The 104163-nt window shown below is 32.8% G+C and overlaps 4 protein-coding genes across 8 annotated transcripts; 3 read left to right on the forward strand and 1 right to left on the reverse strand.

The window, feature by feature from the left end:
- The first annotated feature begins 17281 nt into the window (after positions 1 to 17281).
- Positions 17282 to 78664, forward strand: LOC115878231 (protein Gawky-like). The gene is given in 20 exon segments (XM_030894655.1): positions 17282 to 17630; positions 33272 to 33942; positions 36906 to 37033; positions 41427 to 41441; positions 47652 to 47890; positions 49067 to 49385; positions 51990 to 52196; positions 55605 to 55811; positions 56990 to 57345; positions 57504 to 57781; positions 57918 to 58122; positions 58181 to 58372; positions 58583 to 58723; positions 58773 to 58915; positions 59036 to 59189; positions 59316 to 59518; positions 64460 to 64763; positions 65040 to 65159; positions 65338 to 65488; positions 66108 to 78664. Coding segments are annotated over 19 exon segments (4143 nt in total). The 5' UTR covers positions 17282 to 17630; positions 33272 to 33310; the 3' UTR covers positions 66257 to 78664.
- A 4435-nt stretch (positions 78665 to 83099) lies between these two features.
- LOC115878232 (phosphoribosyl pyrophosphate synthase-associated protein 2) lies at positions 83100 to 97811 on the reverse strand. Of its 5 annotated transcripts, none has more exons than XM_030894659.1 (7): positions 97702 to 97811; positions 90477 to 90697; positions 90138 to 90426; positions 86934 to 87068; positions 86707 to 86847; positions 85215 to 85361; positions 83100 to 84314 (listed from the first exon to the last, which is right to left on the reverse strand). In XM_030894659.1, exons 2-7 carry the CDS (start codon positions 90671 to 90673, stop codon positions 84156 to 84158), a joined length of 1068 nt encoding a protein of 355 aa, XP_030750519.1. In that variant the 5' UTR covers positions 90674 to 90697; positions 97702 to 97811; the 3' UTR covers positions 83100 to 84155. The 5 variants fall into 5 exon arrangements, with proteins under 5 accessions (XP_030750519.1, XP_030750516.1, XP_030750518.1 ...); XM_030894656.1 differs by lacking the exon at positions 97702 to 97811 and adding an exon at positions 91169 to 91294; XM_030894658.1 differs by lacking the exon at positions 97702 to 97811 and adding an exon at positions 91146 to 91262.
- Positions 91699 to 92505, forward strand: LOC115878234 (protein BUD31 homolog). Its single transcript, XM_030894661.1, has 3 exons — positions 91699 to 91874; positions 91941 to 92230; positions 92308 to 92505. The coding sequence occupies exons 1-3, from the start codon at positions 91781 to 91783 to the stop codon at positions 92356 to 92358; spliced, it is 435 nt and encodes a 144-aa protein (XP_030750521.1). The 5' UTR covers positions 91699 to 91780; the 3' UTR covers positions 92359 to 92505.
- Positions 97812 to 98204: 393 nt separating the features above from the next.
- LOC115878235 (protein BUD31 homolog) lies at positions 98205 to 98990 on the forward strand. Its single transcript, XM_030894662.1, is given in 4 exon segments — positions 98205 to 98393; positions 98460 to 98486; positions 98489 to 98748; positions 98831 to 98990. Coding segments are annotated over 4 exon segments (432 nt in total). The 5' UTR covers positions 98205 to 98299; the 3' UTR covers positions 98882 to 98990.
- Positions 98991 to 104163: the final 5173 nt, after the last annotated feature.

The following is a 104163-nucleotide window of genomic DNA, read 5'->3' on the forward strand; positions in this document are numbered from 1 at the left end:
TACAAGTAGAAGTCATATTGACATCAAAATCAAATTTCTCATAGGAAAAAACTCCCAGACACCAATTTTCATCCAAATATTGATGTTAATTCAGAAATTATTTGGAAAATATCGAAATAAAAATGAAACTTTTACACCCTGTATCTTCGAAACTAGAATTAAAAAAATAATAGAAACTTTTTTTAATGAAATAAAAGAATTTGGTGTGGATGTCGTCTCTCTTTTTCGAAATCTTCTCTGAGTGGTAAAAGAGAGTATAGCTAATTCTTCTAGAATTTATTTTGGTACTTAGGATGTTCTTTGTAGTAAATATGATCCATTCTGGAGTGTATAGGCAACACTGTATGTTTTACTATTGAGTGAAGTGCGCTCGTCTGGATTCTGGATAAGCGTCGTCGGGAATTTAAATGGATGGAGTCACATATATTTTGTGGAACAGGGAAATTGTTTCTGGTCTTTTCGAATTTTTCACTCTAAATTGAATTTGCTTTAAGGTAGAGTTATTTGACGTTCGGTTAAGTAGATATATGGGTACTAGTTGGGTATAGGTGATCTTAAGGATTGGGATTTGCGAGTATGTGTTTTTCTTTTGTTCACAATAATTTAACCAAAAAGCTTTTGGTAGTAAAAAAGTTTCAAACGTTATTTTTACCAAATTAAATGTTTCAGATGTCGTTCAAATTTATTACTTTTTAAAGGAGGTATATCTGTATATTTGAAGTTGGGCTAACTTAAATTCACATTCACTGGTCTAACTGTAACCGTTTTATTTGCCGTGAAAATAACCTGTGGCAAAACATATTCGTCGTCGGGCTGACTGACTGAAATTTAAATTTCCCTCTAGGGATTCAGGTGGTAGCTCTGTTGTAAAAAATGTTAAGTTACCACATTTATTTATTTCCTGACATTGTCATTCGTTTTGACACTTTTAATACAGTTTTTGGTTTAAATGAATTGTATTATGATATTTTAAGCTTAAAATTGTTTAACAGCAGACCTTGCAGTCGAATAATAGCCGTAAAAAACTCATCGCAACTTTAATAGAATATTTTGAACGGGAAAGCGGTAGTAATGGCCCTTTATGTCCCTTAAGTACTTTTAAGAAGGTGAGTTTGTTGATGTAAATAATAACTGATTATATAAATTTATAATTAATTTATTTTTGTTTTCTAAAATATTTTGATTAAAAGAAAATATGTAAAAGTGGGCAACGCTGTGCCGGTCAAGCTTAATCACGTGACCAAAAAGTTTATTTGATATGAACTATAGTAGAGAACTACTGTGAATTGTTACTTCTATTTTACTGTAAAAATATCACAGGTTGGGATTTTTGCCCATCTGTCTGTAGCATTAATATTAAATATTTCTAGATAATTGTTAAACAGAAATTGGAATAGGACGAACTCACCACATCTTTAATACAACTAATGCTTATATTTTTATTTAGTTAAAGGTATTTTTGGCAACGCTTTAATGAATATGTAGTTTTCATTCGCACGATTTAAAAATAAAATAACATTTTGGTTACTTCTGACACTGGTTTTATATTTATTTCTGGTCATTTTGTTTTATTTTCAGCACAATTTATCATGGTAATAATTTCTATAGTCTAGCCAGCAAGATAATATATGACAGTGACAGCTGATGTCTGTCATTTTAATTTAAAATGAGGTTGCATTCATAGATAAAGGAAATAAATTTAGATTGGAATGCTCGTCAATTTTTGGTCGCGAAATTGTTTTGGGTCGCGACCGTTGTACGCGATCTGGCGCTGCTATAGCGGTTGCTAAGAACAACCGCAAACAAAAACAGAAATAATTTTCACTTGTCCATCTCTTGTCAAAGTCAGAATCTTAATTTTAAAATCTTTCAAAATCTAAACCGCTCTCATTGAAAACAATCCGAAAAGTGTTTAAAGCGTCCATTTTCAAAGTAATTATTACTATCTTGTGAGTTTAATTTAAGTTTTATTTACTCAAACCCGTGATAATTGTGAAAAAGTGGCATTAAAAACTTAAAAAGCTGTGCTGTGAACTGTGAACTTCAAAAACCATCGTGGATCGTGGCATAACGTCGGATTCCAATGTTTCATAGGTATTTCACATACATGTCCTTAAATAAAATAAAGTTTCTTGTATGCAACACACTGTATTTTATTTATAAAATTAAAAGAAAATAATAATAAATTTGAATAAATAGTGTTTGGCGATATAATTCCGGAAAAAGCCGAACCGCTCCGAAATTTTCAAAAGCTTTGGGTCGCGACGAAATTTTTAAAAAAGATTTTGAAGATACTAGTAGAATTCTTGCACTGATTTAGTAGAAAGATTAGCGAAGCGTTGGCAACACTGGTCTTATCTCTTTTATTGTTGTAAATCTCGAAAGACAAACTATACTATCGCGTGTAAACAAATATGAATAAGAGACTTTACACTTGCTTTACACGTTCTAGTCACCTTTTATAGTTTTGTTACACTGTCATATCTACATATATTTCTTGAATTATATTCATAAATAACCTTTTATCTCTATGTTCCTTGTTGAACGTGATCCTCGCTACATTGTAGTGGCGAGATAAAAATATAAATAAGTTTAATTTGTGATTTTGCCAGGTTGGTTGTTCCGAACTTGTTCTTTAGCTGTTCATCCTTGAACCGGTTATATCTCGAAATGTTTACACATTGATAACGCCATACAGAAGTAATTAGATGTCATTATAATGCCTGAATTAATTTATTTTAAAATTTAATTCATATCTTTATAAATTCTGAAATACTTAGCCGTTATTTATTTTAAGTTTTCAATGACTATAAAGAATTAATATTTTAGGATATATTGTAATCCTTTTTTCTACGAAAAGTATAAAATATACCAATAATGCAATAAATATTCTGTCAAACGTTGATAATGATCGGGGAATTACTATACAGGGTGGTCCGAATTGTATTCCGGAAACTTCTGCAGCATATTTACAGTTAAAAATAAGTAAAAAAGTTTCTATAAATGTATGTTCTAAAATGCTTAGTTTCGGAGATACAGGGTGTAGATGTTTCATTTTTATTTCGAATTTTTTCAAATAATTTATGAAGTAACGTCAATATTTAGATGAAAATTGGTGTCTGGGAGTTTTTTGATATGAGAGATTTGGATTTTGATGTCAATATGACTTTTACTTGTAGAGGGCGCCACCTATATATTTTTTAACTGGTTTGAAGAGTAATAATTTTTCGTCCGTGCCTGTATAAAACTACTGAGTAAAAAATATACATTTACGACGTTTTTTACGTAAAAAGCTCTCTTGGTAAAAATCTCTACGAGTAATGGTTCTCGAGATATTTGGAATCGAAATTATCAATACCTGTCATCATTGACATAAATTAAACATGTTGACTAAATAGTTATTAGACTGAAATCATAAATTTGAAATGTTTTTGTGTCAAAAGTTCAACAGAATCTGTTTTATCATTTTTTTTTCGCAGAAAAATTTACGATTAATTTAAAAAAATAAAAATTTCCCAAATTTATTATTTCAGTCAAATAACTATCTACTCAACTTGTTTATTTTTTGTCAATAATGACATGTATTGACTATTTCCGTTCTAAATATTTTGAGAACGGTTGCTCATAGCGATTTTTACCAAGATACATTTTTTACGTAAAAAGTCATGGAAATGTATATTTTTTCACTCAGTAGTTTTATACAGGTACGGACGAGAAAACTTATTACTCTTCAAAACAGTTAAAACACATGCAGCCCATACAAATAGGAGCCATACTGACATCAAAATCAAGCTTCTCATGTCAAAAAACTCCCAGACACTAATTTTCATCCAAATATTGCAGTTACTTCAGAAATTATTTAGAAAAAATCGAAATAAAAATGAAATATCTACACCCTGTATCTCCGAAACTAAGCATTATAGAATATTATTATTATTCTACTATGAACTATGAACTTTTTCGTCTGCCTCTACTGTGGTGAATTGATGTAGATATTCAGAACATTGTAATCAATTACATCAAAGTGGAAATAGTAGATGAATGAAAAATTTGCAGATGAACAAATATTTCCTAAACATACTCTTAAAGTTTTAGGGTTTTGATCAGAAATAATTTAGAGCTATAATATATTTTATGGTCTTTTTTAATAACTTATCTACAATCTTTCATTGCCAGGTGCAAAATTGGAATGATGGGGAATCACACTGATATTTGTAAAAGGCTTATTTAGACTTGCTACTAAAGCGGGTATGGCTATTTATTTTTTGATATGAACGTCCTTGGTGTTACTAGTTCTTCAATTTGATTCAAAAACAATATTTTTTATAAACTATATTTAGAATGTTTTGGATAATTTTTCTATGTATAATAATTCTGCTGTTTAAATTTATTTATGAATTAATTTTGGAAGTCAATTCTTTCAATATTTTCTCAAAACTGAACGAAAGAAAAATGTTTCGCACAATTCGGTAAGCTTCTTTAAAACTTCTTATAATCAATTTGGTAGTTGGAAAAATAATAAAATCGTCGCCCACGTGGAATATGGCTGACAGTGTACCTACTTGGTCGAGTAGGATAATTTTAGAATCTGATGTCTATCTCAGTCATTCACTGTCGCAACTTAAAACAGGGGATTTAAGCAACACTTATGCCTTGTTCGTTTTCATTTACATACATTCATAGAGACAGATAAATATTACCTACGGAATCCTTTAAAAAATGGTCCAATATTAAAATTTGTTATGTAAAATTTAAATGTGGCTTATATTTTTGCTTTGGATATTATCTTTACCTCTTTAGACACGGATATTTTGTAACTTAAAGCATCCGATTCTTGAAATCGAAGTAATATATCACTGAAATGTTAAAGGAAAAAACATAATATCTCGATAATATGGCAAGATAGGTAGTGGACTAAATTCACAAGAAAGAAAGCCCAGAAAAAATCCAGTGGTTCTCAAAATTTAAATAAAAATCTTTTTTTTTGGAAATTTTCAAAGTAAAATAACTCGGTTATTTTGGACTTATTTGAAAAACGGTAAAGAGAAAGTATGTTTCTTTTATCGAGATCTATCACCCCTAAAAATATTTGTATTTATTAAAGACTCACCCTGTATTGTGTAGTGTTTCCAAAGTCGGTTGGAATGGTTTAAAGCTCTTAATTTCGGCTCTGCCTTTGAAGGCATCGTTTGAACAAACTTAGAGACGAGACCTAAACCAATCCAAGTGACTTTAGAGATACTATACATATTTTTTGACCCAATCCAACGTGATCTTTTTACCACGAGATGCCTCTATGAATGCTTAGTGATATTCCCAGACAGACCCAGTGATTATTTTGAAACTCTGTAAGGTTAAAAGTGACTGTCTGTTATGTGTCAATGTTCTTATGCTTTTACCCGTTATCTTACTATGTGATATTTGTCTAACTGTCATTACTATGGTGGTCTCAGCTGCCTGTTTCACTTGTATGATCTGTGGTCTTACACAACTTGCGGTCTATCTTAACAATAATAGGCATGTGGGAATTTTTGATTCTTGCAGTCTCATGCAGAACCAGTAGTTATTTTAAACTTTTTACAGATTCAATGCAAGATTCTGATGCCTTTGCTCGTCAACCTTCTTGTAGTATATTCCTCTGGTTACTATGGCAATGCCACCAGTTCCAACTGCAGGATACTGGCATCATACTCGATGGTCTATTTATCATGAATACAATCAAGCTTCGTTTCTGCTTTTTGATTCATCAGTGGGGATATTGATTAACCTTCGGTTATAGTCTCATCTTCGCCATTGGTGTAAATGTTGTAAAAGCTTTTCATTTGACAGTTTTAATGGTCATCTTTGAGGAATTATCCAAAGCGATAAGTATGCATTAAGGCAGAAATACAGATAAAAAAGGAAGAAATTATAGTGGAATAAAAACTATATAGGGGCCAGTCGCCAAGTATTAAAAAATAGCTTATGGCGGGAACAAATCCAAAAAAAAATAGAGAAAACTATTAGAACACTTAAAAATGAAAAATCACCCGGTCCATGAAATATTCCCGCAGAACTGCTTAAATGTGGAACAACGAAGCTCTACTGCTCTAGAATGATTACTAACCTCTTTAATAAAATAAGTGTCTTAATGGACATCCTGTCTTCGATTATAAATGAATACCATCTCGAAAGATGTATCTACCATTACAGAAAACGTAATAATATAGTCTGTCCAACGACAAGATGCTTGACAGTGATAGATGTGTCTGTCATTTTAATTTCAAAGTAGTTTATTTTATTATACAAAGAAATAAGTTGGTACAACTGGAACGCATAGCAGGAAATTAATATATTTGACTGATAAGTGATTACGTCAAAATATTGTGAAAAAAACTGTATAAAACTGAAAAAATGTAATCGAGTTATTTTATTTAAAAAGAAACGCTATGTGTTAATATAAAACAAACAAGAACAAAACACCACATACCAAAAAAATATAAAAAAGAACTATTTCTTACTTTCAAGCTTCAAGAAACTTCCCGCATTTATTATTATTATTTATCAATATAACCAAATATAACTTATTATGTACAAATACAAATTTGTAAAATTCCACAGGAATAAATAAAACAACATAAATAAAACCAACTTTTTTTAAATAATAACACTTACCAAGTTTTCTACTTTAAGGTTGATTAGTTAACTTTAAACATATTTTTTTTAAACCAGTATCTTTTGACATGATTTTTCTGACTTTCTTTTAAGACGTTCTGTTAAGACTTTCTGCCTGGGCAGCGAGTATTAATTGTGCTCTGGATCTACAGTTAATTTTCCCTCGGTTTTTCCTCCACTTGATTTCAAAAGACACAAAACACACGTAATAACACGAATCAAATTACGTCATCTTCGAAAACGCAGATATTTGACATAAGTTGACACAAAATTATAACCTATAATTTGGCAAGACTTTGACAAGCCTCAAAAATCTAAAGGCGAGTTCATACGCATCGGCGTCCGTTTGTCGTTCATCGTTCCATCAAACCAATAAAATTGAATATGACCTGTCATTTTTGAAATAAACCAATGAAACTGGTTAAAAACAACAAGAGACGTCGCGTGACGGATTTATATTTAAACCCATCCATAGTTAACTTAAAAAATAGGTATTAGAAACTTTTTTTTAGTAAAATAAATAGATTGGTATGGGACTTCATTTGCTTTTCTTCTGCCATCGTCTGTCGAAATCTTACCTGAGAAAAAAAAAACAGAGTATATATTATACGCAATGTGCATCTAATTGCATATTGAGATGACGGCACGCGTCTTGGTCTGAGGGCCTCTTAATCTAGATGGTATTGCCACAACAGCAATATCTATTTTACCCTGAAATTGGTACAATAAAATTGTTAGCAATAGAGCTAGGTAACGTCAACTTTGAAAATCCTGTATGTATTCAGCACTGTACCTACCTTTCCCTCCTTATATAATAAAAACTTTCTAACGTGCTTTGTCCGTTGTCCGACTCCAATAATCCAAAGCCATTCGTTCCGTCTCTAAATATTTGTGAATAAAAGATCATCCCAGTGGCACCGATCGATCTCTAGACTCCATTTTATTGTTGTTATTATCAATTGTAATAATTTATTGTATTCTGTGTTTTCGACGGGAATTGGAAGGGAGGGGGCAAGATTAGAAAGGCCACCGGCTAGCCGAGCCGCCACAAATCGAGATCATGGGTTTGTTTACATTTTTGCATACATAATTTATTTACTTGTTGTTCTTTGAAATAGCTAAGAGAGTAACAACGAAATAAAAGTCTCGGTATTTAGCTCTGGGCTGTGCGCGGTTTCTATGCCACTAGACGGTCGACGTTGCCGATGCCAAGTAATTTTATTTGACAGAAATCGAGGGAATTCGTCCAACAGTATTTTTGTTGTGTAAAATGCTTAAAACGAGAATATTTTATATTCATCCATTTTTTAGCCGAACATACCGACAAGTATGGTAGGCTATTAAGATCGGCAATAAAGAGTTTCTTTAATTTCACTCAAAATGAGTTATTTGGGTCATAAATGACCTAAATACAAAATATTTTCATGGCGTCTGTCTGTCCGTCTGTAACACGATAACTCCAAAACCGCTAAACCGATGTTAACCAAATTTGGCACAAAAATACTGTGGCACCCGAGAATCTGGCCATTAGTTTTTGGTGAGGGTGGGGGGTTGGTAAGGGGGTATGGTAGGGGGTTAAAAATTTTAAAAAATCGTAACTTCAAAATTAAGTAGCTAGCGAAACGCGGTTTTCAATTTAAGATTAGGAATAATATTTGCAACAAAATTTGTAATAACATCAAAATCAGTCAAAGTCGCAGTTTTTGAGATAAAAAAAATATCAAGTATGGGCGGCTATACGTGCCTCCCGGCGCCATTTTTTTATTATACAGAGTGGTCCGAACTGTATTCCGGCAACTTCGGCAGCATATTCTGCAGAGAAAAATAAGTAAAAAAGTTCACATAAATATGTATGTCCTAAAATTCTTGGTTTCGAAGATACAGTGTGTAGAAGTTTCATTGTTATTTTGAGTTTTTTCAGATAATTTCTGAAGTAAGGTCAATATTTAGATGAAAATTGGTGTTTGAGAGTTTTTTAGCACGAGAAACTTGATTTTGATGCCAATATGACTCCTACTTATAGAGGGCGCCACCTACATATTTTTTAATTGGTTTGAACAGTAATAATTTTTCGTCCGTACCTGTATATAACTACCGAGTAATAAAATATACATTTACGACGTTTTCTACGTAAGAAAGGTCTCTTGGTAAAAATCGCTACGAGTAATGGTTCTCGAGATATTTGGAATCGAAATTATCAATACCTGTCGTCGTTGACATAAATTAAACATGTTAACTAAATGGCTATTAGACTGAAATCATGAATTTGAAATGTTTTTGTGCCAAAAGTTCAATAGAAACTGTTTTATTATCATTTTTTCAAAGAAAAATTTATGATTAAGAAAAAATAAAAAGTTCCCAAATGTACCATTTCAGTCAAATAACTATCTGGGTACTCAACGTGTTTATTTTTTGTCAATGACATGTATGGACTATTTCCATTCTGAATATCTTGAAAACGGTTGCTCGTAGCAATTTTTACCAAGAGACATTTTTTACGTAAAAAGTCACGGAAATGTATATTTTTTCACTCAGTTGTTTTATACAGGTACGGTTGAAAAGTTATTACTCTTCAAACCACTTAAAAAATATGTATGTGATGGCGGTTTGACATAATTTTTGCAAGAATTTCCCTCCGATAGCCAGTAGTGAAATACCTCGGTAGTTTCCGCAGTCTGATGCACTTCCTTTGTTCTTAAATATAGTCGCTATATTCGCGTTGCAGAAGTCCTGAGGTACCTCTCCGCTTTCCCATATGACATCAAAGAGAGCCTTAAGATGACCAATAAGTTCTTTACTTGCACACTTATAGATTTCCGCCAGAATCGCGTCACAGCCAGCTGATTTGTTGTTTTTAAGCTGTTTTATGGAGTCCTTTATTTCCCGTTCTGTTTTTGGAATGTCTAATACATCGAGGCTTTTATACTGAGGTATTATGTTGAGTGCTTCCATATTGAGGTTGTTTTTTTGGTTAAGGATATGGCTGTAATGCTCTTTCCAGCGGTTTCTGATTTGCTCTTCCTCTTTTAGAAGTTCGACATTTTGTGCCATGATTGGGTATCTTGCCCTCTTAGTTGGACCGTATACTTCTTTTACAGCCTCGGGAAGAATTTACGATAGTCGTGATGCGCGGCATACTCCTGAATCTGACTAGCTTTTTGCGACCACCAGTTATCCTTTAGTTGGCGCAGGTTTCTTCGGAGCGTGTTGTTGGCTGCCTTAAAGGTGTCTGCTAGTCGTGGATTGTGTGGATTTGCAGTGACGGCTTGATGTGCTCTATACTTTTGTTCCAACAAAGCTTGTATATGCGGTTGATTTTCGTTAAACCAGTCTGGTTGTTTCTTTTTGTTGGATTTTCCCAGCACTGCTTCGCTGGTTTTGTGAATCGCATCTCTTAGTTGTGTCCAGCCATGTTCAGCATCCACGGTTGAGATTGAAGTTATCGGTGGAAGTGATTCTTTAATAGCTTCCCGGAGGGCGCCGCGCCGGCGCACAGTGGAGCGTCCAATGCTATATTTCGGTCAGAAGTGATTTTTAAAAAGTTACGGCATTTTTTATTTACTTTATATTTTTCAAAAGTAGAGTCATCGGCTAATGAAAAGTTACTAATACTTTCACAAAAAAATAATTACGAAGTTGCTAATATGACCCCTAACCACAATACGTGTTATCTTATCATTTATGTTGGTAAAATAATTTTAAGAAGTTATATAATTTTGAAGGTTTACCTAATCACAAAAAAATAATTTGTTATACTACTTTCAAAAAGTGTTCTCTTCGCTGTTAATAATTTATATCTAAACATTTTTAGAAACTCTTTAAAATGTTTTTTTTCAAATCGATTAAGCCTATATTTTATGCATATTTATAATTAAATCAAAAGCAGAAAAAAAAGGATCTAAATGGTACTACGTTTTGTCGTATTGCAAATTAACTTCCTTCATATGTGCAGTTTTCCGCAAAAACAAAGTTGGCTGCTGTCATCTGCTTATTCAATTGTTTTAATATTTGAGACATTACGTGGGCGCGCACCGTCTTCGATAATATTGCATAGCCTATTTAGGTACTAGTTATTATTTATCTCGTTTGCAATAACTTGAAAATTTTACATCGGTATTTTGCTTTGTGAATTTTGGCGTTGTTTTGAGTTATAGTGTTAACCAGTATTTTGATTATTAAGTTTTGGCGTTGTTTTCAGTTTGAGTGTTAAGCGTTTCTATCATTCGTTAAAATTTTGACTACTTTATTTTAAAACATGGTTCGTGTTAGTAGAAGGTGTCTTACCGTCAGTTACTTGGAGTGTGCGGGAAACGAAGAACTTTTTTTTTCACGTTTAAAAGCAAAACATAATTTTACCAATGATGGATTTAAAGCAATAAAAAGAAACTTGCAAAAAAGCTTTCTACCTCAACTTCGACAAAAATGGAAAACAGCATGCAGAGTCAAAGCAGTGTTTTTAAAAAAAATGTATCTTGGCTTGATAAAGATATTGTTATTGACAGCAAGTACCTCTCTGATATTCCTAAACAAGGAAGACCATCTAAAAGTTTCGAAAACAGCTCGGACAGAAGCAAACGAAGAAAATTGGCCAACATTAAACAAAACACGGATATGAGTCTTAAAGAAATTGAATGTATTTTCTTAAAAAAATTGGCTGCAGCGGGCAAAAAGGATGAAGCGGAGGCCATTAAAGAAATTTTATCCAAAGGAATTAATAGTTATAAAAAACAAAATTTGTGTGATGTGTTTTCTAAACAGGAAGCTTTAGCGTTAATGGTAGATTTAAAACTGTCAAGATATCAATATAATTGTCTAAGAACGAAGTGCAAAGAAAAAAATGCTCCAAATTTTCCAAGCTACTATCAGATTTCTAATGCTAAAGCGGATTGTTATCCATTAAATATGGTTATTACCGAAAGGGGGGCTTCATTAGCTTTACAAGATCTTTTAAATCACACCACAGAAAGAATTTTTATGATAGAGGAAGTTAAAAAGTGTGCAATGGAAAGTTATTCGAGAAGTTTTACGTTATTTTCCAAATGGGGATGTGATGGCTCTTCAGGAAATAGCAACTACAGACAAAATTTTACTGATTTAACAATTTCCGACGATAGTGTCTTTGTTGTATCTTTAGTTCCTCTTCAAATAGTATCCACAGAAAATAACGTTGTTGTATGGAAAAATCCCCATCCTTCCTCTCCAAATTATTGCAGGCCTATTTTCTTTGAATTTTTAAAAGAATCACCAGAAAATACTAAACTAATTACCCGGAAGTACAAAAATGAAATTGAAAATTTAAATAATACCGTAATTTTATGTACTGATAAAGAGCTTCATATTTGTCATAATTTGTCTTTCACTATGATAGACGGTAAAGTCGCCCAGGTCCTTACAGAAACATCTTCTGCAGCATGTTGTACAATTTGTAAAGTTAAACCGTCGGATATGAACAACCTTAGTAAAGTTATGAAAAGAGCAGTGGACGAAAGTGCTTACCAATATGGCCTATCCAATTTGCACGCTCAAATTCGCTTTATGGAGTGTATTTTACACATTGCCTATAGATTACCATTTAGAAGATGGAGTGCTCGTACCAAAGAAGAGAAGGATCTTCTGAAAAATACCAAAAAGAGAATCCAAAATGAACTAAAAGAAAAGCTTGGTATTATAGTTGATGTACCGCGGCAAGGAGTAGGCAGTTCAAACGATGGCAATACTGCTAGAAGATTTTTTCGAGATATTGACGTTGTTTCGGACATAACTGGAGTTAGTAAGGACCTTATTCAAAAAATGTCTGTTATTTTGCAAGTTTTGGTGAGCGAACATCCTATTGACGAAGAGAAATTTAAAAAATTTTGCTACGAAACTGCTGAACTTTATGTTTATCAATACAGTTGGTATTATATGCCTTCATCTTTACACAAAGTTTTGATTCATGGTGCTGCCATAATTCAATCAGCGACTTTACCAATCGGCCAGCTTAGTGAAGAAGCCGCGGAAGCAAAAAATAAATACTTCAAGATATTTCGAAAGGACAGTAGTAGGAAATGCTCAAGAACTGCAACGAATGAAGATGTTCTGCACTCTCTTCTTATTTCGTCTGATCCGTATTTGGCAACTTTACGTCACAAATTTAAACAAAGTAAACATATGGAGTTGGACCAAGAAGCCAAAGAACTTTTGATTTTATAGGAATCCTGTAGAGTATTGTAAGCCCTATATATTTTTAATTTTTTTTTGCATTGTTGCCTTTCGGTTTTAATTATTGATAAAAAAACATTTTATGCGCTTTTAAAAATCCCCTAGCAAATAATTATGATATATCTGAATTTTTGCAAACTGCTAATTTTATATTGCTAATAATTTTAACACACTAGGTATATAAAAATAAAAATAACCTACATAAATCACAGAGTACGGGCAATGAAGAAATTATTACATAATTTGGAACAATAATGTCAAAAATCAGTTTAACTTTTTAGGGTTTTTAAAAATAATTTTGTTTTTTCAATTTTTAGATTACGCAGTGAAGTAGAAATCGCTTTAAATCAATGTGACCTTTGACAGAAGCCATCAACAAAACCCAACAAAAACAAAAGCCCTAATTTGCAATAATTAATTCTCCATATATGTCTTGTATTCACATGTTAGGTTCGATATTGCAAAATTCACAGTTCTGACTTTCAAATATAATACGCAATATCAGTTCATGTTATCCATAAAAATTCAAAATTGTTTAAAAATTTCTATTTTTCATTTATTATACCAATAAATATTTTAATTTTAACCAATAGAATTAATTAAATAGTTTTCCGCTTTTTGGCCGCAAGTCCCTATCCCTCGCGCCACCGTGCGGCGGTATCGTTGTTCTCTAGACCCCGTACGTTCAATCTGGTCATGTAGCTTTGCTTTTTACAGTGTGGATGTTTGGGTTTTAACTGGATTTTTATTTTTGAGATTAAAAGTCGGTGGTCAGTGCCGCATTCGGCATCTACTCTGGCTTTTGTGAGACTGACATCTTTTAGGTGCGTCCTTCGAACGATTACGTGGTCCAATTGGTGCCAATGGCCTGATCTCGGATGTTTTCAGGTACCTTTAAATTTGCCCTTCAGCATGAACCACATATTGGTGATGCAAAGATTATACTCTGTGCATGTTGTTAATACGCGTTCACCATTGCTATTTACATTTCCAATTCCATGTTTTCCCAATACATCAGGCCATATTTCCTGTTGTTTGCTGACACGGGCATTAAAGTCACCTAGCAAAATGATTCGTTCGTGCTTTGGAATTTGTTGGAGTATATTTTGCAGAGCTTGGTAAAATTTATCCTTATCCTCAATTTTAGCGTCTAGGGTAGGAGCGTAGGCACTTATGATGTTGACGTAAGTTTTGTCTGATATGGGGCACCTGTACCTTAGGGTCATAAGACGTTCGGAGACACCAATAGGTACCTCTGTTAATTTGGTGGCGATTTCGTTTTTGATTGCAATGCCTACGCCATGAATTCTCCTGTGTGTTACCGGGTGACTCTTCTGATGATAATAGACAAATAGTTTAATAGACAATTTTTAATTTTATTTTGTTAAATTTTTAAGCGGAAAAAATCGACAAACCTTTATTGGTTTTAGATCTTGTTTGTTTTTGTTTTGAAAATACATATTACATTATTCTGTTTCATAATATTTTTTGGATAATTATGAAATAGAACAATTCTAAAAACTATTACTCAGTGCCTACTAGATAACGTTTTTCTACATTTAAATAAACAATGTAATCTAAATTGTATGTACTTTTGTAAAACGTCTAATCAAATTTAACATTATAAAAATGTAAGTTGTACGTACAAGTATGTGTTTGAAATTGCAGTGTATGTAGCTAACTTACTAGTAATTTGATACCTCTATGATAACAATATTGTGTAAAGTAGTTGTTATAAAGTATACGAGGATCGTACAGTTGGTTTTCGTTATTTTTTTTCGAGAGTTTTCATACAAAACATTTTTCAAAAGTTATTTTTAATTTTTTTACATAGATATCTCCGGAATTACAGATTTGACGTCTTTGTCAGCAAAATAGTTGTTTATGGAGATATCACTTCCTCGTTTGACAAAATACTTTGTCTTATTAACTGCAACTTTCAGTCCGGGGAGTGAAAATAAATCGCTGGAGACTAGGAACTAAATCTGAATTTTTTTAACACATCCAACTGAAAGTTTCTTCAATTTTGGCTTTTGGTAAATATAAAGGTGTGAGATGGTGCATGGAGAAATGATGACGGTTTTTGAGAAAGAAAAATTTCTCGTCAGAAAATATGTTTCTATTGTTTCTAAGTTGTATGCTATTGAATGCACTGAAGAGAGAGTTTCCCCATGTATATTGTGTTGAGTTTCCAGTGGGAGACCATTCACAAGGGCCTTCTTGGTTTGAAGAGAAGATAGGAAGATTGGAAGAAAACTTCTAAATACAATAAGTTATCTTAAGTATTTTCAAGGCTGTTTCATAGGTTGTCGAGGCTTTGTAGATAAATCACTAAAAATTAAATTATTTTGTATTTCTATCCTGTTTCTACTCACTGAGGCTTTACTTTATTTTTGTATAAAAATAATAACTATTTTTTTATATTTAAACAACCTTTTAAGCTACGATTGAAGTTTTATGATCAAGGGGGCTGAGATTTTGATAGTTAAAAATTGAGAACATTTTGAGAGCCACTCTTAATTGTTGTTTCTTTTTCTAAATTAAATTGACTACCTGTGTTGCCACATTGACATGAATTATTTTAAAGATAATCTATGAATTTTGTTGTAAATTAATGATTTGTATATTAGATTTTTATCATAAACCCAATTTTGGGTTTATTTAGCAAAAGTAGGTGTTTTTTGGCAATTTTTTTAACAGTTCCAACTATAATTTTCTTCAATTTTGGGTTTTGGTAAATGCAAAGGTGTGAAATGGAGAAATGATGACGATCTTTGAGAAAGAAAAATTTCTCGTCAGAAAATATGTTTTTATTGTTTCTGAGTTGTATGCTATTTAATACGCTGAAGAGTTTCCCCATATTGTGTTGAGTGGATTTCCAGTGGGAGACCATTCATAAGGGCCTTTTTGGGTCGAAGAGAAGATAGGAAGATTGGAAGAAAACATGAATTGATTAAGGCAGATCGATAGATACAAAAGATAAGGGATCACTCAAGACAATTGCAAATTATGAAAAAATTGTATCTCGGGCTTGAGTGAGGATATAAATCCCCGGGAAAAAATATGTTCAATATTAATTTAGTCCACTTCTTTTTTCTTTACACGGGCTTCCAGTGCTAATACATTTTAAGGAAGCCTATTATTTCATCGACTTTCGGAACATTGGTTTGTCTCCTAATATTCTTCCATCATCATAGAGCATTTCATGGTCCTCTGAGTAGCTTTTAAGTGATCTCTACAAATGTAAAACTACGGTAGACATATCTTTGCATATCGAATAAGTTATTCTGGATCTTTCTAAAAACAATTTGCACAGATGTTATTTTATGAATGTCGTCATATACATGGTGAGGTCGGGCGATCCTCGTAGTTGTCCATATATCTTCTGTTTTCTTCTGTTTCTGGAAGATTGGAAGAAAACATGAATTGATCAAGGCAGCTTGATAGAAATAAAAGATAACGAGTCTCACCTAAGACACCCGTACTCACAAGATGCTAGTCCTTGAGGGCAGCTATATTCAATAAGAGTTTAATCAATTTGCCTTACTTAGGCCCCAGTGTTATTATACATGATGTCTAACATCAAAGAGGAGTGAAGATCATTAAGGAATTCTTCATTGTGAATTTTCATTGTCCTAGGTGTTCCTCACAAAAAAAAACATTTCCGTAATGTCTTCTATGGTACATAGAAAATAGATAGATAGATTTTATGAGGTGGTAGATCTATTGTCTATCGGTTGTTATCTTTCTCCAGTCGTAGGTATCCTTTTCAAAAATTTTAATATCTTGGAGACTGAACGTGACTGAACCCTCCATATTACTCTTTGTGAAGGTTTATTCAAAGAACCCTGCCTCATACAAAGAACTGCACATTTGTCAAGCTGTTGCAGTGGTACGAAATGCGTTCTGTCGTTTCTTCTTATCTAAAATCTGCCCGTCAACTTATCGCATCAGCCTTAGATGCTTCTTGAGCTTGGAATGTTCTGTTAGTAAACCCACTACAGTATTTTCGGTCTCCATGTCTTTGCTTCTTAGGTCTGCTGTAAATTTTGGCCAATGTTCTACTTTTTCCACTGCCTCTGCCATTTTAGAGATTTGTTGACCATGTACTGTTTTGTGATCATTCTCGTAACTACTTCTGGAGCACCGCAAAAGTGTTTTGGACCTATGAACGACATCATTCGTCACTTAGGTTTGTCTCCTTAATATCCTCCCTCCATCATAGAACCTTCCATGGTCCGCAGAGCAGCTCTTAAGTGACCGCTACAAGTGTAAACAAAGGAAAACTACCGCCGACACTACTTAGCATATTGAATAAATTATTCTCCTGGAAATTATCGGGGCTCGTTCCGGCAACGTCGCCCCTCGAACACCATTAAAACTTGTTTCCGCCGCACGCTTTCCAATCCCGTAAACGGCCGACGCGGTCCGACACCGAACACTTGGAACTGCGGCGTGTCGTCGAAGTGACGAGAGAAGCGCTGCCAACATTGCCACGTAATTGCGGATCGATAAACAAATCTCTGCGGTGGCCGCAAATCCAAGTATTTTAACGCCAAATCGTTTAATAAAATTGTGATATTTAGTATTCTCATTAGTTCAGTGTGATAAAATACACCGACTCCGTGTGGATTAGTTTAAACTGCGACCGCGGCAGGTAAATAAAGTGCGCATTAGATAATGACTTGTGTGTTGTTCGCGAGCCAAGTTTCGACGGCCCCCTCCCGCCCTGGAACAAGTTCTACTCGTTGATTCCGTAGCGTCCATATTTGTGTGTAAGTCTTTCAGTTTGATTTCTATTTATTTCACGTTTATCCATCAGTTTTTATCAGAAAATTCCACGTACTAACCTCGAATTTTACGATTTCTTTGTCTCTAGAACTCGCCATCTTCTACTTTCTTCACTAAATAGAGCTTTCCCCCAGTATTTTCGACTCTGTGTCTCTTTCTTAACATCTAGTTACCTACGGTTTGCTACTGTTTCGATTTTTGTTTGCCAATGTGACTTGATTTCTATTTTTAAGCGTTCTGATGCAGTTCGTGTAGGCGTCTCTCGGCCGTATAGAAACACGGACTTTTTTTGACCCGTTTATTTTTATATCGAAGAGGTCTTGTTACCAATTCCATATGTAAAGATTTTCGTAATTTAATACATTACGACTATGCAGACGAAATTGTATTATTTTGTCAAATATCGACGTTTTATTGTTGCTCAACGCCGAGACCTTCAGATTTATAGAAAGGTGTTTCAAAAATGTAAACATATAGGTAGATGTGGTTCTTTTTCTAGCTAAAATATATATCTGATCATTTTTTACTGTTGTTTGTATTTAACTATTAATTTTTATTTAAAACTTCTAAATACAGTAAGTTATCTTAAGTATTTTCAAGGCTGTTTCATAGTTGTCGAGACTTTGTAGATAAATCATTAAAAATTAAACTATTTTATATTTCTATCCTGTTTCTACTCACTGAGGGTTTACTTTATTTTTGTATAAAAATGATAGCTATTTTTTTATATTTAATAAACAATATAACCCACGATTGAAGTTTTATGATCAAGGGGGCTGAGATTTTGATAGTTAAAAATTGAGAACATTTTGAGAGCCACTCATTAATTCTTGTTTCTTTTTCTAGATTAAATTGACTACCTGTGTTGCCAAATTTACCTGAATTATTTTGAAAATATTCTGTGAATTTTTGTTGTACATTAATGATTTGTATATTCGATTTTCATCATAAACCCAATTTTGGGTTTATTTAGCAAAAGTAGTAGTTTTTTTACTTTTTTGGCAATTTTTTTCAATTATGTTATTGCATTTAGCGAGGTACAATTTCGCACTAACTGGCAACGTTGCGTGCCCTTGTATGCCACCAAAGAAATTTTCTGATGAACCTGTGGCTTTAAAAATCTCTAAAATATACAGGAAAATATGTAGAAAAAGTGATTAATAATTTAATTTATTTTAGCATCAGTATCAAAGAAAGTATTGCGAACTACAATATAATCGAAAAAAAAACGGCGTCAGCGATAGCTATGAATCGATCTATCATCGATCGTACAGTATTTCAATCATTGTTAATCGTTCCGTATAAATAGTTATTATTTCAATTTATTTAACACACATTTTGTTAATATTCTTATAAAAAAAAATGAGAAATATATTGTAGAATTTAAATTCAAAAATAAATCATAAAATTAACGCAACATAATATTTTAAAAACGATTAAATGCTTTTATTACAAATATATAAACTCGTAATGGACAAATTAAGAGTAAGCATATTGGCAAATATTGTTTGTATTGTAATAAAAGTTAATGATTGTGTGTGTCAGTGTGCTGCTAGGTTAATGCTCTAAAGCCGGTCGTAATAATTGTTAATAATTTATAACGAAAACATTCGTGTTTATAATAATATATTTCGTTGTTTTAGTAGTACGTAGTATTTGTTGACTGCCATCGATCTATTAAATAATGCAAGCGTTGTTACATGACGCTAGGTATTTGAATGCATAATCGGAATTATTTTGCATTAAACTTTTTTGATGAGTACATATTCTATAGATTTGTTTTCTTTTTAATATTATAAATAATTTAGAGTAAACAATGATTGTGCCAGGATGAGTCTTAAATAAATATATTCTTAATTCTTATATCCCTTTACCGTTTTTCAAATCAGTCCAAAATAACCGAGTTATTTTTCTTTGAAAATTAGAAAAATATATATTTTTTTTTAAATTTTGAGAACCACTGGATTTTTTTGTCTTTTTCTTTCTCTAAATTTAATCTACTACCTAACTTGCCATAAGTACCCACAAAAATACCAATTCCAATAAGTAATTTTCAAGAACAAAATTTGCGGACGAATTTAGACAACCGAGCATACTTATTTTGACAGATAACACGGCCAAGTTATGACAAGGTTAGGCAGTGTTGCCTCTATACATGTAAGGCGCAATTTCGGTAATATTAGTTTAGTTTGCTGGGTTATGTAGATTCATTTTCCTATTTAACCAAAACTCTACATTTACTATATACATTTATCACAAACAGATAAAGAAAACCAAACAAAGCGAATATTCAACAAATTCCTTGATTGATATGAACATTTTGTTTCGCCTCCTATAATTGACAGATGACTTTCATTTTGAATTTAGAAAGAGTTACTAAACATTCAAATAATTTAGCTACAAATCGCTTATAAAATCATCAAAATCGGTCTCTTAGAACACAATATACTAGCCCTGGTCATTTTATTTCCGTTGTCTGTCCTGCATACGACAGAGATGAATATACACAAGCAGGGGACAGACAGAGAGAGAAAATAAAAAGCGGCATACAGTATTGCCGGTTCGTACGAGAAATAAAATAATAAAGCCATAAAACTAAGCTATTCAATAATGTTCATTTCTGTTAGACAGTTGTTTAAGAATCTGTAGTAAAATTAGTAACTAATTGTGCAAAATAAAGTTTTAACTTTGAATGCAAAATCCGGCAATACAGCATAGAAAAAATGTATCAACCTAACTTTTATCTCTTTTTAATACATTTGATTTGTCATTTAAGCTGTCTACATCACTGTCTTGCACGTTAAAATCCAGACTACGTAGTTTCGATGACCAGAAAGGTATAAAACTTAATACGTCAAATATTTAAAGTGCCCGTTTTTCGTGCCGGTGAGTTTATTTTACGATTGAAAATACCTGCGTGTTTACCGCATGTTTATTTTTGACATTGCGTCATTTGTTTCGAGACAGAGACATCATAAAAGAATAGATTAACCATTAACCATATACATTGGTTTGTTTTGATCCAACATGTACAAGTAAAATGTAAACAAAGCGTATACCGGGTGTTGCATCGTCGAGCGGGACATAGGAAATCCCATGTAAATTTTAATGGGGTCAATTATTGACTTCCCTAATTATTTTAGAGAATAATTCTATTTAGGTTTATTGAAGAGCACTAAAACCCACATTCAAAAGAATAACTTTAGATATTTTTGATTGGCCCGTTTACGAGTTATCGCCGATTTCGTTTTAAATATTTCTCCTTTCTTATGGCCCTGTATTTACTTATGAGCACCAGTCAAGGTAAAAGATAACTGTCAAATGAAGTTGTCATTTCAGAAATTTATCTATTTAGTGCTTTATTATTATTATTAAAAACTCATAACTACATCGAAAATATTAGCCATGAATTACACTACCGAAGAAAAAGTATTGATGATTAAATGTTATTATCAAGGAAATAGTTATCAAAAGGTATCGGACATGTTTGCTGCTCGGTATCCGAATAGACCGATACCTGGAAAATCTACAATCGCAAGGAATATCCAGAGATTTGAGACCAAAAAGGTACCCTAATAAATAGCTGCAGATGTGAAGCAAGGCAGAAACAAAGAGAAGATGCAAGAAATGATACCGACTTGGAAGTTTTACTGTGCGTGGAAGAGAACGATGGAGAGATCAGCACAAGGAAACTTGAGGATGAAATAGGAATAGATCACACTACAGCGTTTCGAATTTTGAAACGACATAAATACTATTCCTTCAAATATGAAAAGCACCAAGAGCTACGAGATGGGGACGAAATACGGCGGCAGGCGTTTTGTTTTGATATGATGGAAAGAGCACGAATAGGGAATTTTTAAAAAACATATGTTTCACTGACGAATGCACGTTTACCTTAAATAATGAACCCAATGTTCAAAATTACCGATATTGGAACAAAGAAAACCAACACAGGTTAGTCGAAACAAGGACGCAATATCCACAGAAAGTAAATGTTTGGGCAGGGATATTCGGACACAATATTATCGGTCCATTATTTCTTACGCGAAATTTAAATGCAGAATATTATTTGGAACTACTCGAAAATCATATTTTACCTGCTTTACATGATGCCGCTAGGGAAAATCAGGAAGTTTGGTACCAAATGGATGGCTGCCCGGCACATAGTACCCTGGCTGTTCGGGAATATTTAGACAATAGTTTTAACGGAAACGTTATTGGCTTAAATCATTCAGTAAATTGGCCAGCAAGGTCTCCTGATATTTCGCCAAATGATTCTTTCTCTAGGGCCATTTAAAAAACAGGATATACAAGGATAAAAAATACCCAAATCTAGACGAGTTTAAAAAATGCTATTTCTGCCGAATACAATAGAATTTCAGTTTACCAACTAGCGAATGTAAGAAGAGAATTTTATGATCGCCTGGGTTATTGTCTAGCAGTCGATGGAGGAATATTTGAACATCTTCTTAAATCCTAATGTTCTAACAATTTAATAGTACCTAAATTAATAATAAGTTATTGAATATTGTAATAATACTATAATTAACCTTGTAATTGATTACTTTATTTTACTTTAATTCACATTAATTTGTATTTATAAATACATCTTTAATATTTCCGATGTGGGAATGAGTTTTCAATAATAATAAAGCACTAAATAGGTAACTTTCTGAAATGACAACTTCATTTGACAGTTATCTTTTACCTTGACTGGTGCTCATAAGTAAATAGAGGGCCATAAGAAAGGGGAAATATTTAAAAAGAAATCGGCGATAATTCGTAAACGAGCTAATCAAAAATATCTATTTTTGATTAGCCAATAATAGATAGGAAGCCAATAATTGACCCAATTAAAATTTACATGGGATTTCCTATGTCCCGTCCGACGATGCAACACCCGGTATATATTTTATAGTAGGTAGGCTATTAAGATCGGCAAAAAAAGTTTTTTTAATTTCACTCAAAATGAGTTATTTGGATCATAAATGACCTAAATACAAAATATTTTCATGGTGTCTGTCTGTCTGTCCGTCTGTAACACGATAACTCAAAAACCGCTAAACCGATTTTAACCAAATTTGGCACAAAAATACTGTGGCACCCGAGAATCTGGCCATTAGTTTTTGGTGGGGGTGGGGGGTTGGTAAGGGGGTATGGGAGGGGGTTAAAATTTTAAAAAATCGTAACTCCAAAATTACAGTAGCTAGCGAAACGCGGTTTTCAATTTAAGATTAGGAATAATATTTGCAACAAAATTTGTAATAACATCAAAATCATTCAGTCGCAGTTTTTGAGATAAAAATATCAAGTGTGCCTCCCGGCGCCAATTTTTTTAAATATACTTTTTCGTCTACACACAAGACTGACAGGTAAAACGTTATGTTATGTGTAGACGGTGCTTTTAAACTTTCTTCGATGTTTGTCTATCATTTTCATGCAACCATATTAACTGTTTTGATTGTATAGCTGACTGAATCTAAAACAAAAACACCAAATTTTAATAAGAGATTAAAATTATCGTAACATTGATCATTTTATTAAATAAATATTAATTTCGCTTAGTTATTTACTTAGTTTATCGTGTTTTTTTCCCCGATAAGAACTAGAACATTGTCAATAGCCTGTACGCTTTCAACATTTATATTATAATACTTTGATAATACATTTTATAACGGCGGGCGTTATCGGTGCAAACGGCGATAAGATAAATTACATTCGGTGGTTTCATACACAAACCTTGTCGTTAAGGAAACTTTTTAATAATTATTGTATTGGTCTATTCTATTTATAAACACATACATACATACATACACATAGATACAATGTTATTTGTCAGATTATTTGAAACACGGCAGCTCTCAAAATGTTGCCAACAGGGTTGGTTAAAGACGGGTAGAAAATTAATTAAATTTCTACGTGTATGTAGAAAAGTGCGTAGAAAATGTATAAAATCTGAGAACAGGTAAAAAAATGGTATAAAACAGGTATAACATCTGAGAATTTTATTCTATATTTAACAACATCAATACATTTAAACTATATCTAATAACAATAAAAATTAATATCAAACCAAGACATGAGATTTTGCTATAGGTGTTCGACATGTCGACCGTCTTCTGTTATGGACAGACAGGACCGTTTTTGGACATTTTTTGCGGAATTCATTAACTTAATGGGGGTGAAAAATACCCTTGCATAACCATTTCTTCTTCTTATCACGCCCTCTCCTTCCGAAGGTTGGTGATCCAAATGGCAATTGAGGCTCTGGAAACTGCAGCCCGGAAGATTTCCGCAGACGAGCGTTTAAACCATCTCCTTAAATATTTTAGCCATGAGTTCTGGCGTCTTCCTACTGATTTTTTTCCTTGCATTTTGCCCTCTATTATGAGACGCAATATTTCGTATCTATCACCTCTCATCACATGACCCATGTATTGCATTTTTCTTTCCTTGATAGTGTTCAGTATCTCTTTTTGTTTCTGCATGCGCTGGAGTACTTCATCGTTAGTGATCCTTTGTACCCATGAGATTCGCAGAATCCGTCTGTACACATACATTTCGAAGGATTCTATTCTCTTTTCGATCTGTGAATCTAGTGTCCAGCTCTTACATCCATAGAGTAACACAGAGAAGACGTAGCATCTGGCCATTCGAGTTCTGAGTTCCGCACTGAGGTCTCGTCTTGTAAAAAATGATATCATACTCACGAAGATTTTTCTCGCTTGCTCAATTCTTGAAAATATTTCTCTTTTTGGGTCGCACTGACCATCGATGTTAGCTCCTAAATACTTTATTGAGGTCACTTGTTCGATTGTTTGTCTCTTGACACGCAGGTGTGCATTCACTGGAGTCTTAGAAAAGACCAAGTAGTAGTTTGGTCTTGGAGACATTGAGATGCAGTCCAAGCATCTCACTATAGTGGACTACGGAATCTATGATGCTTTGCAGTTCTTGTATATCATTGGCTATTATAACCGTATCATCGCCACTAAGTACTTTTAATTCTTGTTTAGATTACACGAGCAATTAAAAATATTAAAGGTAGGAACCTTTAGTCTTCCGCAAAGATAAAAATCCATAGGCTTTAAGTCCGGCTGCCTCGACGGCCAACGGCTGGGATCTTGTTTAGCTATTCAATTATTCTCGAAATTAGCTGGAAAAAATTGCTGATAAGTACAGCGTTCTGAGGTGGTGCCTTGTCTTGCTGGAAAAATATGTTTTCGACTGCCTTTAGGGGCAGATCATCAATAAGGGGTGGACCCATTTGGAAAGCCTACTAATTAAAAATGGCGAACATATAAAAATTCTGTATTTCGAAGGGGACTGTAACAAAATATCAAGTGTGCTATATTTTCGGAAAGGTAATTTTAAGTTCTTTTCACTTAATTATAAATATACAGAGTGTCTCTCCCAAACAAAAAATCAATTTTTCTGTTGATAATTCTTAAATTATTAATTAAAAAAAATATATTTAAACCATTACATTCTACGTAAAAAGATGCTTTGAAAATGTTTTTACTAAAATACAAAATTTTCCATAGCAAAACCGTTACGATTTGTTAAAAATGCACACTTTTGAAAACACCCCGTAACTCATAAACGACAACAGATATCGATGTGCGGTTTTCACCATCATCTTTTTGATAAAAATTGAGATCCAGACACCAATATTAATTTTCGTCTTCTCTCCTGTAGAAAAGGGTGTTTCCATTTAAAAGCGTGGAATTTGACTTACCCTGTACATGAGAATATGTATAATATGTAAAGGTAGCTAATAGAAAAATAGAAAAAAACTAAAATTAACCGAAAAGTAACATATTTTAAGGAATTTGAATTAATACCAGATGTTTCTAAAAATTTGAAAATAGTTAACTTAGTGTGAGGCAAGTAATGATTTCTGTGTTCTTCAAGATTGCGGCTACTGATAAAAATAAAGTACAAGAGCAAAAATTAATTGACGCCAAAACATAAATGTTCGTCTTCAACATGGAGATGTACAGTGATGTAATAGAGCTATTTAAGTAACCTCAGACCAGGGTTCGGAAGTAGTTAATTATGACGTAATTTACCTGATTAACTACGTGTATTTTTTCTTCAAAAATTACGTCTTTTCCCGTTCATTAACTACATGAAAACTACGTTAATAAACTATGTATTGATATTATGAATAATTTTCATTTGTATGAGGTGTAATAGAGATAATATGATGTAAATATTATATTTAAAGCCATATTTCTTCTGTTTTCTTAAATACATTATGTGTTTTTAAGGCTTCAGCTTATTATAACCTCACCTCAAACCTTTGATATTTGAAAGTTACATACATAGGTTGCATAAACTACACCCTCTACATAAACTACATTAACTACATGTAATGTAGTTTATGTAGTTTTTAAAAGTAACATGTAGTTTTCCGAACCATGCCTCAGACTGATAAAACATGAACTCATGTATATTAGGTAAATATTTTTCAGTATGACCTGTAGACAATATTAATAAAATAATAATAATACACTTGTCTTGTAATACTTCATAGCCAAAAAGTGTTAAAATATAATGTAATAATATCATGGTCGCATCTCAAGTTTGGTCTTCCTCTAGGTCTCTTGATTCCTCGTGAGTACCTACCATGCTGTAATTTTTGTGGTCCATCTGTTATCTGCCCTTCTTGCCAGCTATCCTGCTCATTGCCACTTGAGGGATTTGATTCTGTGGATGACATCTATTACCTGCGTCTCTTGTCGTATCCATTCTATTCTTTTACGGTCTCTCTTGGGTTATTCCCAGCATATTTCGTTCCATTGAGCGTTGTGCGATCTTCAGTTTCCCTATAATGTCCGTTTTAAGTGTCCATGTTTCGCATGCATAGGTCATGACTGGTCGTACACATTGGTCGAATGTTCTCTTCAAATATGTTTATCTGCCCAAAAATTATATTTTGGAAATAAACTTGTTTCACAGGCCACTGTAACGCTCTTTTTTTTATTAATAAATAATGTAAATCTTATTAAAATTGAACAGTATGAAAGCTATTAGGCAGTTTTAGTTCTCTGTGAATCTGCAAAAAGTTGTTTGGCAAAATAAAAAAGAGCTAACATTAAATTAACAAGCGGCACGTGGTGTCATTGACATCGAGACAAACATAAAATCACACCTCTTATTATAAATTTTCATTTATTTGTCAATAATTTATGTTTTCCCAATATAAAAGCTTAGTTCTTTGCTTTAGAAAAAATAGTAAGTTGATAGAAAAGATATTAATGAGGTGTTAATATGTTTTTCAAAGCTTTAATTTGTTATTTATACATCAACCGCAAACAAAAATAGAATTAATTCAATAAATACATTAAGGTGATATAAAATATGCCGATAAATTTAATCTGTAGCTTTTGAGGTATATAAATTTTCATTCATTAATAAGGATACAAATATTTTTCTTAGTTCCATTAAGTCGATTTATTTTAAGTTGCTGTTGCTGTTTATGCAAATAAGAGGATTGAATACATTATTGGAATTTGAAATAAATTGTTTTTTTATTTACATACTTCGATAAGCACACTTTTAATAATTGATATTTTTTGTTAAATACACTTTAAAATATTTCAATTTAGAAATTTGGTGGTATTTTGTTTTTATAATACTGTTTCTAAATTCTGTCTCCTTGACCATCCGATTTGGTAATTTTAGAAGTGTGGTCTGAATTTTAACGTGTAAGACAGAGAATAATATAAACGACCAGTTGACAGACAGAGAGACAAAATCAACAGCGGCATACAGTGTTGCCGGTTTTTACGTTTGTAGGAAAATTTGTGTAGAAAAAAATGAGACTATTTTAAAAACTTTATGTATACTACTGAAATGAAGATATCGTGGGCGTACAGCGAAAATCCACTAAGTCACATTTTTGGTTGAATTGGATTAAACACACCACTATGTCCAGTTTTTCACGGTCTTTAACATGAAAAACCCATTAAGTCCAATTTCGGCATCCTTATATTATAAGGATGCCGAAATTGGGTTTTTGGTTTGGTTTGATATTATATCTAACCTAAATATAATATATTACATCTGTAGTAAAATGAGTAACTAATTGTGAAAAATAAGGTTCCAACCTTAGATGCAACATTCCATAAACACCTACTGGTGCGGTTTGAACTTTTCACGCAAAATCCGGCAATACCGCATAGAAGAAATGTATCAATCCAACTTTTATCTCTTTTTAATACATTTGATCTTCCATTAAGCTGCCTACATCACTGTCTTACCCAATAAAATCCAGACCACGCTTCTAAAATGACCAAATCGGTATACTATTTCAATATTACTTGCAATACAGATGGATACCCTATTTTTGACAGTTGTGTTCCAATAATGTCACTGATAATTTAAGTTCTGACCACAATATCCTTCTGGATTTACTACCTCTAAACAAAACCAATTGTAGAATAAATGATAAAGCTCAAAAAAGGCCATCAAATGCGCAGAATTTCAAATAAAACTCAAATGTGTCAATTGAAACATATCGATTTCCTTTAATGCGTGAATATCATTATACTTTTTAATCTTTTTATTTAAAGGTCGAAATCATCTCTAGCTTGCTGGACAGGCTTTAATCATTCCTCCACTAAATTAGAAGTATTTTTTGTGCTCCTTTGTATAAAATTATATTGAATGTAAAAAAGCAAAAGAAAAGAAAGGTGTTTTATTTTTCAATTTTATTCTATCAATATTTATATCGTGATTTGAAATTAAAATTATCAGTTATGAATATTAATAAGTAATATTCATAAATTTTGCGGTATATAACATTATTCTTGATAAAGTTGCCATTGACGCAAGCGAATGCCAATTGAAAGACTTATAAAGCGATAAAACGATAATTTGTAGTTGTTTTTGATTAATTTAGTCTTTAGAGCTATATTTTTGAAGAATATTTGATAAATTATTCTTTTAGCTTAGTTCTAAAACTACTCGTATAATCGCAAGCATTTATGTTATACAGGGTGTTTCAAAAAACATGTACCATCTCTCGTTCCTCACGTAAAAATATGGTATATTTTTCATATCAACATAGGTCCGATTCTGCTTTGTTTTGTAGCTACAGGGTGTTAGAGTCTTAATAATCTTTCGAGTTATTATAATATTCTTCCAAGTACTTTTAGTGATTCGAATGAAATTTTTGGGGTAAAAGTTACTATAAGTGTTACATATTCTAATGCTAAAAAGGCGTCAATAAACTTATCAGGGACGTGCATATGGGTTATCACTGGAATATTTAAAAAAAAACATGTGCGCCACTGACTTTTTCTTTTGATGTCACAATTTCGTAGGCCGTTTAATGCCAATTAAATGATATCTCTTGATATTTTGTCCAATTCGGCCTCCTTGATGAGATAAACGCAAATTTATTAATCACAATCAATAAAAATAAAATTAATAAATTATATATTTTACCTAATTTATTATGAAATATTAGTTATTATTACTATTAATTGAACGTACAGCAGTTTCAAATAAAAAATAGTGGCATTTAAGATAATTACAAAAAAAAATAATTTTAAAAAGTTTTAACATCCTGTAACTCTAAAACTATGCATTTCCATACCCATGTTTATAGAAACTTTTTTTCATATTTTTTGATGAGGAATCAATGAGTACATGTTTAAAACTTTCATGATATTAAAAATTTTTAAAGGTTGCTATTGACTTGGATCAAGGCAAATTAATAAAATTGCGTTTATCTCATCAAGGAGGCCGAAATCGACAAAATATCAAGAGATAACTTTTAATTGGCATTAAATTGTTTACACTATTTTGCTAACAAGAGAAAAAAAAGTCAGTGGCGTGCATGCTTTTTTAGAAAAATATTCCAGTGATAACCCATATGCACGTCCCTGTTCCAATAAATCGAAAAAAAAATCAAAAACATTTCAATAGAATCAGTAAAAGTATTTGGAAGAAAATTATAATAAATCGGAAGATTATTAAGACTTAACACCCTGTAGCTACGTAACAAAACAGAATCGGACCTATGTTGATATAATAAATAAAAATAATAATATATGATAATAATAATAAACTTTTTTCATTCGGCATTTCGTATTAAGGTTGTTTAATAAGTTGTTAGAATCGCACAGTAAACACAAACATTTGGCAATACAGATTTATTACAAGGTCATTGAATTGATGCAACACAATTGCAAGAAGATTTGCTATGTGTTACCTGTAAAAGGTATTTAGTATATTGTATAAAAAAAGAATGTCATTGTAATCATATTAAGATATGACAACAAAAATTTTCCTATCCATTGGAAAGTCTCATGTACCATATATTTCATAAAATTTAAGAGGCACGTCTACTATCTAGATACGCTTTTAAGAGAATGAGAATAGAGCTATAAGCGTTATTGATGAACTATTAAATGAACTAATAAGATATTGTTACAGTTATGTAGCTCATAAAATTTGGTCTTAATAGTGTCATAAAGTTATAAATACGTTATTGTTATTGCCCCCATTCGATTTAGAGCTTTCGTTTTGTTAGAACTTAGAAGGAATAATGGATATACAATATTTAAAGGGCAATTTAATATTACTTTCAGACTTATAAGTGTTATGAAACACACAAATTTTAAATTATGAAAAACCAGTATTAATATACGCATATACAAAATATAAAGCCACAATATTATGCATTTATGTATCTTAAGCTCCGTCTACACATAACCTTGTTCAGTCTAAACGTACCATCAGGTCTACCAACTTGGCGAGTGTCCCAAAAGTTCTAAAATTCAAAAGGTATTCCTATGGAAATATCATTTTGATTGCATTTTTTGATAGATGGTTATTATTAATTTTGATTAACGTCATATTTTTTTGCTGTTGTTAAAGTAAATGTGTTCGTTAAAGTAAAGTGTGTAATTTTGTGCTTCTTTAACGTTTTAGAACAGCAAAATATATGACGTTAATTAAAATTCTACCAATAATAACCTATCAAATCATGAAAATGAAATTGTATTCTTTTTCGTGGAAAAAGTTATCAAACTTTTAACTTTTTCACTACACTTCAAAATTTGCGTGAAATGGCATTTTGGCATTTGATTATCTTCCGTCAAGAGAAATTGTGGTTATAAATCAAAAGATGACTGTTTTATAAGCAGGGTGTATTCCGTTGCTTACCTTGGTTATGGTTTTATGTTCCGATTCTATCGGTTTCCCTTTGAATAAGAAGACTAAGGAAGGAGCATAATGCTATCCATGTATTCATGCATGGTGGGCGGAAAAAGGACTCTAGGGTGGGGATCCTTGACAGTTCTGTTTGACGATTCATTTGACACATTTGAATTTGATTTGAAATTTTGTGGATTTGTCAGTCTTTACGGAGCTTATTTTATGTTATTTATTATTTATTCTACTACTGATAGTTGTATAAAGATAGTACATCTAGATGGAAATTGTGGCAGAACTTAAATTAACAGTGACATTATCGCGATTTATCGAAAAAGACTCTAAAATAGTTGGTTGTGTAGTGTTCGGTAGATCTCGGCAAAAATCGAGTGAAATATTGGAACAACTTTTTGCTAGTAAGTGACTATACATATAATATACATATTTTGCAAAAAAATTAATTTGGATAGTTTAGTTTGTTTAGAAACTTTTTTATCTCTTGTATTTTTTTTATAAAACTCACCGATTTGAAATTAAAAAATAAAATGTAAAGCATTACATGTCAGGACTAAAAATATTTTTAGATTAAGAATCTAGTGATAATAATGATAATAATAATAATCTAGATAATAACGTATTGCAGTAGGGTAATGTCAAATAAAACAATATTAGAAACATCCTAAAAAGTGACAGCGGCGGACTAGATTTTTTCCTAAAAAAATTACAGCTACCCACTAGATTCTTTATCTAAAAATGTTTTTGTCCTGACATGTAATGCTTTACATTTTATTTTTTAATTTCAAATCAGTTGAGTTTTATCAAAAAAACACAAGAGATAAAAAAGTTTCTAAATAAACTAAACTATCAAAATTAATTTTTTTTGCATGTGTTTGATAAGATTTTTCTTTAAATTTCATTAACAAGAATGATAGGGGTAGTTTCCAACTTCTTCCACTCATTTTAAAAAAGTGAAAAAATTACCAGAAAGTGTGTTTTCATAACAGTAATGCTTCCGTAAAATTTCATTAGTCTATCTCTTTTCGTTTTCAAGATAAAAAATAAAAACATTATTTTTCCTCCATCTTTGTACCGCGATATCTCCCTAATGGTTGACTTTTGACCCAACGTTTATAAAGCAAACTACCCTTTATTTTGAACAAGGAATCACCACCTGAAGTTTTTCGCATTTGTTTTGAAACACCCTGTATATTTTTTCTTGCATTTTTGCTTTTATTTACCACTTATCGAAGATTAGATGTCAAAGAATTTAGATACGTCAATTTGACTTACCTGCTTCAGTAGCGTATCGGATGTTTATGGTTATAAATAATTATTATAACTTATCTATTTTTATTATAATTTTATATTTTTATCAACAATTTTAATAACTACCTATTTATTCACAACGTAAAATAAAAAAAAATATTGAGTCTACCCCACGTCTACCCTACATCATAGTTTTACATTTTGTAAATAAAATTAGAACGGCACTGATAAACCGAAATTTAAGTCGGCCATATTTGAGGCCCATCGCGGTGTACCTAAAATTTTTGATATGCTCCTTCCTTAGTCTTCTTATTCAAAACGGTTTCCTGAAAGTTTTCTTATTACGGAACACGGTTCCTGAACAATTCGGTTATAACTGTAACCAAACTAACCAGCGCGAGAAGGCTGGTTTTTCTGGTTTTGTTTGTCAATGTCATTTATGTGACAGAAATCAAGCAAATATTGGAAGTTCGAGTGAAATTCTCATTTAATTTCTAAAATTTGTAATAATATTTTGAATTTACATCCAAAACCACTGGAGGTAGGCAGTAAAGGTAAATAAATTTCATTTACTAAATAGAATGACTTTTTAGGACCATTTAAACTTATCATGCAGCCATTGGTTCTTAAAGTCAGGAACATTTAAAGAAAACATGAAAAACAAGACAAGTAAAAGATTTGTTTATTTATTATTGATCTGTTTTAATATTAGACCTGCAAATCTTCACTTGAGCTGTCTAACGAGTTTAACAGTTTGTTAATAAAGTACTTTTCAATATTAAATTCCATTGAAAAGAAGAAGCGAACGTAAAAGCAGAGAATGGGTACATTAAAAATGCATAAAAGATAAATTTTATATCTAACATTTGACGTTTTCAGTATTTTACCAAAGCGTTCCGTATCAAACCGATGTTTTTCAGGGACCGCTCTTTACCGTAGTTTACCGGTCTGGTTCGCCTGGTTTTGCAACGGAATACAGCCTAAATATCAGATTAAATATATCAACAATTACATTGAGATAATGAGATTTAAAAAGCAGCCTTTTTAAGTGTTAGAAGAATAGAGAAATTTGGTTATATAGTTTGTTACAAATATTTTTTCCGGAACCTATAAAACTGGACCTTATTAGTTTTAAAGATTTATTTGATGTGAAATAATTTTACCTATGATGTATTTTGTATTACAGATCTCTGGCTGGCCAGACTGATATGGAGCACTAGCGACGATGCGCGTCCCCACCCCCTCCGAGCCGAAGCGTAACACATTTCCTACCTACCAAGTGCCTCAAGAGTCAGCCATGAGGGGCCGCGCACCCCGCCCAGTACAACCGCAGCAGCAGCAAGAAGAAGAAGCAGTAGTAGTCGCTGGGGTGAGGCGGGGGGGTCGAGCCGACCCCCCGCCACCAGCCCCGGACGCCCTAGCCGCCGCCCTCGGCAGCCACGGCGTCGCCCCGTCTGTGATAATCGGCTCTAGTTGCGGCCCCCTCCTCGGCCCCAACTCTAACGCTAAGCTTCAATCTGTGACCGAAAATTATTGTCTTCTGAACTCTATCACCGTACCAAAAATACAACGTAATGACCGTGGGCGCGATGGTGGCGCCACGGTCGCCAACAATAATAATAATAATATTGATACTAATGTAGATAGCGATAAGTTATTAGGCGATAGTAGTAAGTTTGGTGCTTTGCCCCTCAACGGACGAGACATTCCCAACCAAAAGTCTGAAGACCTCCAAGTACTCGACGACAAAGACGACGACGACCTCAATGCACTCATCACGCCGAATGGAACTGCGAAAATCTGCGATAACAACGACAAGGACGGAGGCTCTGCTAGAAACCAAGCCCCGTGTTATAAGTACGTTATTTGCTTTCTTATTGGGTATTACTGATCAAACATAAAATAACTATTTTCATTAATAAATATACAGGGTTGTTCACCACATACGACACGGAGTATTGTAGCTAAACGATGAGATTTTTACAAATTGTAAGTTTTGGGTTCGATGAAGGACAATTTAAAAATAATTTTACAAGATACAAAGTGTCCCAAATAAGTAAAAAATATCAAAGTTGTATTTTTTTTAAATGGAACACCCTGTATATTATTACATTTTTAGTTTCTACGATTAAAATAAAGGTAAATTTGAAGTGAATTTAAGGTTTATTATACTTAAACCTTACCGTTTTTGAAATATTTTCAATTTTGTGAAATTGCAGTAAAAATTTTAAGGCTTCATTTCTCCAAGGGAAATGGAACCCCTGTATTATTGTACCAAACCTTCCTCTCATTCTTTGCGTTAAAGCATTTCCAACCCTTTGCAAAGTTCCCGATGTCGCTGATGTTGGCTTCTGCTGCTTCCTCTAGTCCCTCCAAAAAAAACCTTGCCCTAAAGTTTTAAAGCGTCGGTATTCCAGTGTCGGACAGTGGCACAGCAGGTGCTCTATAGTTTCTTCTTCCTCTGCAGTAGTCGTCGTTGGAAATCTTCCATCTCACGAGGTTTACCTCCGTGGGACAGTTTCCAGTGATGACACAGTTATGCGTACTAAGTTCTTTTTGTGCTTTAGTAGTTGTGTCTTTTTGCTCTCTATCACTGGCCACAGTCTTCGAGCTGTAGCGCAGTCCTCACGGTGTAGCCACGTCTCTTACTGTATGGCCTTGATGGTAGCTTCCTTCAGTGTGTTGATCGTCACAAGTGGTGTGCCAGCTGCCACGGCATCTCCTCCGGCCCCCTCTTTGGCGAGTCGATCTGCTTCTTGGTTGCCGACCATATTGCTGTGGCCTGGCACTCAGGACAGTGTGGCCCCGCCTTGACGCTGCCAGGACAGTGCTTCTCGGCAGTCCATCACAGGTTTCAATCTCACTGATTGCATGGTGATGCTTCTTAAAGCGCCCAAGCTGTCAGAGTATATCACGATATCTCCTATTGGTCTATCAGCGATTTCCCTCGTATACAACTGGCCGTTTCTTCTTCCGATTGACTGAAATGGCTTCGTCTGTCAATGCCTTCAGCTGCCTATTAAGCTTGCAATGTCCCGTTCACAACCTACTACAGTTTTTCTGTTATTGGGTTGGCCTGACGTAAAATTTAGACTAGTGTTCTAATACCAGGTGTATCGCCTGCCTCTGTCCTGGCTAGTTTTCCCACAAGTGTATTAATTTGTTAACTACTGATTATGTTTTATTACAGAAAGATTTAGACATTGTTTTGACTCTCTAAAACATTTAAGAGTTTTTTGTTGGAAATTAATCTTTAATTTACCTCAGCAATTAGTCATTTTACTACAGTTTAATAGTCTCTCGAAGTATTCCACATTTTATTGGAGCGATTACTTAATTTAGTTTCATTCCCATGTCGATCATTTTTAATCACGTCTACACAACTAATAAACCTACAACCTTTCTTCTTTCTTTCGTGTCTCTGTTTGTTAACTGGTTGGTATGTTAGCCAATTCATATATTCGTTTTAATCGTTGAAATATAAACTAGATGTTTATGCTCAAAAGACTTACATTTTCTTTGCATTGTTGGTTGCATATTTTGTGACAGTTCACAAATAGGGTATAAACTTTTTGATAACTACTATTAACCTTTTTTACGTTTAATAAAATGTTGCACAAAACGTTCTTCAAGAACAAACCTTCTAAACGAAAGCTTCGCTTTTTGCGTGTGGGAATTCAATAAATCGTGACTACTAAAGTAAGCCATTCATCCTATCTGTTTATCTATCGCTCTTCGGATCGACGTTCTCGAGTGTAGAGAAGCGTTTTATGGTTTATTAATAACTTGAGGCCAAACATTAGATTTGTACTTGATAATTTCAATATAGAAAACAAAAACAGTACTTTAATACAATATGTTCGAGAAAAAAACGGTGTCAGCGATGGCTATGAAATGAAGATCGTTGTCATTAATTAAATGGTGAATTTCTTTTTCTTTTCGATTATACGGTACAATAGATAAGAAAGGTTCTCAAGAGACTAAAACGAAGGTTTCTAACTTCAACTTAAGCGGCCCATACATTATCAAACAAATTGCGCAACAAAGCGATGCGCAACGTTGCGTTGCACAACTGATTCAGCGGTCCATACACTATCAAACAAGTTGCTCAACAAAGCGATGCGCAACGTTCCGTTGCACAACTGTATTACATGCTCTTACTAAAATTTTGATCAATCTTTTTATTAAAAGTTGTGCGTTGTTTGAGAAACAATCAGGTCCTCAAAGGCCATTGCGTCAATTATTATCGTATATACCCTAGATGATGTCAATGATACCAAAACACGAAAAAGAAAACAAAGAATTTGGATGAAAGAACTAAAATATTGCACAACGAAGCGCAACACACACATACACTACTCAACGCGCTGCGCAAACGTCTGTTGCACAAAAGAATTCAAACATTCTTGAAAGTTATAAACAATTGCGCAGCGCATCAAACGTTACCATACATTGGCAACTCGTTGCGCAACGGCCTGTGTTGCGCAATTTGTTTGATAATGTATGGGCCGCTTTAGAATATATCATAAGCGTATAATAAAAAAACGGCGTCAAAGACAGCTGGGGAATGACAATCGATGATAATTTTGGTGAAGTCAATCTAGACGTCATTTACTAAAAATTGACATAAAATTGACTTTCTACCAAATAAAGATTGTGGCACTATCGATATTCGTTTGTACCTTGATCACATGACAGTGTCTCATTCTTCCATTGGTTGTGCTCTAGGTATATTAGTTATATGCGTGTGGTTAAAAGGCCTATTTGTATACGTAGTTTTAAAATTACTTTATTTAAGATTATTGTATTCTTTTTTTCAGAATGCAAAAGTTGCGCACACCTGTGTATTTCGTTCCCTTGAGATTAAGAGGTGGCGGTGAGAGCGCTCTCAGCACCGGAACCTCAGGCTGGGGAACGCCACCATCTCAACAAGCCAGTAATAATAATAGTAAGTACCAGCTATTCAACTTGAATCGTTACCTTTATTGTGAGTTAATTTCGAAAGAACAGTTTAAACTTATCACCAACTCCCTGTGTTGAAAAAAATATGTCAGACTTTTCAAATATCAAAAAAAAAGTTATGTACTATAACCTTTCAATGAAAATATTAAGGAAGGAGCATACATACATCATAAACATCTGTTTTTGACTGTTCTGTTTGACTTCAATTAACACAAGCATTGTTTTATTTTTATTTTATTTTCATACCTTATTTATTTATTATTTGTTCTACAATTTATTTGGCTTAGAGATAAATTAACAGTAATATTGTGAATTTGATGTTTCCTTACATTTTTATTAGAAGTATGTATATTTCTTCTTTAATCTTTTTAATTCAAAGGCTATAATAAATTGTGTATAATTTCCATAAAATATTAATTTCTCATCATTCACAGTCTGTTTGATTTTACTTTTTTCACACTATACAGGGTGTCCCAGAAATGAGTGCAAATTTTTTTTGAGGGGTGGTAGATCTGGTCAAAATAAACATATTTTCTCTTTACCATTTTTAAAATAAATTGGAAATAACCGAGTTATTTAACTTTGAAAATTTAAAAAAACAATCGCAACATTTTGGGAACCACCGGCAGATATTGCCAACTACATCCAATTACCCGGATCAAGCCCGGATTTCAGTTAATTCGACGCACTGTGTTGCCATATGGACAAGAAAGTATATGTTTACAAGTAAGTCATAAAATCACAACACCTGAGGAGTTTGCAGAGATGCATTACATTTTTAAGATTGTGATATTATTACCTAAAATAAATTAAAAGTTAAATATTTAAAAGTTAAATTAAAAAATTTACCCAACATTAAAATAGATACTTATGACAGATCGATGTAACTGCGACAGTTCTCTTTTTCGATACACACTTAACTAAAATACACTTCATTGTGCTGCTTTACTTGTACGTGCTATTATAAAAACTGCTAAAATAACAGTCCCCATTTTTAACTTAACAAATTATTTTCATATAGGCTTCATCACAATTTGAACCACTGCTTTATAAAACACCTTGAAAAGCACACATTACACATTACTTTGAATATCTTTCTGAATGAATAAATGTTGAGAATTATTGTCTCTTACCGCCACTTTACCACCAAACCAAACTACTTTCAATCTAAGAAAATACATGTTTCACTCAACAATTTTAAATACGTATTTTGCTTTTTCGCTATTTTCGATGTATTTCGAGAATTCCGTCAACAGCCCAACCATCGGCCAAGACAGCCACGCATCACTGGTTGGTAACTGCTCACTGCTTCTTTGTCGCGCCGGCGTGTCGAGCTTGCGTCATGCGAGGTTGGCGTAGTTTCAACAATTTCAAATTCAAGACACTCAAAGCAATCAAATTCTTATTAAATTTTAAAAATAAAACAGAAAAACATGAAAGGAAACAAACAAAACACAAATGAATTGATTATTGATAAGGTCACAAAAAAGAAATTTCTAAAAATTTTATCGTAATTCAGAATTCAATATATCGAAAACAGCCCGATGAATAATCAATTCATTTTCGTTTTGTTTGTTTCCTTTCATGTTTCTCTGTTTTATTTTTAAAATTTAATACAAATTTGATTGCTTCGAATGTCTTGAATTTGAAATTGCTGTAACTACGGCAACGTTGCTTAACATCGTCGTCTGACGCAAGCCTGCCACGACGGCGCGGCTCAAAGGACCAGTTCACACGTGGCACGCTTGGCCGACGCGCGACGGTTGGGCTGTCAAAATACATCGAAAAAATAGCGAAAAAACAAAATACGTATTTAAAATTGTTGAGTGAAACATGTCTTAGATTGAAAGTAGTTCGTAAAAATAACGATAAGAGACGGTATTCAAAGTAATGTGCGCTTTTCAAGGTGTTTTGTCTAAAACAGAGAAATAAATGAAAAAACATGAAAGAAAACAAATATTGAATTCTAAATTACGATAAACATTTTAGGAATTTCTTTTTTGTGACCTGGTTGGGAATAATATGATGAATCATCTTCGTAAACGTCATAAACGTAATGTTTTAGTTAATTTTCGGTGGTTTTTGTTAAGTTTTCATTGAAAGGGTAAGTACTAAAAATAATTAATGTGTTTTTTCTATAATAATTAATTATTTTATTATTTTATTTGTATATAATTAATTAATAATCAGCACTGATAAAAATTTGACATTCCTAATTTTTGAGTAGAAATTTTTCTATGAATTTATAAATGTAGAACTATGTAGAATGTGGATAACATAGGAGGTTGCAACACTGCAAGGTTTAGATACACCGTAGAGAAATCTCAGGTGAATAAACAAGTGGCACTAAAAAGTTTTTTCAAATTTCCCGGAAAATGCCAAGAAAAATTTTAAATTTTTAACATTTTTTTTTCGCAAAAAAAACCTCATAGGCGTGTTTCTGGGGTTGAACTATACTACCAGTTAAAATATTTGCACTTATTTCTGGGACACCCTGTATAATCCATTTAGTAGAACATCGTTTACTGTGATTTGTTGTATCCTAAACTCTTATTCACAAATATCATTTGCACTGTTGGTGGCCCTTAGTATGTTTGTTTTGTTAAAAAAAAGTGTTTAAGTTATTGCACTTAACAGATTGCCTCTGACTTGTTTGTACCACAAGAAAACACATATTCTCTTGATACATTTTATGGTATTGTCTCAAACAGACTTAAATTTTAGTCATGTGTAATTGACCTTAGATTATTAAAAAAAAATTCCAAATCATTAACATTACAATTTATTTGTATGTGTAGATTCGAGCGGCTGGGGTACACCCAACACGGCAAATCAGAACAACGTTGGAACCCAACAATGGAACAACCATGCTAATCGGCCACCAGTCTCATCGCAAAGTGATGGTAATTTTTTTACATCATATTTATTTTTTTAGTTATTTAGGCCATATTATTCTTTCTCTAATGTGGTAGTTTTGTCTCTAAAAAACACAGCCAAAATAAGTAAAAGACAAACATGGATAAAATTTTTAAAATCGGAACGCGCTCAATTTCTGATTTCGGAACGTACTTGGAATTTTCAATGGTGACGTAACGTTGAACGATCTTTGTACAGACTATATATCTTCTAGAAACAAAACTAGGGAGCAATTTCAGAAACAGCAATATTTTTAGGGCTAGAGTATTGTCTCCGTATAGCTCCTTAGTAGTGCCAAAGATTATCATGCTGACATTCAAAAATTAATTGACAGAAAATACTGACCGATTTTGAATTAAAACGACAGACAATAACTGTCACTGTCAAATTTCTCTCGTTGGACATACTTGTTCCGTCATTGGACAATGTGTGCACCTTGAACGTCAAAGCTGTTTCAAAATAGATTGCCTTATCGATGACAGATAACTTGACAGAAAGTCACATGGAACTCAACATTCATCATCATCATCATTTTCAGCTTATTCAACCATTTATAATTATGATTTAGTCTCCCTCACATATTTAGATACTCTCTTTGTAGTTAGGTTCATTGGTTATCTATTATTGGCTATGCGGGCCCAAGATATCTCTGCTAATTTTCTAATATGATTCTCAGGTTTGGTCTTCTTCTAGGTCGCTTAACGTAAACGTAAATAAAACCTCAACTGATGAAACAGTCTAGGGAAATACTTATATACAGGGTCGTCCGAATTGTATTCCGGAAAGTTCCACAGCATATTCTGCAGATAAAAATAAGTAAAAAAGTTCGTATAAATGAATGTCCTATAATGCTTAGTTTCGGAGATACAGGGTGTAGAAGTTTCATTTTTATTTCGATTTTTTCCAAATAATTTCTGAAATGACGTCAATATTTGGATGAAAATTGGTATCTGGGGTTTTTTTGGCATGAAAAATTTGATTTTGATGTCAATATGACTCCTACTTGTAGAGGGCGCCACCTACGTATTTTTAACTGGTTTGAAGAGTAATAACTTTCCGTCCGTACCTGTATAAAACTACTGAGTGAAAAAAATTACATTTCCGTGATTTTTTACGTAAAAAATGTCTCTTGGTCAAAATCCCTACGAACAACCGTTCTCAAGCTTTGAATAAGAAGACTAAGGAAGGAGCATATCAAAAATCTTAGGTACACCGCGATGGGCCTCAAATATGGCCGACTTAAATTCCGCTTAATCAGTACCGTTCTAATTTTATTTAAAAAAATGTAAAACTATGATGTAGGGTAGACGTGGGGTAGACTCAATAATTTGTTATTTTATTTTACGTTGTGAATAAATGTTGGTAGTTATTAAAATTGTTACAAAAATATATAATTCTAATAAAAATAGATAAGTTATAATAAGTATTTATTAACACAAACATCCGATACGCTACTGAAGCAGATAAGTCAAATTAACGTATCAAAATTCTTTGACATCTGATCTTTGACAAGTAGTAAATAAAAGCTAAAATGCAAGAACATATATAATTTAGTTAATTTAAGTGAATTTCATAAATGATCGGTTTACTACACGTATGTATATTATATAGTCACTTACTAGCGAAAAGTCATTCCATTATTTCACTCAATTTTTGCCGAGATCTACCGCACGCTACACAACCAACTATTTTAGAGTCTTTTTCGATAAATCGCGATAATGTCACTGTTAATTTAAGTTCTGCCACAATTTCCATCTAGATGTACTATCTTTATACAACTATCAGTAGTAGAATAAATAATAAATAACATAAAATAAGCTCCGTAAAGACTGACAAATCCACAAAATTTCAAATCAAATTCAAATGTGTCAAATGAATCGTCAAACAGAACTGTCAAGGATCCCCACCCTAGAGAGATTTTTCCGCCCACCATGCATGAATACATGGATAGCATTATGCTCCTTCCTTAGTCTTCTTTTTCAAAGTTCTCAAGATATTTGGAATGGAAATAGTCAATACATGTCATTGACAAAAAAATAAACACGCTGAGTAGATAGTTATTTGACTGAAATAATAAATTTGGTAAATTTTTATTTTTTTAAATTAATTATAATTTTTTCTACGACAAATGCTGATAAAACAGTTTCTGTTGAACTTTTGGCACAAAACATGTCAAATTTATGATTTCAGTTTAATAACTGTTAGTCAACATGTTTAATTTATGTCAATGTAGATAGGTCTTGATAATTTCGATTCCAAATATCTCGAGAACCGTTCCATGTAGCGATTTTTACCAAGAGATCTTTTCTACGTAAAAATGTCATAAATTTATATTTTTTCACTCACTAATTTTATACAGGTACGGACGAAAAGTTATTACTCTTCAAACCTGTTAAAAAAATATGTAGGTGGCGCCCTCTACAAGTAGGAGTCATATTGACATCAAAATCAAATTTTTCATGTCAAAAAAACCCCAGATACCAATTTTCATGCAAATATTAACCTTACTTCAGAAATTATTTGGAAAAATTCGAAATAAAAATGAAACTTCTACACCCTGTATCTCAGAAGCTAAGCATTTTAGGATCTACATTTATTCGAACTTTTTTACTCATTTTTATCTGCAGAATATGCTGCCGAAGTTTCCGGAATACAATTCGGACCACCCGGTATATTAGCATTCTTATCTTCTTAGTTAACTTTGTAAGCCTTTTTCTTGATTGCTATATTACCGGTATCTATATTGATATTAATACTGAAGGATTCTTAAATCATTGGCTAGATTAATTAATTTTTAAAATTTAAATATTTATTAGATTATGGAGGAAGTATCTGATTTTGCAGGAACTTCATGCTGCATGAACTCATATGTTATGCTTAAATAGAAAAAATTCAAACACAGTATGCGCGCACAATAAAATGAAACAAATCTTGAAAAAAACTAGTTTTATTGAATAATAAAAACAAACTACTGTTGTTATTATATTTACGTGAGGTATTTATTTATTGTTGTTGTGGTTTAACCGTTATTCACACACATACTCACACACGAAAATATATATTGTGGTTTGCAGTAATCTGAAATCAACATCGTTTTAGCGGTATCAGAAAATTGAGTTTTAGAATGGTTTAGATAATGATTGCACGTGTTTAGTGTGTTAACACGATTTAATGTGGGGTATCTTTGTTCTAAATATTTCAATGTAACAAGACTATTTCCAGGAACTCGTGGGAATTTAGTACATTTACTTTTATTATAAATTGTCTATATTTAAAGATGTATGTATGTACCACATGTTTGCAAAACCTTCTTATTTTTTGTGACCTTGTCATTTTTCTCTTTTTTATATTATACTTGCCGACCCAGTGAAGTGAGAGTATATTAGTATTTATTAGGAGTAAAAAAAATTGGCACTGGGAGGCACGTATAGCTGCCCATACTAAAATATGTTAATATCTCAAAACTGCGCTTTTGACTGAATTTGATGTTATTACAAATTTTGTTGCAAATATTATTCCTAATCTTAATTTGAAAAGCGCGTTTCGCTAGCTACTGTAATTTTGGAGTTACGATTTTTTTAAATTTTTAACCCCCTCTTATACCCCCTTACCAACGCCCCACCCTCACCAAAAACTAATGGCCAGATTCTCGGGTGCCACAGTATTTTTGTGCCAAATTTGGTTAAAAACGGTTCAGCGGTTTTTGAGTTATCGTGTTACAGACGGACGGACAGACAGGCACCACGAAAATATTTTGTATTTAGGTCATTTATGACCCAAATAACTCATTTTGAGTGAAATTAAAAAAACTTTTTTTTTGCCGATCCTAATAGCCTACCATACCTATTGGTATGGTCGGCTAAAAATTGGCGCCGGGAGGCACGTATAGCCGCCCATACTAAAATATGTTTATAAAAAGTTAGTAGGCAGTTCTTTTAGTTTCAAAGTAAAAGAATTTTTCCAATTTTGGTCCGCGGTTATTTCTCCTATCCGCCACCTGGGGTCGCGTCCGATGGGAGTTTGGAGTTCTCCACACGGATTTTCTCAAAAACGGACTACGGAAACACGGAATATCTCAAAAAATGCGACTTTGATTTTGATGTTATTACAAATTTTTTTGCAAATATTATTCCTAATCTTAAATTGAAAACCGCGTTTCGCTAGCTACTGTAATTTTGGAGTTACGATTTTTTAAAATTTTTACCCCTTTCCCATACCCCTTACCAACCCCCACCCCCACCAAAAACTAATGGCCAGATTCTCGGGTGCCATAATATTTTTGTGCCAAATTTGGTTAAAATCGGTTTAGCGGTTTTTGAGTTATCGTGTTACAGACAGACACCATGAAAATATTTTGTATTTAGGTCATTTATGACCCAAATAACTCATTTTAAGTGAAATTAAAAAAAACTTTTTTAATTAATACTAAATATTAATAATAACTTTTTAAAAACGGCTAATAACTTTTTGTGCATCGCCACGAAAAGTATCATTTTTACTCCTAATAAAACAATGTACGGTATGCATTATAACGGTTGTCTTTTATGAAACCCTAAATCAGTTTTAAATGTTAAATCGAGTAATACTTGGATATATGATTTCTTTCCTACAATATCGCATCGTCAAAACCAATATTCTATCTGCGAAATGGCTCTAAACCTCGACGATAACGACCCATTTATAAAAGCGGTCTTGGCTGTCGCTGAAAAATGAACTTGTGCACCGAGCTGGTGGGACACAACTGGCTCGCTGCCAAAAACAACATTAAATCGAAATAGCGAAGCCAAGAAGGTTAGCCACAGATTCTGGAATTCAATTACAAGGGTATCGGTTACGACCTGATGCCATAGAACCGATTCTGTTTTAATTAGAGCAACAGTAAACAGGCTGATTGAATACATTAGCCAGGGATTTTTTATGGTATTTATTCGCGATGTCTGTATGACACGTTTTAATTGAATAACAAATTGTTTTGGTACAGTCGAAACCCCACTGTGTCAGTTATTTTTCTTTTACTGGAAATAGAAGAATACAAACATATATTTGGAACAACTAATACACAGTTCAGGATTTCTACTACCAGTAATCAACCGGAAAATTAAGTTAGCAAGGAGTACTTTTGAAAGAAACCCAATCATATTCAAATCTAAAATGCCACTTTATCTAAAGAAGAAAACATTCGACCAATGTGTGGTGTAAGTCATGACCTATGCATGCGAAACCTGGACACTTAAAGCGGACATCATAAGGAAACTGCAGGTCGCACAACGCTCAATGGAACAAAATATGCTGGTAATAACCAAGAGAGACCGTAAAAGAATAGAGTGGTTACTACAAAAGACCCAGGTCATTCACAGAATCAAATCCCTCAATTGACAATGGGCAGGACACATGGCAAGAAGAACGGACAACAGATGGACCATAAAAATTACAGCATGGTGCCAACCAGGAATTAAGAGACCTAGAAGAAGACCGCACCTGAGATGGACCATGATATTTGGAAATTAGCAGTGATAACTTGGGCCCACATAGACAACAATGGGCCCAACTACAAAGAGAGTATCTAAATATGTGAGGGATGCTACACCATAATTGGAAATGGTTGAATAAGCTGAGATTGATGATGATAATCTTGTTGCTCGCGGGTATCTGTCATATTTGACATTTAAAAAAGTAAATTGCCAAAAATGAGATTTGTGGCTAGTTTTGAAAAACTTGTTTCTTTTTTGATTTTACATAAGAATACCTATTTTCAGCTTCCAAGTTTAAAAATTTCGTCGTTTTTTGCCAATTGCAGCTGACTATCGTGGTAGATGCAAAATTATCTGATTGCAGTCCGTTTTTTCAGTCAAGTCATATATTTATTTAGTACTCATAGACCATTCTGATCATCGTAAAAGCGTAGTCTGGAATTTAACGTGTATGACAGTTATGTAAACAGCTTAATGGAAAATCAAATGTATTAAAAAGAGATAAAAGTTGGGTTGATACATTTCTTCTTTGCGGTATTGCCGGATTTTGCATCATTTCAAACCGCACAAGAAGGCGTTTATGAAAAATGTTGCATCTAGGACTGGAACTTTACTTTTCACAACTATTTACTCATTTTACTACAGCTGTAATAGATTATATTTAGCTTAGATATATTATTACAGTTGGGGTTGGACTCCGACAGTCTTAATCATCTGCTGATGACGCTAACATGGTTAGCGAAACGCGCGTCCAGTGTAAAAGTAAAAGTGTTTTGGTATAGTGTGGTAATATAGTGTTTTATTTTGCTATTTTGTTAGATATATTATTTTCGTTTCAATAGTATAAATGGAAGTTTTTAAAATAGTTTTTTTTTCTACACACATTTTTCTACATAGGTAAAAACCGGCAACACTGTGTGCCGCTTTTTATTTTGTTTCGTCTGTCTATCTTTATCATTATCGCATGCGTTAAAATACAGACCACGCAAATTAAGTGTCCAGGATGGTATATTTAAATATTTTGAAAAAGTTAAAGTTAATAGTTTTTATTAGAAGTTAAATTTTGCTTTAAAAAAATTGCTTGCGTAGTGTAAACTTTGTATAACCTTCTCAACTATCCAGATAATAAATCATTCCTAAACATTTTTTCTAATTTCTCAACTGAAGTAATCTGGCCCGCCATAAGTAAGTTGTTTAGACATAATAGTTCTATAATACTTTCTTTTTAATTTGATTAGCATTTTTGTCTAAACTTTTTTGTAACACAATAAGTAGACTATGAGAAATTAACGCCAAGACAAAATTTGACGTAAGTCAGTGAATTAAAAAATCCAATGTGACATGGACTTCGTCTTATATATTTACCTTTTTAGCCGTCCATACCAATAGGTATTAGGTATGGTAGGCTATTAAGATCGACAAAAAAAAGTTTTTTTAATTTCACTCAAAATGAGTTATTTGGGTCATAAATGACCTAAGTACAAAATATTTTCATGGTGTCTGTCTGTCTGTCTGTTCGTCTGTAACACGATAACTGAAAAACCGATTTTAACCAAATTTGGTACAAAAATACTGTGGCACCCGGGAATCTGGCCATTAGTTTTTTAGTGAGGGTGGTGGGTTGGTAAGGGGGTATGGGATGGGGTTAAAAATTATAAAAAATCGTAACTCCAAAATTACAGTAGCTAGCGAAATGCGGTTTTCAATTTGCAACAAAATTTGTAATATCATCAAAATCAGCCAAAGTCGCAGGTTTGAGATAAAAAAAATTAAAAAATTCCTTTACTTTGAAACTAAAAGAATTGCCTACTAACTTTTTATTAACATATTTTAGTATGGGCGGCTATACGTGCCTCCCGGTGCCAATTTTTTACTTTTAATATCGTTTATTTCGCCAAAATAGAGTAGTCTGTCTAACTCGAGGATATAAGACAGTGACAGTTGGTTGTCATCATTTTAATTCAAGGGTAAATTGTATTTTTTGTCATTTTTTAGGTGTCGTCTTCTGTCGAATTTAGATGAAATGCGAATTCCCTCGACTTTAGATGAAATGCGTGTGTTCTATTTGGCGACCGAGTGTTAAATTGTTTCGCTGCGCAGCGTTGTCAAACTGAATCGTAAACGGACACATAATTAGCGGTGTTTTGAATGACATACCAAATTTTCATTTAGTATAAACAAATATATTAAAAAAAGTTTTTATTTTCAGCTAACAAGAACAATGCCAACGGCCAACAACCCCCACGACGCAATCGAACAACTCGGTGTGGCCGCAGGCCGGGTCAAAACCGGCCGTGGCCGGCACTAATGGGCCGCCAACTTCCGGCGGCCCCGGCCTCAACAACAACACCCCGAACAATACCACGCCGAACAACGCCACCAACACCACCAAACAACAGCTCGAGCAACTGAACAATATGCGCGAGGCCATATTCAGCCAGGACGGATGGGGTGGCGTAAGTATTGTCTTGTTATTTTTTAACGTACCGTATGATGAAAACGAAAAACTGGATCCAGTTGGCTGGGAAATGGACATGGATGACATTCCCCATATAATTTTACATACAAATTGACAGCGATCTTCATTTCATAGCCATCTCGGACGCCGTTTCTTTTTCGATCATATTGTACTATATCCCAAGTAGCATTTTTGGACATGTTTTAGGTAATGTTTCTAAAATTGTCGTGTCTGTTTCTTGAGACAAAATGGAAATGGTATGCCACAAATAGGAAACATTTTCGAAACCTGTATATTTTATATGGCTTTATTACATGTGTTTCCAATATGGTGGCACTAGCTGTTTTCTGAAATGTTTCGATGCGGAATCAAAACTTTTAGAGGAAATGTTTCGAAATATTTTCTGGAATTTGTTTTCAAGATGTTCACGTTTTCAGCAGCCACTGTTTCTAAATGTGAAGAAACAAAATACCAAACTAAAATAGTCTATGTCTGTGTGTGGAGTTCAAAATGAAAACAACCATCAACAATGTCAACCTCCGCCATAGTTTTTTTGTCCTAAAATCTTTGTTTTTAGGTTTTCTCGCACAAGAAATTTCTGGCAAAAGCAAATTTATTGTTTAATGTAATAATGTACTTTAATATTTTTTATGCTCCTATACCGGGTGCGTCTCAAAAGTGGCTCACCCCTATAACATTTTTATTTTTTCAGTTAAAAAATCGAGATTTGGTATGTTAGTATATTACATAAATTAGAATTGATTGACGTATGATATGTCATTCTATTCAGAGTGTCATGCTCTACCGAATAAAGTAAAAATATATCTAGGGTGCCATTTAAAAATCAAAAGTAGTAGTCATTTCCGGTGATACAGGAAGTGACCAAAAACAATAATTAAATCGTCAATCAATCCTAATTTATGTCATATACTAACATACCAAATCTCGTTTTTTTCTCTGAAGAAATAGCATAGTTATAGGGGCGGGCACCCGGTACTTCCTTCCAAAAATTCTAAATACATATTTCAAAAATACCAAAATGGACACCAAATGGTGAATTTTTCACCGTTTTGTAGAATAAGGGCCTAGATCACCAGATATATCATCAAAAATAATAAGAAGAAAATTAGTAGAATGTACAAGTGTTGATATTTATATACAATCATTATTTCAGCAACACGTGAACCAAGACACGAACTGGGACATCCCCGCTAGTCCCGAACCCTCCATGAAGATGGAGGGCGCCGGTCCTCCCACCTGGAAGCCGGCCGTGAACAACGGCACTGATTTGTGGGAGGCCAACTTGCGCAACGGTGGCCAACCGCCACCGCCGCCTCAGCAAAAGACACCCTGGGGCCACACGCCCGCCTCCAACATTGGGGGCACGTGGGGAGAGGACGACGACGCCACTGACAGCTCAAACGTGTGGACGGGAGTGCCTAATAACCAGCAACAGTGGGGAGGCAACAATAGCAACAATGCTATGTGGGGAGGTAAGCGTAAGAGTAATGATTTAAGAATATGTATATGATAGTTTCGGTATAATCTTTCTAACGAGACTTTGAATAAAAAGATATAAAGGAGTTTAATACAAGCATTACGGACGGAATCGACATCGACATCAGATCATAGACAAATGAAACAAGTTTAGATTGGAAAGTGCCCATAAGGACAATGTAAATACTATTTGGCGCTATTCTTGCAACGGTCGCTACCCAAAGCTTTTGATAATTTCGGATCGGATGGGCTTTTTCCGGAATTATGTCGCCAAATATTATTTATTCAAATTTATTATTATTTTCTTTTAATTTTGTAAATAAAATACAGTGTGTTGCATACAAGAAACTTTATTTTATATAAGGACATGTATGTGAAATATAGTCTATAAAATGAATAACTTTGAATTTTGACCCTTATTTTTTACCAACATGGCAAATATAAAATCCCTCTATCAAAAAAGTTACTGATATTCTTTAAATTGAGTGCCTGAACGAATCAGATAGGTAACTCTTTTTACTTTCGTGAAATAGAAAAGGAAAATAATAAAACAAGTGACAGTTCTTCCCCTTCTTGCAAAAATCAACACGAAATGTCATAATTGACAAAAGTAAAATGTCATCAGCTTTTGACATTTCTAAATATTAGAGCAATGCCGTCTCTAATAGAACAGCCACGGAGCGAGATTCATGACGTCACACTAGTTAGATACTACGGATTAATAAATATGTTGTAGAATACATGGAAAACATAATTATTCCTTGTATTTTTGGTTTGTATTTTAAAAATGATATAGTTTACATGAAATATACATAATATACAGTTAATAAATACAATATAATATATACCTATTTATAGTAGGCAAATACTTTTACTTATATATAAGTAAAAGTATACTTTAGCAAATAAACTATGAACCATACAAATGCAGCAAATGTTTTACAATATACAAATAATGAATAGGTGGTACATAAGATAATGGATAAAATGTAAAATATATCTTAAATTTTGGGGGTTTGAAAATCGATCTAATTTAACAAAAAACATTCAATATTTACTAATAGTGATGTATGTATTATTATTTGCATTCACAAAATTTATTTATATATTATAATGTTTCCTGCAATTAATAAACTAATATAAACTTGTCACAAGATGACCACATATTTTTTAAATTATTATTCTTAACACAAAACTATCTACATTGACTATGTAGTACACGATTTCAACCATATTGTAAAACATTTGCTGCATTTGTATGGGTCATAATTTATATCTGCCAAAGTATTTATTACTATAAATAGGTATATATATTGTATTTATTAACTGTATATTATGTATATTTCATGTAAACTATATCATTTTTAAAATACAAACCAAAAATACGAGGAATAATTATGTTTTCCATGTATTCTACAACATATTTATTAATCCGTAATATCTAACTAGCGTGACGTCATAAATCTCGCTCCGAGGCTGTTCTATTAGAGACGGCATTGCGTCAGCATAGCCGCAAGTTGCTAACCTAATAAAATTAACACTAGAAAAGCCCGCGGGAACTGTCAAATTCAAAGTTATTCGTTTTACAGACTATACCTATGAAACATTGGAAACAGGCGTTATTCCACGATCCACGATGGTTTTTGCAGTTCACAGTTCACCACACTATTTTTTTAGTTTTTAATGCCACTTTTTCACAATTATCACTGGTTTGAGTAAGTAAAATTTAAACTAAACTCACAAGATAGCAATAATTACTGTGAGAATGGACACTTCAAACACTTTTCGGTATTTTTTCAATGAAGTCGGTTTACATTTTGAAAGATTTTATAATTTTTGAAGATTCCGACTTTGACAAGAGAAAATTATTTCTGTTATTGTTTGTGGTTGTTCTTAGCAACCGCTATAGCAGCGCCAGATCGCGTACAACGGTCGCGACCCAAAACAATTATATATTTTGATGGGTTTTCCAATCTAAATTTATTTCCTCTATATTTTCCAATCTAAATATTTATCTATGTATGACATCCCATTTTTGACAGTTATGTCGTTTGATGTTTTAAAGCCTAGATGTAGATGGAAAAAAACTAGAAACTTGATATATAGGTCTTTTCAGAACACTAGTTTTAAAATTTATTTAATTCATTTATTAAGACTTAAAACCCTATAAGGTCTGGCCAAGGAAGCAAGGAAGATTTTGACAGACGGCATCCACAAAGGGGTAGAAAATTCAGTTTACCTGTAAATTAAATTCTTCCTTCACTCTTGTCGTAAAAAAGTCCTTCTATCCTATCGTTGGACAGACTTTAAATTGATCTTACAGCGCTTTCAGATGGAGCGGACCGTCCGTCGTGTTTTTTCAAGATAGCCGTCGGACGGAGCATACGCGCCCATGTGAAATTGTTCATATAAACTCATGGTACTTGCTCGAAGTCGCGGACGCTCCGTCGCGGACGGTCCTCTCCATCTGAAAGTGCTGTTAATGATTATTCTAGCTTTAAAAAATGAAAAAATGTTAACGGCCTGTTAAAAGTGAGACAAAATAAAATAGTAACACTGTACAAATCAGGATTCCATAAAATATACTATTCTTGTTACAGCTGGTGGTAACGCTTCCGGATGGGGCGATCCACGTGCCGCAGCTGATCCTAGAGCTACAGCAGCTGCGGCGGCCGCGGTTACGATGGACACCCTGCGCCCTGATATGAGAGCAGTAGCTGCAGCTTCTGGTCTCGATCCGAGACAGCTGGACCCTCGCGAACAGATCCGCCAGATACCCGGAGGAGACATGCGAGGCGATCCCAGAGGTAATTTGTCTTTATTTTGCTATAATAATCAGATTAAATTGTTGTTAGTTTTTACATAACAATGAAATAATTCTGTTACGGATTCTGTGGGTGCACTAATTTAAACTCACGATGAAATACTTAACGGATTTATTTTCTCACTATTTACACACAATTTATATTCATTACAACAATTAACTATTTAAAAAAATCCTTTGCCAAATTGTCAACATTTGCTATTCCAAAACTAACCGTATAGTATGTCCAACGAGAAGATCCTTGACAGTGATAGATGTGTCTGCCATTTTAATTTCAAAGTAGTTTATTTTATTTTATAAAGAAATAAGTTGGTACAACTGGAACGCATAGCTGGAAATTAATATATGTTTTTAAAATTTGACTGACAAGTAACTTCAAAATATTGTGAATAAAACTGTATAAAACTGAAAAAATGTAATCGACTTATTTTATTTAATAAAAAACTGCATGTGTTAATACAAAACACACAAAAACAAGACACCACATACCAAAAAATATAAAAAAGAACTATTTCTTAATTTCAAGCTTTATGAAACTTCCCGCATTTATGATTATATTTGTCAATATAACTTATGTACAAATACAAATTTGTAATATTCCATTTATTTATTTGTAATATTAAAGGAATAAATAAAACAACATAAATAAAACAAACTATTTTATTAATAATAACACTTACCAAATTTTATACCTCACAGGTTGATTAATTAACTTTAATCTTAATTTTTTTAAACCAGTACCTTTTGCCATTATTTTTCTGCAGTACTAAAATCCATTATTTACCTATCGTGTGATGTCGATATTTTTCAGCTACGCCAGTTTTTAGTATGTGTTTAGTATGGTTCTTCTACCATATTCGAGATGCACTTATCTACGACGAGATGGTATACGAACTTTATTGATAGTAACTTTATTGGTGTATCTGTATAAGACTTTCTCCCTGGGCAGCAAGTATTAACCATAAACTGTGCTCTGGGTTCTACAGTTAATTTTCACTCGATTTTTCCTACACTTGACTTCAAAAGACACAAAACACTCGTAATAACACGAATCAAAATGCATCATCTTCCAAAACGCAGGGTATTTGACAAAAGTTGTCACAAGATTATAACCTATAATTTGGCAAGACTTTGACAAACGTCAAAAATCTAAAGGCGAGTTCATACGCATCGGCGTCCGTTTGTCGTTATCGTTCCGTCAAACCAATAAAATTGAAATACGATCTGTCATTTTTGAAATAAACCAATAAAACTGGTTAAAAACAACAAATGACGACGCATGACGAATTTATATTTAAACCCATCCATAGTTAACTTAAAAATTATTAGAAACTTTTTTTAGTAAAATAAATAGATTGGTATGGGACGTCATCTGCTTTTCTTCTGTCATCGTCTGTCGAAATCCTACCTGAGAAAAAAAAACAGTATATTTCGAAACTGAACTAAATAATTGCTGGGCGCGTTTGCGCTTATATACCTCCCAGTGGCCGCGTCTCGAACGTTCGAAAATTATCTGTAACGTTCTTTTTGGTTCTAGTAAATTCTTTACAAGATCCTATTTCCACTTGAGTCCAAGAGGCGCTTCAAACAATGTCCTGTATTAAAGATGAAACCTCAACCAGCAATACACGTTCGCGATTATTCGCTTCTCCGACAGATGTCGCCACACACAACTTGACAATACATTTTTGAAAACCTCTTTTATTTTTCTGTATAATCTTTGTGAATCCCTACACTTCTCCTAGATATAGTATAGGTGGAGTCTTTGACAGCAAAATAGTTGCGAATGTGAATATGAATGTTAGACAGCTTAATATGAGTGTGATAACCAAGTTCGACGAGAATTTTGTTACATGTTCAAATTTTTAGTATACTTTAGAAATAATTGAGTATTTGGGAACATAATACATTAATATTATTTCTATCCTTATTATTTAATAACCAGAATTATACCAGGTGCGTCTCAAAAGTGGCTTACCCTTATAACTTTTTGATTTTATCAGATAAAAAAACAAGATTTGGATTGTTAGTATATGACATAAATTAGGATTGATTAACATATTCAATTGTTGTTGGTCACTTCCTGTTTCAAAGGAAATGACTACAACTTTTGATTTTTAAATAGCACCCTCAGTATTTTTTTACTGTATTCAATAGAAAATGACATTCTGAATAGAATGATATATCATATGTCAACTTTTGACACTCTCGCTTAATAAAAACACTAATTCTTAATCAAGGAGTTTGGTTGCGATTTAAGATTTACTTAAAATACAGATTTAATCTTCTAATGGGTCTTGTCCTGGCCAGTTGAAAGATACCCAAATCGTATTTTTAATCATATCTCAATTTTTTCAAATGGAATGAGCACGAGGGTAGCTCATTAGCATACTTGGAAAAAGCATTTTTTTACCAATAATTTGATACCACACGCTTGGTATATTTCGAGTCAAATTTTCGTTCCGAACATCAAGTTATAAATTAAAGAGAAATACCGAAAGCGCCATTTAAAATTCAAAAGCTGTCGTCATTTCCGGTGAAACAGGAAGTGACCGAAAACAATAGAATACATCAATCAATCCTAATTTATGTCATATACTAACATACTAAATTTCGTTTTTTTTAACTGAAAAAATAACAAAGTTATAGGGGTGGGCCACTTTTCAGACGCACCCGGTATATTTATTAGCGAGAATTACGAAAATAATTATTTAATCTGTAGTAATGTTCAAAAACTTTAATTATTACAATTAACTTTTCAGAATTTAATAATTGGATCTCGATAAACGAACTATAATAAGCAAACTGCAAGAAAAAGAAAACAAATCATTAACGAGCACAATTTATATTCGCTTCTGTTGCGATATAATCATTATTTCAAATGTCTCCATTAATTCAGTTTAATTTTAGCTTTGTATTGAAAAATTCTTGTAACTTTGCCAAGTTATTAGTTTGATGAAATTGTTTTTCTATTATTGTTTGATGTATTATTGAAATAAATATCTCGGCTATTACATAATCGTGGTGTGGTACATTGACATTTTCATGATATGAATTAATAATCATTACAAAGTTTGAATAGATGTATCTGTCAAAAAAAAATAAAGTGTTCCCGAATAGTTGTATTTATGTCGTTTTTTTCTTTGTTGTTTGTGTTATTTTCTGCTTTTGGCGACGGGAAGAAATATACAATTTAAGCATTTTTGTTCGTTAGGCAAATTAGCTTTATTAGTAAAATATCACTGACAAATTGGTCTCCGTTGGATTAACGCAGTGGTGTTTACAAAAAATAACTATTTTGTTTTGTAGATATTCTTCTAGTGGCGGAAACCCAGAAGTTTTTTCAAGACATATTCTAACTATTATTCGATTCAATCGTGTTCTCTTTCAGGAATAACTGGACGCCTTAATGGTGCCGGAGCGGAATTCTGGGGTCAATCTGGCCACCACGGCGGACCCAGCGGCATGCACCACCAGAACAAGATGCCCATCGGCCCGGGCAACACCGGAGGATGGGAGGAACCGTCACCCCCGTCTCAAAGACGCAACCTTCCCAACTACGATGACGGGACGTCTCTGTGGGGTAATCCACAGCAAGGTAAATTGCAACAATTATCTTTAGGTTATACTCGTGTACCCAATATCTCTAAATTCCATTTTTTTCTTTGTCCTCGGCAATCGCTTTTGTACAACAAATATAGAGAAATCTAAAAAAGTTGGCGTGCACATCATCTCACAGATGTCGAAACAATCAAAACTATTACTAATGTTTAGGGCTTGAATCGCCTCACCAAAATTATTATCGATTGTCGTTCCCCAGCCGTCTTTGACGTCGTTTTTTTTCGATCGCATGGTATTTTTGTATTGTGTCTAAAATTGAAGTGAAAAATCTGTCACAAAATTAGAACTTTTATTTAAATCTTGTCAGTGGGCAATGTCGTCAAATATATTGACGCACCCAACTTTTATTGACTTTCCTATACCTTCTGTACAGGGTTGGAAAAATAATGATTTAAAAAAAAATAAAAAAAATCAGATTTTTTTTGTAAAAATGTACTTTTTGTGCCTCCCTGTACCGTCTGAATAGCTTTACGATGGTCCTTCGAAGGTACAGCATCGTCAAAAAAGTATAATTTTTACGCCTAATAAAACAATACACTATTGTTCGGAAATAGTCTTAAGTCGAGAAAGAAATTAGTATGTATTATCTAATGTCAAAGTGTAAGTAATTACTGCAGATCAAAATGTCGGTAGGAATTTGGAAACATACAACCTTTTCAAAAAAATATAAAACTACATATTTTATGACGATTATAGATTCTCGGGAATGAATATATTTATAGCCTCTATATTAGAAGAAGCTAGTTCTGCACTAGACTTTGCGAATGATATGTATTCGAACAGAAAATTTTTGTCACTTATACATAAATTTTAAAATAAATCCTTGCGTTTAGCGGTCTAATGGATTCACACGAAATTAGTTCAAAAATCGGTTCAACAATTAAATTATTGATGAATAGATATTTTTATATAGTTTTTATATGTTTACAATTATTTTCGATTTATTATCTGTTATTGAAATATTTTTTTATAGTTTTCTAGGACATATTTTTATAACTTTTACAGTTATTTTTTTATTTAAATCACATGATTAAAATTAAAAAACATCACTTGAATTAAATCACGATTTAAATCATGGTTAACCCTGCTTCTGTATGTCACTATTTCCACCCAAAAAAAATAACTTTACACCTAACTTTTTTCTTCTTTCCGTAGTAGCGCCTCGCGCAGGCCCCCACTGGAAAGATATGCCTTCGGGCGCGGGCGGCATGGGCGGCGGCAGAGGTGGTCCGCCAGGCATGGCGCCCGGCCGTAAACCCGACGGCGTTTGGGGAGGCGGCGGTGGCGGTGGAGGCGGTCGCAACGGCTGGGACGACGTAGGCGGTGGACCCGCGGGCGGCTGGGGCGACGAGCCTGCCGCCCCTTGGGCCAAACAGCAGAAGGGACCGGGAGGCCTGTGGGACCAGGCCGGAGACATCGAGTGGGGCCACAAGTCGCAGAAGATGCCTCTTACCAAGGAGCAGGTGTGGAATTCGAAACAGTTCAGGATGCTGGTGGATATGGGGCACAAGGTAGGTTGATAATCATTCAGTTTTTTTTGTTTCAATCGAAATTTATTTTTAAAAAATTAGTACACATTACAATTTTCAAATTATATTCAAAATTACATCAGTTATGACTAGTGATGAACGATATGAGTTACTATGATTTAATCACTTTGAATTTGCAGAAAGAAGAAGTGGAACAGGCCCTACGCGTCCGCGAAATGAACATGGAAGAGGCCCTGGATCTATTGAGCCCTCTCAGAGGCAGAGGCAACGACGGTTGGAGCGTGACCAACCGCCACGACGACCACTTCGACCATCCGCAATACCCCGGCGCTCAGCGGGGATTCCCTGGCCTGGGAGGACCGGCGGCTAATCCCTTGGGAGGCGGCTTTCCTTCGGGAGGCAACACCGCTCCTGGTCTACTGAACAGCATGGCCGGAGCCGGTGGACAACCCAACGGGTACGTTAATAGAAACTCAGAATCATAAATTTGTTGAATCCGACCGACTGCGCCAAAAATTTAATTCAAAATATAGAAATGTTTTAAGTTAAATATTTAGTATCAAGGGGTATAAAATGTTTAATTCTTCTTTCAGTTCGTTGATCAACAACATTTCGCCAGCCCTGGTACAAAAAATGCTGACGCAACAAGGCGGAGCCGGTGGTGTGGGAGGTGGAGGTTTCGGAGGCCCGTCCGCAGGCCGTCCTATGCAGCCTCAGAACCAGCCTTCTACTCAACAGCTTAGAATGCTCGTCAACCAAATTCAGATGGCCGTACAAGCTGGGTACTTGAATCATCAGGTAAATTCGGAACTTTTGTTTTGATATTTTTTTCTTACGATTGACAATTTTATTGCAGATCTTAAATCAACCGTTAGCACCTCAAACGTTGGTTCTTCTCAATCAACTCCTTCAACAAATTAAGAATTTACAGAACCTCACTCAACAGCAGATCGCAGCTACTACCTCAAAAGGAAACCTACCGAATAACACGCTTATGCAGTATTCCGTTCTCATCACGAAAACGAAACAACAAATCATAAATATTCAGGTTAGATTTTTTTTGCTGTATTTAATTTGGTTGGGTTGGTTAAAATAGCGAATACGACTGCTTTAGTCATTTTTAATATTTTCATCTATCAACAGTGTGTTTTCCAACAAAAAAAATGTATATTTAATATATCATATTAATGGTTAGTTAGAACAGTAAGCAAGAAAGCTTCTATGTAGGTGTTACATAATTCATTTCCTACTTTTACAGAATCAAATCCAAGCCCAACAAGCACATTACGTTAAGCAGCAACAAGGAATTGGGTACGATTCATTCAAGGCGGCACCTATGCACGAATCTATAAATGCCCTCCAGGGAAACTTCGCTGACTTGGCTCTGAACAAAGACCCGGTAAGATTCAGTAATCATGTGATGATAAAATATTAAAATTATTCTTTAGAATCAGCAACAATCAAGACTTAATCAATGGATTAGCAAAGACAAAGAAGAGAACAGCGAATTTAGCAGGGCGCCTGGTTCCTCTTCTAAGCCAGTAGCTACCTCGCCCAATATGGCTCCACTTGGATTAACTCAATCGGACGGGTAAGTGACGTTTCTGTATCAGTGTTGCCAACTTATAATATCCTCATTTTTGAATCTTTTTTCAAATATTGCTCAAAGTGAACCTTTGAAGGGTTTTAAATATTACTAAAATTGTTGCAGTCCATGGTCAAGTGGACGCTCCGGTGATACGGGTTGGCCAGATTCCAGCGGTGGTGATACTTCGAATGACGTAAAAGACGCACAGTGGGCAACGACTGCTCAACCTTCCCTGACTGATTTAGTACCTGAATTTGAACCTGGAAAGCCCTGGAAAGTAAGTACTTTTTACATTATTGTTCAGTTTCGGTAGTTCTGTTTATTATTTACTTCATTTGTAATAAAAGAGGAACTGTAATTTTGTATTGAAAAATATTAATAAATTCGTGTTCCTTTTTTTCAGGGCAATCAAATAAAGTCTATTGAAGATGACCCTACTATTACGCCCGGATCTGTAGTGCGTTCACCGTTGTCAATCGCCACTATCAAAGAGAACGAACTTTTCAGTATTAACGCGAACAAGAGTCCTCCAGCTACCGACGCGATGCAACCGCTCAGCTCAACCACGTGGAGCTTCAACCCGCCCACCACTAATGCTTTCACAAGGTAAGGATATAATCTATAAAGATAAACTTGTTATGCAGGGTGTCCCAGAAATAAGTGCAAATATTTTAAGGGGTGGTAGATCTCGATAAAAGAAACATATTTTCTCTTTATCGTTTTTCAAATAAGTCCAAAATAACGGAGTTATTTTACTTTGAAAATTTCCAAAATAAATAATTTTTTGCTAAAATTTTGAGAACCACTGGATCTTTTCTGGATTTTCTTTCTTGTAAATTTAATCTAATACCTATGTTGACATATCATCAACAAATTATGTTTTTTAACTAAAAAATAAAAAAAAATCCAAAAAATTTCGAATTTTCAAAAAAAAATTTTCGCGAAAAAAAACTTCATAGGCGTGTTTCTGGGATTGAATTATACTACCAGTTAAAATATTTGCACTTATTTCTGGGACACCCTGTATAAGAGAACCTGTAAAGCTCCTCCTACCCATAACGCTTTCCTTGTCAGTTGTATGTGTCAGGTAAAACAGAAGACCGTCTAGAAAGCTGACGGTCTTGCGTCTTAAGGCGGAGTCTGGTTGTATACTGGTTGTATTTAAAGACATTTGATTGGTTAGATCAACTTTTAATTTCTAACCACAATTTCTCTTGACAGAAGATAATCAAAGGCCAAAATAACATTTCTCTTGCAAATTTTGAAGTATAATTAGTGGAAAAGTTAAAAGTTTGGTAACTTTTTCTACTAATTGAAAATGTCTACCACCTAATTTTGACTTTCTGAACGCTTACATTGAAATTAAAGGAACAAAATTCTACACTAATTGAAACCACTAATCTATTCCACTAATTGCGAGGTTCTGAATGAAGCTTAAATGTCTCAAATTTGTCAACAAAAAAGTAAGGTTAGATTACAGTTATCAAAACATCCGTCTTGGTTGACGGACCGGGGTTACAAATTTTTGGATGAAAAGTGTCGCGAAAACACTATGACCAATCAGAGCGCCGCGCCATCGGATTGTAGTATCAACGGATGACGGATACGTGAAATTCCACCTTTAACTCCGTTTAGAGTCTAGACATGACGTTTTACCAGGTAAAACGAATTAATACCTCAGGGGGTTCTTGAACTGAGCCAGGAGCTCGACAAGAGGACTACGGGGTACAACGCCCCCGAGGTTACCTGAGTCACACACACACACCCACCCGCACATGATTGCAAAAAAAGATAACTGTAAGAGCGGACGAGGTAAGAAAACGCCAGCTGGCGTAATCAACACCTCATCGGAAAGAGAGCTACTTGCTTCCACTTAGGAGGCAGTGGTTTATAAGAGCGACAGTGCGGGAAGTACCAGACACAGTTTATCCCGGTCACAAAACAACCCCAAAAAAGTCGATAGCACTAGTCATAGTGCAACATCGAAAAAACCCAAACCCTTGAGCGCTCCAGCGGTTCAAACAACTATACCAGAAAGCTCTGTACATTTTGGGCAAGCTTGCCAAAAATGAAGACAAAGGTATGGTGAATGACCGCGACAGTGATGAAAAGCTGAAGTACCAAGCAGTGGAAAGAGTATAAAGGGATGTTTAGACTCTCTGATAATTTGTACAAACTGGCTTGTGCACGCCAAAGTGTACCAATAAATCGTAAAATGCAGAAATCGCTATAGTTCAAAAATTTGTCTTGAACAAAATCTGTCTCAAAAAATACCTATACCTCTGTAGCGGGTTCATCTCTCTAAAAAAGTCCTATGGGTATTTCGCCATTGTAAGAAAATCTACAAAATAAAATAGTTATTTTTTGTTAGCAATGGTTTACTAATAACAAATTTGCCTGACGGACAAAAATGCTTACCGTTTCGGAAAGTATATCTCTTTCCGTCGTCGAAAGCAAAAAAATAACACAAAAGGCAAGGAAAAAAACTTTCAAATATCTAAATGCAACTATTCGAGAACACTTTAGTTTTTTTAAATAGATACGTCTACAAAAACCGTTGACGTTCTGTTATAATGACGTTATATCAAGTTAAACTTCAAAATTTATAATTACTACCTGAAAACATTTTCTTAATAAAGTAAAACCAAAAAGCTTCAAACTTTCTGTATGATTATTTTTAATTTTTTAAGTATGTTATGTTTTTTTATGTTATGTTCTTTAAAATCAAAGAAGCGATTGCCATACATTACTAACATCTACAGACGCATGAGCAATACATTTATTTTTATTAGGTTATATTATAATCTTTTTTATTTTTCTCTTAGAGGCTATTGCTTCTTCCATTACCATTTTTAAAAATAACTATTTTATTTTGTAAATTTTCTTACAGTAGTGGCGAAATACCCATAGATTTTTTTGGAGAAAATCTGTCTCGTCTTGATTTCTAATTGAACGTTACAACACAGTTTAAGATAATTTCGATATATTTGTTGGTTGAGATTTAACCACAAAATTTGTTTATTGAATGTTTTTAGACTGTTTAAACAGAAATCGTCAGAAGAATTAATAGCATCAACTCACTGAATGTGTAAAAGAAAGATATATTAGTACAAAATGGATTTCACAAACCAGTTTGCGCAAATTTTGAGAGTCTAAACTCCTCTTTAAGCTCAAAAAATCCGATGCAAAGGTTACTGAGGCTACCAAGAGGCAGGGTTCTCAAGGCGAATCACCAAAAACCAAGAGAACCAAAGTTTCTGGAACAAAACACACCAGTCAGCCGTCGACTAGTCGAGAGGGCTAACCCAAGAACGGTAAACTAATAGGATTGCCCATTCTAATAAGACGTACGTTCGCCTCTTCCCGCGCTTCAGCTGACAGTTGTGACGTCATTGTAGTCCTTGTCAAAGCCTTGTCATGATAGTGTGTATTATTAGTTGCCTATGGTAAACTTATGAAAATAACAGCTGAGAAATTTTGAGTTAATTATTTTGTCAATTTTAAATGTGAAAAAGGTGTCTTTAAAGTTGTTAGAGCTATAGAGTGTATAAATACGTTCATTTTGTGTTGTGGATTGTGACAAAGTGCATACTAAGTGCCCACGATTTTGTTTATTAATTATTTTAAAGCAAAATATGGAAGTACTCTAAAAAGAATGCTTGCAAAAGGTGATGCTGGGACCTGCTGTTCTTAAAATGCATTATCCAAGTATTTAATACGATTTATACAGTTAATTTTCTATACTGCATACATATAAGGTGTTTAAATAAATAAACTAAATAATGGACGTTTTGCATTCGGTAACCAATAATGCACGTGTGTGTATTATTGGTTGCCGGATAAGGACTTATAACCATGACAAGGGCTACAATGACGCCACAAAGCGAGTAGTTTTTGCATGCACCTGGCGGACACTTTTGGCTGAATGAGCAGTCCTATTAGGTTAACTGTTCTTGGGGCTAACCAACGAGCTGGTACGCAACCACCTCAGGTTTGCTCTCGTGACTGAAAAGTCGACCAAAACTGACTAACCGTGGTTAATGATCGAAATGATCGATTTTGAGAGCACAGAAGGAGCGCCTCTTCCTTGTTTTGAGTCCCCTGAAATTATCAGAGGATATCTGGTGATCAGGTGGGGGGATTTTCTGGACGGCATCGTTGCCAGGATTAGGCGACGAACCAACGAAATTCCCAGAGACTGAGTGCTCACATCTGGTTGCTTAAGATGCGGAACGAGGGAGGGAAGCTTCTGAAACTGCTTATAACGAGTACATACTAGCGTTTTGATTACGGCAGTGATGGCGAACATGTGACCCTATCGTGAGTCAGTCAGTGTCCTACTTTGTTTACAGGGGTTTATTTTGGTTTTCTAATTTGTGTGGATAATTTATATTTTATTTGTATTTTTACAGGCATTGACACAAAAGCAATTTAAATACTGTCTATAACCTTCAGTTTGATTTTTTGTGTTTGCAAAATACCAAAGTGTATAATTTTACTCATAGTTTGTTTTTGAAAAAAAAATCGTTAAACCACGCCATTTTTACTAGTTAAGCCAATTGGATTTTAAACATGTTTTTTTAAATACTCAGTAAAATTTTTTAAACTTAACTCTGGTACAAAGGAGCATCGGTGACCTACAAGCTAGTAGTAAAAAAAGTATGAACAAAATTTGACCCACGCGTTAAAAAGGTTTGTCATCCCTGACCTACGGTTTTTACGAATTATAACATAACATTATGTTTAAAGTGAAGTTGAAAAGCGTAAACATGGATTTTTATTACAAACTTATATTTATGCTTCAAAGTTCATTTGTAAACTCAAGCTAATTGTGACATTGACACTGTGTTTTTTGTTCTACACACAATGTTTATTTATTTATTATTACAAACGGTAATCTATTTTACATTTACAAGTCAAATAAAAAAGACATACATAAATATCTAAAAGTAAGGAAACAAACAATATGTAAATACAATACATACCTATGAATATCAAAGATATATGAATATATAAGTGTAATCTGGAAGACACTCTTAAAATCATTTTTAAAACAAGAAAAAATACTTTCACACATTACAGTTCAACCATAATTCTTCCCAGTCTAGTTAAATAAATGTATTATAGGGCACTCCTAAAATGTAAAAGGTTTTCATTCAAGCATTAGCTGGTTAAGAGGCATATTTTGATAATGCCTCATATTGAATTTACCATTAGCCAGCATATTATTATGATGAAAGTTTCTAGGGTTAACTACAAAGTTTATTCGTTCTATTAAGTCAGGAGAAATTATAACATTATATAACAATTTAAAAATAAAACACTTATCTCTCCTGTCTTCTAATGAATTTATAGGTTAAGACTGACATGTAAAACGTTATGTGTTAAATTGAAACCCTATTTTAAATGATTAAAAACAACGGATCCAATTACTGAAAACAATTGCGGATAAACTCCTAAATGATATTTTTTCTTAAACTCCCACCACTTTCTTTTACATACTCCCAATTTTTACCACTTGTGTTTTTTTTTTCAATTTCTTTACAGCAGTCCTCAAATCAAACTGCCCAGCAGCAGGGGCGGCCTCGGCGACCTGAACCCTGCCACAGCTGTCACCTCGGAGCTGTGGGGGGCGCCCAAGTCGCGCGGCCCGCCCCCTGGCCTATCGGCGAAAGGAGGCGGTGGCGGCGGAGGAGGAGCCTCCTTGGCCAACGGCTGGACCGGCCAGTTGGGCGGAGGCGCGGCCTCTTGGGGAGGCAGCGCCGGCGCGGGACAGAGGAACTCTGGAAATTGGGGCGGCAGCGGAGGCGGATCCTCGCCGTGGCTGTGGCTGAGGAATTTGACGGCGCAGGTGGGTTTTAGGAACAGCTAATAACATCAGTAAATTAGCATAAAAATAAAAATTAACAAAAGTCGCTCACGTGTCTTTACAAAAGTGTTTTGTTTGCATTTTTATAAGTTTCAACTTATCTGTTTTTATTTGAAAAATCTGTGCGTGGATATTGTGAGATTTATTATATTTTTTTTTAATTATAAACTATGACAGAAATTATATGCCATGGAACTCGTATGGTGCATGATTTGCGGAATTTACAGCAACCTTATGATTAATAAAATTTTGTTGCAGATTGATGGATCTACACTAAAGACGTTGTGCATGCAACATGGTCCTTTGCACAGGTTTCACCTTCAACTACATCAAGGATTTGCTCTTGCCAGATACTCATCTGTTGAAGAAGCCACAAAGGTATGTACTTTGCTTTGCAATATTTATTAGTTTTTTCCTTCATCGTTTTCCTGAATGATTATAAATTGGATCCAATTCATGAAGATTTTGATTAAAAATTTTACTATGACTAAATAAATTTAAATTGTTTTCATTGCTATTTTTATGACTTGTAGTTAATAATGTCATGTAATTTTAGGCTCAGACTGCTCTAAACAATTGTGTACTTGGTAACACTACAATTTTGGCTGAGAATCCTACTGACTGGGACGCCAATTCGCTTTTACAAAGCATTGCCAATCAACAAGGAGGCTCTTCGGGAGGATGGCGCAATTCTTCTTCTAAGCCAGGTATGGTTGAATCTTCACAATCACCCAGTTATAAAAAGTTACATCGTTTTATTAATCTGTGCCAACTGTTTGAAAACTATTCCCAAATTTGTTTTTTTTTAAATTAATCATAAATTTTCATTCAAAAAAATTATGATGAAACCGTTTCTGATTATTATTTATATATTTGAGCATTTTGTGAGGACGGTTGAGTAAATTAACAAAAAAAATTGATAACAGTCATAGGTTAACAGAATTGAAGTGATTTTACAGAAAAAAAAATATAAATATCGAATATGATATTTTTTTGTAGTTTTATGGGAAAATATTTGAAATTTTCGATTGGTGTTATTTTTGATTGCTGATATCTTTGAGATGGTTGATCTGACGATCTTCAACCTTCAGACATTTTTTGTAGAGCGTGAAATTTCCTATAAATCTTCTCACGAGGACGTTGCGAAAACAAACCATTCGGAAATTATTCAAATTCAACCTTAATATTAATATTAAGGTTTTACTAGGCGCCAAAATTTTGTTTTTAAATGTACTTTCAACTCTTCAACACCATAAGAAAAAAAAAAAATTTTTATTTTGAAATACCCTAACGCTCACAAATTTCAATACATTTTGTGTTTTGCAGGTGGCGACACGTGGAGCACAGGTTGGTCCAACAACCCCTCTAGTCTATGGACCAACTCCTCCCTCGACAGCGCCGACCCCGCCCGGGCCACGCCCTCCAGCCTCAACTCGTTCCTGCCCAACGACCTGTTGGGCGGCGAGTCCATGTAAAACGAACTAATACTGAGCGACAACAAAAAACAAAGAGGTGAAAAGAAAAACATGCTAAGAACAAGCGATATTAAAACAAATAGTTAAGCTCTAGTTAGAAAGACGCGCTTTTTTCACGTTTAACTATAAGTTTTACACAACAAAATTTTGTTGATATTTACCATTTTGACTCTTTTATTGTTATTGTAAATGTATATTATTACATACCGACTTTTACGCGGCAATTTCGAAACGATTGTTGTTTTTAGAATGTTTTTTGTTTTTTTTTATTATTACGGTTTAGATTATAAAATTTTAGGGCAGGCGGTTAAACCAAATGTAACGTGATTCCTGTATATTGCGATATGAAATTGAAAGAAGATTTTTATTTATTTTTGAAGTTGCCATTTGTTTTTTTTCTCTTTCTATTAATCAAATATGTTTGTAGTATTTTATTATTTTCGAATTGGCTATAGCTTGACAATGGGGAGGAGGGAGAGTAGCTTTAAACTGAAAATGAAACCGGTCGTCGCGCGACCAGTTTTCTTTTTATCATGATAAGTGACTTAAAATGAATAGACACGATCGCCAACGCGTTCGGTACTGAGCTCAATTTTCAAACGCACTTAGCGACCTATATAGAAAAAAATTGAAAAAAAATCATATAAAATGTAACCCGAACTAGTCCACTTTAAGCAAGGTTTAAGATTTAATATATTGTATATTGAAATATATATGTATATTATGTGACCAAAACACTCATGATAATTAATTACATTTTATATATATTTTGAGCTCTTAGACGTAATAATATATTATATTAGACTTTTCTCGTAATTGCATATTTTCCTAAATATTAACACTATTATATATTATATTATTAACGTTGTTTTAGTTGTTTAATCGTAATTTAAAGTACCTAAGTTATTTTTTACGGACCCGGTGTGGTTACAATTATTTTCGTGGCATGTGTATCCTATTTCTTTTATTATTACTATTAATAATTATTTTCGAGCGTTTTTATGCATTTGCTGGGGTATATTAAGTACGATGAGGGTGCTAGTTTTCGTTTCTTCTATCGTATAAGGGGGCGTGACTCCGAACGGGCCCCGCCCATTCGAACTCCGCCTCCACTCTCTATCCCCGCAGAACCTGTGATCTCTTATTCCTGATATATCAAAATACACTTACAAATATACATGTTTACGTAAGCTGTTATCTAAAGTAATTTTTTGGGTTGGATTAGTCCCAAAATAAAAAAAACACCACACAATCAGTTTTTAGACTGCACGCAAAATGAAAAGTATTCATAAACTTAGTAATAAAATTCTTAAAAAAAGAAAACACTAAAAATAAAACCAATATATCGTTCTAATTAATAATAAAATTTAATATATTATAATATACCCTTATAATTATATGATAAATGTGTATTTAATGGATGTGTTAGCCGTAGACATTGAATATCGTTACATTTTTTAGTCTGTATACTGTGATTGTCTTCGATCACAATAAGAGAAACAAAAACGTGTTATTGTGGTGTTCATACGAGATTCAACTTTATAGCTAACAGTGTGGAAGGGAATGAAAGACGCCTAAAAGTCTCCTTTTCGTTATTTTGAACATTCGAACAAACAGGGTTGGCAAATGGAAAGCAAGCGAGCAAGCTGGTCGTTTTTAGTTTAGTTTTAATTTTTACGATTATTTTTATTGAATATCTAATAAATATATATATTTTAAAAGTGAATTTGCGAGGCACTCTACCCGGTTTTTGCCTTAACAATGCTGCTGTTTGAGCTGTGATGTATTTTTGGACTTAAATAGAATTTAAACCGCGTTAGGTTTCATCGAGGATCATCTCATTTTTCCACTACTTACAAATAATTCGCGTAAGGCAGCTGAACTAAGAGCGGAATCGAGTCCAAATCGCCGATTTTTTTTTTCGGTTTACATAGAACTAAACGAAAATTTTCTGAAAACTTAACATTTTGGGCTTTGATCAGTTTAAAAAAGTTCTGAAAATATGAGGTTATAAAGTTTTCAACGCCTTGACAAGGGTTTGACTGTTATCTGACGTCAAAATCTGATACGTCATTGAAAGAAGACAAAATAAAATTAAAAACTAGTCAACAAGAAGAACATATTTTTTGCAATAAAATTTTCTTAATATTAAAACTATTGTCAAAATTGTCATAAATTCTTTACTATTTTGGTACGGAGTACCAATCTAGTTTATATTTTATAAATTTTATGCTCAACTATTCATAAAAACCTAGGTGCAATCAAAGTTTATATCCAGTGTATATACATATAAATCCTCATAAAGCTTTATCGTGATGACGTCTGTTTCTCGATTTGATAAAAAAAATAGTTAATTTGCAACGTTAAAGAAGAACTTCAAATGATTCATTAAATAATCATGGCAAAATTTGAACTAAAGTGTAGAAAAAGTAAAATTTTCGTTTAGTTCTTAACATAAAAATATATTTTGTTCGATTCCGAACCCGTTACTATCCTGAACTTATATTTATTGATCGCAAGTATTTATCTAGTCCTTTTTTATCTCGTGTGTTTTTAGTGTTGTTTCCATTTGCGCAAGTTACCTAAGAAAACTCTAGTTAGGCGAAAAGACTGAAGCGAATAAAGTAAATCATGAAATTGTTGTTATTTTATCGTGTGCATTTATATGTCCCGTTTGGTGCGGTGTTCAAACTAACTCGAGACGCGAAGAGCCAACCTTTCGTTTGGTATTCACAGGAGAAAAAGATCATTTGAATGAACTAACAGTTTTAAAAAAGAGTACATAACTGTGCTGTGACTTTTAAGTGGCTTTTTAATTTTTAAAAATAACCATAAAAAACAAGAAAAAAAACTGTTTCTTTTCTTACTTTATTATTAGCTTTTAAAAATGTCGAACGTCAGCTTGGTGGATTAAAGAACTCATCATACAAGTCATATCGTGCACAAATAACGGAACAATAATCGAACTTATATCAGCGGGAGACGAAAGAGAAAAATATAAATTTTATTTTTTTGAAAGCAAGCTAGATTCGATCACAATTTTTCTAAATCGTAACGTTTAATCCACCCGGCGGACGTTTGTTGAATTTAATGGTGCAAAATTGGCTGTTTTTTCCTAGCCGGTCGTCACACACATGCTTTAAATAATTAAAAGGAAATTAAATGATAAAACGAGGACGCTTTATACGAAAACCTTCTAGGAAAAAATAAGCCTCTCTCAAGTTCCAATAGAGAATATTTAGTATCTTATTGCCAATTTACATTTTAGTATATATGTATTAGACTTTAGGTATTACGATATTAATTAGTATTTAAGGAATTTGGTAGTAGGGATATAAATGTGTGTTCTTATATAATCAATCGGACAACCACAAAACTCTGAATCATACGTTTTAATTATTAGATTGTAATATGACCTAACCGCGAAAAGACTCGTACGATGTGCGCTATTTTGCGAGCCTAGGTGTGCGAAAGGGCTCACGCAAGCCCTACCCCATTTGTAAACACCGAGGCCTTCATCGGGGTGGTTTCGATTGGTGCGAAGAAATGATAGTTACCCGCGTTCACGTGCATTCGGTTCGCTCAATTAACCACCCTCTCTTTATTTTTCGAAAAAATGAAAGAAGATGGTACGACTTTTTTTCATATCTTTATCAAACTGGGCGAAGAACAGAGTCGATCTTCAGATTTTGACCATACTATGCGCAATAAAAGGGGCTGAACAATTTGTTTTCACTCTGCTCACGAATAACTATTAGGGAATAATTACAAAATCCTCTTTCTCTCTATATATGTATGTTTAAGTGTAATATAATTATATTTTTTAATATAGTACTGAAATCCGCCACTACAAAGTACCACTTTATCAGGTTTTCGGTTTGAACTAAACGGTACACACCGTTCGTTCCTATTTAGGCATATCGTTTCCTTGGAAAAGCCTAAACTTTCAGCTATAGAGATGTGTCTCATATATAAAGTCTGAGACAGATTTTTTCTATTCACAATGCTTAGAAAATTGTTTTTTTTTATATAATACACCCATGATACAAGAACGGTTAGATAAGATATTATGTAGTATGTAGTGGGCGGAGCTTAACAGAAAATTACTACGTGACGTCATGTGGGCGGAGAACAAATTTGCGACCGCCAAGGATCTTATCTTCCGTTATTTGCTGTCCTCCATTCGCGAATTTCAAGTTCCAGAGCTTTACGCCCTGGGCTACTCGAGAACGGTTCTGAAAGGAGCTGTGCGCGATAGCCTGGTGTCTTCATATGGCGCGGTACAGTTCTAACACAGTTCTGAACTTTATGACTCAATTGAATGGAGGGAGAGTATCGCGTTCTTGAACAGTTCAGAGCTGCACAACTGCGTGAATGGAGAACAGTAATTGTATCATGTAATACACCAAAATACTTTATTTTAAATTCTCTAAAAAGAGTTGAGATATTTTTTTGACTCTCAAGTATTGGGATAACTTTTATTATTTCTGTATCTGTGTCTTATCATTATTACTTCACTATTTAGAATGCATTTTATCGGTAAATATCTATTTAAAATTTGAGTTACATTGTTTTACATATAATTGACGCATATTTTTATACAGACCTGGACATACCAAATCGGTGGTCTGGATTTTAGCTAAAGAGCGACAAGTGGGCTGATAATTTCTATGCGGTATTGCCGCATTTTTCAATAAAACTTAAAACTAAACAAGGCGTTTTGAACAGTCTTGCAGCAAGGGTTAGACCGTTATTATAGTCACGTAATCTTTTAAATTCTATGGGTGCTTAAATCAAATGTAAGAACCGGCAACTCTGCACTTATTTGTATCTGTCTTATCAACTGGTTATAACTACATAAGTCAGTCCTTTATCTCTATTTTACTCATTAAAATACAGACCACCGATTTAGATCAGACGGTATGTATACTTATCTGACTACTAGTAGTAGTCAATAAATACACGAACAGCTTGGGTGTAAAAAATCTCTTGAACTGACTTTATATGTGTGATACTAACTATACTGAAATTTTAGGGGGCAGTTAACGAAACCGATTATAGTAAAACAATAATGAATCAAAAACCAAACAGTTTACTCACCTAATGCTTTGAAGTGGATTTTTACCAGTGATCTATGTATTAAGTTAAGATAATTTGACAGTTGTAGATAGACGCCACTTCACACAAACTGAACGGTATTTTTCGGCGGTCATCTCCAACTGCCAAAGCAGTATTGTGATTTACTTACTAATTTAATGAATTTAAAATGAAAAATTGAAATTATAAATTTTGCATTTTGGTGTGAAACTCTTAAAATGCGAATTTATATTCCAGTAATTGTTTATGTCTGATATTCGTGTACCTTTCAATATGTAGGTTATAACGTTGTTTATTTAAAGAAAAAAATATATATTATTAAAAAAAAACAAAAAAAAACTTAGACTATAAGTATATTATAAGCTCAGCTTAAATAAATATCATAAATTAAGTAGGATAGATTCTGCACAACAACAAAAGAAAAAAAACTACATGTGGCTGAAAAGTAACCTTATTCTAGAACACATCAGACGACCCCCAAAAATATCTCGGAGCAATTTCTGAACAGAGCTGAACCTTTGTTACCTGATCTTTTGCAATACATTTAACAGCAACGAAGGAACACATACCGTTTATGTACAACCAGCAAATACTTGATACGTAACTTAAAAAAAATGAGAAAAAATTAAACCAAATTACTTAAATCCGCGCGCGAACTTAGCTAATTTTAATGTTGTAAAAGAAAGGAAACGAGAAAAAAAAGAACCGTTAGTATTTGATTTAGGTTTACAGTATTTGTGATCAAAGTGCCACTTGTGTTTTCAAGTATATATTATATATTTAATCATTGCCACTAAATACTATATATATTACATATATATTATTAATTAAAGAATATATTATATAATGAACATTATAGTAGTGGTAAATTAGAATATGAATGGCACCAAGGTGTCCCTAGTGTAGTAGACTATTCTCGGTGTTCGGTAGTTCTTAAGAGTTGTTTTACCCTGTCTTGACCTAATAAATATTTTTCGAAAAAAAACATCCTCTATATCTAAAAAAAAACGGGAAATATTCCTTCCGTTTCAAGACTTAATTATAATCGTACTGAATTTTTGTTGTGCACCTAAACTAAGGAAAAAAGCTTCTCTTTTTGTTTTGGAGGAAAAAATGCCAAAGTTGTGACAGAAAATCCCATCGACTCTTATTTTCCAAAATCATATCAGTAATAATAATAAATTTAATACCTTGAAACTTTCTGCGATACACCTATTGGGGTAGAATAAAGAAAAAAAAAACGTTTTTGTTTATTAATAACAAAGTGCGAATTCAAATCGGTCTTAATGCAACTTTGACAAGGTCACATTTAAGTCTGCCAAAAGTGTAATCCTGACTTATAGATAATATAAATATATAGAGTTATTTTTATGAATCGGCAATAATAATACGTTTAATTTTTAAAGTATATATGACTTTTTTAAAGAAAAAATGGATAATGCAATTTTTAACGCTGTTTTTTCTAAGATCACGTCGTGTTTCGGTGTAATATTATTAATAATAGATCAATAAAAAAAACGAGAACATTAAAACTATTTAAAAATAAGACAAGAAGGAATGCCAATGTCACGCAATCTGTAACGCTTGTCGCTTCTTGTATATTGTACGGTCGAAATCGTGCAAAATAAAAATATTAGCGCCGTGTTTAACACTTGATAATACCAATTGATGTGCCTCTTGACTTGTTATATAAATAAATATAAATTTGTAAAATTAAATTAACCGGTCGTGACCTGCTTGGTCTCTCAAGTCTTATCCCGCAAGAGATATCTCAATAGTACTAGTGAGCTTTAAGATTGACTGTTGTATTTGACATTTTTATTTGTTATTGAACGTACTATACCGGTTTACTCATGTCGATATTGAAAGAGCTCTATCTCCTGTCGATTATGTCAGTTAAAATGAACTGCTTTGTGTTTGTATTTGTTATTATTTAACCAAAACATCAATAAATGCGTGACCATCAAGAAAAAGAAGGCCATACAACTATGACGTAAAAGTCTGATACGTCATCAAAGAAAGGCCGAGGATAAACTAACTTAAAAATATTTTTTTTAACAACATTATTTGACATAACACAATATTTTTATCAATAATAACTTTGGATTACATTAAAAACAGTCAAACATTGTATTATTAACTTAAAAATAAAATTCAACCAAAGTTTGTATTTAGAGTGTGAAGGGGCCTTTTTCGCCTCTCTTCTATGCCGTCAGACGTGAGCCATCAGGCCTTATTTTTCTCGCTGGTAACGATAAATGTCAACCTTCATATAATATCAGTCTAAATATGCCGGATGACTAGTGTAATTTGACTTTTAACATCGACATGAGTAAACTAACTTGAAGTCTTTAAAAATGAACTATATATTCCTTTTTTATCGAATGTGTTGTAGCAAAGGCCATATTCTGAGCCTGATTTAAGAAAATAAAAGGTACGAAGTCCCTTTTTATGAATTTGTTTCGGTCGTAAATGTCGAAACGTCTGTTTGGTCCACAGTTGGGAGAAACTTACAAAAAAAAATATGGTTGAGGGGTAATTAAATCTAGTTCGTATACTTAAAACAATGGAAATGTTACTTATCTAGTGGCAGCATTTAGTCATTTATTATAACGTTTTAGTATTAATATGGATAGCGACAAGTTACATACTCTGTAATAAAATAGAAGAAAAAAAAACACTGTGCAATATACTTTATATAACTTACTGTCTGTCCTTTTCAAGTATTATTATATTACTACTAATATATAATCGTGTCACATACAAACATACGCTTTGTATTTCTAGTTGTTACTATATATATTTCCACCCCTTTCAATCTTCCTTTTTGCACAGATTTTCTTGCCATCGGTATGTGTATGATATTAAGTCTCTTTTATTTTTTTGTTTTATTTAAATACTCGTTACTATATACCAAAGACCACAAGTGTCATATATTTAAACGCTGAATTTATTAAATTTCTTCGAATTTCGCCAAATTCTTCCAACAAAGGTTGTGATAGTAATAGTTTTTAGTGCTTCTTATTCCGTATGCGCCGAGCATAACAAATATGTTATTTTGTTTGTGTTTTTTCCTCCTCGTTTACGATGATTTCAACATACCAGTGCGTTTTCTTTGCGCGTCACCGAGGAAACGGACCAACCGCGGACGTTTGCTCGGTGTTCGCCGCACAAAAACTTAAGTGCCTACGAATATGTGCAATTCAAAATAATATAAACGGGCCTGACTTTTAGACAGGGTTTTAATTAAAGAAAAATAAAACTATTTAGGCGAATTGAACGTGTGTGTATATTTTAAATAAAGCGGCTATGGTTGTAGCCCCCACCAATGTATAAAAATTAACGCAGAAAATAGTCGAAAATAGAACATAAGTAAGGGTGTGAGTTTTTGATTGACTTAGTTCGATCAGACGCGAACAAAAGCAAGTATAACCTCATTTTAATCTAGTACAATTCAACCTTTTTTTTTTTAAATAAACTTGCTTCTGTTCGAGACCTGTCGAAATGTAATTTTGTTGATCTCGTCCTCGGGCGACGATTTAAAGCTAGCATGGTACTGCCAACTGTAAAAAGAATATTGTATGTCCTAAGTATAATCAAAGAGTTATATGTGTAGGTTAATTGTACTATAACGTTTCGTTGATCGTACTAACCCGAAAAATAAAGGCGTTTTGTTTATCTGAACCGGAGCATATTCAAAAACGAAATTCAAAAATAAAGAAAGTAGATAGATAGCCGTGAGGTAAAAATGAAGCAGACGTTAGGCCCTCAGTCTCAGGTGTTTTAGAGTTTATCGTCACTCTTCTAGTTACGTAAGGTTTTTAATAATTAAGTCAAATATACTGAATAACTAAATGAAAATACATTCCTTAGGTAATCGAGTTGTTTTTAGAGATATCTTGTTAAATTATTTATTTAAATTTACGTTCAAAGAAAGAGACATTTTCGTTTTCGTTGTTTAGGAAATCAAAAAAAAAACTATATGAATAAAATAAATAAAGAATAAAAACGGTAATGCCTTAAAAATGACAAACAAGTGTGCTCTCTGTCTAGTATATCGTAGATTAATAAGATTCGTAGATAGATAAAAGCTCGTCGGATTTAAAGCGGTCAAGAGAGACCTAAAAGACTGTAGAGGGATACCGAGGGATTAACGGGACCTTTACTCTAACCCTTTTATTTCAGGGGGTTCCCTAAAAGTCCCTTTAAGACCGAGAACTTAGTTTCGGAGCCGGGAGAGAACACTAGGTCCACGATTAAAGGTGCTCTAAATAGCAGCTTAATTTGAATAATGTATTAAAAAAAGGAATCTCCAATATATATTTTTTAATATAGTCCGCCGAGGTATTTTCTTGTCATATCAAATGAATACTGATAGAAGATAAAAAAAGACACATTGGTTAATTAGTTAACAAAAAAAAACATAAAAAAACGATCGTGCCAAAATTTCGCTTAGAAACCTTTTGCTCATGGCGATTGCGGCGATGCCAAGTTTCCGTAGTCGCGTACGCTTACTTGCTGTGTATATTAACTTATAAATGCAATATGTGTATATATGGCTGATGAAATCTTGTACAATTGTTATAATTTCATAGTATATTATGTATTAACTACTTAATTATTAGTATAGGAAATGTGTTATGTATTTAAATATTAGGAACTGAATAAAAAAAACAAAAAAAAATCCAAGTTTCTCCCAACTGTGGCGTGCAAACGTTTCGTCGTTTGTGGACTAACGATTAACCAAACTTATTTACAGATGTTTATGATTAATAATGTATAAGTGCATCCTATTTTGTCGCATTTTATCTATATATACAACATCGGACTGTGGAAAGAAGTAAAAAATCTTTGTTTACATTTTGGGCGAGGACTGAATTGTGATTTCGTTTGTTTTGTGATATGAGTACAATTTTTGTGATATACTTGGATATTTATAGTGTATTAAATATTAATAATAAATAGCTTTAGGTAATTATTTCGGTATAAATAAAATAATATGCGAAAAAATAACGGCTAATTTGGGCGTCTGATATTAGTCCAAAATATACGAGTTTTAAAGTTTAAAAATACTATTGAGTTAATATTAAATGTTGTTAAAGCCCGGTTGACACGGTACCAGTCAAGTACACTAAGATGCTGCCATATACAGGGCGTCCCAATATTCCGTGGACATAGAGCTACTACGTATTTTTGGAATTAAAAGAAGTTCATTTGACACAATTTACCTCTATACAAAAGTGCTTTGTTTGTCCGCTAGAGGGCATTAAACTTTAAAAATAATCACATTTTTTCAGATATTTTAAGAACCATTATTCCTATTTGAATGAGATTTTGGGTGTCTTTGTTTTGCTAAGTGGTTTAACATTTGATATTCACAAAAATCACACAAGCAAAAATACGGGAAGGGTGAAAACTATCTCCACCCCTACATAAATTTTAGTATAAATATTTTCCAACTCAACCGACGACTCTTTTCGTTAAATGTTCCTTCTAGTATTTACTACATTTTTTATCTCTTGTTAAAAAAACGCCACAACGCATAGTTTTTCAGAAAAAAATTTTTGAATACTTATTTTTCCAAAACAGACCTACAAAACAGGGACTTCCAATATTTCGTGGACTTAGAACAACTGCGTATTCTTTGAATCAAAATAAATTAATTGCACATACAATTACACCCTACAAAAGTGCTTCGTTTGTTCGTTAGAGGGCATCAATCAAAAACAAACCCGAACGTTAATTTAAGTTATTCATTTTTTCAAACTTTTATGAAGATATAGAGGTAAATACAGTTATTTGGCAACATCCAAGTGTACTTGGTCCAAGTACACTTGGACCGTGTCAACCCGCCTTAATAGATTAAAAGAAGAAAAAAAAATACTGGTACAGAGTAAAATCAGAAGACCCACGAAGCCTAATGTAAGAAGTCTCGTTCCGAGGCGATCTATTACCCTTTTAATGTTCTTTTTAAAGAAATTAAATCCAGTCAACTTAAAAATGAGAGAAAATTCTTGTCCTAATCTCTAGTACAATCGATAGGTGTTTTTTCGACATCTACAAGAACGGTCCGACTCGCCTAGATGTAAACAAAGATCCTTTCTTCGCTGTATAACAATAATACTAATATTATTTAGCATCACACATGACTCGGTCGGTTGTTTTTATTCGACCGCAACAAATGGCCTAAAAGTTCCCTCCTGTTTCAGTCTAGTCCTGTTTCGATTGCCCATACTGATGCGAACATGTTATTCCATGTCTATTGTCATTCTTGTGTTTCGTATATGTGTTTACTTCGTCATCCCCTAAGCCCTCTATACGAACCTTCCAAAAATATGAAGAAAATTCCAAAGTTCCTTATGTTGCCTGTAAGTTTACGAATTTAGTCTTTACTTCGTATGGTTGTGTTTTTTTATATTATTGGAGACACGGTTGATTTTGATTGTGTATTTTTCGTGTTATGTATCATCAATATTATTCATTCAGAGTCGAATAAGGCAATATGAAATTTCCTGTAATTGACAGATTCAAATATGTGATATTGCTGACAATTTAAAATTTTAATATTTATCCGCTACTATTATCTACAGTGTCTAGAGAAAATAAACATCGTTTGACTGACGGTATGATTATACCGTCCAAAAAAATAACTGATCGTTATTTTTCTAGTTGGATTGTCTATAAGCGCTTGCAAAGGGGTATTTTCTATGAAATTTATAGACAAAAAGATCTATCGACAAAAAAAAACAAAGTCTGATCTGAAAAATTAATTAAAATGAAAAAATAAATAAATAAGACAAAACGAATCTCTGATATTGACAGTTTTTAGAATAAACTTAAAAAAATACATGTCACACTGGGAGGGTAAACTCAGGGACCAGGCCAAAAGTCACGGTGATATCAAGTTAGACAAAAATAAGAAAATCAAATGAGATGATAAAATAATTACACCCCTTTAAATAATAGTACACTTACTTATAAAATGAAAACTCAATTAAATGTCGTAGAAAATTATTTTCAAGTCTGTATAAATATTTTGAAAGTTATTAAATTAAATGCACCCTGCTGCACTGTTGTCGCGATTTAATTCTAAATTTTTTAGTGAAAAAAAAATGAAAATGAAATGCCTATATAATATTTATGCGAGTCCAATCAAGTCTCCCAACAATAATAAACATATACAGTGCAGATGGGCGCCTAGGATTAAGTTAGGTTATGTAAGTGCTTTTGAACAACATCCTGTTGTTTACGCTCTGTACTTGTAACCCAAATGACCAGTATGCATTCAGTAATAAAGGTTGTCTTAATGTATTTGGTTTTGTTTATTTCTAACCCTTTCCCTTGATACCCTAATCCCTAAAGGCGAGTTGGTACAGTCCAAGTGTACTTGGACCAAATACACTTGGATGCTGACAATAATGCTGCGCGCGTCTCACTTATTCGCTGCTTGTATTGTATTAACTATTTTATTCAAGACAAGTCGGAAGGCTTCGTAACATTCAAGTTAGTAGGCTGGCTGCCAACTTACATGGATGTTACGAGACCTTATAACTTGGCTTGGATAAAACAGTTGATATAGTCTGTGAAACGAATAACTTTGAATTTGACAGTTCCCGCGGGCTTTTCTAGTGTTAATTTTATTAGGTTAGCAACTTGCGGCCATGCTGACGCAATGCCTTCTCTAATAGAACAGCCTCGGAGCGAGATTTATGACGTCACGCTAGTTAGATACTACGGATTAATAAATATGTTGTAGAATACATGGAAAATATAATTATTCCTCGTATTTTTGGTTACATTGATTATGGCTGAAATCGTACTCCATAGTCAATGTAGATAGTTTTAGTGTTAAGAATAATAATTTTAAAAAATATGTGGTTGCCTAGATAATGGGTACTATAAATAATAGCTTCATAATTTTAAGTAAATTTTGGATTTTTTTTGTTAAAACAATTTTCCCCTATCTGCTAAAATAAAGTGGTGGGGGAAGGTTAGATCTATCTTTATTTAAATGTTAATAACTCCGGACTGGATGATCAGAATCCAACAAACGAGGGCTCGTTTAAAAGAGTGTTTCTTACTTTATATTATACCATAAAAATAATAATAATAAGGTTTTGAACGTAGAAGCTAGGGGGCGCTTTTTTACAATTTAAGCATTTTTTCAAAAAAATTAAGTACGATAGTATGTACTATTTTAGCTGGTTGTAAAGAGTAGTAAAAGCTTAAAAAGTCAGCGAAAACCGCATCTTGATTTCTTCTTTCAAACCGAAGATATTAGCAAAATTATAATAAATACCAAAAAATAAGCCCTTAATTACCTTATTTTTATACAGTATCAGTAGCCCTCTTGATTAGGCCCATTCTAACAAAAAATAAGATAGAAATAGTTAGTTTATTTTAAAATCCACGAAATACCATAATACCAGATGTATTAATATCTAATAATTAAGATATTTATTATTAATAATAGTGAACAGGAAACAGTGAAGCCATGGTAGGCTTTGGAAAAAAGTTGCTTTTGACGTAATAGTATAAACGTCAAATTGTTATTAGATCAACATTTGATAGTCTTAGCAACGTTTTTTTTTATCTTTTAAATGGTTTTTCAAAATGCCTTTATTATTTGAAGTAGTTGAAGTTGTTGGCATTGTGAAAAAGCAATCAAAAGATAAAAAACGCTGCTTAGAGTATCAAAATGTTGATCTAATAACAATTTGACGTTTATACTATTACGTCAAAAGCAACTTTTTTCCAAAGCCTACCATGACTTCACTGAATCATCTTTTCTTATTCACTGTTATTAATATCTTAATTATTAGACATTAATACCTCTGGTATTATGATATTTTGATATTTCTTCGATTTTAAAATAAACTAACTGTTTCAATCTTATTTTTTTGTTAAAATGGGCCTAATCAAGAGGGCTACTGATACTATATTGTAAAAATAACGTAATTAAGGGCTTATTTTTTGGTATTTATTATAATTTTGCCAATATCTTCGGTTTGAAAGAAGATATCAAGATGCGGTTTTCGCTGACTTTTTAAGCTTTTACTACTCATTACTATCAGCTAAAATTACATATACTATTGCATTTATTTTTTTGAAAAAACAATGCAATGTTTGTTAAATTGTAAGACAACGCCCTCTAGCGTCTACGTTCAAAAGCTTAGTATTATTGTTTATATGGTAAAATATAGAGTAAGAAACGCTCTTTTAAACGAGCCCTCGCTTGTTGGATGCCGATCATCCAGTCCAGAGTTATTAATATTGAAATAAAAACAGATCTAACCTTCCCCCACTACTATATTTTGGTAGATAGGGGAAAATGGCCCTAACAAAAAATATTCAAAATTTACTGAAGATTATGAAGCTGTTACTTATAGTACACTTTATCTAGGCAAAATTGTGTAAAAACTCCATTTTCTTATTTTTTGTTGCAGTTGCGCCCCCTAGCGGTCGTTATACAAACTTGAAAATGATTTCCAGCAATTTCCCATAGCCTCTTTAGTTAGGTATAAATATTTTTTTCCGCAGCCGCTACGGCTAATACTTTCCGAGATACAGCCGAGAGCTATTCTTAGTGGGACACCCTGTACAGGGAGAGATACATACACCCTGTACAGGGTGTCCCACTAAGAATAGCTCTCGGCTGTATCTCGGAAAGTATTAGTCGTAGAGCTTGCAGAAAAGAATATTTATAACTAAAGAGATCATGAGAAATTGCTGAAAATTATTTTCAAGTATGTAGAGTGGTCGCTAGAGGGCGCAACTGCTATTAAAAATAAGAAAAAGGAGTTTTTACACAATTTTGCCTAGATAACGGATAATATAAATAATAGATTCATAATCTTCAGTAATTTTTGCATATTTTTTGTTAGAACCATTTTCCCCTATCTGCTAAAATAAAGTGGTGGGGGAAGGTTAGATCTATTTTTATTTAAACATTAATAACTCCAGACTGGATGAACGGAATCTAACAAACGGGGGCTCGTTTAAAAGAGCGTTTCTTACTCTATATTATAACGTATAAACAATAAAACTAAGCTTTTGAACGTAGACGCTAGGGGGCGCTGCCTTACAATTTAACAAAAATTACGCGTTTTTTGATATTTGATATCTTTTTTCAAACCAAAGTTATTAGCAAAATTATAATAAATACAAAAAAATAAGCCCTTAATTACCTTATCTTTCTAATACGGTATCCCTAGCCCTCTTGATTATGACCATTCTAATAAAAAATAAGATAGAAAAGATTTATTTCATTCAAAAAATCGACAATATACCAGAATACTAGGTGTATTAATATCTAATAATTAAGATATCATGACTAAGAAACGACGCCTCAGTGAATTCATGGTAGGCTTTGGAAAAAAAAGTTGCTTTTAAAGAGATAGTTTAAACTCAAAATATTTTTATATCAACAATTTGATAGTCTCAGCAGCGTTTTTTATCTTTTGATTGCTTTTCTAAAAATGCCTTTCTTCAAAAGAGAAAAAACGCTGCTAAGACTATCAAAATGTTGATTTAATAACTCTTTGACGTTTTAGTTTATACTATTATGTCAAAAGGATCTTTTTTCCAGAACCTACCATGATTTCACTGAGTCGTCGTTTCTTATTCACTGTCATTGATATCTTAATTATTAGATATTAATACATCTGGTATTATGGTATTCGATTTTAGAATAAACTAATCTATCTTATTCTATCTTATTTTTTATTAGAATGGTCATAACCAAGAGGGCTACTGCAACCGTGTTAAAAAAATAAGGTAATTAAGGGCCTATTTTTTTGTATTTATTATAATTTTGCTAATATCTTCGGTTTGAAAGAAGATATCAAGATGCGGTTTTCGCTGACTTTTTAAGCTTTTACTACCAGCTAAAACAGCACATACTATCGTATTTAATTTTTTTGAAAAAACGCGCAATGTTTGTTAAATTGTAAGACAGCGCCCCCTAGCGTCTACATTCAAAAGCTTATTATTATTGTTTATACGCATAGAGTAAGATACGCTCTTTTAAACGAGCCTCCGTTTGTTAGATTCCGTTCATCCAGTTTAGAGTTATTAATGTTTAAATAAAAATAGATTTAACCTTCCCCCACCACTTTATTTTAGCAGATAGGGGAAAACAGTTCTAACAAAAAATATGCAAAATTTACTGAAGATTATGAATCTATTATTTATAGTATCTGTTACCTAGACAAAATTGTGTAAAAACTCCTTTTTCTTATTTTTAATAGCAGTTGCGCCCTCTGTACAAACTTGAAAATAATTTCCAGCAATTTCTCATGCTCTTTTTAGTCATAAATATTTTTTTCCGCAAGCTCTACGACTAATACTTTCCGAGATACAACCGGGAGCTATTCTTAGTGGGACACCCTGTACGTATACTTATATTCCAACAGGGGGTCAACATTCAATATTCCGAGGGGTCTCTCACTTGGGTAGAAATGGACATGTACTGACAAAATATCATTTTACTGCCTGTGCCTGCCATATAATTGTAATCGACTGATGCCAGCGACTGCCAAGAAAATGTACATGTAATTCCAACAGTGAGACGGCCCTCGAAATATTCGGTAAAGCTCTTAATGAACAGGTTGTCTGAAAAAAACCCTGTATAAACTGATTATAACACAGGATAAAAGATTTTTTTTCACTGCATTACTTGGGAATCTTGGAATTACCGAGGATATAGAAGAATCTTATCTAATCGTAAATATAAAAATCGTAAATTCAACACAATTTAAGTTTATTTGCGATATACAATGTAAAATTACCCAAATCAGTTAATTTTTTACTAATGAATTGCTTCAATGTAATTTAACTAAATGCTATACGTATAGAGCTTTCAAGATCTAAGAAAATTATTAGAATTTTACAACACAATGTAATGGTCTAGATTTTTATGCCAATACTCCAAACTACAATAAAAAGGCGACGAGAACTGTAAGAATTTATTACAACAGCAATGTCTTACGCCTACTGTAACAGCGTTTTAATTTAAACTCAGGGAATTTTGCAAGATAACGGTTCAGTACCTTCATGTAAGTACACGGATGTGTGTAGTTTCCTTAGATATTGAAAATGTTGCACTTATACTATTTTAAAGCTTAAATATAGGTTAATTTTCAGATTTTAGTATGGCGTGTGACCTTGAACGTCTTATGAAGTATAATTAATTCAAGAACAAATGTGATATTTTCCGGGTATAGTTTGTACAACAATTGTTCAATGCTACGTCATATTACGTTATTTCAAAAGTTACTACACATTGGTAACTTTTATGTCACTTTTGAGGTTATGATTGATACTGAGCCGTGTCAAAATCAATTAAAAATCAACTATGGCGTCAAACAAAATTAAAATCCGTTCGTTTTTTCTAAAATGTTCCTAAAATTATAAATTCAAACATCACCAAAATGAATACAAACCAAATATAACTAGTTGATGTATTAACAAACGTGGAACGCGCCCTTTATATTATTTAATTTCAGAACGTACTTGTAATTTTCTGAACCACTGTGAACTGATCTCAGACTCACCCTAAATCAACGGTTATTAGATAAACAATGATGACGTAACGTTGGACGATGGATATACAGACAGATTTAATAAAAATTAATTTATATATACTTTAAGCCCTTATTTCTATAAGTAAACAAACGTCAAGGTAACAAACCAAAGGAAAATCTGACATATTTTTAGGGATTAAATTTCATTGAAGCTTATCTAACAATCTAACTTCCCATATGTATGATACTTTATAAGCTATAGAAGAACGAAGAGTTTCCTAGTCCTCCAAAGTGACGTTTTTGAATAGGTGAGACATAGATTCCTTATTGTGGATTCGGCGTATAGCCTCTGATAGCAGAATAGATATGTCGACGGTTTTGATTTTGTGACACTGCATCTTTTGTAGCTCGTGCGGTATTGTGTTGGTTACAACTACCTAAAACGTCAAAATTATTCTTTGGTATCCATTTTATTCAAGAAAAAAGTTTTAGATTTTAACATTATAACATTTTAAAGAACCAAAAAAAAAAAGAAATTATACAGGGTGGCGCACCTCATTCGCCTCGGTTGATTATACGAAAACGAAAAGATATAGAAACAAAAAATTTTATGGGTATATGTGGGAAGGCAATGTGCATCATTTAAAATTATTTTGAAATGTACAGGGTGAGTCAGAACTAAGATTCATACCAAAGTTATATTTTTTCTTATGGAACACCCGGTATTTTATTTCATTTTTGGATTCTTGGGCATAAAATAAGGAATTTATTATAAGGAATTAATATGTTCAAATGCTTTGGTTTTTGAGATATTTAAAGATATTTAAATATGCATGCTATAATAAACAAGTTTGTGAACACCCTGTACATTACTTTTCAGAGTTAATTCTTGTGCTGCCTTTGAAGCCACAGAAATAAACTTTACTAAAAAAAATTATTGCTCCCTTAAATGTATACAGGGGTACCAAAAATTATAACAGAAAAAATATAACTTTGGTATGAGTCTTAGTCTGACACACCCTGTACATTTCAAAATAATTTTAAATGATGCATATTGCCTTACCACATATACCGATAAAATATTTTGTTTCTACATCTTTCTGTTTTCCTATAATCAACCGAGGCTAATGAGGTGCGCCACCCTGTATATGCAATAAAAATAATTAAAACACATTATGATTACCTAAAATAATCAATTAGTTTGCATTATTTAAAAAAAACATGGCGTAAAATATTTATAGTTAGTTCCTTTCAAAATCAAATTTTAAATGTATAATTGAAATTGTTGTAAGAAAATATAGTAAAATGTCTGTGTATAAAGATATAACGTAACATACCTCATCAATTGGTGAATCTTCAATTAATCTTGGAGCATCGGAAGATAACAAACCGTGTGTGGCTAAGACATAAATTTTGTACGCCCCGCGCTCTTTCAATACTTCAGCTGCAGCAACAAACGACTGTACGTCATCGATAAGATCATCCTGAAATAATTTTAATATTGTTTATTTAACTTAAATTATTTATCCTTTTATTATTCAAATTTTGAAGTATTTTATTTGAATACTTTCAAATGCAATTAGAGTCAGATTTCAGTTTCTCCGAGTATGCTATGCTTAATTCATAGGATTATATCAAATGACTTAATCACCATTTAATCATGGTGCGATTTGGACCTCCTGAGTCTCAACATTTCTAAAACTAAAGCTTTGTCGTATAAAAACTCGCTGCAGCCTTTTTTACTTAGCAACACAACAATTGACGTCGTAAAATCTGTAAAATTCTTAGGGCTTGTTGTAGACAATTCTCTGAAATGGGACATGCATATCGACGCGTTGTCGAAAAAATTAAGCTCTGCCTGTTTTGCATTAAGATATGTTTCTAAGGAGCTTAACTTGTCAGTGGCTAGAACTGTTTATTATGCACTTTTTGTGTCGCACCTCAGGTATGCCCTTCCATTCTGGGGTACGTGTTGTGCGACTCAATTTGACCGCATTTTCAAGCTCCAGAAGAGAGCTGTTCGATATTCACTGAGACTAAACAGCAGAACTCATTGCCAGGACTTTTTTTAAAAATTAAAAATATTGACTCTTCCATCCTTATTTATATTTGAATCCGTTTGCCTAATATGTAAGCATGTATAAGCTTCTCAAGAAAGGCCATTTCACACTTATCCACTCAGAAAGGCGGAGCAAGATCTTTATCTACCTACCCCACGCTCAGAGTTAGTTAAAAGTTCAATATTATACAACTCGAAAAAAATGCACAATCACCTGCCATTTGAAATCAAATCCATAACATCATTTTCTTCATTTCGCAAAGCATTGAACTCTTATTTACTAGACAAGGCTTTCTACGCCGTAAATGAATTATATTTTGAAAATCGAATTTGATCTTGTAAACACTGGTCTAATGTTTGCTATTGCTATATTTACTAATGACATCGAAATAAATTTATTTAGAGGTCATTGATATTTATATTTACTATATACTAACTAAATATTTTTGAATATTATTTTTATTTTTTTGTTCATTTTACCTCATTGACTAATTGTATTTTTATTGACTTCTTTTTATTGATTTTTTTGTATTGTATTACACATAGAACATAATTTTAAGATTTTTCGTATATGAATTTGATGTCTGTAATTGGCTTAGGCTGTTGATGCTGTGGTTTAATAAATAAATAGTAATGCAAGCTAGAGGGATCCTATAAACCTGAAGGGAGACAAAGATTAAATCTGAGAAAAGTTGCACTTTGCTGATACTTTAATACTAGTACTACAAATAATTTTGATATCAGTAGTATTTTCAAAAACTTAAACTTACCACCATGATCGCAATTCTTCCTCCCACATCCCCAACAACGTTTATTGGCGGTTTTTCTTTGGCAATATGTATTGGTACTCCTACACCTGCGTCCATTGTTCGAGATCTGGGTACTGTAGGAGGCGAGTACCGTCCATCAACCTAATATTATTGAATATTTTTATATCTACACTTACATTAATTCTAATAACACATATTATTAGCAAATTAAAATATGAATTATTAACCTCATCAGATTCAGCTTCTTTCTGTTCACCATGTATAACAGCAATTCCCAAACGGAGACGTTCAGCATATGAAGTGGCTTTCTTTGCAGATCCTGGATTTCTGGCAACGATTACAGCATTACGATAATCTGGAATCTAAAAAATTAAAATAATATTAGATTATTACTAATCTATCCTTAGCGTAGACTTAAAATAAAATATAGACTGAGCATTCCATAATGACACTCATTCATAAATAGCTGGAAAATGCGGTCAGACAATGTTTTGTTATTGTTTTAGGTTCTAACGAGTGCGACACGAGCGATAGATAGGTTGTCTCCGTCGTAACGGTCGTTCCCTGACGACTCTGCCGCGAAATGCAACACTGTCTTTCGTTTCTCAGTACACCTGAACTCTCCGTATCATAGGCGGGTAATTTTTTTATTTTAATGAAGCTATAATTCAATTAAAAATATATCGTATTTAAACTTTCTTATATTATTAAGATTTAGGAGAGGGTTTTTAAATAAAAGCTTAGAAAAAAAAACCGTCTTAAAGTCCAACAGCGATAAAAATAATAAATGAAGCTATGAAATGAAGGTTGCTGTCATTTTAAATGTAAAATTATATGAGGACTGTCATCGATCGTCATTTCCAAGCCAACTGGATGCCGTTTTTTTCGATTATACGGTATAAGGGCTCAAACTCACTGACGACCAGGTCGCAACGACCTGGCCGTCGGCTGGCCGGATGTATTGTTTTTACCTGCGGCCAGATGAACGACCAGTTTCAACAGAGTTGTCAAATCTAACGATTTTTTACGTTTTACGTATTGTTTCAGAAATGTTAAAATATCCGAGTTAACTAAAAAGCGAAGTTGCTATTCACAACAAACAAAAAGTATTGTGTACGCGCGACCGACAAAAAGGGAGATATTCTGTTTCTTTTTTCTACTGATATGGTGCCCTTATCGACTTTAGAAGTAAACATATTAGGGCCATCGTAAAAAAAGATCGTCAGACACTGGCTCTAAATATAAGCAGGTAGAAAGTTTAGCTTCCAGTTATTTCAATGTTTACAATATAACGAAGAATCTACAACAGTAATTACTTCTATTTTTATGAATGTTTAAGTTACTTTCTTAATTTTTTTTTTTCAAAATAATGTACCTAGTAGAAATATAGTCTAAGGAACCCTGTTTGAAAAACGTTAAATTAAATACCTATAATATTTAAAATACAGTTGTCCTCCTTGTACATGACTACAATACAACTAAAAAACTAATTTAATAAAAAAAAAACAAGTGGTTGTAGAAAAATTTAAATATTTTTTTTATTTTTTAACATCGAAACTCAAAGGTATAATAACAGGTATCATACTAACCATAAATAGAGTAGATATGTCATATAAAAATGTTTTGAGTTTTTACTAGAATCGACCCTTGATAAAAAAGGGATTAGATTTAATTTTACCTTTGATCCAGTCTGTATACTATTTCTTTGGATTTTCTGCACGTGTGCAAAAACTACACTAAAACACTATATCTTATAGAAAATAAAATATTGTGCCTTGAATTTGAGGGATTTCATCTGAAAAATTATTAATTTGGAAGAAAACCGGCAACAAGCGGCAGAAAATAATAATATTTCCGTGCAGTCTTCTGGCCACAACGACCAACGGACGGCCAGGACGTTAGTGTGCGCTATATCATTTATTTAATGGTTTTAGAGGTAGCTGCGGCCTGGCCGGTGCGACCTGGTCGTCAGTGTGTTCGAGCCCTAATAACGGTGACTATACATTATTTAATGGCAAGATGCACCAAATGCGTACAAATATATTATAATGAATACTTTGGATAAAGATTAAGCAAGATGCCTATCAAAAAACTTAGGTAGAGCGCGATGGGGACCTGAAATGGCCGACTTATATTACGGTTTATCTCAGAAGAAATTTTATTCAAACCGTGTAAAAATATAATGTAGGGTAGACTCAACAATTTGTTGTTTTATTTTACGTTGGCAATAAATGTTAGTAGTACATAGTTATTAAAATTGTTATAAAAATAAGTAAGTTATAGATAATAATTATTTAATAAGACAAACATCAGATACGCTACTGAAGCAGGTAAGACAAATTGACATATCTTAATTATTTTTGACAAATAGTAAATGAAAGCGAAAATGCAAGAAAAAATATATATTAGTTAATTTTAAATAAATTTCATAAACGATCGGTTTACTACTAAATTTTAAAAACAAGGCACCTTATTACTGATCTAAAAATAAATAAGTATAAAGCTTTTTTAAGTAATATAAGTAATGTATGAAACAATAAAGTAATGTTAATATTATAAGTTCGTTAATATCATATCGATGGATATATTCTGATATAGCAAAATTAGATTTACTTAGAAGATTTTGGTAGCATTGTATTTTTTTGGACTTTCTCAATTTTTTGTTCATTTCATGTTTATATTTTATAATATATATTAAAAAATGTTGTTTCATAATGTAAAACTATTTCAAAATTTTTGTATGCTATTTTAAGGTGCGTATTCATTATCCGAACGAACGAACGAACGAATGAAAGTGCGGTATATTTAGACGGGGACCGAACGCATGCGGCCGTTCGTTCGTTCGTTCGCTCGACCATCCGTTTCGAGTCGGTACATCAAAGGCGTTCACCAACAAATGCCTCCGGTCTTCTCGTACGCTTCTATCGTACGGTCCCCGTCCATATCACTAGCGAACATTCGTTCGTTCGTGCGGATAATGAATACGCACCTTTAGATTCTGAAGATAGTTTTAGAATAAAGCGGAATAATATTTTTTATCTATGATGTATAATAACAGGGTTATAATTATGATTTTGTTACAAAAACCTTTATATAAATCATTATGTAATAGAAAAAATTCAAATTTTACATTTTACCAAAATATTATCTAAATAAGCGCCTTTCTACATCAACGCCACTGACTTCCAATTGGTAAATTGAGAATTACCTACCAGTCAAAAGTCGTTTCAAGACTTAAATGGATTATTTAAGCCAAATTTCTTGGAAATTTGGCACTGGCGAATCATATTTTATAGTTCTTGAATAGAAAAAGTAAATAAAATAAACACTTAAGGACTACAATACATGTTTGGTTAACAACTGACATATTCACCCTATTAACTTATTATTTTGCTGGATAAACTATACACAATTATTTAAAATAAACTTACACTTTCTTGAATATACTGCAACAAAAATGGACTGGCTCTCAAATTATCGACTGGGCAGTCAAAGAAGCCCTGAATCTCTTTTTGGTGCAAGTCCATGGTGATGATGTGTGTCATACCAGATTTCACCATCATTTGAGCCACTAGTTTGCAAACAACGCTACCACGCTTACGCATTTTACACTGTTTGCTGTAGGGAAGATATGGAATGACTCCGACAATGGATTTGGCTGATGAAGTTTTAAGGGCATAAGCCATTATGAGCATTTCCATAATGTTATTGTTAACATCCCTAAAAAATCGAAATTAAACAATACTCTTTAAAATTAAACTTTGTGTTACTTTGTCCCTGTTTGAATAATAAAAATATCCTTTCCTCTAACTGAGTCCCCTATCTGAAACATAGTCTCTCTATTACTCCTGTGATATATAGCACATTGGCCCATAGATACTCCCAAACGTCTAGCAATTAAATTGGTTAATTCAGGATGTGAATTACCCGCTATAATAATGATGTCAGATGTCTTTGGAGCGTCCATTTTACTTAGTTAACACTTCAAAATCTAAAACAGAGAAAAGGTATATTCAGAGATCTCTAAACAGCTAATAAAATATCAATAAATCAATTAAAATCAATGTAAAGTTATCACTGAAAACATATTTAACCTTGAGGTATCTTTTTTCAATATATTTGAATACTACAAATATTTAATTATAAATCAACGTTATGGGACTTTATTTAGCAGGGCACATGAGAAATAAACAGGAAATAAACAAACACCTCTGCACAAATATTAAGTATCAGAAACTTATAGAAAAGTAAAAATACTTATAATAGTGTAAACATAATTCTATATTATAGTTTACGTTGAACTATTAAAAGCACTTTAAAAGGAAATATATGACAATACAATCCAAACAGAATTTCTCAAATGCCTTGCGATTTTTTAAAATATTTTACCACAATATGCTTTCTCAAAGAAAACACTCTAGCTTATGGCATATACGTACAAGAGATAAGAGATTTCACATACCAAAACGTAAAATAACACAGTAGTACCGCTTTTAGGTACTGATACTTTAGCAAAAAGATAACAATTGTTTAAATAAACATATTATTTTGATTCATAATTCTGATTCTGACCATAGAAAACGGAAAACAAGTTTTTGACAAGTTTCTGATATTTAAGCTTTTACGACCATAGATAAAGGGTTAACGGTATGTTTTCAGTGGCTGACCATGAGTTGTGTGTTTGCTACAATCCGCAATTGCCCAAGTTGCCCATACGACGCATTCGTACCTTCTAGATGTTGCCAGTTTGTTTGTCTGTTTCTGTCTGTTTAAATCACGTTTAAATTTTCTTTAAATAGACCTAAGAAATAGACATACAATTTGGCAACATCTACAAGGTACGCATGTGTCATATAAATCTATGAGCAAGGGCAAGGGCTGCCAAAGTCAGTCACAATTTTTTTTATATGATCCAGAAAATGTACACAAATATGATATCGGTGTTTTATCTATGGATTGACATTTGTGGATTGACAATTATAACCTCAAAATTTGACAACGACAACTTCACTCTGAAGTTTGTTTTAGGTTTATTTATTTATAATTTTTACTTGAAATATATTATATTATTATTATGCCTAAAGTTCGAAGAAGCAAAAAAGCACCACCAGAAGGATGGGAGCTAATAGAACCAACCTTAGATGAGCTAGAACAGAAAATGAGAGAAGGTATATATATTCGTTTATGAAAAGATAAAAAGAAGGCATTTAACTTGGTATGTTTATTTAATTTAGCTGAAACTGAATCGCACGAGGGTAAACGAAAAAACGAGTCGTTATGGCCTATTTTCAAAATCCACCATCAGAAATCCAGATACATTTACGACCTGTTTTATAGAAGAAAGGCAATTTCCAGAGAACTGTACGAGTATTGTTTAAATGAAAATATAGCGGACAAGAACCTTATAGCGAAATGGAAAAAACAAGGATACGAAAACTTATGTTGTTTAAGGTGTATTCAAACGAGGGATACCAATTTTGGGACTAATTGCATTTGTCGAGTACCTAAGGGCAAATTAGAAGAGGTACATTTTCTTTGATAGTTTCTAATAATAATTGTTCTTTCGAATGTTGTATTAACTGTAATTTTATATATTTTCAGGGCAGAATAGTTGAATGTGTCCATTGTGGATGTCGAGGATGTTCAGGTTGAGGCCTGAGTTTTTTATATACAATACATATATTTTAAGATAAATAATGAATAAATTATTATATTTCATAATTATTAATAGATTTAGTTAATAAAATAAGACATTCTGTGACTAGCAATATTTTATTGTATTAGGCCTACAAAAGTAATCCTCCATTTTGACCTAAAACAAATTACTCTAAGAAAGTCATTTTCAAGTAATTGTTTCCTAATTTAATTTTGATTTATTTTAATTAAACAATAAAAAGTGATATTGAAACCAGTGCTTTTATTTAGGGGTATATATATTATATGTATTAAAATATATTTCACCTTTGAAATAGAAGGTTTCAAATTCACTATTTTATTTCTTTTAATTTTATACATTGTATAAGACACTTCAGATGTAAACAAAATATTAACTGAGAATATAATTTTTTGATTTCATATAAAATATTACCTGAAGTGTTTTATGTAAATAAATCATAAACATTCTAAGGTTTAAGCAGAGTAATATAATATAAATACATACAAGACACAAGAATTTTTAAAATGTTAATAACATAACAATGTAGATTTAATATTTATTTTTTTTATTATTGTTAAACCCTGCATTTCAAATATCTGAGCTTAAATCTTAGTCAAGCCATTTTTTCTTTTTAAATTAGTGCTTAATTTCCTTATCTATATAAATAACAGTGCTATATGACTAGTATAGGAACTAAATTATAGTGTATTTTGAAATTTTTAAATAGAACATCAATAAACAACAGAAAAAGTGCCATAGGTATAAATCTGAATTCCATTTTCTTAAGCCATACAAGATTTTTGATAGGTTAGTGAAAGTTACAAAAATACTATATCAAACCACTTTCTTATCGCTAAACACGCCATTAGGTATAGTTTTTCTCGCATAACTTTCCCAAATATGGCGCAATGTGTCAAATCAATCATTTTTTGTAAATAAAGCAGAACCAGAATGAATTTAAACTAAAAGAAAATATAATTACAATTAATTAAACAAGTTATATTTAAATTGAGATACGAGTCATGTCAAATATCGAAAAGAGAAAAAGTTATCAGATATAAAATATAATAAAGCCGATCAAATTTTTCTTTTTAAATTTTAATTTCAAAATTATTTCATATTACTTAATTCTGTTATATTTTTTTAATTAGTATTTTTTTAGCCAAAATCATATTCACGTGGAGAATATTTTTTTTAATGTTACACTCATAAATAATGTTACATTGATATAAAAACATTGTACCGTATGATCGAAAAAAAAACGGCGTCCAGTTTGCTTGGAAATGACGATCAATGACATTCCCCATATAATTTTACATATAAAATGACGGCGATCTTCATTTCGTAGACATCGCCGACGCCGTTTTTTTTTTCGATCATATTGTACCGTATGATCGAAAAAAAATGGCGTCCAGTTGGCTTGGAAATGACGATCGATGACGTTCCACATATAATTTTACATATAAGATGACAGCGATCTTCATTTCATAGCCATCGCTGACGCCGTTTTATTTTCGATCATATTGTATAATACTAATGAAAAACACTAGTAATAACTTATAAACAAATATATAACCATAAAAACACAGATCAGTTCTACATCAATTAAAAATAACTCTTTTATCATAAAATAACTAAAACGCCACTAAACATAAAAGTTAAAATTAACCTGAAAATAACTAATAAATTGTACAACAAAATCAATAACGATAAAACAACATCTTATGAAACAGAAAAACGAGTTTTTTGTCAATAATATAGAACTTAGGTGCTACAAACTTGAGTATTGTGTGTCACTAAACATATAAGTTAACAAAAATCTAAAAATAATAATAAATTATAATACTAATAAATGCCTTGATATTTGGAAAAAATAAATATATACCGGGTGCGTCTCAAAAGTGGCTCACCCCTAACTTTTTTATTTTTTCAGTTAAAAAAACGAGATTTGGTATGTTAGTATATGACATAAATTAGGATTGATTGACGTATTCAATTGTTTTTGGTCACTTTCTGTTTCACCGGAAATGACTACAACTTTTGTTTTTTAAATGGCACTCTCGGTATTTTTTTTAACTTTATTCAACAGAAAATAACACTCTGAATAGAATGACATATCATATGTCAACTTTTGACATTTTCGCATATGGTTTATTTGAAATTATAACTTGCAGTTTGTAACGAAAATTTGACACGAAATACCCAAGTGTGTGGTATCAAAAATTATTCGTAAAAAATTGAGATATGATTAAAAATACGATTTGAGCATTTTCTAACTTGCCAGGACAAGACACTAAAAACATTAGACGATCAAATCTATTTTTCCAAGGCTCCTTGATTAAGGATTAGTGTTTTTAACATAACCATGGCACTCTAGATTAAATTTTAAAATACAATTTTTTAGTAAGCGAGAATGTCAAAAGTTGACATATGATATGTCATTCTATTCAAAATGTCATTTTCTATCGAATAAAGTAAAAAAATACGGAGGGTGCCATTTAAAAATCAAAAGTTGTAGTAATTTCCGGCGAAACAGAAAGTGACCAAAAACAATTGAATACGTCAATCAATCCTAATTTATGTCATATACTGACATACCAAATCTCGTTTTTTTTTATCTGAAAAAATAAAAAAGTTATAGGGGGTGGGCCACTTTTGAGACGCACCCCGTATATGGTATATGTATAATATACATATAACAAAATAATATATTAATAAGTTTGCCCTTGTTTTTGAGATGGTATTAAGAAATATATAGTGTTTCTCACATAACTTTTCCTTGTGTCCACATTTGACGTGTCTGGTAACGCTATGATACAAAGGAAAAATACCTAAACAATGAATACAATATTTTTTTGAGATAAGCTCTGCGTTGCGGTTGAATATTCGTAAATTTAATTTTAATAGTTATTAAAAAATTTCAGTTTAATGCAAATAACTTACGACCTGTACAAAATATCAAAAACTTTTATAGAGAGATAACTTAACTAAATAAAGCAGAGCTGCAGAAAACTTAAATCTCTTTTTGATTTATATCACTTTAATGACTTAAGTATATATTTCTACCTTTACTCATAAACGAGAAACCCTGTAAAACTCACTAAAATGGGACACCCTGTACACACAGTTATATACACTGTCTAGGTATTTTCGATGTGAACTAAAGCGTTACTATGTGAAATGTTGAAACAAGGAAGTTTCAACAGAAGAGTTATATTTATTGGGTAAATAAACAAAAAAAAATCCCTTCATTAACCAGGTGCACTAGTAAAATAGTATAAAAATGTATTTGTTATATGGAAATTATTAATATTCCTTTAAAGATACCTTTCGTTTTTCTTACAATTCTTTACCAACAAAAAAATTTGATCAAAAAAACCTTAATCAATAATACTTTCAATTCCTACATAAAATTACATAACAACTGTTTGTTTAAGATAACCTTGTTTATAAAACTGTTTTACAAACAAAATATACCTACTGCCTTCATACAATCCTACAAAAAAATACAATAAAAACATCGAGTATACTTGAAATCCTTGCATTCATTATAGATTCCTTATTCGTTAGAAATTTGTACTATGCGAATGAAAATATAATAGGACAATATATTATTTAACCTTAAGTTTAGAAAATTGATTTTAATAAATCTTAATAATGAAAACAGAAACACTACCAGGCATAAAAATGTAAATGCGCTATTAAAACAACTGTATTCGTAATATAAATAGATCTATCTATTTTCTTTTATTAGAGAAAGACTAGGAATGTATAAACTTTTTTTATGATTAAATATAAAACATAACCTGCTTTCCATTTTAAATAACAAGATATAACTGTCGTGAAAAATCAGTATCTGTTGGATTTATAAAATATGCTTGAATAATATCACCACGATTTTTTTTAAAACATTTTTGGGGTTATTTATGATTATTTAATTAAATCTCACGAAGTAATTTCGCGCCGCACTTTTTTTTTTTGGACGCCAGCCATCGCTAGGAAATCACACCTTAACCGTTGATTGCAGAATTGGGAAGATACGCAACCCAATGGGCAAATTCGTGACAAGGCTGATTTGATTTCCCCTTACGTCTCAAGTGCTGTTCGGTGGGGCCACCACTCGTCCTGCGGCCAACTCAAAAAACACTCAATTTCTCTAATTCTCAGTGTTGCCATATTAAAATGTGTAATATCTGTAATACGTTTGATAATCCGCGTTTATATATGAACATTTATAGAGTTCTAGAGGAAGAGCTGGCTACATAAAAAACCTTACCATCGTTACATGGCTAATTTTTCTTGTGAAGTATCCTTTTGTGTAACCATTTTGAAATAGTCATGTCTGCCAGCTAGAGGTGTGTAGTTCGTGAACGAACTAGTTTCAATGAACTATTCCGACCCCGGAATGAAAGGAACTAGTTCCTGGTTTCTCAAAGAACTAGTTCCTCAGGACCTATTCCGGGATCGAGACTGTGACCGATATAGAATAATATGTGACGGATCGGCTAGCGCGCGTAGCCCGATGGTAGGCAGGAGTGGGGAGTGCCAGTCGTACGTTATCGGATCCGGACCTAGAGGAACTAAACTAAATAAAAGACTAGTTTACGTACGAACGAATCGGGCCAGCGCGGTCGATGCTAGGCCGGAGTGGGGTGTGTGATAGTACCAGCCTTATAATAAAAATATCCTTTCCTCTAACTGAGTCCCCTATCTGAAACATAGTCTCTCTATTACTCCTGTGATATATAGCACATTGGCCCATAGATACTCCCAAACGTCTAGCAATTAAATTGGTTAATTCAGGATGTGAATTACCCGCTATAATAATGATGTCAGATGTCTTTGGAGCGTCCATCTTACTTAGTTAACACTTCAAAATCTAAAACAGAAAAAAGGTACATTCAGAGATCTCTAAACAGCTAATAAAATATCAATAAATCAATTAAAATCAATGTAAAGTTATCACTGAAAACATATTTAACCTTGAGGTATCTTTTTTCAATATATTTGAATACTACAAATATTTAATTATAAATCAACGTTATGGGACTTTATTTAGCAAGGCACCTGAGAAATAAACAGGAAATAAACAAACACCTCTGCACGTATCAGAAACTTATAGAAAAGTAAAAATACTTATAATAGTGTAAACATAATTCTATATTATAGTTTACGTTAACTATTAAAAGCACTTTAAAAGGAAATATATGACAATACAATCCAAACAGAATTTCTCAAATGCCTTGCGATTTTTAAAATATTTTACCACAATATGCTTTCTCAAAGAAAACACTCTAGCTTATGACATATACGTACAAAAGATAAGAGATTTCACATACCAAAACGTAAAATAACACAGTAATGCCGCTTTTAGGTACTGGTACTTTAGCAAAAAGATAGCAATTGTTTAAATAAACATATTATTTTGATTTTGATGATCATAATTCTGACCATAGATAGAAAACAGAAAACAAGTTTTTGACAAGTTGCCGACATTTAAGCTTTTACGACCATAGATAAAGGGCTAATGGTGTGTTTTCAGTGGCTGACCTTGAGTTGTGTATTTGCTGTTGATTTGCTGCAATCTGCAATTTGCCCAAGTTGCCCATACGACGCATTCGTACCTCGTAGATGTTGCCACTTTGTTTGTCTGTTTCTGTCTGTTTAAATTTTCTTTAAATAGACCTAAGAAATAGACATACAATTTGGCAACATCTACAAGGTACGCATATGTCATATATATCTATCAGCAAGTGCTGCCAAAGTCAGTCACAATTTTTTTTATATGATCCAGAAAATGTAGACGAATATGATATCGGTGTTTTATCTATGGATTGACAATTATAACCTCAAAATTTGACAACGACAACTTCACTCTGAAGTTTGTTTAGGTTTATTTATTTATAATTTTTACTTGAAATATATTATATTATTATTATGCCTAAAGTTCGAAGAAGCAAAAAAGCACCACCAGAAGGATGGGAGCTAATAGAACCAACCTTAGATGAGCTAGAACAGAAAATGAGAGAAGGTATATATATTCGTTTATGAAAAGATAAAAAGAAGACATTTAACTTGGTATGTTTATTTAATTTAGCTGAAACTGAATCGCACGAGGGTAAACGAAAAACGAGTCGTTATGGCCTATTTTCAAAATCCACCATCAGAAATCCAGATACATTTACGACCTGTTTTATAGAAGAAAGGCAATTTCCAGAGAACTGTACGAGTATTGTTTAAATGAAAATATAGCGGACAAGAACCTTATAGCGAAATGGAAAAAACAAGGATACGAAAACTTATGTTGTTTAAGGTGTATTCAAACGAGGGACACCAATTTTGGGACTAATTGCATTTGTCGAGTACCTAAGGGCAAATTAGAAGAGGTACATTTTCTTTGATTTTTGAGTTTCTAATAACAATTGTTCTTTCGAATGTTGTAATAACTGTAATTTTATATATTTTCAGGGCAGAATAGTTGAATGTGTCCATTGTGGATGTCGAGGATGTTCAGGTTGAGGCCTGAGTTTTTTTTATACAATACATATATTTTAAGATAAATAATGAATAAATTATTATATTTCATAATTATTAATAGATTTAGTTAATAAAATAAGACATTCTGTGACTAGCAATATTTTATTGTATTAGGCCTACAAAAGTAATCCTCCATTTTTGACCTAAAAACAAATTACTCTAAGAAAGTCATTTTCAAGTAATTGTTTCCTAATTTAATTTTGATTTATTTTAATTAAACAATAAAAAGTGATATTGAAACCAGTGCTTTTTATTTAGGGGTATATATATTATATGTATTAAAATATATTTCACCTTTGAAATAGAAGGTTTCAAATTCACTATTTTATTTCTTTTTAATTTATACATTGTATAAGACACTTCAGATGTAAACAAAATATTAACTGGAGAATATAATTTTTTTGATTTCATATAAAATATTACCTGAAGTGTTTTATGTAAATAAATCATAAACATTCGAAGGTTTAAGCAGAGTAATATAATATAAAATACATACAAGACACAAGAATTTTAAAATGTTAATAACATAACAATGTAGATTTTATATTTATTTTTTTTATTATTGTTAAACCCTGCATTTCAAATATCTGGAGCTTAAATCTTAGTCAAGCCATTTTTTCTTTTAAATTAGTGCTTAATTTCCTTATCTATATAAATAACAGTGCTATATGACTAGTATAGGAACTAAATTATAGTGTATTTTGAAATTTTTAAATAGAACATCAATAAACAACATAGAAAAAGTGCCATAGGTATAAATCTGAATTCCATTTTCTTAAGCCATACAAGATTTTTGATAGGTTAGTGAAAGTTACAAAAATACTATATCAAACCACTTTCTTATCGCTAAACACGCCATTAGGTATAGTTTTTCTCGCATAACTTTCCCAAATATGGCGCAATGCGTCAAAGCAATCATTTTTGTAAATAAAGCAGAACCAGAATGAATTTAAACTAAAAGAAAATATAATTACAATTAATTAAACAAGTTATATTTAAATTGAGATACGAGTCATGTCAAATATCGAAAAGAGAAAAAGTTATCAGAGATAAAATAAAATAAAGCCGATCAAATTTTTCTTATTAATTTTTTAATTTCAAAATTATTTCATATTTCTTAATTCTGTTATTTTTTAATTAGTATTTTTTAGCCAAAATCATATTCACGTGGAGAATATTTTTTTAATGTTACACTCATAAATAATGTTACACTCATATAAAAACATTGTACCGTATGATCGAAAAAAAAAACGGCGTCCAGTTTGCTTGGAAATGACGATCGATGACATTCCCCATATAATTTTACATATAAAATGACGGCGATCGTAGCCATCGCCGACGCCGTTTTTTTTTTCGATCATATTGTACCGTATGATCGAGAAAAATGGCATCCAGTTGGCTTGGAAATGACGATCGATGACGTTCCACATATAATTTTACATATAAGATGACAGCGATCTTCATTTCATAGCCATCGCTGACGCTGTTTTATTTTCGATCATATTGTATAATACTAATGAAAAACGCTAGTAATAATTTATAAACAAATATATAACCATAAAAACACAGATCAGTTTCTACATCAATTAAAAATAACTCTTTTATCATAAAATAACTAAAATGCCACTAAACATAAAAGTTAAAATTAACCTGAAAATAACTAATAAATTGTACAACAAAATCAATAACGATAAAACAACATCTTATGAAACAGAAAAACGAGTTTTTTGTCAATAATATAGAACTTAGGTGCTACAAACTTGAGTATTGTGTGCCACTAAAGATATAAATTAACAAAAATTTAAAAATAATAATAAATTATAATACTAATAAATGCCTTGATATTTTGAAAAAATAAATATATACCGGGGAGTCTCAAAAGTGGCTCACTCCTAACTTGCCCTTGTTTTTGAGATGGTATTAAGAAATATATAGTGTTTCTCACATAACTTTTCCTTGTGTCCACATTTGACCTGTCTGGTAACGCTGCGATACAAAGGAAAAATACCTAAACAATGAATACAATATATTTTTGAGATAAGCTCTGCGTTCCGGTTGAATATTCGTAAATTTAATTTTAAATGTTATTAAAAAATTTCAGTTTAATGCAAATAACTTACGACCTGTACAAAATATCAAAAACTTTTATAGAGATATAACTTAACTAAATAAAGCAGAGCTGCAAGCTCCCAGAAAACTTAAGTCTCTTTTTGATTTATATCACTTTAATGACTTAAGTATATATTTCTACCTTTACTCATAAACGAGAAACCCTGTAAAACTCACTAAAATGGGACACCCTGTACACACAGTTATATACACTGTCTAGGTATTTTCAATGTGAACTAAAGCGTTACTATGTGAAATGTTGAAACAAGGAAGTTTCAGCAGAAGAGTTATATTTATTGGGTAAATAAACAAAAAAATCCCTGCATTAACCAGGTGCACTAGTAAAATAGTATAAAAATGTATTTGTTATATGGAAATTATTAATATTCCTTTAAAGATACCTTTCGTTTTTCTTACAATTCTTTACCAACAAAAAATTTGATCAAAAAACAATATCAATAATACTTTCAATTCCTACATAAAATTACATAACAACTGTTTGTTTAAGATAACCTTGTTTATAAAACCGTTTTACAAACAAAATATACCTACTACCTTCATACAATCCTACAAAAAAATACAATAAAAACATCGAGTATACTTGAAATCCTTGCATTCATTATAGATTCCTTATTCGTTAGAAATTTGTACTATGCGAATGAAAATATAATAGGACAATATATTATTTAACCTTAAGTTTAGAAAATTGATTTTAATAAATCTTAATAATGAAAACAGAAACACTACCAGGCATAAAAATGTAAATGCGCTATTGAAACAACTGTATTCGTAATGTAAATAGATCTATCTATTTTCTTTTATTAGAGAAAGACTAGGAATGTATAAACTTTTTTTATGATTAAATATAAAACATAACCTGCTTTCCATTTTAAATAACAAGATATAACTGATCTAGAATCGTGAAAAATCAGTATCTGTTGGATTTATAAAATATGCTTGAATAATATCACCACGATTTTTTTAAAAACATTTTTGGGGTTATTTATGATTATTTAATTAAATCTCACGAAGTAATTTCGCGCCGCACTTTTTTTTGGACGCCAGCCGTCGCTAGGAAATCACACCTTAACCGTTGATTGCAGAATTGGGAAGATACGCAACCCAACGGGCAAATTCGTGACAAGGCTGATTTGATTTCCCCTTACGTCTCAAGTGCTGTTCGGTGGGGCCACCACTCGTCCTGCGGCCAACTCAAAAAACACTCAATTTCTCTAATTCTCAGTGTTGCCATATTAAAGTGTGTAATATCTGTAATACGTTTGATAATCCGCGTTTATGTATGAACATTTATAGAGTTCTAGAGGAAGATCTGGCTACATAAAAAACCTTATCATCGTTACATGGCTAATTTTTCTTGTGAACTATCCTTTTGTGTAACCATTTTGAAATAGTCATGTCTGCCAGCTAGAGGTGTGTAGTTCGTGAACGAACTAGTTTCAATGATCTATTGCGACCCCGGAACGAAAGGAACTAGTTCCTGGTTTCTCAAAGAACTAGTTCCTCAGGACCTATTCCGGGATCGAGACTGTGACCGATATAGAATAATATGCGACGGATCGGCTAGTAGCCCGATGGTAGGCAGGAGTGGGGAGTGCCAGTCGTACGTTATCGGATCCGGACCTAGAGGAACTAAACTAAATAAAAGACTAGTTTACGTACGAACGAATCGGGCCAGCGCGGTCGATGCTAGGCAGGAGTGGGGAGTACCAGCCTTATGCCGTATGGTATCGGATCCGGACCTAAAGGAACTAGAGGAACTAAATAAAATAGTTTACGTATGGATCAGCCAGCGCGATTGATGCTAGGCAGGCGTGAGGAGTGCCAGCCGTATGTTATCGGATCCGGACATAGAGGAACTATTAAAAGACTAGTTCACGGGAATCTATTCAGTCGGCAGATCCGAGATATAATACAAGGCGACGACGATGGATTGTCTATTGCCACAGCGGCCGCGGCGTGGCGTAATTACCACAGAAAATTGTCGTGGGACTGTTTTTGATTTTTAGTTTGTTTTTTAAATATTTTATGGGAATGTTTCACTTTAGGTCCCTACAATTAAGAAATATCTTATAAAACGAAGTAGATATTCTGAATTTTTAGACAAAAACAAAAAGTCTGAAGTGAGGAAAAATGCATTTTTAGTAAAATTTTTGTAATATTTGCTCCAATTGATTTGAGATATAGTTTCTTAAATTCTGATTTGAGTTTTTTTTATTTTTTTTATCTGCAATAAAACTTTCCTCTATGTTTTTAACATACACAATTACACGTCTCGTTATATCTCCGTACATTATAAGAATTATATAGATCATACTGTGAATAGTTCTGACTGACAACGAAACGAATTAGCAAGCAAGGGGGATGTCAATGTTAGACGGGAACTATTGTGAACTAAAGACCTAGTTCAAGGAACTATTCCTCTGGAGGAACTAGAACTAAGGAACTAGTTCCTCCCAAGGAACTAGAATTCCCACCTCTACAGCCAGCGCGATCCTGGGGCTTAAAGCGGGGGCGGCCAATCGAAAGAGTGAAATTTTGACACTAAAAATATTAAAAGGTACACGAGTTATAATTGCGAAAATAGATTTTATTTATTATTAAGAAGCGTGGATAATTGTTGGGAGACATTTTTCTTGTCGCTAAAATACCGGCAGACAACGCGAAAGAAGGATGAAATTTTGAAAAAAATATGGCATACATGCATGCCGATTGGTGGAATGTCATATTTATTTATTTAAAAAGCTGTTTAAAAAATAGATTATTTTAGTGTATAGTATAATATATAGTATTTTAGTGTCGTAACCATTATACCGTGGGTAAATTTGCGGTAAACAGGCAGTTCTAAAAAGTTTTCTAAAATATACAGGAAAATTAAAAAAAATGCACGATTTTCAACATCTTTTTTTGCGAAAAAAACTCATAGATCTGTTCCTGGGGTCGAAATCACCCCGAAAAGTATTTACACTCATTTAAGACTCGCCCTGTGACCTTGCCATTTAAGCGTTTTCCGGAAACGTTCGCCGCGTTATCGATTGAAACATAATACATGTAAGTCTATACAAATTTTACGGTGCAGATATCGACTCAGAGGAAGACTCATTTGCTAGAGCGAGGATCTGCAGTACCATGAGTCA

The sequence above is a fragment of the Sitophilus oryzae genome, unplaced genomic scaffold (genome assembly GCF_002938485.1).
Source record: "Sitophilus oryzae breed Bouriz unplaced genomic scaffold, Soryzae_2.0 scaffold_1502_pilon_pilon, whole genome shotgun sequence".
In the NCBI taxonomy this organism is placed as follows: domain Eukaryota; kingdom Metazoa; phylum Arthropoda; class Insecta; order Coleoptera; family Curculionidae; genus Sitophilus; species Sitophilus oryzae.

What these genes read in the sequence shown, in the direction of transcription:
- LOC115878234 (XM_030894661.1), top strand. Translation starts at nt 91,781, where the DNA reads ATGCCTAAAGTTCGAAGAAGCAAAAAAGCACCACCAGAAGGATGGGAG. An exon ending in AGAACAGAAAATGAGAGAAG is followed by an intron (nt 91,875 to 91,940) that starts GTATATATATTC and finishes TATTTAATTTAG; the next exon opens with CTGAAACTGAATCGCACGAG. An exon ending in CTAAGGGCAAATTAGAAGAG is followed by an intron (nt 92,231 to 92,307) that starts GTACATTTTCTT and finishes ATATATTTTCAG; the next exon opens with GGCAGAATAGTTGAATGTGT.
- LOC115878232 (XM_030894659.1), bottom strand. Translation starts at nt 90,673, where the DNA reads ATGGACGCTCCAAAGACATCTGACATCATTATTATAGCGGGTAATTCA. An exon ending in TGCAGTATATTCAAGAAAGT is followed by an intron (nt 87,069 to 90,137) that starts GTAAGTTTATTT and finishes TTAATTTTTTAG; the next exon opens with ATTCCAGATTATCGTAATGC. An exon ending in GAAGAATTGCGATCATGGTG is followed by an intron (nt 85,362 to 86,706) that starts GTAAGTTTAAGT and finishes AAATTATTTCAG; the next exon opens with GATGATCTTATCGATGACGT.